Below are 127,518 nucleotides of genomic sequence, written 5' to 3' on the forward strand. Positions count from 1 at the left end.
CATGATCTCCTCCGGCTTCTAAAATCATTAATTGTTGTGGTAAAATTGCTGGAGGAGGAGGAGGAGAAGGAAATAAATCTCTTATAAGATTGGTCAGATCAATGCAATGTAAGAGATTCCATCCAGAAAAGTCTTCTCTGATCTCCATTACATGATAAACAAAAACAAATATCTTCTGCTGCATAATCAAGTTCAAACGCCCTCGAATCTCTCCAAAATATAGAAACTCACTTTTAGCAGGAAGTGATAGCTTTTGAGCCAAAAAACTTTCTAAGTTGAAAGAGAATATGTGAAGGTTGGGGTAATTCGACATGATCAATCTCGAAGGTACGGGCTCAAATTCCATTACCCAGTAAACTGTTCCATTCAGAAATACGCCTGTTTGGCCAAACATCGGTGTGATAAGTTGATAGTTTTTATAATCTTGAAATGAATATACCACCTTCCATGATCGAGTGTCGGAGACATACATCCTAATATCCACATCATAACTATTGATGTTATGAGTTGAAAACATTATGAGTTTATGATCCGGAGTGAGAATGATATCTAAAAGTGACCTCTGTGGACTACCATAAGGAATTCTTTTGTATTGTCTCGTCGCTGGATTGAATATGTAAATGAGCTCAGGGAAATACTTACAACGTATGGGTGGGCTTTTATCAATATATAGCAGGCAAATGAGTAAACCATAGAAAGAACCATAACAAGAAATACTTATCATGGTACGATCAAGTCTCAAGAAGATTGCAGCATCATCTTTGAGGGTAGAAAGGGACAGATCCGGGGCTGCGGATGAGGCCGAGGGATATCGTACTGCACCTCCAAACAAGTAACAATAACAACAGCGTTGACGAATCTCTTGATGATCATGATTAATTGAACAACCTGGCGTGGCATAAGGATTGCAGCGCTTGGTGTGGATTTTAATAAAATATGGATCTGATGAGATGATGGACTGCCATAGTTTGCAAACACTTTTGAATCTAATCAGAGATCTTGTTGGAAGTAGGGAAAGTATCTCCAACAGCAAATCATGGTTGTTGATGAGCCTGTTCATTGTCTCTGTGGCCGGGACCAGCTGCGTCGTCGGCGAATGATGCGGGTGGTCGTCGTTGCCGGAGTTGGGGTTCTCCGGTTGGTGGAGGGAGGAGAAGCAGCAACCCATCAATGGCAGGGATTTTGTTGGGAATTAAATGAGAATGACTGGTTCACTCCATCCTTATATAGACTTTTTTTTTTCTTTGTACTTTTTATTTTATTTATTTAACCAAAAATTTTGAGGTTTCAAGATAGGTTTTTAATATTATTTTTTTAAATTAATTACTAAAATAGGTATTTCTATAATTATTTCTAGGTATTTCTATAATTATTTTTGTTCATTGATAATATCAAGTGAGATTATTTTAGTGAAAGTAGAAGTGGAAATAAAACTAGTAATAAAAAATTTTATGAAATTATAAAGTTTTTAGTGTAAAATTATTTTTAATTTTAAAAAACTAGTAGGACCCAAAATTTAATATTAATAAAATGAAATTACCTACTTTGTTAAATAATTATAAAAATGCCTATTTTAGTAATTAATTAAAAAAAGTAATATTTAAAAAGAAAGCCACAAGATCATGGTGATCAAAAAATACAGATTCAATAAAAAAATACATATGATATATATATATGATATATTTTATAGTTACTTATACATATGATTAAAGCAGATGTATAATACCTTTTTAGAGGGTTTTAAGGAACATATTTAAATCTTTTTCAATTTTTAATTAAAATAATTGAGAAGATAAAGTTTTATTGCATTAAAGGCCTTACATTAAATGGGAAATAAGTATGAAAAAGATTTTAGTTTCTTTGATTTTAGTTTCTTTTGGTGTGCCAATATGATATGATATATAAGTGAATATTGTATTTTAAAATCTTGATCAAGAGACGTTTCGAAAAATTTACATACCAAATTGTAATTTAAGTGGTTCTTATAAATTATAGAACAAAAATGTTTTTAGTTTATTTTTATGTGCCAATATGATATGATGTATTATGATATATAGTATTTTTAATCTTATGAAGATATGCTATCTCAAAAAAAAAAAACCAATTTATAATTTAATTATTTTTATAATAGGAAAACTTTAATGCCATTAATTTTGTTAAGGGTAATAAAGTAATTTACCATTACATTGTTACCATGATATTCCAATCAAAACTCCTCTTCTAAAGAAAGCAGATGATCTTTGGAAACTTATTGTGATATCAAATTTAAGAATAACTAGAATATTTTAATTTAATTATTATTAATAGAAAAAATTAATGCCAATTTGTAATTTAATTATTGTCATAATAGAAAAGATTTAATGCTATACAGATATTGAATTGATTGATTTATTGCTAAAACTTTAATAAGAATTTATAATCAAAATTGATATTTTTTGAAATGTGGAAATATTTCTTTGAATTTTTTAAAAGTCTATGTTTAGAAAAGACTTAACAATATTAAATTGGTATGGCATAAAATGCGAAAAGGAGTCAGTGATTAAGCACTTTAATTGGTTTTTATGTTTGTTGTGATTAAGCCTTCTGATTTATGCTTTTTTTCTGTACACATTCTTACATATAAAATTGTTTATAATATTCATTCTCAATACAAATATAAATGATATAGATATATTTTTTTGTCCATATAAACAATTTTAATAGAATTATAAATATTTAAATGGAAGCTTAAATAACAAATAAATAAACCGTAATTAATAAGACATGAGAAAAACCCCAAATATAGAATATAGGTACACAGTGATCATTCAAAATTGGAGATTATACGTTGGCCTTTTATGGTACAGATATTTTGGTGATTTTTTAATAGTGCATGTATAGTATAAAATAAATATTTGGCATAAATATATTTAAAAATTGTAAATTAAGAATTTATTAAAAAAAAATTCAAACTGACATATTAAAAAACCACAAATTCAAAATTTTAAAGATTTAATGATGATTAATCAAATTTACTTAAACAAACTACATGATACAAGTGGTGTACGTGTACTATGGTTCATACCGAATCCCCACTTTATCTCTCCGACTAATCTCATCAATACATCAAAATGAAACATCAACACTCAAATTCGCCAACTCATTTGTCAGTCGTGAAACATTTCAACCAATCTATGCCTCTCCTTCAATTTGTACATGTGTTTGGCTTTTTTTTAATTAAAAAAAATAAAAACAAAAATTATATATATAATATTTTAAAAATTAATTAAAACGTCACCTCACAGTCATTAACGGTAATTTTAACTGTATTTCACCATATGAAATACTTTACTCTTTTTTTATAATTGGAGATAAAGTATGAAATTGTTTAAGAAAACACGAAAAATACATAATAAGAACTAAAATAACACAATTGCGAAAGAAAATATTTAGATCACCACCAAAAGATAACTTCTACTGGGTGGGTGACTGTATAATTTCATTGTGGGTGGCGGAGATCATGAGTATCAAAGATAATTATTAGTTGTCCCTTCACAATAATATGCATGCTATACATGCGTATTTCTTTAACTTAATGGGATGTCATATTTTAATTCTTCAAAAATTAATTATAGAATTAGTATAAGTAAGGGAACATATCAATTTATATATATATATATATATATATATATATATATATATATATATATGTATATATATATAACTTGAAACAATTTTAATTCCCTTCCAAATCCGATGTTAAATTTAAAAACAAATAACTCTTTTAATTGCTAATTAATTAAGTTCACAACAAGTTTTTTTGGAAAAAAAGAAGAAGATATATTTTAAATCCATTTACTGAGTAAATTGGCAACAAGTTAAAAATGGAAAAAAAATGTTTCTACATTGAATATTTCCTATACATTGGGTATTAAATATTATTTGGTTTATTTTAATTACAATTTACTAAATTTCTATGTATTATTCAACTTTTTGCTCACGTTTAGAATAAAAGTGTATATCAGACTATTACTTTCTACATGAGTTGTTTGATATGAATTTTGCTTCAAAGTAAATAGTTTATACGTAAATAGTTATAAACCCTTTTGAAGAAACAAACTCGGAATCCTTATTGTTCACTCTAGTCTCTTTCTTTTACCCCCAAGAGAACAAAACACTCTAGGATCTTAAACTTTAATATAATTAACAGCACCCACAATTCTCCCATTCTTATCTTCAAGTTTATTCTCCCATTCGTCACATACCATTTTGATCAATGAAGTTTGATTTGTTTCTAAATCTTCACTGAAGGTACTAATTATTTTAACAAAATATCATCTAAGAGATTATCGGCTTCATTTATTGATGTGGACACCGGGAAAAGTCCAATCAGCAAACTGGCGCCACGTACGTCAGTTGTGCCACATCACCTTCATCATCATTAAATAGAATCCCTTGTCTAAACATCCTTCACTTTGTTTTCATCACCCGAGTAGGACAATGAGGGAGCTGCGGCTGTCTGGAGGAAAAGCAAATCAGTGTAGAAGACGAAGAGGAGCTTGGATGCTTTAAGAATGTTGGTGAGTTGGGACATTCAACGCGACGGTAAAAAAGATCTAGAACATTGTAAGTGCCCTCAGTTTCGGTGAAACCCTAACCCTTGGATATGTTGCTAAGATGTAGATTTAGCTTTTAGATGATGGGGCTTCTTCCTCTCGGTTTGAATTTAACATTGGAGCTTGATGATTGTGATGATTGTGATGATATTGTGGGTTTTCTTTGGTGGTTTGTTTGGAATTGTTTGTTTGTTTGTTTATTTTATGTTATTTTTTCCCTTTGTTTTTTTGTATAGAGTAGAGCCAAAACTAGACAAAGATTCCATCTCTGCTTAGGGGGCGTTCATTTCAGGGAAAGTGATGGGAAGTGGGGGGAAGTGGTCGACTTCCACCACTACGTGTTCATTGTCTTTCGAGCCGGGGAAGTGCCACTTCCCCACTTCCGATCGAAGTGGATTTTGAACCAAGCCCACTTCATGATTTTTCTTGAAGTGGGGGAAGTGAGACAATCTATAAAAAACTAACTTCCTTTCACTTCCAAAATCTTTTTTGAACTCATAGACCTTCATCCAACACCTAAATCTTTCGATTTTATTCTCACTTTCTGACAAATGAACATCAGAAATCCTGGAAGTGTATCACTTCCCCCCACTTCAGGGAAGTGGCACTTCCCCCACTTCCTGACTTCCCCCCACTTTCCCTGAAATGAACGCCCCCTTAGTGGAGTGTGGAGGATGGAAAGTGGTTGTTCAATTTTTAAACTAGAGATTGGTGATTATGATGTAAACCAGAGCTGAAAGCTAACAAAAACAAAAAAAAACAAAAAAGGCCAACTAAAAAAGAAAATAGAATAAAAAAACTAGAGCTTGACATCATTGTTGATTGCAGCCTCAACAAATCAATTAGGAAGTTCAAGTCCTCAATGGAACAACAACATAGCTGGGTTTATAAGCTCAAATTTAGCAACATCGTACGCCATTTGATTGAGGTTTCTTGGAATAAATTCCACATGAACAGCATCACATAAACTGATCAAACATCGAACTCTCTTTAGCTGCTTACCGAATCTCCATGCAACAGTGAAGTCCTCTTTGTAAATCATATCAACTAGGCTTGCACAATCAGTATAAATTTGCTTGGGGGTACAAACTCCTTTCAATACACCTCTTCAAAGCCTCCTTTAGAGCCATAATCTTAGCATGAGTACTGGTCTCCGCCGTGGAATTACTAGCACCTGCAAGAACCAACATCTTATTGCCATCAATTAGAACAAAACCAATGCCACAACACCCATCATTCTCAATCCAAGTTGCGTCAGTAAATAAACTGAGAGAAGAATGAAAAGGAAAATGAGATAACTTCCTTGAATTAAACTTCCCTGAATTACGTTTTTGATCCCTACCAATGTCCCAAATTATGATTTTATTGGAGAACTTCTATCTATGCTTATGCTTACTTTGTATGCTTTGAAACCCTATGTTATGGATGAGGATCTGTTCTCACTCAACGGATTGGAGGATTGAGGAAGACGAAGGAGGTGACATGGCAACTTACATTGATGTGTGACATCACTCAATACATGTGATGTGGCACCAGTGCATTAATTGGACTTTTCCCGGTGTCCACGTGCTAATAAAACTGGTAATTCTTCGGATCACTGCAATTGAGATAATTAGTAATTTAAATAAACATTTAAAAATAAATCAAACTTCATTGATCAAAATGATATTTGACAAAACTTTAGTGATTTACTAGAAAGAACTTATATATATATATATATCAAAACTTTTTGTTTTTAAAAAGATATTATTATCATTCTTTGAAGGATCTCAGTTGTTTTAGATGGGCTCAAAGGTTGGTATAACTTTACACTATACTAGTAGGGCGGCCCGCGCTTACGCTGGGTATATGTAAATTTATAAATAGTTGGTTTTGTAAATATATAAATAAATTTTTAAAAAATTAAATAACTTGGAGAGGTCTATAGTAAAATTAAAGATCATCTTTTAATTTGGCTATTTTGACTTTTACATTTTTAAACCAAATGGTAATGAAGAAATATATATGCGAGTGAGAATTTCATCGTGTTAAAAAAAAATTGATTTTCATGTTTCCAATGTTAGCCTTATTAACTAATGGATGACACATTTTGTAGATTTATAAATAAGCGTGTTTGAGTATGTATGTAAATTAAAATAGTTAATAAAAATAGAAAATGTGCATTTTTAAGTGGCTATTACATTTTTCCCCAATTTTTAATTTTAAAAAATTATCGACCCATTAATTGCAAGTAATATAGTACCAAATGCTAGATATGTCGTTGATATATTATATTTTAAATGGAACATTGAGATTGAGTTTTATGGAGTTTTTTTTTTAAATGATATATATATATATATATATTGAATTATAAGATATAAATTTGATTAAATTATTATTGAATTTTCTTAGAATTGAAGATATTTTCTTTATGATGTTTGGATCAAAATTTTAGAAGTTGTTCATTTGTTGCTATTTGATGACGGGCGCATAGACGACGTGGCATGTGCGTACATGGAGAAGTACGACGCAAGGGCATTTCGGTAATTTGGCGGGCGACGAGATTTTATGATTGTACCGGGTCTATTTGATGGGAAACGGGTCAAGGAACAAAAGTCACCAGTTCTCGTGAGTCATACCAAAATTTGGCCAAATTCCATCGTTTAGGCCTCGAAAACTCTAATTTTGCTATTTTTAGCAATAATTGATTTCGTTATATCTTAGGATAGAAATCTCTGATTTGTGAGCCGTTTGTGGCAATAGTCTTTATTTTGATAGATCTTTTATTTCTTGCTGATATTTGAGAATTTACTATTTTTGGTAAATTTTTCGAATTATCTCATTTCTTAGTGTTATTTTCGCCTATTTAATGTAAGCCTATGGGCAAGAGTAAATCAGTTTTGTTATCACTATTTTCTTGAGTAATAAGATTTTACTCTTCCCAAATTCCTGGCTATCTTTGATCAACAGGGTTTGGACAACTTGTTACTGGGCATTCGAAGGTGAATCAACGGGTTTCAAGCTATACCGCTGCATCACTATTGTAGTTTGTTATCAATTTGTTAATTGATTCAATTGCATATATCAATTGATTATATATGAAAAAAACTGCTAACTAATAATTCATTTGAGAATTAATGCTATTTGTGTTTTCATATATATATATATATAGTGTGTGTGTGTGTGTGTGTGTGTGTGTGTGTGTGTGTGTGTGTGTTTTATCACTTTCACAAAGGTCTTGATCAGCAGACTATATTCATGTTTTAAAACAATAAATAAAATAAGAAATTGAGTTCATTAATAACAAAACTTACCTCACTTGTCTTGTTATTTTAAAAAAAAAAACGCAACTTTGATCCTACAATAGACATTGCAAGTGATCTAAAACATGTTTATTATAGTATTGAAGATGAAGGAAACACATTTGATTGTCAAAAATTCTGCAAAATGGTAGTAATATTTATTAAATCATCATCATAACCATCAACCAAATTATTATGATCATCACTATTCTCCAAGTTGTACTCAAAATAATATTCATTTTGTTATTCCAAAGGAGAAGGTGGCGGAGGAGGTGGTGGCTTGCCCAATGCTAAGCTTTCGCCATTCTTCTTCTTCCGAAGCTCCACTAACACCGCTGACACCCTCCCTTTGTGCCCTAACACCCAAGCATCCACCTTCACCTCATCCTAAACCACGCCAGCAAGTGATCATGATCACAAGAGAGATCGGGAAAAAGAGAGAAGAGATTGGGAAATTGGAAACACATACATACATCAATCTCGCCCAGAGATAGGTAGGTGATGTCAATGTCGGCGGAGACCTTGAGTTCCCCTTCTTCGGATAAGATGGCGGTGGCGTCGATGAGATTGATAACGATGGACATCGCCCCATGGATCCATTTCCCATCGAAATCCTGCAGATCATCAAGATCATGGATGAGACTCGAGAAAGAGATGAATCGAGAGAGATTGAGAGATTGAGAGGTTTGGAATATGGACGGATGGTGAGGTGTGGGGGAATGCCGGAAAGAATGAGAGAAGCGAGAGAGAGAGAGAGAGATAAGTTACGGGAAATTGATTTGCTGGAGAGAGAGGGGGGATGTTGTTTGTTTGTTTATGCATTTAAGTGGTTGTACTGTTTTGCTGCAAGTTTCCATGTAATTGGGTAGGTGAGCAACTTTTTGAACTAGTTGATATGATGATACTCTTTGTCGTATAGTCAGCAAGTGTGCTAAAGCCCTATGTATTTAGAATGCCTTTGCTAGAGAAATAAAAAGTGCTCTGCTCTTTATCCTTTATCTCTAACATTTGGTATCCAAGCATTGGTGAGATCCTGCGGAGCTGATGTTGAAGACTCCAATGGCGACTCTGACGAGCAGTAAGATGCCGGGGAGCGGATGGTTAGACTTAGGTGGCTCGCTCACATCCTCAAGAGGAGGAGGCAACCTTCCAGCATCCTTCCCTCTCTTGGTGAAAGGAGAGAATTACGTGACGTGGGCTGTCAAAATGCGCTCGTTCTTGGATGCGCAAGGAGTGTGGGAAGCAGTGGAGCCATAAGTCGGGATGGTGGTAGATCTGAAGAAAGACAAATTTGTGATCTCTGCTATCCATCAAGCAAAAAATCCGGATCCGATGATCCGATCCAGTATCCGATTTTTTTACTATATCCGAATCCGATCCGGTTTTTACTGTTTCGCATATTCTTATATATAAATATAAAATAATATTAACTTTTATATGGTCTAAAAAGTAAAAAAATCCAAATCTCTCATCTAAACTATTTAAGAGTTATATATTTATATATATTAATAAATTTAAATTTTACGAGGGCTAAAAGTAAAAAAAAAATATACAAATGTCTAATCTAATAACTTAAAGAGTTATATAGTTATATAATTATATATATATATATATATTAATAAATTTCAATTCTACAGAGGTAAAAAAGAAAAATATTCCAAATCTCAGACTCCCAGTCCCCAACAACCATCACCCCCTCTCCACTCTTTTCTCGAGCCTCCATCCAAATCTTTTCTCTCTCTAACAACAATAATCATTATTAATACTTCAAAAGTTATTTGAAAATTTTTTTTCTAATGATTAAGATTGATAAAACTTTTTATTATTTTTTGTTATGATATTTGTTGTGTGAAAAATAATATAAAAAATGTAATGCTTTTTATAAATTATAAGTTTTTCATATTTGTTTTTTTATGTAATTTTGTTATATAAAACAAATCCATGGAGTAGATAAAACTTAAATTTGGATCTGAATATCCGATATCCGATCCGGTTTAACCGGGTACCCCATTTTTAGTATCCGGTTTAAATCGGATCAAATACGGGTCAAGTTTTTGTTGATCCAAAAAACCGGGTACTCGATCCGGTTTTAAAAACCGGATCGGGTACCCGGTTTTACTCACCCCTAGTGATGACTTCCTGATGCTTGTTTCTAAAAAAAATTCGGCAAAAGAAACGTGGGAAGCCTTGAAATCACTGCACATAGAAGCTGTGAAATATCAAAGTGCGAGAATACAACAACTTCATGTGGGAATTTGAAATCCTAAAGATGTTCAACCTCAGGTATTTTCCCAAAGGTATCGACATATACTTCGACAATGTTGGTGGTAAAATGCTCGATGCAGCACTCCTTAACATGAGGTTGCATGGGCGTGTCGCACTGTGCGGAATGGTATCATTGCATTCCTACACCGATACGGATGGAATACATAACTTGTTTACATTGGTACAAAAGCGAATCCGTATGGAAGGATTTCTTCAGAGTGATTACTTGCACTTGTTTCTGAATTTTGTGGAATGTGTTGGGAATTACCATCGACAAGGCAAGATTGTCTACTTAGAGGACATAAAGGAAGGTCTAGAGAACGCGCCCGCAGCCTTTGCCGGATTGTTCACTGGAAAAAATGTCGGAAAACAAGTTGTATGCGTTGCAAAAGATTGATTGAGTTGTAGTTCTTGCAATCTTCTCATGTATTGATCATTGTTGAAAGTTTGTTTCAAGGATTGGCATTATGCTGGAATTGTAATTGTCTCACTATTAAGCCAAAAATAAAGAGCTCTTATAGCTATTTCTTTGGTATTATTAATTATTAATGGTTTTGTTGCTAATATATCTATATATATATATATATATTTGGTGTATGCCTCCATATATAATACAGATATCTTGGTAGATTGTATATATGTCATATGTATTTTTTTATTGAATATGTATTTTTTTATCATCATGATCTTGTGGCTTTTCTTTTTAAAATATTACTTTTTTTAATTAATTACTAAAATAGGCATTTTTATAATTATTTACTAAACTAGGGTATTTTCATTTTATTAATATTAAATTTTAAGTTTTTTTAATAGCTATGAGTTCCACTGATTTTTTTAATATTAAAATTTATATTTTTTTAAAAAAACAACATGATCCATTAGTTTTTTAATATTAAAATTTATTTTTTTAAAACTGAGATGAGTCATACTAGTTTTTTTTAAATTAAAAATAATTTTACACTAAAAACTTTATAACTTCATAAAAATTTTTATAACTAGTTTTATTTTCACTTCTACTTTCACTAAAATAATCTCACCAAAAATAATTATAGAAATACCTATTATAGAAATAATTATAGAAATACCTATTTTAGTAATTAATTTAAAAAAATAATATATATATATATATATATATATATATATATATATAAAAAAAAGCCTATCTTGAAACCTCAAAATTTTGGTTAAATAAATAAAATAAAAGTACAAAGAAAAAAACAAAAAAAGTCTATATATAAGGATGGAGTGAACCAGTCATTCTCATTTAATTCCCAACAAAATCCCTGCCATTGATGGGTTGCTGCTTCTCCTCCCTCCACCAACCGGAGAACCCCAACTCCGGCAACGACGACCACCCGCATCATTCGCCGACGACGCAGCTGGTCCCGGCCACAGAGACAATGAACAGGCTCATCAACAACCATGATTTGCTGTTGGAGATACTTTCCCTACTTCCAACAAGATCTCTGATTAGATTCAAAAGTGTTTGCAAACTATGGCAGTCCATCATCTCATCAGATCCATATTTTATTAAAATCCACACCAAGCGCTGCAATCCTTATGCCACGCCAGATTGTTCAATTAATCATGATCATCAAGAGATTCGTCAACGCTGTTGTTGTTGTTACTTTTTTGGAGGTGCAGTACGATATCCCTCGGCCTCATCCGCAGCCCCGGATCTGTCCCTTTCTACCCTCAAAGATGATGCTGCAATCTTCTTGAGACTTGATCGTACCATGATAAGTATTTCTTGTTATGGTTCTTTCTATGGTTTACTCATTTGCCTGCTATATATTGATAAAAGCCCACCCATACGTTGTAAGTATTTCCCTGAGCTCATTTACATATTCAATCCAGCGACGATACAATACAAAAGAATTCCTTATGGCAGTCCACAGAGGTCTCTTTTAGATATCATTCTCACTCCGGATCATAAACTCATAATGTTTTCATCAACTCATAACATCAATAGTTATGATGTGGATATTAGGATGTATGTCTCCGACACTCGATCATGGAAGGTGGTATATTCATTTCAAGATTATAAAAACTATCAACTTATCACACCGATGTTTGGCCATGCCAACACATACTTAATAAAAATATTATATTTACACAATTACACCTATAGTCCTAAAAAAAATTAAAATTTGTCTAGCATTTTGAAAAATACCATTTTTTTCATTATTTTTATATTATATTTAATACTCTCTTTATCATATTAACTTGTTCATCTTAACCAATTCACAATAATTAAAAAAATTGATTAAAATTAATTATTATCTTAAATTTATAAAAAATTATATCAAAATTTCAAAATTATCAATCAAGATTTCATTAATTTTTTTTTATAATTTAACTATACTTTTCATTCTCTAAAGATAATATTTTAGTTTTTCGAATGGTAGTGGAACATGATGGAGAATATTAAAGATAAAGAGTAAAGTTATAAAAAAAAAGTATTTAATGCTTTACAATTTTTTTAAATGGATATATAAAAAAATAAAAAAAACTTAAAGAATTGTAGACTGGAGTGAGTATCAAAGAAAAATAATTTTTAATATTTATAGTGTTTATATGTAAATATAAAAGGTATAAAATATGTATCTCTAAAGAAATACTCTTTCCGTTCTTTTTTATCTGTCATGGTTAACATAATCCCACATACTAAGAAACTCAGTTATTTCATAAAATTTTATACAAAATTAGTTATTTTTTTAAAATTAATCTTAATTTATATTTTTATATTTTTTTATATTTAATTTTAAAAAGAAAATTGAATGGAATGTTAAAGGGTAATTTTTTTAAAAAAATAATAAATAATTTTTTTGATGTTAGAAAATAATATAAATTTGTGAGAGATAAAAGTGACGGAGGAAGTACATCTACTATATCTGTATAAAAAAATTTTTACAAGCAATTAATGAACAAGGGCAAATATGTAAATTTGAATGCCCTGATTGAAATCTTCTGTCCAATGAGGCTGCTAAATACTCCACTATATTTTATAAGTAAATTGCAAGTCAATTGAGTATTTATTGACCAGTGGATTTCCATTTGCACCGAAAAGAGTGTCAATAAATAGAAACCTTGAGTTTTGATTGGCTATTACTAGGATATGTTAGCTTTGTCCCAGAAGTCTGGTTTTGGGGTTATTTTCTCGGGTCTGCATTGATACCTCGGTTCTTCGCAAATGGGGAAGTGGGAACGATTCTAAGAGCTCGAGAAGTCTTTGGCCATGTCCCCATTTGCTAGTCTTCGTTGATCTCTGCGTCAAAATTGGACCTTTTTTAGGGTTAGGGTTTCTTTGGGGAGTGGGTTAGATCATGCTCTTGAGCTGCTTGTGTTTTTGCTGGTGAGTTATCAGGTATCTTTTTGCCATTTTTATTTGAGAAATTGCTGAAATTTTGGATTTTTGGTTTGATGTTGTGGTGATGTTTGGTTCTTGTTTTATGGATCAAGTTGATATCTTGCTTGGTGGTGGCTTGCATTTCTTGGGTTTTGGTGAGGATTCTTTGATGATTGGAGATTAATTGGTTTTTTTTCCTGGCTGAGGGTTTTTGAGAGGATTAGAATTTTATGTTCTTCGATTTGAAGAAAAATTGTTTAATTTTGGTATTATTTTTTTTTTCATTTATGTGGATTGGAGGATGAGAATAATTCGTGCGCTGGGTGAAATTGGTGGTATATCAAATGTGAGAGAGCTTTGAGATTATTGGTGATTAGTTCTTAATCTTTTCGTATTCTTTTTTCTGAGATGATTTGATGCAGAGTTAGCTTTCAAATGGAGAGGACTTGGAGTTCATGGATTGATTTGGTGGATTATTCCTAAAATTTTGTTTATTGTGTGTGTGTGTGTGTGTGTGTGTTTTTTGTTGAGGTTTTGATTGTTGCTTTACTTTGAAAGTTACAAACTGCTTTTTCTCTTTGAATATTACATCGGACTATTGAGTTGATATCTTAAGAGTTATTTGCATCCATTTGTTTCTTGGTTGCACTTTTAGTCTCTATAATACCCCTTACTAATTTAGCTTCACTTATATTGTGTTGCGATTTGCGATGGAGATCAAGATAAAGAAAAATAAACATGAAGGAAGTTGTTGTTTTGTGTTTGATTGAATGAGGAAAATAGGACACATGAGTTACCTGAAGAACACTAAACATATGTGTGTGTTTTATGTTAAAGACTGTAAGATTTGAGATTGAATAGAAGTTGATGGAACTCATTGTTGTTGTGCTGCTCAAAGTTTCGTTGCTTCCTCCAACTTGAAAAGCATCTTTAGTAATCAAACTAAATTATCATTCTGAGAATTTTAGTTTTTGATTTCTTCCCGTCTTTGTTGAAATATAGGAGGTTGGAGCCAGTGAATTCTTTCTATTTTTTATGTTTTTGTTTGTTCATAGCAATTCAATTCAAGGGTTTACTTCTCATTTTGTTTTTATTTATTCAACAAAAATCTAACGCTATATTTTTAAACAGGACATAGAGAAGTGTAAATGAAAATTTCACTATTATTTGCTATATTATGGAATAATATTTAAATTGGAAGGATTTCTTTGATGATTTGACATTTAAATAATCTGCACACTATCTATTTCTGTTTTCTAACTGAGCCATTCTTTGTGTAGGTGAACTTGTATCGAGATTAAAATAATGAATCATAGATACACCTTGCAGTCAGTTTGCTAACAGAAAACTTTGTTTCGAGAAAAAATTGACAACAATTGCTTTTTCCATGTTGAGAGCGATGGAGAGCAAAGTTCTTGTTATGGTTTTCTCTGTCATTGTGTTGTTTCTGATTAGGACATGTCATGGGACGGAGACTGACCTTTTATGTTTGAAGCTTGTGCAAAGCTCAGTTAAGGATCCCGCTAACAACCTTGCCTGGGTCTTTGACAACAAAACCGAGGGATCTATATGCAAGTTGAATGGAGTAGAGTGTTGGCATCCTGATGAAAACCGGGTACTTAACCTGCGGCTTTCAAACATGGGTCTTGAAGGTAATTTTCCGAAAGGCCTTGAGAACTGCTCAAGCATGACTGGACTGGATCTTTCGAACAACAACTTCTCTGGACAGCTACCAATTGATATTGATCAAAAGATAAAGTTTGTGACTGGCCTCGATCTCTCATATAATAAGTTCTCGGGTGAAATTCCAGTGAACTTGGCCAACTGTAGCTATTTGAATTCATTGAATCTTCAACATAATAACCTGAGTGGGCCGATTCCTTGGCAATTCAGTCGTCTGAATCGGCTTTCAACACTCAATGTTGCTGATAATTCATTGTCTGGGGAGATTCCTCCATTCGTGAACAATATTTCAACTCTTGTCGTGGGAAACAATGCTGGGCTTTGTGGGAAACCTTTAGCTGCTTGTCAAGCATCACAAAAGAAAAGTAACAGTGGAATAATAATTGGAGCAGCTATTGGCGGATTGTTGTTTGCGATTCTTGTCATTGGAGTTATCTTCTTCTTCTTTTGCCGGAAGGTTGCTATCAAAAGAAAGCAAAAGGAAGTCGAAGAAAACAGATGGGCCAAGAATATTAAGGGTGGCAAAACAATCAAGGTAGTTGAATCTTTTTCTCTCTCATAGAGTGCACAATTTGCTAGTTTAATTTTGTATCTGAGTTTTATTAGGACTAACAAAATGTCGTAAAATCCAGGTTTCCATGTTTGAAAAGTCAGTTTCAAAGATGAAATTCAGTGACCTTATGAAAGCAACCAATGAGTTTAGCAAGGAGAACATCATCGGCACTGGGAGAACAGGCACTATTTACAGGGCAGTGCTTCCTGATGGTTCCGTTTACGCTGTCAAGCGGTTGCTGGAGACACAACATTCTGAGAAGCAGTTCATTTCTGAAATGGCGACACTCGGAAGTGTTAAGCATCAAAACTTGGTTCCACTTTTGGGTTTTTGCATTGCCAAGAATGAAAGGTTGTTGGTCTACAAAGACATGCCCAATGGAACTCTCCATGATCAGCTACACAAAGGAGACATTGAAAGGGCGGTTATGGAGTGGCCGATGAGGCTGAAAATCAGTATCGGAGCAGCCAAAGGCCTTGCGTGGCTTCACCACAGTTGCAATCCCCGCATTCTTCATCGGAACATAAGTTCCAAGTGCATTCTATTGGACGAGGACTTCGAACCCAAGATATCGAACTTTGGTCTCGCAAGGCTTATGAATCCGGTCGACACCCACCTCAGCACTTTCGTGAATGGTGAATTTGGTGACTTAGGCTACGTAGCTCCCGAGTACACCCGAACTCTTGTGGCCACTCCGAAAGGAGATGTCTACAGCTTCGGTGTGGTGTTACTTGAATTGGTCACTGGTGAAAAACCGACTCACGTCTCTAAAGCTCCAGAAGACTTCAGAGGCAGTTTGGTGGAATGGATACAATACTTATCGGAAAACTCACTTCTTCCTAGTGCCATCGATACCTCTTTAATCGGAAAGGAACATGATACCGAGCTTCTCCAATTTCTGAAAGTTGCTTGCTCATGTGTTCTATCTGCTCCAAAGGAGAGGCCGAGCATGTTCGAGGTGTACCAGTTTGTGAGAGCCATCGGTGAGCATTATCATTTTACTGCCGAAGATGATATCTACCTGCAGCCTGAGAGTACTGAAGCTGATTATCTCGATGAACTTATTGTCGCACAGTAACTAGTAAAATTAGTAAAATCACTGATCGATATAGCTAGAGCCGTAACCCGGCCACATATATATATATATATGCGCAATAGATATTATTCTCTGTATATCATATGAGGTGTATAAGTTATTACTCAATGATGTTTGTCTGTATACTTTGGTATATCGAAATTGGTATTTTATCTGATGTTTGGTTGTAAGTTATTGCTTGGTTTTACTTGATATACATCTAAGAGATCTATTGAAGATTAATGTTGCTAACACTATGATTATGTTTTTTTTTTCATGCTATTCATTCTCAGAATATTTGTTTGGTGTGAATGTTTGAAATGTTTGTAATGGATTTCTTTGAAATCTGATTAGATTTAATGCCTGAAAATAATTTATAATAATTTTGAATGGGTCATTACTTAGACCCAGGCCAAGTCTAATTTTTTCCTTAGCTGTTATTATAAAAAAAATGATGTATTATTTTTACATATATGCCCTTTGACACCTTTGAAGTATATCTCTCTACTACTCCCCTGGTTAACTATTGTTGAGGATGCAAATAAAATAATTGGATGGTTAAATATAGTTTTCAAATATAAATTTAATTTATAAGTAGTTATGACTTGAAATGCATAAAAGAAGTACAAAACTAAACATGTAAATGTACGTGTAACTAGTGTATTTGAAATATATAAATATTAAATGTTTAGAGATGTATTTGCATAAATGATATTTCATTTATTTATTTTATCCATTATTAAACAAAAACAATTAGTTAAATAGCTTAAATAGACAGGAATATAAACATATATGAAGAAAAAAAAAACTTCATATGATTTAAGTTTATGATCAAGGTGAGAATGGCACGATTAGAAAACGGGCCGAATCAATCTGAGCCCGCACCACACCAAGCCCGCTTCAAGCCCATGTTATGTAAGCGCGTTTGACACCATGATTTGCTTGTACAACAATTTAATTGTGATTTTTTTTTAGTTATTTATTATTTTGCTCAATCTAATAATCACTTTGAGATTATTAAAAATAAAATAAAAACCAAAGTTTAATTTTCAAAAAAGTTAGACTCCAATTAAATTAACAAGTTCAACAAGTGGATGGCACATCATCACTTATTCTACACAATTTAATTAATTAACTAATATTTTACTCTGTTAATAAAGAGTGAGAGTTCAAATTATGGGTGAATATATTTTCTAAGAGTATGAGTAGTGATTATATATACCCATATATACATGTATACCCTGCAGGTTTGTGCATATCTTTATTTTTCTTAACGGCCTAGTCGGAAAAAAAAAATTAATTAATTTAAAAAATTCAAAAAAATTCGTTTTCCTCAAAATAACAAACCTTTCTCTGCAATAAAACCAAAAACACAGGGACTTACATAGAAAAACATTTCTCAAAATAACAGGGATTTCTCCGCAATAAAACCAAAACGAGGAACGTAATGAATAAACCCATAAAACAAGGACTTAAAATGAACCAACCTTTCTCAAAGATAATAAGGGATGTTTCCATAATCAAATCATAAAACAGGGACTTAAATGAAGAATATTTCTCAAATGTTAACAACTGTTCTACAATAATAATATAAAACAGGGACTCAAATGAAAAAACATTTACCCGCTCCCGCGAAAACAGGGTCCAAGCTCGGTTCCATCCCTAAATTCCCGCGCTCCTCTCCTTCTCCTCCGTCCCAAACCAAACCCTAGATTCAATCCCTCGATCTCCTTCTCCTCCGTGGCCGGCGATTCCAATCGGGGCCATTGGAGCTCTCGATCCAACGAATGTGAGCGATTTCTTGGAATTCCCCGCGCCCTCGATCCCCATCACCAATCGCATCCATGGCGGCCGCTGTGCCGCCGACCTCCGATCTATCGCGGCAGTTCTCCACGGGATCTATCGAGAATAAAGATGGGATCCCGGCTCGCCGCAATCTCTCCTTCGATATCAAGCTCTTGTGCTCCTCTAGATTCACCTTTGGCCGGCAATCGTCGCTCGATCCTCAACGCCGGAGTAACCGCTGTCTGGATGAGCTCACTGTGCCTGAGAATCTCGATTGTACGATGCAACTTCTGTTCTTGGCTTGCCAAGGGGATGTGCGTGGTGTGGAGGAGCTCCTTCAGGAAGGGGTTGATGTGAATAGCATTGATCTTGATGGGCGGACTGCGCTGCATATTGCGGCTTGTGAGGGGCATTTGGAGGTCGTCAGGTTGTTGGTTCGGTGGAGAGCTAACATTGATGCCAGAGATCGGTGGGGAAGCACGGTGAGATCTATCTTTGGTTTGCTTTCCTTTCTGTCCATCAATTTAGATGATGAAAATTTGTGTTTAGTGTTTAAGAATAAGAGAAGATGCTCAATATCTTATCTTTTTGAATAATTTACAATCATTAATCTTGAACAATTGATTAAATTTGTCAAATTTGCTTCAACCTTCAAGTCATTTACTTTGCACTATACTTTAAGATAAGCTCGTAGATCAAATTTAAGGAGAAAAGGTGGAGGAGCATCATTTGGTGTTAGCTTAAAGGTGTTGCTGTTGATGGAGAGTTTTATTTTAGAAAATAGGTTAAGAATTTTCAAACAATATGATGAAGGAAGGTATATTAGTATATTGAATTTGCAAAATTCCTTTGTTCTATTTCTGACCTTCTGCATGAGTTTTCATATATGAATGTTGCCATGGCAGGCAGTGGGTGATGCAAAGCACTATAGCCATGCTGATGTTTATAGTTTCTTGAAAGCTAAAGGGGCCAAAGTTATGGTATGATGTTGGTTCTCTTATGGAGTTCAGAGAGAAGAATTAATGGCTGAATTTTGGTTATGAATTTGCCATGTTTTTTCATAGAGAACCAGGAAAACACCTATGATGGTATCAAATCCACAAGAAATCCCTGAATATGAAATGAATCCAGGAGATTTTCATTTTCGACGTGGTGAGGAGATATTAAAGGTATGTCCACTTCCATTCTACAATGTAGGGCTTTTGTGTAAAGTGAAGAACTGATATTTGCGCAGTTGATAGTAACTAATGAAATATGCATATTAGTCCTTTGTTGTGGTTTTTGATTGGTGTCTTGCAGTAACTCAAGTAAATTGATTTTTTTTTTAAAAAAAAAAAAGTAAATTCACTTCTATTGATTTGGCAGGGCACTTACCAAGTGGCTAAGTGGAATGGGACAAAGGTTTCAGTGAAAATACTTGACAAGGAAAGCTATTCAAATCCAGATATCATGTATGTGTTCATCTTGGCATTTTCCTGTGATTATACAACTCTTGTCATTCTTAGCTGTGTAAAGTTTAGTCAGCCAATCTTGTGGCTGCTATGGCCCAAATTAATAACATTAGTGCAAGAAGTCTTTTAACTTTAGTTGTATATCTCAAATAGACATAGTTTTCTCACCCAAGCATTGTAAATGAGCCTACTACAACTACATGCAGTGAATATGTGAATTTGGATGAGTTCTTCTATCGTTATGAACCCATATTATCGACTCTGCATCATATTTTCCTAAATCTTTTAAAACATGAATTCTCAATTTTTGAAGTCAAGCTACAATTAACCGCGGCTTTCATTGTGTCCCTTTTTGGCTGAATGAATATATCTGATAACAAATGCTCAGCAAGTTTTGATATGTCATTTTTCTTAACCAGCTTTATGGATTTCTGTTTCATACAGAGAAGCTTTCAAGCATGAGTTAACTCTGTTGGAAAAGGTCCGTCATCCTAATGTGGTTCAATTTGTTGGAGCTGTTACACAAAATGTGCCTATGATGATTGTTTCAGATTACCATCCAAATGTATGTAATTTATCAGCATATCCAGTTTAATTATTCTAGTGTCTTGTCCAATTTATATTTTATGCTTCCAACATCTAATAAATTAGTTCATCATTTACTGTTTATATTTAAAGTTACCATTTTCCTTTTTTTTTTAAATAAAGTGGATAAACCATAATTTATTGAAAAAACAGGCGTACAACCGTATAGGAAAGGCCATTGGGTATTATAGATGGCATATTCAGTTGTACCATTTTCTTCATTTTGTAATATACTTGATTACTCCAATAAATAAAATGTGGTAGTTTTCAAGAGGTACTATTTAGATAGTTGCCTGACCTGCAAACTTTTTTTTCTTTTCCTTTTCTGTTGAAATCAGGGTGATCTTTGGAGTTATCTTCAAAAGAAAGGTCGTCTAAAGCCTCATAAAGCTCTTAGATTCGCTCTGGATATTGCAAGGCATGTTCTTATTTTACTTGAATGTTTTGTGGCAATATTCCCAATGAAATGGCCAAGAAAATCTATGGTGTAGAAAGTTTGGTTTCACTCTATTAAACCACACTCTTATTCTACCTGGGAGGAGAATTAGTGTTTGTGCTGCTACGCTATATTGATGATGATGCTCAGAAATGATTTCACTTCTACGGGAATTGCTTTACTTATAGTTCAATAATTATTGATTGAAATCTATCAAAAAATAGTAACAAGTTAATAAGTTTTATGAGAGATTAGTTAGGGTTTGTTAGCATTAAATCGAATGTTTCCATTAGGTTCACTTCCAAACTTTGAATTTGAATAGGTAACATGTTAGATATCCTATTTACTGTGTTGAAGTTCCAATTGTCATCCAGTTCACAACACCTTTTTATTAAAGAGCAGTCTGTTTTATCTTCTGAATTGCCCGTATGAAAGCGATGGTTTATTATTCTTATTCAGGGGCATGAATTATCTCCATGAATGTAAACCAGACCCAATCATCCATTGTGATCTGAGGCCAAAGTAAGATCACCTAATCACATGAATTGATTTCCTTACAAAAATTAATGGATTTCAAGAGTCATACATTCATGCACTTCTTTAACTATTCCGAGTCTGGGTAAGGTGCCAGAAATATCTTGCTGGATAGCGGGTTCCAGTTGAAGGTGGCTGGCTTTGGTTCAACAAACGTTATGCATTTGTCCTCAGGCAAAGCAAAACTAGCTCATCCCATGGCTCAAATGGATAATCGAAGTAAGTTGCTTTGGTAGGCAGATAGGCCTTGTTTCTCCGATCTTCATTGAATATTTTTTATATTTTCATAGTTAACCCAACCATATATTCCAATGATTTTAGAAACTTATGATAGAAGGTTTATGTTTCTTAACATATAAATGATTTCAAGATTGTAGCTTCTAAGTCAATCAGTCTTCTCATATCTCCTTTTAGACATTTTATTAAGTGAATTGTATAATTATGTGGACATATATCTAACGTTCCATATCGTGAATGAGGTTTGTCTCATCCCATTGGTTTCAGTTTCAGGAGAGGCTTCCATGCTTGTATTGAACTTATTTTCTGCTCTGGGCATTCTAGAAATGATCTGTTATAAATAACCACTTACATCTGTACATGATTTCTTGTTTAGTCATTCATGACTATTATGTGTAATTTAGGCTTTTTGGTATATGTTCAACATTTTTATTACTGGTCTATTGTCCTAGTTCACCTTTGCTCAAATATTCATGAGTTATATCTTTCCTGTTTTACCAAGGCATTTTCTCGGTCTGGCATCATTTCAAAGTGTAGATAGGGAACAGCTATGCCTAACTCTTTCATTATTTATTTCACTGTATGTGAAAAAGTTCACCTTTGTCGTGTATTCAATGTTCTGTAGTTGGATGGAATTTTACATTATCACTTATTGCTTTGTTCTCGTGATTTTTCCATGCTAGGTTGTTACATGGCACCAGAGGTTTACAGAAATGAAATATTTGACAGAAGTGTTGATGCATTCTCATTCGGTCTCATTCTATACGAGGTTTGTCAAAAATGCGATGCATCCTCTTTTGTGTATGAAGTCCAGAAACTCTGTTTCTTACTATTTATTTATTTATTTATTTACTGCAATCTTAGATGATTGAAGGAGGGCCCGTATTCCATCCAAAACCTCCAGAAGAGGCAGCGAAAATGATATGCTTGGAAGGAATGAGACCAACATTGAAGAGCAAATCCAAAAATTATCCACTGGAACTGAAGGAGTAAGTACTTTCATAGCAACCAAATCTTGAAGCCGTGAATGATTTAATTGGTCAATTTTCACTGCAAGTCAAATTCATCTTTGGAGAACTTCTCAAAATATCACAAACAGTTATATAGACTAGCAATTTCTCAATTATATCTAACCTTTTTTTTTTTAATGCATACTGCCTTGAATTTAGACGTGCAGCTCATCTATCTTTTCACATTGTCAAACTATCTTTGCAACTTGCTCTTATAAAAAGCAATTGCCTCAATAATACATTTCATTTGGCTTTTTATCACTTATTCTCAAAGAGTTCAATATACGTTATTATCAAGTGCTATGCAGATTATATTGCTTGATTTCTTGCCTTTCAGATTAATTGAAGAATGTTGGGATCCTGAACCATTGGTAAGGCCAACATTTTCAGAAATCATCATCCGTCTGGACAAATTATTTGCAAGCTGTCCTCAAGCAGGACAACGGAAAGGCGCCTTTAAGCTTCTTTGGTATGCTCTTCTTAGCTTATACTTTTATACTAGCACACACTAACCTATTTCCTTGGACTCCTTTAATTTGTGCCTTCTACTTAGTGTATTTATAACAATTTCCTCACTCTAATAAAGCCCCTTTGTAGCTATTGTTATATTTTAAATAGCTATATCATAACCAAACTAATTAATTAAATTGTTAGTTGTTAGATGTTAGTAGTATATTAGACGCAAATCAAATGTATTATTCAGGTTTAATTCAACAATAAGCTTAGCTTGAGAGATGCATACTTGCATATTCAAATCTAAACTTGTATTAACCGATGGAGGCTATTACTACTATAATACATCACGGTATAGTTAAGTGAATCCAAGATTTACATGATAATTAATTGATAATTTTCTTGTTTCATGAGAATAGGCTTTCATTGCATTTAGAAAAGAGTTAAAAAAATCCACTATGGGTTCCCGGTCATTGCTGGTTTTGGTCTCCATAGCAAAAAAAAATATTTAGAAAATTATTCATTTATAGTGGTGAGTTATCCAAATGGTGGGTCAGTGATACGGGATTGAATACCCTATGTCACAGTATTGTACAAATATTGTAGTAATATTGTTCATTGGATTTCTTGTGGCAAAATCATATTTTTCACCCCTCTATGGTTACAAGATTAGTTAGTTTCACATGATAAATTCTTAGAAGATTGTTTTATATGCTGATCTACATAAAAGGCTGTGGGGTCTTTGAACTTTATTTTTTTGTTAAAAATAGTATATATGTGTAAGTTAAACACCTCTTTTTAATAATGTAGATCCCATAAATTTTTAAAACATTAAGTCTTTTAATAGACTATATACCTTATTGAGTAAAATTAAAAAAAAATGTATTTGTTAGTATTAGCAATAATATAATTATTATATATTATTTTTAAAAATTCATTGAAAATAGTTATAAAAAATTTTAGTTTGTTATTTTAGTATTATATAATTAAAAATTTATTCATATGTATTTATAGTGTAAATTTATATTATGTATATATATGGATCCAACTATAAAAAAAATCTCTGGATTGGCGAATGGGTTTTTTAGCCACAAACTAATATATTATTGTATCTGCGTATTCTTTTTAGTGTTAAAATGAACATTGAGGAGTCCAAAATTTTATTGGTTTCTGACAGTTTTAACCTTTTGTAAAACTGCTGACTTGGTGTCTAATTTTTTTTAGAAAACACTACGTATATTTTCACTAATGGATTATATTAATTAAACAATATTATTATCCATACTCATGCAGGAAATAAGAGCACTTAAATCCCCAGCATACTGACTGATGAGGATGCTACTGTGGCACACAGGTAACTTATAAAAGAAAAAGGCTCTCTTTCAATATTAGAATCCCTTAAATGAACCGTGATACTCTATTTGTGAATAGATACTCAATTATACTCCTCTCATTCACAAACAAAACCATGCCAATATCATCCACATCTAATCCACTATCCTCACAAAGAAATTAGCCCCCTATTGTGCAATATAAACCATCTCTTGTAATATATATGTGTATGGTAAAAAGTGAGTTCTTATATATAACATTTGAATATGTTACATATTTTACGCAGTCATAAAACACAAGAAAAAGCTATTTGGAACAGGTTAATTATTATAAGTGAAACCATGGCTAAATTTTATTAAGAGGTTAATTATTAGATAATTACCAATATAGTCTCCATTTAATAATGCTTAAGTGAAAAGCATGAATTTTTTAAAATAATTACCAATATATCTCTAAATTATATAATAAAAATAAAATAAAATTTATAAACCCATACTAAGATTGAGGCTTTGAGATACGTCTTAATTCTATGATAATTAATACAGAACTGAGTTTATCAGATAAAAATTTAATATAATATTAGAGTGGTGGTCTTTTTATATTTTAATTTATATATATTAATTATTAAAAATATCATATATATTCTAATAAAAAACCCAAAAACTCACAGAAGTCAAAAGACAACAAATTCCAAAGATCAAACACGCACACGACCATAATATTTCTCTACAAACCCTAAAATATTGTTATAAGAACTCCCACCCTCCATCATCGCCTCCACACTCAATCTCTTCCACTTGCTCGCATTCTCCCAAATTTCTCCACTCTTATCCCCTTCTTCCATCACCTCCATCACACACCTCCCGATCTCTTCACCTCTCACAACCCCATTCTCATCCTTCCTCGCCCTCACCCCAACTCCCCACACACCTTCCACATACTTCCCATTCATCGGCTGATCCGTCCACTGCGGCACCGCCACCATCGCCATCCCCGCCGCCAACGCCTCCACCGTCGAATTCCACCCACAATGCGTCACAAAACAACCCACCGATCCATGCCCTAATACCTCCAACTGTTCACTCCACTCGCACACCCTCCCTTTCCCTTCCCCATTGAAATTCTCTTCTAATTTTCCCCTCTCCGATGCCCTAACAACCCATAGGAATGGTTTTCCAGTGATTTCCAGACCTTTGGCGAGCTCCCTCATTGATTCATGATCTAGGTTTGCCATGCTACCGAATGAGACGTAGATGACAGAGCGTGGTGGTTGAGCGTCAAGCCACTCGTTGCATCGGTCGGCGCCGGCGAAGAGGTGGAAGCCGTAGTGAGTGTCGCCGGGGATTTGGTTATCCAGGTATTTGGATGGAATCGTTGGCCCTATTGTTTTTGCTCCCCACTCTTTCTTCATCCACTCTGCTTCCTGCCATTTAATTAATTAATTAATTTTAATGAAGTAAATTAAATGAATTTTTTTTTATATAAAAATATATATATATATACATATATGAGAATCGGTATTTTAAATCTAAAATCTAAAGACATTTATAGTAGTTGTCAGATTATCATTTGACGACTATCATTATCTTAAACAATGAAAAACGCGTTGTTCTACACTGACTTATAATAATTATAAATAAAAATATATAGTATTTATATAAATAAATAATTGTTAGATGATTATCCAATAAATATAAAAAAAATGTACTTAAAAATAATAATTTATGAAATTTTTAAATTACAATTTTTTTTATATATATATAAAATTTATAATTTAGCGGTATTGGCTCCACTATTATTAATATGATAGTGACAATGAATACCTGGCATAAATTATTGATGTTGTCCTTTTGACTAACAGCATTTTTGGGTTGATGTGCGTGTTTTTGACTAGTAGCACTGGTAGCATTTATAATATATATATATATATAATATGGTTTTTTAATTAATTATATTATTATTATTATTATTATTATTATTTTTAGTTTGGACTATGGAGTGAGATTATGTATTGAGCTTTCACTTATTTTTCATTAGATAACTTAAATAATATTATAAGTGGAAAGTTTGTGTTTATCAATTTTTAATAAGTTTTAAAAAATTGAGTATCATAAAAAAGTTTGTTGGTTAACTTAGCTAATAAATCAGTGACCTTTTTATCATTTAATTATTTTTTAAAAAATAGTAATACTAATTATTAATATAAATAATTTAATAATTGTATTTTTACAAATGTGAATAAATTATGTGTCATAAACAGTAAATGGGAGCAGTTGAAGTATTCTCTTTATCTGGTTCCTTGGCTAATGATTTTTCTTTTCTCTATCTTAATGTTTAAAAATAATAATTAGCCTCTTATAAAGAGAGTTACGAGATTATTTTTAATAAAACCTAAAACTAATTAAATAAATTAATAGATACATCTTAAAAAAAGAAGTATATATATATATATTACTCTATTGAACCAAAATTTTAATTTTTGGAAAACATCAATTAACATAAATTTTTTTTTATGAGATTTCAATTAAAAATATTAAAATCATAAGACTATCATCAATTCTCAGCAAAAAAATAAAAAAATAAAAAAATATCTTCACGTCCCACTTTTTGTTGTCTTTTCTTCTCCTATTCCTGGTCCTCTCGTCCTATATTTATATATATATATATATACATACAAACTCTTTTGGTATGTTCACAATCTCAGGTTTTTCTTAAACATACCCCACAACTTCTTATTTTTATAGTGAAATTATTATATATATATATATATTCTGTTGTCACACAAACACACCCACATATATATATATATATATATTATAAATTAAGAAAGAATATTTCTTTTAAAAAAAATAATAAATAGAAGGAGATTAAAAATAAAAGCATACCTGAGGTTCTAATTCATAGACAGAGTTGATGAAGACTTCATCAGCTTTTTCCAACCCCAAAAACTGGTTCAAGACGAGCTGCAAATAAGCTGGGTACGGGCCATCAACCGGGTCAGACAAAAACGACGGCAAATCATTAGGGCCGAGGCCCGGAAGCCCATCTAACAAAAGTTCTGGTTCAGTCCACGGAAGACTAACCCGGCCCTTATAAACATGACCAAGAACAGCATCAACAGCACACGATTGAGTAAAAAACGCCGCCGTAACAAGCCCGTATTTTTTACCAACCTCCAAAACCCACGGTAAAAACGCATCATAAATTACAGCTTTGTACTTACCCGACCGTACAACGGCGTCTAAAGTTTCGGGCCCGACTGACTCAAATCGGGCCAGGTAAGCTGGAATAGATTCGGCTTGAGCGTACCCGCCTTCATCGAAACCGTCTGAGATGGGTTCAATACCAACCAGGCCGGGCTCGGGCGGAGATGTCTTGAGAAGGAAACGGGTCACAGCCAAAGTGGGCTTGAGCCCGAAAAAAGCGAGCCGTTTGGCGAATTGAAGTATTGGATTGACGTGGCCTTGGCTTGGATATGGGACTAAAAGAACATGCTTCTCTTGAGCTTCACCTTCATTACTCTCCATAGCACACTCTTTTTTTTTTTGGGAGATAATATTTAGCTTGAAGTGTTAGAAGAGTTCTTGAGGTGTGTGGTTATTTATAAAGGGATTTTGAGTGATGCTAATGGTTTTGTTGACGTAAGCGATGTCGTCTTTTTTTATTGCTGTATTTTCGTTTTTTTTCTTACTTATTAAAATATGTCCTTTTTTTGGACCAAATGTAACACTAAAAAAAAATATTTTATTTTACTTTTAAATTTTTGACTTGTCAGTTTCTTAGGACGGAGTATTAAAAGCTTTAATTAAAAAAATAGAGTACATGTGAAACTTGTTGTTTAAGCGACTTGAATTTCTACCAATAAGTTCAATTTTTATTGATAAAAAAAATTATTTTTTTATTTCATTCATCTTAGAAAACAGGAAAATGAATTAAAAATCAATCTATAGTTTTATAAAAATTATAAATTTATTATTAATTGTTAAAACGTATTCGTGAAAAAAAAAATGTTTGGTAGATGTATATATATATATATATATATATATAAGCGTATCAAGCCTAATGCATGAATGCAAAAGAAAAATGATTAAAATTAATAAAATTAAATGAAGTGCCGTAAATAAAAACCTCTTTTTATTATTTGTTTATTTAGTCAATAGATTATGCACTCATGCTCTTCTGTAATTTGTTAACGTTTAGTACAAAGTGACAAAAGCATTGTTCATATGTATTAAACAGTTGTAAGTTGTAGCCGCTTGCATGTTGCGTCATCAATGATTCAATCAAGAAGATGATGATGAGGTGTAAAGTTTACATACAAAATGGAAAAGAAAGATTGAGATTATTATTAACATAAATTCTATATATTAATCATTAGTTTAATTATGATATAATCAATCTAATCTCTTTTGTGTTATTATGATAATAATCAAATGGTTAAAATACTTAACATAATAATGATTTTTTAAATACTATAAATTTTAATTAATTGGAGTTAGTTTAAAGTTTAAATAATAGAGGTTCGGGTTATTTACAGAAGTAGTTTTAAATTTGAATCTTATATATGTATTAAAGGAAAATCGATATCAATTAGTTGAAGTCTTGAAGATTTAAAAAAGGTCCCATATTTTTGTTTTTATTGTTTGTTTTTGAATCACATGTGATTATATTTTACCCATTTGCATGTGAAACAAATAGAGCTTTATTTTTTCAGTGAATAGACTTTGAAACTCATGGTTGTCTTATATTGTACATAGGTGGATGTGTTTGTCTCACATGCATAAATATCATAGATATTATGTAGTTGTTTCTGCATTGTCTTTCTATTCCAATCAAAACACATTATACAAATGTCAAATGATAATTTAGGGACATTTCTCTTATAATTATTGGATTATTATTCAACGATTATTTATTTATATAACTAATGAACATCTTTCATTATTTACAATTACTGTAGAACACTGTGAAACGTGTTTTTGTACTGTTTATGATACTGATAGTTGTTAGATTATCATCCAACAGATTGACGTCTTTAGATTTAAAATCTAGAAACGTCTCTAAAATACCAGGTCCCCTATATGTAAATATATATTACATTAATTAGTTAATTTAAATAAATAAATAAATAAATAAATATAATAATTATAAATAAAAAATATTCAATTCAATGAGAATATTATTATCTCTGTGCTCTAACCTTGAGCAATACCAAAGCTAAATCTAGCCTAGGTTTATAATTTAATAGTATTATTATTATTATTATTATTATAAAGTAACATTACCAAGATCTGAGCACTTTCCGAAAATGTATCAAATATTAGACAAGATATCATTAAATATAAATTAATTATATAGGTGGCAGTTTGATCAAATATTTGATTTATTTAAGTATCACTTTTCAATCAATCAATCAATTCATATGTCCGCTTTTGCATCAATGGCCATTTTATCATTAAAAAGAAAATTCTCATCCTATTTAAAGTTAACAAAAAACAATTATGACTTTGTCAAAATAATAATAACTAGGTTCATCTAATAATACAAATCATTTTTTTTTAAATCACTTAACAAAAAATACCAAAAAAAAAAACAGAAACACCAATATTATTAGATTAATTAAATAAAACAAATATAAATAATAATAATAATAATCATATATATATATATGAAAAAAATGAAAGAAAAACAATGAAAAACAAAAATTAAAAATAAAAAAACACAATATAATTAAAAAAAGAATATTAAAAATATACAAAAATCATGTTTATGTATATAGATACACGTATGAAAAATAATAAAAACAATTAAAATAAAATTAAAAAACAAAAAGATAAAGTATATAATATAATGTTATATATATATATATTTTGAGAGGGGATGATAGGTTGGTGTGGGACCCACTCAATTAAATGAGAGTGTAAGGGCTATTGAGTAATTTTATTTGGTTTGTTTAACCAATCTTATAAATCCAAATGTTAATTGGAGAGGCTAGGGAGTACTATTAGTTAAGATTAATATATAGTTATATAATAATAATAATAATAATAATAATAATAATAATAAACAACACCACCGACCTAATGGCCTAGTGGTATCAGGTCCCCAAGAATTTCATGGAGGTCGCGTGTTCGAGCCTTGCTCCATGCGATACTTTGCTGCTGGGTGAGGTCGTCGTGGAGCGATGCTCCCTGGCTACCGTCCTCAACTTCTCCCGAGTGGGGACCGTGACGCTTTATCGTCTTATGTCATAAAAATAATAATAATAATAATAATAATAATAATAATAATAATAAACAACTATGAAAAGAATATAGAAATAAATACAAATATAACTAACATAGAAAATCAAGATGGATGTGGACCTAACTAAAAATAAAATTGTTGCAGTAATCTAAAGTATTCTTATAATGTTCCGTCATATTCTTCCTTTGTATGAACAAACAATTGAGAATGGGGCATTACAATTGAGAATGGGGCATTAAAAAGGTGCAAATGATACAATAAAAGCAAAGATAATTTTTGGCAAATGAAGCTGTTTATTAAAGTGGATTTTAATTTAATTTAATTTAATTAATTAATTTTAAAACAATATGAACAAGCCACCTTACAAATTTTATTTACATCTCAACTATGCATTAGAAGCAAGTGAAACCCTCAACTTTCGCATAGGAGTCAAATGCTTTATTATTCCTGCATTGCCACTGTGGATAGATTTTGATTTTATTTGTTAATTTGCTTTCAATTTTATTAGATTTAAAAAAAAAATATTAAAGATTTTGGTAATTTAATAAATTATTAAAATTGCTCTTCTAATGGCGCTCTCGCAATTTAAGATTCCCCATGTAATAGTACATGATCTTCGGTCGTCCTATCCTTTTGTTCTGTTTTGTTATTGTTATTGTTTTTTATTTTGGTCCAAGGGCCTTCACCTGTAGTGATGCGCATTGCTATATTTCTTTTTTTTTGTTTTCAACGTCCCTTTGCACTCTGCACCTTTCTCTCCTCTATTTTCAATGTATTTGTAATTTATCTACTTTATAAAAAAATATATATATATATTGAAATTGATTTGAAAACCATTGTAGGACCTATTTAAGTAATCTATGATTAAGTACATTGAAAAGCAAAATGTACCCATTTTTTATTTCATTAGGATTAGTGAGTTATATTGAATTGCTTAATTGTTCAATTAAATACTACGAACCAATAAAGTCCATAGATTTGAGCACATGCTAATAGTAAATGATTAGAATAAAATTAATAACAAATATAGACTTAAAATCACTCAAAAAGTTATGCAAATTATATTTCTATGTTTTTTTTGCTTTGCTAATAAATTATCTATTATACAAAAACATTAATAAATTTGTGTTTTTCATGTATTTAGAGCGATATATAAGAATTAATCAAATAGTTTCACATTAAATAAAGAATGAAATCATATAATAATTATATGCATGATTTGTATCACAAAAGAATAAATTATGAGATTTCAAGCACAATATAGTAAATTTTTTTTAAAGTAATAATCTTTTTAATATCATTATGGATGGAGATTTGAAATATTGTTTTTTTTTTCTTTCAAAAGTTATTACTTTTATTTTACTTCTTTCTATTATAAGTTCACCATACGATCCTTTCAAAATAGTCAATTCTTTAATTAGATTCTTTCATTACCCACATCATTAACTTTTTTTTTTAAGTGTGAAATGACAATAAAACATAGGCCTTCAATCCCTTAAATTTGTGTTGATGGTTTTCATTTAAAATTCTATATTTTAAAAAACCATTTATTAAATTAGTAAAAGATTAAGCGGTTAGTATTTGAGGAAGAAGGATTTCAATATCATTTTACCCTTTTTATTATTATTTATTTACATATATACATTTTTTTCATAAATATGAACATAGCAATTGTCTAGAAAAAAAGATATACAAGAGTTTTTAAATATATCGAGCACTATTTTTTCATATAACAGAGATTCGACTCTATGTTTTTACTTGAGCATAAGACATCTCTGACATTTGTTTGTATATATATATACTTTCTCTAGTTTTATTTATATGTTTTTTTGTTATGTCTATAGTATCCAATGCATCTTACATTTTTCAATAAATAATAATTTTTTTTTGAGAAACATAAAATAGAGAGAACAAAAAATAATAATTAAGAGAAACTAATATTTATATATTTTTAATAAAATAATTTTGAAAAAATTAATATAATTTTTTATAAATTTAAGATCATATACTTATTTTATTTTAATTGATTTTTTTAATCCAAGTATCATGTAAATAAGAGGAGAGGGAGTATATATATATATATATAATTTTGGCATTTAAAACAGTGAAAAAATTAAAGATATAATTTGGGGGTATTTTGGGCATTTCAATAATTTTGAAGGAATTTTTAATAAATAGAGATAAATAATATATTTTTTTAATAAATTTCCTTATTTTATTTTAATTGATTTTCTTCGAGGGAGCATATTTTATTTAATTTTATTAATTTTGGCATTAAAAATAAGGCGAAAAGTATAGATATAATTCGGGGTTATTTTGGGTATTTCACTAACTTTAGAAAAAAAAAATTGAACATGCCACGTGTAACACTCTGGTTACTGCGGCGCAAAGTAGATTAATCTCAGCGCTTTTTCCCACATTTGCGCACGGTTTTCTAGCGCTCATTTCTTTGTCTCGTCAAACACTCCAAAAACCCTTTTTTTTTTTCGTGGTTTTAGTTTTAGCTTCTGATTCTTCGGCCTTTTTTCCCCACACTGTTCACCTTGGAATTCGATTCCCTCGATCTCGTACCATCAAGGATCTACAGGAAATCAAGTTCCTTGGTAGTCCAAATTGGGCTTTTTTTTAGGGTTTTGTTGCTCGAATTTGGTGGGTTTCGTCGATTTCGGGCTCTGGAGTTGTGGTTCGAGCTGGGAGTTTTGTTTGTGGGGAAGAGCTAGGGTTGGAGGGTATGGGAACGAGAGGGATTGATTAGGTTTTGAGAAAGTTGGGATCTTGGGGGTTATTAGTTGGGGATTGTGGAGTTAGGGTTCTTGAGTTGGTTTGAGCGGGGGCGGGGGTTTCTAGGGTTTCGGTGGTTTGGAAAGAAGATGTTTTATTCGCAGTTTATTTTGGCCAAGAAGGGGCCTCTTGGGACGATATGGATTGCAGCTCATTTGGAGAGGAAACTCAGGAAGAATCAGGTCGCCGATACTGATATTGGCGTCTCTGTAGGTTAGTATCACTTGGTTCTCAGCCTTTCTCTTTTCCTTTTTGGTTTTCTTTATTTCTTTGTAATCAGTTTCGGAGTTGCTAATTCTTATCAGTGCAGCATGGATTGTGAAAATATGCAAAGGACATTCAGGCATTCATTCCTTCTTATATTAGGAAACTGAATTACTTGATATCTTTCATGAAATATTTGCTTTTGATATGCAGTTAGCTTTTTAAATGTCTAATTGCTGACCTAGTGTGATCATTCTATTTAATTTTTACATTCATATTGAATACATTGCGTGTAATCATATATTAAAAACAGATTTAGCGAGTGTTAATTCAAGTTGTCATGGTGTCGGTCTAAGTTTTTAACCATATATTCCAATTGAAAGTTCGTTGCGTCATTTCTAGCTTTCAGTAAACTAAAGTTTTTCCTTGTAGGACTCTTTAAGATCTTTGCACTGACATTTATTTGCTATTTTCTAAATGCTGATAACCTTTCAATTCTTTGTGCTGGATAAACCATCTTTTTGTATGTTGGTTAACTTACTGCCATGTAGATTTCGCCCAACTTATTTGGTTTTGATTGTGCTATTTGAATCGTCGTTGCTTCTAATTAAGTCTTCAGTGCTTCAGTTGCTTTTTATGGAATCAACAGTTTAATACATAGTGAACTTTGAAAGGTACTTTTCAGTGTCATGAGGCATTTCATGAGCATGCCATCAAGGAATGAATCCTTTGATGGTGGGATTTTAAGTGGATAACACTTGACGCTATACTTCCATTATTCATATCTATTTGCTTGATATAGCTCAGTAATTGTGTTGGGGTGTGTGTGGGAAGTTTACCCCATGTATGAATCTGACAATATAAATGGTATTTGATTTTATGCACTCAATCTCAATAGTTATCTTTTGTCATGATTGCCCTTAGATGGATTTTGAACTATTAAACCAGCTGATATCCATTCTGTGTTATCACATCATCATGTTGAACTTGGGCCACTGGTAGTTGCTATATATAGTTAGTTCGCCATCAAAACAATTGGTTAGGATGTCAATAAAAGTGTGATACTATGTAATTGACAGAGACGATAGAAGTTTCATTATGAGCTTGGTTGTTGTGAGGTAGAGCATCTCCATCATTGCATTTATTTCTATTTTGTTTTATAACGCTGACGGGAATTACAAAAAAGTGAAAAAAACTTGCTTGACTGTGCTCAAAAGCTTTTTTTTTTTCTTTACTGACCTGTCATTTAATGTATATTTATCAAGTTCATTGTGTTGTTGCAATTCGAGAACATTCCTTAGCAAGGATATATTCACAATTATACTTTAATGAATTTTTATTACCGGCATAGACTCAACACCAATTTCATTGATTTCAGCTGCATAATGGTTTTTGCATGATAAATCTCAAGATCGCTTTCCAATGCCATTAGACATAGCATTTTGTGCTTCTTGCTTAATGCTTATTTGTGATGCAATTAGAACTTTCCAAGCCAGTGATGCCTCCTCTTTTGATTTTTACATTGGGGTTCTACCAATGGCTGCAGTGGAGGATTTTGAGCACATTTGGTGCAGAGAAGGCTTATGAACTGGTGCAACTATTATTACCATAACCCTTAATTACCTTCTTCAAGTTGTCCAAATGTGCTAATTTTTGGAGATATTAAATATTTTTCATATTTTGTTGACCTTTATGTTGTCTCTAATGTCTTCTGAATGAATGTTTAGGATTTCTGGGTAAGTTTTTTGGGGGATTTCTTACACAGTTTGTACTTAGTTAAGTATATTTTGGATTTACACAATGTTAAATATTTTTCATATTTTGTTGACCTTTATGTTGTCTCTATTGCATGTTCTATCATGCTTTTTATTCAATGTTTAACAATTTTTTATTACAGATTCAATTCTTTTCCCCGAAGCACCAATTGCACTTCGGTTGTCAAGTCATCTTCTGCTTGGTGTGGTGAGGATATATTCCCGGAAGGTGAACTATCTTTTCCATGACTGCAGTGAAGCTCTACTCAAGATAAAACAAGCCTTTAGGTCAACTGCTGTTGATCTTCCTCCAGAAGAATCAACTGCTCCCTATCACTCCATCACTTTGCCAGAGACTTTTCATCTTGATGATTTTGAGTTACCTGATAGCGCCTTCCTTCATGGGTGAGCTTCATATTTCTCTTCTCATTATGTGATTATATCATGTTATTTATGTATACCTGCAATCTTCTATGAAATTTTGTGATTATAATTTCACTTCCTGGAAGACTGGGATCTGCGCATTAATTAGCATTGGTCCTTAAGATAACATGGTTAACATTATGCAGCAATTCAGTTGATCACCATGTGAGTACAAGAGAGCAGATTACACTCCAGGATAATATAGATGGATTGGGATATTTGACGTCACAATTTGGATCAGATGGTTGGTGAATTATTAGTTTATCTTGCAGAGATTTGAATTATTCTTTAATGTTGAATAATGTCTTATTGTTTCTGCAGAGAGGTTTGGTGATGGAGATACTTCTCAGTTTGGCTTGGACCTTGATGAGGTAAGCTGTCCAGATTCTCTATATACATGTGTGTACATGACATGTGGTTGTGTTCCATCTGCTGAAAATTTCTCTTAGCTTTGCCTGTGAGTTTTTTCAGTCATGATACTTTGTTAGATGGTTCTAATGGCTGGATCTTGTTACAATGTAGAAATTTGTGTTTTCTTATGTGCCCTGGTGTCCCCTTTGGGGGTTTCTGCTGATTATCCTCCTTCGTTTCTAATGGGTCTCCTTTGTTTGTGGTCTAGACTGTGCTTCTTCCCCTGCTCACTTTCCCCATTTATAACTACAGTTTACACAAATCTACCATTTGGTCCACAAGGTCAGGATCCCCCTTCCATTTTAATTTCTGACATGAGCTACTAAGTTTTGTCAAACACAATCAAGTATAATAGAATATTTTAGAGAGGACAGGTGGTAAGAGAGCTGGTAAGGTTACTAGTTAGCTGCTATCTTCTTGGGTGTCTGGAGGTCAAGAAGAGGAAATAGCTTCTCTTTCTGGGTGAAGTTATTGTATTCTTATCAGTGCATGCCTGCACTAGTGGAAGTCTCATGTACTGGGATGGGCTACAGCCAGATGCTTCTAATCTTTATTAGCTAGCTGATCATTTAATATGATTTTTCTAGTAATTTGAAGTTCATGGCTTCAATTTTCCCAAGAAGCGAATATGATCAAGGGTTGCAATGACAATGCTGACTTCGAATCTCTGTATTTCATAATCTAGATTACTATTGAAATTAGTGGTTATAATTAACACAGCAGGATTTATTAGTCAGGATGATTCATCTTAGAACTAGTGGTACAACTTCTCTCTGCAAAACAAATTTGTGCATATAATTGGTGACATATTATTAACACATGCTAAAGATGCATCATAGATAGTTGCCCACAAATAAGCTGTGTTCAATTCCTGATAGGTCATCTTGCAATGAATAACATTGTGAAAGGTGGAATTAATGGAAAGGAGAAATAGAAGGGGGAGGAGAAACAAATACAGTCTCCAAGAATTTAGTCTTCAATGACTATTCAGACATACTAAAAACTTGTTGGTTGATGCTTGATGCTGGGGTCTAAATTAAATTTGTATTTTGAGTTTTGTCTCTCATCAATTTCTGTCATATACCTGAAAGTCCTTTGTTAGATTTTGATTTCTAATTAATTTTGTAGTTTAATTTTTTGTTTCTTCTTGTAGTTAATTTTTAATTTACTTCTTGAATCTACAGGATGTGTTCTTGGACAAAGTTACCTCTTCTCAGCATGCTTCAGTCTCATTTGATACAGAATAGTAAAGCTCTTGTCCTATTCTTTCAAATTATCTTGAGGGCAATTGGATGATTTTGTTTTGGATTTAAGTCCCTTTTTTATTTTGTTTTTGAGCTTTCAAATTGTTCATATTGACTTGTTTTCTCATTCCCATTTTCATCTAGTGATGGATTCCCTGATAAATTCTTAATTCCTGCTCTTAAATATATCTTTAGAGGCAATTAAAACAAATTATTTCTTTGTTGATCTTCTGGCACTTATATATTTTGAAATATCTTTGGTTCATAAGGTAGCTTTTATTTGCAATTGGTCTATGTATTTTATGCAGAAAGATTTAACAAAAAATATTGTTTCGCGTTCGCTTTCGCCAAAATATTTTAAGCCATGTTTTTTGTATTGCTTGACTTTGGAAGACATTTTGGTTATGTGTATTATAGTATTCCTATATCTTGAAATGGATGCCATGGATGTTTCCGGTTTTTTCATAATATTTGATACGTTACTCATATCTTTCCACACTATTTTTCAGTGCAGTCAGTCATGATCAACCTATTGCAACTTTCAATGACATGGATATTGGCCAAAGTCAATACATGGACGGGGATATGGATGCCAAAATGAGTTTAGATACTGGAGATATCGAAATAAATGAAAACCCTTCTGGTGATCATGGGTACAACATACAAACACCTGATCTAAATGAAGTGCTTTTTCGTAAGGATCAGATTGAAGGTCAATCTCCCACTAGTGGCCATATTTCTTCTGCTTTTCCTGTTGATGATATTCCTTCCCCTCAGTTAATTGAATGTGCTCAGACTCCTTCAACTCCTATTTTGTTGGAAGGGTCAATGTCTGCACATGCTCAAGAAATCCCTCCTTTGATTCCTCCTGAGAAAAATTCTGTGTCTTCCTTTGTGGATGCCACTGAGCGAGAGACTGAGGGCATTCTTCATCCAGAATGTGATTGTCCTGGTGCAACCAATAACAATTTAGATGCATTAGCAATATCTCCTGAATCCACAGATTTAGTGATGCCAATCCCTACTTCAACAGCAGTTGAGTCCATCTCTCTTGAGCCTCAGCGGGTTACTGCTGCAGGAAATGACCATAATTTTGGAGGGGAACAGAGTGTTGATGGCTTGCAGAACAAACTTATGCCTTCTAAAACTGATGGCCTGCCTATGCCTGATGAAATTGATGATAACATAGAAGTTGCACTCTGTGACAATTGTTCACCTGGAGCAAAAAATTTAATGAATCATCTTGATGCGTCCCTTCATAATCCAAATACTCTTAATGACGCTAATGACAGAGACCCTATATCTGCCGTTTTACAACCATGTAGTTCAAAGTTAGGCAAACCCAATATAGTTTCTGTAGAGGGTAGAACATTCTCAGAGGATATCTTATCACTTTCTTGCAAAGATATGCATTATACATCTGAGACACCACCAAGAGAGGGAGTAGTGCATCCTTCTGGATCTTCAGTTGATGTTCCAGGTTTTTTTTATTGACTTCAGATGCTTCTTGTTGGCTTACAATTATTATATATAATAGACTTAGATAGCTGTTCTTTTTTTCAGGTGAAGATTCCTGCTTAGCTGATGTTCTAGAACCAATGGTACGAGTGCATCAGACATCAGATTCTGTATTATCAGAGAATACAACGAGTGCCAAAAAGCAGAAGGAACTAACACCTATTGTTAGTGCAAAAGATAATCAGTTGGATCAATTGAACTGCACTTCGAGTTCTGAATTTCCTGAACCTGAAAAATTGCTGTCTGCACCAAATGGCAACACTGATCTTCCAAATGATTTGGGACAGCTTACTTCTGAAAAGGGTGTTACAGAGTCTGATGAAAGTGTCGACCGGAACAAGTCTCTTAGTGGAAAAAAACACCATCTAACAGATAGCATGTCAGCTCTGCAAAGTGGTAGCTCGGCCAAGTCAGCTGGCAGACCACGGTTACGAAGAAATAGAGAGCATATACCTGATGATGATGATCTACTGGCCTCCATCTTAGGTAACAAATCTTTTATGCCAATGTTTCAGTTAAGTTGATTCTAACATGCAAATCAAGATGCTTATGTTTCTTGAGTTCACATCTATAAGGCTACCTATAAACACTTCATCTGTAAAAGCTCAATCTCATTCCTTGTTGTTTCAGTCGGAAGAACTCCAAATTTTAAATCCCAGCCTACTCCATCGCATAAAATAAACTCTGTCAAAAGACCTCGGTTGAATCCCAAGGTCAGCTTGTTGAAGAGGAAGGTGCTGTTTGATGATACCATGGTTCTACATGCCGAGTATGCTTTCCTTTTGATACTTGGTCTAAAAAAAAATTTATTTGATATGAATAAAACAGTATGTACTTAGCATGCTTATTTACTAATAGATTCATGTTTGTTTGTGATCTAATTACTCAGTGCCATCCGCCAACAATTAATAAATTCTGAAGACATACGTCGTATAAGAAAGAAGGCACCTTGTACACGTTCTGAAATATGGATGGTTCTGAGTTCTTCAGAGGAACTAGAATTTTTTGAGGAACCTATATTTACAGGTAAGGTTGTCTTGTGATGCACCATTTCTGAATGATAAATATTTACCAATTTGCTTATTTTATGTATAACTAATTATTGGTTGTCGTTTAATTTTGGTTTTAAACTTGAAATGACTAAAGGAGCTCATTTTTAAAAGAGAATAACTCTCTTTAAGACTAGGGAGAATTGAGTTTCTTCCTTGTCTTTTCGATATAAAATTTAAAATTATGCTTATCGAGTGACATTTGATTCTGTGCATGATATTTTGAAGGAACAACTCATTTTGTAATGACTGAAGGAATGCCCTAGCTATTAACGGAAACTGTTAGTTCTATGGAGGGGCAATATGTATAATAGGCGACAATGAAAACCCATGGAGGCTTGCTTGCTTTGGAGTGGACTTTTTAATCATCATGTTTTCTCTCTTTGTCAATGCGAATGTTGTTTCTTAAGCTATCCTTTCCACTGATAGCCGTGAATCAATGCTAGTATGTTTACTGTCATCTAGTTAGAGATAAGACTTTCTCATTCAAGGTTGGATTCCCAATTTATAGTATTCAAAAAAACAAAATCCACTAACCTACCAACTACAAACAAGAAATTAAGATTCATCATCAATTTATATAGATTTCTACTGTATTTATGTTGAGTTTAACTTCTGATGTGGTTCTTTTGAGTTTTGACATTTGTTTTATGGGAAGATAAGTCTGATATGGTTGTTTTCCTTTCAGGTATATCGGCAGAATTGCACAGTTTACATGCTCGAACATATACCTCGAGTGGAAATCCAGCTTTTCCCAGCAGTTCAAAGTATGTTGGGAAAACTTGCAATGAAAATGTAGGTGAGCAAGTTGTGGTATTAGCGGACAATGTTGATGGTGAAATTCAGGTACCGTCTAACTTATCTGTATTAACTGAGCCAAGTAGTTGCAAAGATGCTGGTGACTGTGATGCTCAAGAGCGAGTGGTATCACAACCAGATCTACCTCAGCAAGAACCATTAGACAACAATACACATAACAGCACTCAAGAAATAGATGGCAGAATTACTGCAGATGCGCATGTTGTTTCTTCAAATTTTGTGGGTGGCGTTAAAGTATTAACTGACAGTTGTATTGAAGTGTCTTGTATTCATGAAAATCATAAATCTGATGCATCTTATGTTAAGAGTGATGATGCCTGCATGCCCACAAGGGAGCAGCCTGTACACGAGTCAAATGAGCTCAAAGAAATGAATGATGAAGCAACAGTATTGAGCAAAAACGGGCCTTCCAATAACTTCACTTCTATGGAAGATGCAGATAGTGGTAGGATTCATAATGACATTACTATTGCTACTGTTAATGATGATCCAGCATTCCTGGCTGAAAATTCATTTTTAGCTAATGGTGCAGACCGTCTTGACAATGGTGCAACACCACATCCCATAGATAGCTCTTCACATGATAAAGATGAGACATGTTTGCAAGTAGATCCATGTGTTCTTCCTGGTGATGAAAACCTTTCGGTTCCAGATGTCATGATGGAATTTGTTGAACCAAATTCGGCTACTATTAATGGGCAGCAAGATGTGGAGCAAGATAAAGAAGACTTCTTGGACGTTGGACCAGGTGACAATGCCTTTCAGGAGCAGCTCTTCTTTAATGAGGAACATCCTAGCGCTCTGGGGGTTCATGAAGAAATGACTGAAAAAGCTTCTTCAAGCCCATTTCACACTGTTGATGAAACTGAAAATTTTCCCTCCACAGTGGGAGAAAATTCTGGCTTCCGTGTGTTGAACATTGAGGGTGTTATGGATGATGAAAGCACACCGATGGATTTCTCTACTGTGATAGAGTCCAGTGTAAGATTTTTACCAGAACCACACAATCTATTTCTACATGATGAATATTCCTACAGCAATAATTTCTGTTACAGTGCAAATCTAGGCATGTGTATATTACTCTGCTTGGCTTTCTTGTCAATATTCTACCTGCTACATGTGCGTAAAAGTGGAACAAATTTTTCATTGGTTATATGCCTAGCCATTCTGATGCATGCATTTAAGTTCTTTTACAGTCAATTTGAAGTTCTTCCGCCTAATTTGAAGTTCTGAGTTTCTCTCTTCTTTTCTGCATGCAGGATTTCTGCAGTGCAATAAATGGCAATACAGGTAGCATCAATCTCTAGTTATGTATTTTCTTGTTTTTAATTCTAGAGACTTAATATTTTCACCTATAAGTTCTACCTGTTTCAAGTGCTACTTTGTGTTTGCACTTATGTGAAATTAATTACAACTCATGTAAGCAAATTTTAGCCTTAGGTTTATTAGGTTATGATTATATTAAATTTCATCAAAGTTGTCCTCATGTGCATTTGCCCTCATGATTATGTGACACATGACTTAACCAGCATTATTAGGGGAGAGCTGTGCTAGTGCCTTTGTTAATGGCTTGGTTTGACTACTACATGTGGAATTCTTTTGGTTAATGGCAACACTTTTTTGAAGGCATATTCCAAATTAGGTACACAATTTTGTTGCCTAGATGATTGGTATTCCAAACTAGTTCACCTTATAAGGCGCTATGGATATTTCAAATCTGTCTGTTGTAAAGGTAGTGACAAGCTTAGAAATTATTCAGCATGCTAAGGAGATAATTTGTGATGCAGATCCCTGAACAGCTTCTTGCTTTGATTAGATTTTGCACATAATTTACTATGATCTTGAAGTGGCCAGACGAGTATTCTTATCATATAAACTTCTAAAATTAAAATTGTTGAAGTGAAAGACAAACAGCTGGTACCATGGGGTCAGCCTTTATCTGTGTTTGAAGGATATATTTGGGGAACAAAAATCCATGGTAGAAAGCTTTATCAAAAATGGTTCTCGGTTGCGAAACCATGTACAGTGGACCCATTAAGGACTTGCTTGTTAAGGGCGCTCGTCCTTGAGTAATAGATATGATGTGAAACAGGGAAGCTGTTGTACTTGTCTGATGGCCAATGACGGCAGTCATAGGTGTTGCAAACAGGAAGAAAAACGAGATTTGGCAAGGACTCCCAATGCCACTAAAGTTTAAAATGGCTGGCATTGTCATTTTAGATGGATGAAGAGGTTTGCTGCTGAATATGTTATAACAAACTAGTTGAAGGTGTTTAAAAATAAAAGTGTGTGCCTATTTTGATAAATATCTGTACTCTCTATTGTATCCTGAGATATACCATCAGATAGGTGGATGCTTCCTTCACCCATTGGGAAGTAGGGCTTGTCTGATGAGTAAGATGACAGTAAAAGAACCCCATGTCCCATCAAAGAGCCAAGCAATGAAAAAGTGGGATTGACTCAAGCAGTTCCTGAAATGTTCTATCCTGCAACAATTACAATACTGTACTAGACAAGCATACAAGGTTAAATGTACTGAAGTCTTGACAAGCAAGCCATAACAAAAATAACAATACTCCAGATGTTAAGATAAAGTGCATGACCAAGAAGCCGGAGGAAACTATTGCTAGTGTAATGATTGGACCTACAAGCAAACATATGAGTCTATCATGTGTTTGAGGAGGCAATTCAATATGGCATGGATTAGCACCTTTTTAAGATCTTAAACCTACCTAGAATATTCCTTTCATTAATTTGTTGCCTTCATTTAGTGTAATTGATCTACTGTTTGTTGTATATTCAAATGAAAGTGTTAAAGATCCTATATTATCTCTTTAACTTTTATAAATCCAAACATGTGCTTGTCTGCATATACTGTTAGTTGATAATTGGTAATGGTTCCTTCTAACATTTCGTTTTCTGTCTAATAAGAATTTCTCAATGCCGATGATGAAGAAGACCACTGTGAAGCGGATAATGATCTTCAGAATCCTGAGGAGGCCCAATCACTTGAGAATAGTGGATGGTCATCACGGACTAGGTGGGCTTATATTTCTTACTTTTGTGTGTGCCATATATATATAAAAATATATATTTTTTTCATATTGCCAGAGTAAATCATTTTTTGACCATTGAAGGTTTCAAATTTCACAAGCAATTGAAAATTGTTGTTTGCAATAAATTGTGTTAATAAATTCTTTATGTCAAGGAAATTGCCGAATGAACTATTTCTATTACAAATATTAATATTTAAACATTTTACTATCTAATCCCTATTCTTTTCTGAGCTCGTTTTATGAATATGTGTTTCACTTCCATATGTTTTCTTGGAAAGCATCTCAAGTTGTTCAAATTTTTACAGAGGGGTAGCAAGGTATCTGAAATCCTTGTTCGATGATGAATATGGGCATGGAAGGAAAGTGGTTGCTATGGACCATCTTATAGCGGGTAAAACTCGGAAAGAAGCTTCGAGGATGTTTTTTGAGACTTTGGTATGTGAGAGCCCTCTCATGCAAGTGTTTACTAATTATTACTTATTTTAACATCTTTTAATCTATTGACCATTGTCCAATGCTATGGATTCTCAAAAGTTCTCAATAAGAAAATACATGTGTTTCTTAATGTCTTGGTATTAGTTAATATCAATTCTAGTCATGAAACTTTGTGGAGGAGCTTGGCACAAAAATCAGAGGCTATTTGTTAGGTGGAAAACCTTGTGTTTTCTCTGTAATCCCAGCCTCCCAAAGAGACTGCCTTTCTGAGAATTGTCCAGATTAGGAAAGAGTTGAGATAAAAAAGGGATGGGGAAAATAACATTAGTTTCAATATAATGAAGAGAGACGAGGCTTCAGACAGATGGATTCCTTTTTTGTGCATAGCATTTTAGCCTTTTTAAAACACTTTTTATGTGAATTTGTAGGGACAAATACCTAGAATGTAGGCTATCTTATTGTTGTTTCTTTATAAAAAGTTTAAATGCTAGGGCAGTGCCCATTGAAAGAAAGAGTATATCAAGGAATTTAGTTTGAGAGATGGAAAATTATCCATCTGCAAGCATTCCTTCCTTGGTCATGAATTATTTTCTGGAGTGTACAAGTCAAGACTCAAGAGAGACTTTTGGTGTTCTTTTTCACTGATTTTGTCTAAATCCATAATCTGATAAATTCAATGGACTCATGTTGGGTTTACTTACATTTATTGGTTTTGGGAATGTGGTTGGATGATGTCTGTTCTTTGTTAGTTTGGTTGACATTATGGTTCATAGCTGCTAGCTGGGCGAGTCTACACATACACAAACAAGAATTCGATGCTGTAGATTAATATACCTAGTTCTTTATAGGTGCTGCCGTCTTCGTGATCTTTGAAGTATGATTTAAAAGTTGCCTTGAACTACAAAAATCCAGATACTATGCGCCTTTGTGCTTGCTTTTTGCTTATTATTGCCCAGATTGTCATAACCTGATTGAACCAATTTTAAGAAGAATGTTTGTCTTGTTGACAATTTACCTACCATTGTTCTCATAATCATGCTTCTGCTATTCCGATGATTTGCATTTACTTTCTCGAGTTTGCATTCATCTGACAACAATTCCTTTTTCTGCAGGTCTTAAAAACAAAGGATTACATCCAAGTTGAGCAGGCGAACCCTTTTGATATCATCAACATCAAACCACAAACAAAGCTTTTAAAATCAGAGTTCTGATCTTCATCTCATCTCATCTCATCTGGCCTTCGCCGGAAATAACCAAACAACCATTTGTGATTCTACCAAAATCCATTGTTCTCTGACTTTGGTTTTGTTGATCCTTACCAACAATCCTTATCTTTTTCATATGGTTCATTCTCACTGGTCCCTTGGCAACAGGTTCAGTTGAGTTGATGCAAGTGATAGAAAACTGCCACTCATCCTCTGTGTATATAATATATATATATATCTATTTGGCAATTCATGTTGGCTAATGTTCTATTAGTAAGGTTGATTATTATATAGCTTTTGTTGTGTATTAGGAGCTCAGTGTAAAGTTCTTACCACTGTTCAAACATGCTGTATATCTAATGATTTGCTTCTAAGGCTAATAATAAAGGTTATTTCTTTTATTTATATATATATATATATTTTTTTTTTGAGATTGTTTGACTTTTTAATCATTGACATTCAGGAGCTGGCCTTAAATTTGGTAGTTCCCAACGTAACTCAGACCTCTGGAAATGACCAGAAGAGTTGGTAGTGTAAGTTTCAATAGTGTGAAGCTACGAAAGACCTAGTGGCCTATTGGTGTTCAGATCTTTATTAAAGTTTTTTGCGAGTTGTGAGAGTTTGAATTATAGGTGAGTAATAATTTTGTGTGAATAGTTCTAGTATTCTTGCGTATGTGGATTTCATTTTCATTTGTTCCGTCAAGACTTATGTACATTTTACTTTTCTTTAGCGGCTAGACTGTTCATCTCGAGAATGTTTGAAGCTATGCAAATTGGGGAGTTTTGGTTTGAGAATTTTGAGCAGTTGTGACTTTTTTTTATTTATTTTTTATTTTTTCTTAACAAAGTGATTTAATGTGTATATTGTTTTAATATTTTAGTTGTGAGTAGATCAAATATATATTTAATTATAAAATGTGGACAAGTAACAAGTTTGAACTTTTACAGAGAATCAATGATTTTTAAATTGGAATAAAAATGATATATCAACTCTTTTGTTATGAAATTGTCATGCAGTCAAGAGGAGAATGTCACGTTGATAAAAATAATAATAATAATAATAATAATAATGTAAAGATTAATTTTGAGATTAGGCATCATTCATGCATGCACTGCATGACGGAAAAGCATGACCAATGACCAATAATTAATGCGTAGTTGAGTTTGACTCTTGAAATTATATTTATACCCCTCTTAAAACCCCAAATTATATCTTCTGGATACCTTTAAATAATTTCATATTACTTGTTTTTATATAAATAATTAAAATATTGACAAGGTAGTGTATTATATATACAATCATAAATCAAAAAACCCCCAAAATAAATATTAATTCCTAATAACAAACCACTAAACGAGATTGTGAAGAGCCTACGTAAAATTAAATGTGCAACAAAATCAAATTAGTTGCAATTATTTCCACTATCAAATACAATTTTAATTTTTAGTGTACCTCAACCATTTTATTAAAAATTTTCCTCTGACTATAAACTCAACCAATGACTCTTTAATCAGATGAATAAAACAAATACAAAAAAAAAAGATTTTTTTTTTATTATTATCATTACTTCTTGAGAGTACTACTCATCTGTTTATATATATATATATATAAATTTTTGAGTAGAATAATTTTGAATGGAACAATTTTGATACTCACTTCTATTTTAAATTTTGAGTGGATTATTAATTGTTTAAATAATTGAAAAACATACATATATAATTCAGTTGCGCCAAAATAAATAAATAAAATTTATATAATTAATCCAAAAATTTCTCTTTTTAATTAATTAATTAATTAATTTTTTTTTTTTAAAAAAAAAGTAGATGATTAATTCCCATTTCCTTGGCTTAAAGTTGAAGCCGCCACCCTTTTCACCACCAACCATGAAACTAATATATCTCACATTCCTCTCTTCCCTTCAAACAACCTCCTCTTCAAACCCTAATTTGATCACCAAATCCCTCGCAAGATCCAACCTTTTTCACCAAATTCATCGCCATTGCTCATCCTCTACCCGATTCTTCTCTTCTCCTTCCTCTCCCGACAACGCCATGGATGGAGCTTCGCCCCCAATCCATGTCGTCTCCACCGTCGCCTCGCCGTTCGACGAGAACCCGGCGTCTGCCATTGATGCGGGATCCTCGCTCCGCAAGCCGCTCAGCTTGTGGCCCGGGATGTACCATTCGCCGGTGACCAATGCGCTCTGGGAGGCCCGATCCAGCATCTTCGAACGGTTGCTTGATGAATCGCGCAATGGGCCTCCGCAGTCCCAGTTGCTTACCAAGACTCCGTCGCAGAGCAGGACCAGCATCGTCTATGGTTTTTCTAGTGATTATATTCTCAGAGAACAGTACCGGGATCCGTGGAACGAGGTGAGGATTGGGAAGTTGCTTGAGGATCTGGATGCCCTTGCTGGAACCATTTCTGTGAAGGTAATCCTTGCTTGCATTTTAATTATTTGGTGCTGTTTGAATTGCTTTTCTTTTGTTTGTTAATGCCTTAATTCCAGATATGGTATTCTTGGCGTTTTGTTCTTATTTTATGTATAAATTTGTGTGTGTTTGTTTATGTGATTTTAGATATGATTGTTTGGTATGATGAGAATTAACTATGATTTGTGAACACTCACTCTGATTTTTTATATGCATGTTTGTTAGGATGAAAAAAATGTCTCCTGAAATGTCAAGTAACAATCCATAGTTGAGTATTATTCATAAGTAACAACAGTGGAAAGATTCAGATTTTGACTACAAACCATTTGATTCTTTAGAACTTAATTTTTTGCTTTATTTCAATTGAGCATGCTGTTTGGAGGAGTTAAAAAAATGTTTACTTATTTACTTTGCAAACAAATGCTGTTGATCATGTGTGAAAGTGCTATCTGTAGTTCACTCTTGAGAGTATTATTCTTAAGTAACAACTGCATGGAGATTGAATATTGACCACAAATCAATTGATTCTTTTGAATTTCTTGATTAATTTGTTTCATTTGATCATCCGGTCAGTTCTGGAGATTTTACTTCTTTACTTCACAAACTTGTGTGGTTGATATATGGATACATGTTTGTATGTTTATTCACCCGCTTGTGATGGTTTTGACTTCGGAGTTTTTGTTTATTTTTTTGTAGTAGGCACTTTGCCTTAGTAACTTCTTGTGTTCATAAATTGTGTCTGTTATTCAGCACTGCTCTGATGATGATAGCACAACAAGGCCTCTATTGCTAGTCACTGCTTCTGTAGATAAGATGGTTCTTAAGAGGCCGATTCAGGTGGACACAGACGTTAAGATATCTGGCGCTGTTACATGGGTGGGGCGTTCATCCATTGAGATACGGATGGAAGTGACTCAGCCACAAGGTGATTAGGATCGACACTTTCAAATTCCTTTCCTTTTCTCTTAATATTGATTGCTAACCTCAATTAAGAGTTAGTCAACTCTTATTTTTGTACGTAAAATTCTATTTCATTGGCTTACTGGCACTTGCGATCCTTCTCTGGCAGAGGATGGACTAGTAGATCCTGTTGTCTTGACCGCAAATTTCACATTTGTGGCCCGTGACTCAAAAACTGCAAAATCTGCTCCTGTTAACCGCCTTTTGCCAGAGACTGAGCAAGAAAAGTTGCTTTATCAGGAAGGGGAAGCACGAGACAAATTGAGGAAAGAAAGGAGGGAAGAACAGAAAAAAGCATTTGAAAGAGGATGGCATAGTCTTCATGGGGAGGTCGACAGGTTGAAAAGTTTGCTAGCTGAAGGCCGAGTGTTCTGTGATTTACCTGCTTTAGCAGATAGAGATAGCATTCTGATGAGAGATACAAGCCTAGAAAATTCTCTTATTTGCCAACCACAACAAAGGAACCTGCACGGAAGAATTTTTGGAGGTTTTCTTATGCACTTAGCATTTGAATTAGCCTTTTCAACTGCATATGCTTTTGTCGGACAGAAGCCTTGCTTTCTTGAAGTTGATCATGTCGATTTCTTAAAACCAGTGAGTACTCATCTTTCTCTCGTAGCTATCAAATTTTACACATTCTTACTGTTGTCATATACTGCTTGTTCACATTTTTGTTCTTCTAATTTTTTTTTGAACTTATATAATAGGATTTATTGACATATAAACCAGTGAGCATAATGTACACTGACTGCTGAGTGCGCTGATTGATATCTAGTTCAAAGAAGGCAATTTTTTCCCCAGACATGAAGATGCGTGCTTAACGTTGTTTGCTTTCTTATGTTCAGGTTGATGTTGGAGATTTCCTCCGCCTTAAATCATGTGTTTTGTACACACAATTAGAGGACCCTGCACAACCTCTGATCAATATTGAAGTGGTAGCTCATGTTACTCGACCTGAGCTCCGAACGAGTGAGGTGAGATTATGTCTAAAGCCTTGCAGTTGTACTTACATTCGATTATTTAGTTGTTTATTTGCATACATTTAATTTAGTCTTTCCAATTGCGAGCATCAAGTATATTTGATATATATTTTTTTCTTTTTGTGCTTGTGCTCTATGTTATTTGTGCAGGTGTCCAACACATTCTACTTCACATTTACTGTTAATTCCGATGCTCTAAAGAATGGACTTCGGATTCGCAATGTGGTTCCTGCCACGGAAGAGGAGGCACGTCGGGTACTGGAGCGCATGGAAGCGGAGAAAATTTTTGCGTAGATCATAAGCTTGTAGTTGTATACGATCAAAAGAAGCACATTACAAGTAAAGTGATTTTATCTAGAGGTGAATTGTCGCAAAAAGTTTAATACAATACAATGTTCCAACAAATAACTTGATTATCAGCTATTGTACAAGAATAAGAAACTGTTGCATCAAAAGCAGATTAAAAATAAAAAATAAAAAAGTATATTTAGCTTCATGTATTTGATAGGAGTTGCTTCAAAGCCTATTATTTATGCATGTTTGAAGTTGTTTTATTGCAAAGCAATTCTGGTTATTTTCTCAGCTTTAGGTGTTGTTTGAAGTTATGTTTTACAGGCCATAGTTTTCAATGTAATTCATTAAAACATTTTATTTGTTGCAGTTAGTTATTACATCTATATAACTATTAGATAGATAACCAGTAACATAAAAACATTTTTCTTTTAAGCATTTTAGGAGTTAAATTCAGACTTAAACTTGTTTGTGATGCATTGCAACTGTTTCTTGGATTAGGAAATTAATGCTTTTTATTTTCATAATTTTGTATTAAAAATGAAACTGTACTCACTCTTTTTCTTGCACAGTTTTATAAATTGGTTAAACAATAATAAAATTATAAACATAAGGGATAAAACAATAATCACAATTGTTATAAAATTAATTATTGAACAAGAATTTCAAAATAAATAAAATAGAGGCCTATTTTTCATGTTTTTTCTCACCTTCATTTAAACATTCTATAAACAAGTCGGCATAATGAAATTCTAAGAACCTTTTACAATAATTTCTGCAACAAATACGAAAAGTACTCCCGCATTTGCAAAACTGTAGGATCAAACCTCAAGACGACGACGATGAACTCTCATCGTCGGAACTTTCAGGCCTCAATGCATGAAGCCGGGGAAACAAAGGCGGAAGAGTCGGATTCACAGGCACCGGGAACTGTCGAACCGAGCTAACAAAATGCTGCTCATTGATCTTTCCGACTTCTTTGCATACCTGATCAAGAATAGTTAAAAAGTCTCTTACCACCGTGAATATCCGAAAAGGGTGTGCTTCTTCTTTTGCTGAATTCCCATGAAAATATTCAGTAATTTCCTTCACAAGAGATAATGCAACACTTTCTTGAGCTTGAATCTTTATAATATCATCCTCAGCTTTCTTCAAGAACTCACTCATTGCTTCATTGAACTGTTTACCTTTGTCTATCAGATCGAGAGACTCGTTCAATCGTAGTACCTCACTGATTTTTCCTATTCCTCCAGCAAGCTTAGAAACATAACTGCTAAGAACATCAGAATCCATTGCGGCTGCCTTCTTCACATTGCTGAGCTCTCCTCCGAGCAGAGAAACGACTTGGAGGCCGACCTTTTTGTGCTCGAGGTCATCACGCAGAGTGTTTGCTTGTGTCTTTTGTGTTGATGAACCAGAGGAAAGGCGGGAACCTTCTGCTCTGATGATTTCTTGAACAACAAAATGTAGGAGAGTGGTCTTGCCATCAGTTCCTTTGACATCGACTAGTTTGAGGAGAGTGTCGAGTTTGAAGGCATGCGCATCACCTCTGTTAGTTCCAACATTCATTCGGTTCCCGGTCTTGAGAACAGCCTCTAGGAGTTTGAAGAATAGCCTGCTGCTCCTAAGCTCCTCACAGGCTGCCTGTAAATTGTACAATGGGTCATGGTCTCAAAGGTGACACTATATATGTATGTCTCAATCTTGATTTTTCTTTCAATAGTATGAACCCAATGATGAAGAAAATAATTTTGTAAGATGATTACAAATACTGTCAAAACTCTTGAAGATTCACCATAGTTTTTGCCCAATTATAAGACTCATAATCAAAGAGTGAGAACACATTATCTAAACAAAGAAACTTGATCCATGACATCCATTATTTGGATTAGCTTACAACATAATCCGATGCATGAATCCACTTTTTCATTCAAAGAAAATAGAATTCTGAAAGGACAGAATGTTTTGTTCAACTAATGCTGAAGGGGCGGGTATGTCTAAGTGGAACAAGCAGCAACTGAAACTATAACATATCACAATAAAGGTGAAATAGTGGGATTTCAGTTTGTGAGCATTATCATGAAAATGAACTTACCTCAATTGTTTCAAAGGAGTTTCTGAGGAAATTGACCTCTGAATCAAAATTTGTAATATAAAGCATCGCATCCACCCTTTTAAATGCAAATGGGATGTCAATGACGGCCTTAAGAAATTTTTCTGCAGGGCCCAGCTTCAATGGAGAGTCATCTTTGTGCTCTTTCAATTTAAGCTCTTCCTCTTTACTAGGAGCCATCTTTAGAAGAGTCTCCAAAAGTTCAGCACCCAGGCAGTCTGTGTTACCTGTTCAAACCAAGAACAACAATCTTGAGATTAAAATCAAGAGAAAATTAGAACATGAGCATATGAAAAGTTCAAGAATAATGGCGGTAAAAAATTAGTTCTAGTCACAGCTAAAATAAATTTGAGATATTAGCTAGCAGCCTGGCTACATATGAAGACTAGTATACAAATAAAATGGAACCTGTTGGTCACCAACCACTGATGGACACTGCAAAAGGCCATCTCAACCAAGTCGTCAGCTTGTTTAATAAGTATTTTGTTTAAAATATGTATCACTCACTATGAAACTTAACTTGGTCAAGTGTCTCATATAGATAAATCCTGGAAATTCTCGTCTGTCCTCGACCCATTTAATTGTCAAGAATGTACATTGTTTCTGATCATGTTCTAATCAGCGAATGGCCTGTCAGATGTGTACTTCTTTTGAGCTTTTCTACGCCGGGAATTAATACTTTTGACCACCTCAGACACAACTTAGTGCTAACATGTTACTGGGCATACCTCTTTCGCTTTGAAAAGTAAAGCAAATTCAGAATAAAAAGTTAGCACATTCTACAGGAAAAGGTTTATTTTTTTTTAAAATCTAAATAAGCTACAGAATTTTTGCTCCTTTTCAACTTACTATTCACTTTGTTGAAAGAACATATAAACCACTTCATTATCAGATAATGCAATTTTTTTTTTTCTTTTTCCTCCTAAATCTTTTTAAATCACAATTTGCAGAATGGTTTCTTCCTATCTCATACTTGTCCAGCTACAAAACTCCGCCTCCAAAATTACAATTTGCAGGTATAAAGTCAATAGAGAAAACAAGACATGCATCCCAATACTGAGAGTGCAGCCCTAACATTCAGTGGCAACCATTACTTGAACATGGATACTGAGAATGCAGTGGCAACCATTACTTGAATAACAACTAGAATCAAAACTCTCACCTTCCAAAAGAGCTTCACAGACTTCCTCCTTCGTCACATTCAGTGCCCTCAGCGAAATGGCAATGTTCTGCGACTTCTTCGGGTCAAGGACCACCCTGTTCTCCTGTTTAGGCGAGGGAAGGACCTGCCTTTTGCTTGTTTCCTTCATTGCAGTTGTAGTTGTTTCTGCGGCATTGCAAACAAACAATGTCTCAATCATCTCCTCATTTAACCTGCAAATCAATTATAAAAAATTAAAAAAAAAAAAAATCATTGACATGAATGAAGTTCAGCAGAAAGCAAGCAAAACAGAATGAGCTCCAGAGTCATTACTGGAAGGAGCTGGACTTCAGCTGATCCCACACCATTGCTCGGTCAGAGCTTGCCCTGACTTTGTCCCAGTGCAAAGGCTTCAACTTTGGCTTCACATTCTCCTCACTCTTCTCCACATCCTCCTTCTCCTCCGGAGGCACTGCCACCTTTGCTGAATTCTTCAATCCATTTGCCTTCGGCGTTAAGAGAAACTCCGGATTGCTCCGAACCTTATTCTCCCAATACCCAGCAGGAGGCGGCGGCGGCGGCGGTGGTGGTGGTGGTGGTGGCGGTGGAGGTGTAGGTGCCCGCCGCTCTGGCGGGCCACCAACAGCAAATGAGTCGGGTGTGAAACCGCCACTCCTCGCCGGTGATCTCACAGCCTGCAGGGATGAATCTGAACTCCTTGAATTCCGATCTGAACTGATGTCCAGTGGGGACGATGGCGGTGAATGCGAGGGTAGCTTTCGCTTTGGTGGTGAAGGAGTCAGCGGCCGCATCGCCGGCGGTGGCGGAGGAGGAGGAGGAGGAGGAGGCTGCGGGGGCGGCGGAGCACATACCTCGGGATCCGCCGATCTGGCGGTGGATTTGGATGGCGCCGGCGAGGAGAGATTCGGAGACGAGGGTGCGTACGACGGCGAGCTCGAACTCAAGCTCGAGCTCCGAGACCCAAGCTTCGCCATCGCCAAAGCTTCAAACACCCTTCTCGAGCTCGACCCAAGCGCAGTGCTCTGCCTCTCCGCAGATGAGATCCTCGGAGAATAGAACTCCTCGTCGGACAAACACCCATCACCACCTGCAACATTGCGACGAGCCTGACGGGACAGCGGCGGAAGAGGCCGGAGCTCCGGCGAGCCACCACCGAGCTTCCGATACGGAGAGCTCCCGGCCGGCGACGCCGCATCCACATTCCGGCACCGCGAGCTCACCAGCGTTCCCAAGTATAAATAGTCTGAAGCCGTGGTAGAAGCGACGACAGTGGGAGGTTTCTGACCGTCGGATGAGGCCGTGAAAAAACGCTGGCCGTCAGATCGGAGGGCATTTTTGGAATAACGACGACGGTGGAATAAGAAAGCGAGAGTTAGAGAGAGAAGAGAAAGAAGGAAGAGAGGGATGAGAATAGCAGGGACAATTTTGGAAGAATGGGAATGAGGAGGGGCAGAATGGGAAGAAGGAAAGATGAGAGAGGAGATGTTAGCAGAGAATGTAGGGGTAGATTGGGAAGAAGGAGGAGAAGGAGGGGAGGGGTAGGATGGGAAGAAAGGTTGAGAATTAGTAGAGAAGGGGTATTTTGGGATGGAAGGAGTTGGAGGTTGGAGTGGTGGAGGAGAGGGGTAGGATGGGAAGAAGGGCTGGTGGAGAGTTCTACGGTTGTGAATAGGAGTAGAGATGGTATAGAAAGGAAGAAAGAGGAGAGAGAAGAGTATTGAGAATAGTAGGGGCATTGAGGGAATGAGAAAAGAATAGAGAGAGAAGAGTTTGGGAGGTGAGGCAAGCTAAGAAGAAAGCTAACAAGAAGATTATTAGTGTTTGAGGTTGGAGTGAGGTGATGAATGGTCTATTATTATTATTATTATTATTATTATTATTAAGATATAAATTTAATAAAAATAGAAAAAAGGGAATTAACAATAGATGCACATGTGGATGATGAGAAGGAGCAAGAGTTTTTTTATTATTATTTTTCTCATTTTTAAAATTATAATTTAAATTAATTGAATAATATATATAAGATTGTATATGACTTATTCTATATATATATATATATATATATGACAATACACCATCCAATTATTAGCAGTTGAATCACGATCCAACAACCAACATCGATAAACAATAATACTATTTTAAACAGTAAGTACTGTGCATATTACTGTGATAACTACTGTTCATCATGATCAATTCTCTGTCAACGTCCATAAAGTATGAATCTATGGACATTGATTTTGACTGTTGGATCTTAATCCAACGGTTTTTATATTATAAATAAACAGTAATTACTATGTTCAACTGCTGCCGAATTAAAAGTGGGATGAACAATGTTCAGATTACTATATTTATATAATGCACAATAAAAAGTGATTTGCACAGTACTAAACAAATCCCAATCGTTGAACCATATTCTTACCAAGGTTGTCAGACCCGGACCGGCCAGGCCGGTTCAACCCGAAAAACCGGGAACCGACCATGTGGCCGACCCGGGTATACCCCATTGAACCGGGTATTAAAAAATCCGGAGTTAACCCGGTGACCCGGGCGGTTCAACCGGGAACCGGTTGACCCGGCCGGATCAATCTGGTCACAATGTTTAATTTTTTTTTTTACAAAATTTAATAATTTATTATTATTTTCTTATTAGACAATAAATAGAATTACAATATATATATATATATATATCATAAACATACCAACAAAAATTAGCATTTAAAAATAAAATCTATTAATGTGTTATGTAAATACTTTCTAAAAATTTAATTTATTAAGAAAATAAAACAATAAATGAGTGTAATTTTATTATAAAAATATAAAATTAAAGTATTCTAATTAAATAAAAAATTTAAAAAAATTTAAAACAAAATAAAAACTCAATTGAGATATAAGAATTAGTGAATTAAATTTCTTATCTATTTTAACAAATCAATCAATAAACAAATAAATAAATAAATAACACCGAGAGAAGTTCAATAATTATATATTAATATATTAAATTTGTAAATATTTAAAAAATGTAAAAATAAATGACATAATTAGAAAACTCTCCTGTATATAAGGTCATTTATCAATTTAAATATCAAATTTGAGTATGTTTTTATATTATAATTATGTGTTTAATATTATATTTGCTAATTATTAATTATTATAATATTTTTTTATATTTAATTATTGACCTCGGTTCAACCCCGGTTCGACCCGATCGAACCCATTGACCCTTGACCCCTGGGCTTAGCCAGGTCATTGCCCGGGCCGGGTCTGACAACCTTGATTCTTACTAATACCTATAATAAATAAAAATAAAAACAACTCAACTGTTACTATTTGAATGTGCACAGTAAAAAATTGGGATGTACAGTAGTTTTATCCGAATTGTTTAGCCTATTTCTACAAACACTTGAATTAAAAAAATAAAAATCAAAACCCAATTGTTACTATGTGTGAACATCTACGGATGTCCACAGAAAACCATATATATATATATATATATATAATTGGTAATGTGATTTGGAGCATGAAGAATAAGAAATTTTTAATTTTAATTTAAAACAATTAAAAGGATATTTACTTATTTCATGTAAAGAAGAATTGAAATTAAATGTTTTCAGTAAAATAATTCAAATATCATTTTTAAAAATTCTTTGTTTTTCATTCCTTAAATTTGTTTTTTAATTATTTTCTTTAACAACTTGTAGATTAATATTTTTTTCACCCTGGTATTTTCTGTAATCATCGGCTCTAGACATACTAAGAGCCCATAAAAAAGTTGATGAAGTGGACTTCATCAAGTATATGTTTTGCATACCGATAAAAATTTATTTTCACATTTAAATTATGAAGATATGGTTAATATTTCATAAATAATTTTATTTTTGATGAAATATAAACGAATCATGTCAAAGATATACACAAATATAAAATTAATCTTTCAACACACTTGTGTCCTCATCCTGCTGAATTGAGGTTCAAACCCATCTCTTTGACAGGATTTGATACCAATAAATTAAAAGGTTATTGGTTGAATAAATTATTTTTTTAAAAAAATAAATATAATGAGATATTTTTAGAAAATTATAATTTTTTTAATTATATCATAACGATAGTCTTAACTTTTTTGAACACATGCATAAAACCAAATCATGTGGTTATGGGAAAGATCTACAAAAAGTTTCTATTAAAAAAACATAAAAGCAACTTGTTGAAATAAAGGAGGATTTGGAACGTTCAAGAGATGCACATAAACTATAAAAAATTAAGTAAATGCACCGACAACTAAACTATGATTAAGTAATCACTAATCCCAATTACATTTGTTTATTAGTTATATGCTTTGATTTATTAAATTTGAGTGCTTTCTTCCAACCATGCACACACATGCTTGTTTGGTTTGCCATAGTGTGTTGTCCTTTCTTTTTGGAGGTTCTCATGAACCATTATTTATTTATTTTCTATCATTGCATTAATGTAAAACAAGGGTGGTTGTGTAGGAGTATTTTATATTGCATGTTCATGCACTTAATTTTAGTTAGTCGGAATAATCCTTATTCAAATTTTATTATTGTCCTATAAAATTATGGGATGTTACAACAAAAATTCTGTTAAATGTACTGAAGCAAAGACATTTATGGGCCAAGAATTCAATTCATTTTTAAATACTGTTTACAAATTATTAAAAATATGAAATTATGAGTTCAAAATCCCTGCACTAAATGTGTTATTATATTCTATCTTATGGTTCATTTTAATTCACAAGTGTATCACTATATATATATATATATATAATGACCCTATATTTTTGGAACTTCAGCAAAAAAATATTGTTTGGGATGTTTTCCTTTTCTCTCACTAAATTTAATTTTATTTATCTTTTTTATTTTTCTCATAAGTTTGTACATGTAACTTAACACACTAAAATTTATTTATTTTTTTTTAAAAATATATGTTTTAAATTTAGTTTAATCTGATTTAAAAGTTCTTGTGGCACAAATCGATAATAAAATTATTATAAATTTCTTATTTGTAATTTTTACTTAAGCGATTTTTTTTTTCTCTGCTGGTGGTTTTTCTAAAATTTTAACTTTTCACATAAATCTTTATATTATTCTTTGATTTTTCTTGCTGTTTATATATATATATATATATTATTTTTACCTTTTTGTTTTCCTATAATAAATTCCAAAGTCCACATATACTATCTAAAGGCAAGCTCACTTCACCTTGTCTCTATTTTCATATATAGAAAAACAAGAACATGGTACACTTATAATTGGAAAATAAAATATCTTATAATAATAAACATGCATAGCAATTAGCAAGTCTATTTTGAGCATATACATATAAATATATATACACATGCAAGTAATAAGGGGTTGTAGGGTCCACCGGAGTTGGCAAGCCAGAGCTTATAAATTTGGATGTTAGTTAACCGACCGTTGTCTCATCTCATGCATGAGTCTTGACCCATATGGAGTGCAAGTGGCTCATTTTGCACCATCTCCAAAGGCCCACCATTAAACATGGCTCAATGGCTCAAGCCTCATGCCCACTGCTTTCATTTCCACCCATCATTCTCTTGCTTTCCTTGAGAGAAGAAGAAGCACAATTCATCATTGAGTATAAATATATGGTAAGACAAAGTAGTTCATCAAGGCTCCCTTTGAGTTTTGGTCCTTAAATAACTTAGATTACTCCCTTTTTATTTTTTTATAATAAAGATGACAAGTGTGGCTCCACAATAAGATTATCGAAAGACAAATAAGTACATTTGGTACACTAATTATATGGCTTATCAATTCTTTAAAAAATTATTAATTCGGTCAGACGTCACATTAAGTGATTAAAGTTTTATTATATGTGTGCTCAGAAAATTTTTAAAAATTAAACCGCACTAATAAATCCCTTTTGTTATACAATTCTGGAGAGGAGGGAAGCAGACATCTTCTCATGATAGACCATAAAGATTCAATAAATAGTACATAAACAGTACTACTATAATATTTTTACATTATTTATATAGTATTGTAAGCAATATTGTCGAGTCAGAGATTCAATTTTAAACCTGCTTATTCACCATATAAGTAACGATCCACTACATCAGGCAGTGATCGGTAAATTACCTAAAGTCTAATATCAATTGATATGCATTATTACATATACTTTTTTATGTTAGTAAAAAAGAAGGGGTAATAGCATGTAATTTCCGAAAGATGAGGGGTTGCAAAGCAATTTTACCATTCTATAGCTCTAGCTTCTATGTTTAAAAATAGTGTGTTGCAGGCCCATTCAGGATGGGCCGAGCCTGTAAATTTACAATCCAGTCCATTAAATTCATTTAGCCCATCCACGTCGGTCTTTGAGATTCGCGACTCTCTCTCTCTTGATTAGATATAAAGGTTTGATTCGCCCTTTGCGAGCTCGGAGGAATTCGCAGGAGGAGGAGAAGCAGAGAGGAAGGAGAACGATGGCCATGGCCGCCGCTGGAACCCCTCTTCTCTCTCTCTTCTTCTTCCTAATCTCTGCTTCTCTTCTCCTTCCTGGCCTTCAGGGTTCCGCGGATCGAGGTGTTTTGGGGCTGAGCCAGCGAGAGTTTGATTACCTTGCTTTGGCTCTTCAATGGCCCGGAACCTACTGCCAAAGCACTCACTACTGCTGCCCCTCCAATGGATGCTGCCGGTACTCTCTCTTCTCTCCCTTTGCTTTTCTTGATTGTGTTGATTGAGTTTGGTTTTGTTGCTGGATTTGATGTTTTTCGAAGTGATTTTGGGTTCTTTGGAGTGTTATTGGTTGGATCGTTTTTGATGTTGTTGATCTTTTGATTATCTTTGGATGAGATTGGTGAATTTCGCGCTTCTTTTGTGGATTGTTTTTTTAATGATGAATTTGATTTTTTTTTTCCATGAAATTTCTTGTTAAAGTTGTTTAGTGTTTGGTTTGATGTCGTTTGATTTGCTTTGTGTTTTTTTGTTTTTGGGTTCAATTTTGGTAGATTGGTGGTGGATTGATAAACCTTTCGAATTTGTTATGCAGTTTCTTTGAATATTTTATATAATTTTTTTACTTTTGAGTGCACACTGAGACTCTAGGGTTTGTTTGGTGAGGATCTAGACTTCTAGTTTTTTTTTATTGTTTTTGTCAACCTTTTCTCTCTTTATGTAGCTTAAAATTTATGATTTGAGAGTTCTTTAGTTGTGGTTTGCTTCAAGTTGATAATTTCTTGTGTTTCTTGATGTCCTCCTTAGGTTCCCTTCTCTCTCTCTCTCTCTCTCTTTTTTTTTTAACATTTTTTGATAGATAGATTATTTTTTAATTGTATCCTTAGTTGGGCATTTTAAGTATTATTGTTTTGGATGTATTGGATGATTATTAGGATTTATTGCATTGGTTTAGTAACTTTCATAGTAATCAATTCCATTCTTCATGATTTTTTTCAAGTTAATGTTTTGTAGAATTTCCTAATGTAGTTTTTCTCCCTTATTGCAGGCCATACGCACTAACTCAATTTACAATTCGTAAGTGCAAAATCGCAATGATATATAAGCACTTCTCTTATTCCAAAAAAAACATGGGATGTAAAAGACTATTAAGCAGGGAGATTTTTGACCAGATAAGGACAGAAGTATGTTTCAGTTAAATTGCCTAATTTATCAATGCATGTGTTGCATGACAGATGGATTATGGCCGGATTACGATGATGGAACTTGGCCAGCATGCTGCAGTAGTTCTGAATTTGATGTGAAGAAGGTTTTGATCATCTTGGATGTTTTCTGTGAAACCTTTTAGTTTCTTTTTCAAGTAGTGTAGTAATTTGAGGTTTGGATACTCGCGGACTTTATTTGTATCAGATCTCATCATTAATTCCAACTCTGGAGAAATATTGGCCATCCTTAAGTTGTAGTTCCGCATCACTTTGCCATGGAGGGAAGGGATTATTTTGGGGTCATGAGGTAAGAATAGTTTCAAGATCTTCTTGTCATCCAACCATTGAGTTTTCTTTTATTAATGACAAATATCTTATATTTTCATTGCTGTTGTGGTGCATGTGCTGGATATCGAACCTGTGCAGTATGGTAATGCCACTTTAACTCTCTCAAATAGATAAGTTTTTGAACTTTTTATATCTTGCAGCCTTTTTCTTTTATTATGAATGTAATTCTGCATAGGATGAGCAAAGTGTGAAAGTTTTGTATATTAAAGCTTTTATTATTAATTGTATGATAAAGCAGATATATTGGAGATGTACCATCATGATCAATCAAGTATGGGAGAAGCATATATTGATCTAGGATGAATTGCTTGTTGACATCTTTTACATATTTCTCTTAAAAGCATCTTTCTGCAAATTTAAATTTGAAGTGACGTAGATAATAAAATGTTAGAGCTTATGAAGATGTACTAGCGGAGTCTTTCTTCTGCTTGTTGGTCAATTCCATTGCTAGGAAAATGTTAATTTGAAATAGGTCAGAATAGATTAATGGGAATATCCTTTGATATATACTACCTTGATAGATTATAACTGGTTTTCTCCTTGACTATTTAATAGTCTGCAGTGATCAGTGACTGTTCTTTCTGTTCTTTGCATTGCCACCTTATTAGTCTGACTATTTTGGCTGCAGAAAAGCATGGGACATGCTCTTATCCAGTAATACAGGATGAGTACAGCTACTTCTCCAAAGCCCTTGATCTGTACTTCAAATATAATATTACGGTTAGTATAATCAGTGCTTCAGAGATTTCACATTTGATCTTATGCGCTGGATTGAAACTTCTAGATCATTGATTCTTATTTGCACTAATTTTTATGTTTATAACTCACGTATATATTTGTTTATTGGTGAAAGTATTGCACAATTTTCTTCGTATATGAAAATGTTTGTTTTGCTTATAGGATATTCTAAGCAGAGCAGGATTTCTGGCTACAAATTCTGAGACGTACTTTGTCAAAGATATCGTTGCAGCCCTTGAGAAGGCTATTGGGACATCACCTCAATTAGTTTGCAAGCGTGGTTCTTTGCAGGAACTACGCATTTGTTTCTATAAGGATTTTACGGTTAGTTTCATAGTATATTTTCTTTTCAAACATAATCCTGTTTCATTAAATGTGACAACCTACATATAAGCCACCCCTTTTATATGGTAAAATATGAATTTTCTAAAAATACTTAACATTTCTTTTCCGTGTGTGATTATTGGTACTACAACTCGAGGAATACTTTACATTCTTCTTCTTCTTCTTGTAATTTAATGCATCATGATTTTCTTGTCATTGGCCCAATGCATTTTCTGTAGCATGATAAGTTTAATATCCAAATTGGTTGCCTTTATTTATGTATTTATTTGTTAGTTCATTTTGAATTTTCAAGTATAGGAAGCATGGAGTAGGATTATTATTTTGTTACACTTTGAGAGTGGTGTAGTTGAAACTTTTCAGGACGAAATGCATTTTCAAGATTTTAGTTAACTTATATATAAGGGGTATGGCAGGAGGGGGGGAAATCTGTAGAGAACTTCAGTGGTTATGCTATTTCCTTCACCACAACTTAGCACATTCAACACTAGCAATAGCCAAATGGGGTGCACTTATCCTGACATATTTCCAAGGTTATCTTTTGTTTATATAGCTAGATGCCAACTAAAAATCATTTGCAGCATGAGCTATTATTATGAACAAGACTGCCTACTTAAATACATACTATGAAGGAAATCAGTCATTAGATCTTTGTGCATAAATGGGTCTGCCTTTCTGCACTGCTTAAGTTCAAATCCTAGAAATTTTCATCCAAGAATATATCATTAACAACATAGCTAATGATCTTTTTAGTTGTATACCAATTATGTTAGATAGTACAAATGAATTGACAAGTTTCTTTCTAAGATTATATGCACTTCTCTACCTTGTTTTATTATTATAAATTTTTTTCTCATGTATTTTACTATATAATTTTTCTTTCAGCCTCGTGACTGTGGAATACTATCCAGTGTACTACATAGCTCATCTCTTGCTAGGAGCTCATGCCCAAAAGCAGATTAGCCTGCCAACTTATTCACCTCTCAGTGAGTTCTCTTATTTTTAATACAATTTTTATGATCACCATTCTATATATATATTTGCTTGTATACACCAAGAAAATTGGGTAATTATTAAAATCATATTTCCTTTTATGTTCATCAAATCATTTTTTTTTTTTTTATTTTTTGTGTTTATATTCTTTTTTGTTGTTGGAGAATCGAGATTCGAGATATCAGGTTAAATATAGCTTTCCATACAATTTTTAAGTTGATATTTAATCATTATAGATAAGCAATATGATATTTACAAGAATATATTACCAATTTCTCAATATGCATCTTTACCATTATATCTTTATTTTTTTCCTCCAGTGCTTGAAAATAACAATGCAACCAGGACATGGTTAGTTGATGGAGGGCTCTTTTCTGAAGCTTTATAGCATACAAGACTATCCATATTATTCTTCTGTATGATTGGAGGCTTTTCTGCAAATCATATAGTCATTTGTGCAATATCGTCTACCAGCATATATATATATATATATATAGGATTTAAATCATCTGTGCACGTACGTAGATGACTGTTCGCTTGGGATATTTATTTACAACGGTTGAATGATAATATAATGGTTATTGTTCATATGCAGCTTTACTGTACATGATTATTGTGTATTATTGTATTATACTGTTTATCAATAGATCATAATCGTTGAATAAAAATCCAACAGATTTACTAGATGATGGGCTTATTATTGTGTCATTAAATAAAAATCATATTTAAACACATATAAGATGGACTTAAATTGATGCAGTGGTTTGGCCATCCTTTCAAAACCCTCTCTTTATATAAATATACATGCATATATTTTTTGTGCTTCTTTTTGAGAAATGTATATTTCTTTGATACTAGTAAATATATGAAAAAAAAAAACCTTGTTTTTTATATTGCATATTTACTTCGTAGTTCATATAACTTAGGTACAAAGGTTTCTTTGATACTAGTGAATAGTGATATATAAAATATATTTTGGTTTATTAAGCTTAGTTTAGCTTTAAATTTTATCTTATATTGAAAACTGTTAACTAGGGCTAATTATATTGGCATTGCATGAGATATAAATTAATATCAAAAGAAAGGAATAATCAACCTCCCATCTAAATCACCATGCTTTTTCTGTTTTTTCCGCGGCTCAATAAAAAGTTCCATGGATTAAAAGGGAAATGTAGAGAAGATAAATAGTGAAAGTTGTTATAGTGCCATTGTCTATTTTTTTCCATAAATATTTATTTTACAAAGAAACAATTAATAATATATTGCTTGTTATGAAAGCACTTTTACGAAAACATAAATTAAACTCTTATTTTCATAAGTGCATGGGAAGATATAAGATTTAAATAACATTACCATTTACTTGGATTTAGCTTCCTTTACTCTGTTTTCTCTTCCTAATAATAAGTTATGATTCCACTAAAATTTAAATACAATAAGATATTTGATTAAAAAAAATTTAAAAATTATACAATAAGTTTCTATATTTTGTTTTGTTTTAAAATATAAACTGAAACAAAATCATATCAAAACTAAGGGTATCTATCTGATCTCCAAAATAAACTATAGTAAACATTGAGAAATCCTTCCAAATCTATTTAAATATGTTAACTTAAATCTATTTAAATAAATAAAATACATGAAACTTAAATAAATAAAATAGATTTTAAATAAAATATTAAAAAAATTATAAAAATATAAAAATTTTGGAAAAAGGGTAATCTCACCACTACCTTTACATGTTTACATGATGATTGTAACCTATAACTTACATCAAACCAAAATACTTGAAAAGTAAATACAACATTTTCATTTAACAGATAACCAAACAAAGTTAAAATACAGTAAATTGACTTACATGTAATTTGACTTACACTGTAATTTGAAATACGAGCAACCAAACAACCCCTAAATTTTACCAATAGTCTTGCTTTTATGTGTGTGTGTGTGTGTGATTTCATTAGTATAAGCATGCAAGACATGCAAGACAAGATCAAGGTGCTGTATTTGAATGGTAGTCTCTGACATGAAAGGCTAATATGAAATAGCAAGGGGCACATATCATTTTAACCATGCAAAATAATGATTACTGTCTTAGAAGCTTCAATGCATTGATCTTCATTGATGTAAAAATAAATTGAAAGGCTTTTTGGGAAAAAAAATAAAAAAGGATATACTTATTGTTTTGTTAAAATTTTCATGGCCCTTTGAATCCTGCAGAAGCAAGCCAAAGATCTGGAAGCAGAATGGGACTCAATTGTAATTGAAGAAGAGGAGACTGTCAAAGATCTATAATGATTTCCTGCAGCAGTATAGAAGTCTAAAGGAAGATGTCCCTGACATTACCTGGGGTGTTATAACTAATTTCGAAAGGGTGATAAGCACAGCTGATGGTAAGGGATTATAAACGGGCCGATTTAGATTTTGGCTTTTATGATAAGTAAAAGGCTACATTCAGTTTTCCTATTGAATTGCTAATGGATCTGATTTCTATAATTTTTCACCCCAGATAAAAGCCCTGAAGATGCAGAACACAATGTTAATATTCTGACAAAATGTGTTCTGGATAAGTGTGCTGATGCAAAGAAATCAGCAAAGTTTACTTCATTTAAAGAGCCTGGGGAAGCTGTTGATCTGGTGATTCCCCTTATCATTGATCTTTACTAAAAGCTTCACTTTGTTTATAATTACCTGATAACTTGAGCAGATTGATTTGTGAGATTGCATGATTCAAAGTTTAATATTTAATCTGCCTAATTTTTAGGTCTTAGTGTTGTTATTTTACTGTTGTTTCTCTTCACTAGGAAAAACAACCATTGCTATGCACCGGACGCACCAAGCCAAGGAACGCATGCTAGCGGTCGGCAGAGCGTGGCTCACCGACAGCGCTTAGCGCCTGCATAGCATGTTCATGCTGCAGACCGCTTCTTGGCACAAGGGGTTGGCAATGCCACACACAATACATGTGCTGAGTTGTGGCATGCCTGGGTTGGCACAACCTAGAAAACAGCTCTAATTCCAGGGTATTAATAAAATTGTTGTTAAATAAATTTTTCACTAAAATAAAACTTTAAGTTGACTCCTATATCAATAAACTAAAAATATAAAGTCCTTGCGAAAATGAAATCATAAATAAAACATTTCATCAACAAGCTATTTTAATTAATAGGTATAAAAGAAATTTTACACACCAATGTTTATATTTAACCTAGATGCATATATTTATATTATTAGGTCTTGCATATATTTGAGTTCAAGGTAAAAATATTGGCCTAAACTCACATCATTTAAATAGTATTTAAAGGAGCTTAGGCAGCCAAAACTCAGACAGCTTGGCTTCTTGACAGCTCTGATTCACAAGCATGGAAATTTTTGGAGAATTTAATTTTGCTAAGAGAACTAAAATGGCATGTGATTTTCACATTAATAATAAAAATATGGGATCACAGTGTTACGTGAAAGAGAACTCAAAATTAGTAATCACTTACTTCTCTTTAACCTAATAAGAATGACATGCGGATCAAAAGGGGGGAGCAACGGCCAAAGGATCAACCCATGATGGTCTTTTGGCATTGTAGTAAAAGTGGGCGATCATTTGCACCAATTCTTCCGATGTTCTAAACTCTGCAAAACCAACAGCCATTGTACAGTTTAGAACAAAAAGGATAGAAGTCAGATCAAACCTTCATGTCATGTATTCAGAAACATCAAACAGATAAAGGAAAAGCTCCCACCTTTCTCTCTGTACAATATCCTGTTCCCTTTTAGGAATAGCAATTGAGGGCCTTCTCGGACTTTAAGTGCATGGGCTAAGTCCGTCTCAATGTTGATATCAATCTTGACAGTCTATCAAGTGATTTATAAAACAATCAATTGTTTCTCCAATGTAAAATTGATGGAAACAAAAGAAAATTCATTGAGATAAAAAACTGTATAAGAGCATGAACATCAAACGAGTAAAATCCCAACATTTGATATTTTGATTTTAGAGAGAATGAAGGGATTATTACCCTTGGAGGCAGCTTATCCTTGGCACTCCAATATACCTTGGCCGCCTTCTCCAGCTCCATCAAAAGCTTCCAGTTATCCTTTGCCCTGGTGCAGCACAACAGATACCTGATTAAACCTTAAAACAATTGTTGCCCTCATCATACTTTTGATGCATCACATTCATGCTCCTGTAAATATGGCACATGCAAAAGCTTGGTACAGTGAGTATATGGAACAGGTAAAAGCAAAGACCATAATCTACACATGATATTGAAGTTTTTGAACTTACCATCAACAAAAGCTCAAACTTAGAATCACAATGTAATGTCACCAGAAAACCTTGCAAAGAGAAATTCATCTACTACAGCACCCATTTCTAAAGGACTGGAAGATGGACATCTGGGACTTGAAACTCAATTACATCCTTCAATTGTGACCATGTAAGCAGGATTAAAACACTAACCTTCATCTCAGGTACGTATAATGTTCTATAGTCAGGAATGTGTTCACACAATATATGCATAACCTATTTGTGTCCTTTCGTCACCAAATATTACGAAGTCTAACATCTAAACCAGAGGAACATTATGCGATAACAGTGAAATTCTTTTGAGAAATTCACATATTCTAAATTGATGTTTTGCATTACCAAGCTTTTTTCCCTAGCTTCAACATGTTAAGATCTCACCAGGGATCATACAACAATCAACAGGAAACAGGCATACTACCCAAAACCACTACTTCCCTTTCTGCAAAACCAGCCTCCCTGCTCAATCAATCAAAAAGGTCCATTCTTGGGCACAAATATCCAAGATCTTTCCCCTTAAATGAGGCTTTCTGGAATTTTTTTTTTTTTTTTTTAAAAAAAAGCTCAGCATTGAGAAGACAAACTCAAACATCATACTTTCATCTTCTTCTCATGTTTCTTCCATCCTCCCACTATTATTTCTATCAACAATCATATATAGCAAGAGATACGAAATCAATGGATACTGAATAAGAAGCAAAATCAGCAACACAGTATCAAAACAGGGTTTAATGCATGAAATTAGAATTTCTCTCTTACCTACCTTCTATAGCGCTCGAAAACAAGCACAACTAGAGGACTTGGATGATATGCAAAACTCTCCCATTCCAAGCAATTGATCTCCTTCACCCAACACGTATCCAATTCACCCTCCCAATCAATCTCCATCCCATCATCCCCCACAACGTTCTTGATAGGGTGCTTGTCGAAGTACTCCGACGCCCTCACTCCCCATCCTACATCCGCATCCAAAGGCCAGTTAGGGTTCTCCTCCTCCACAACCATCGCATCATCATCACTATCCTCTTCCTCCGAATCCGACTCCGATCCTTCATCCTCTTCCAATCTCTCCTTAAGAACCTCCCCCTTTCCTTCTAGAACCTCCGCGTTCTGCTCCCGGATCTCGGCAAAAGTACGTTCAAGAGAAGCACGAACAAAATCCTCGACCTCCGCCACCTCACCCCGCCGGCCACGGCGGGGCTTTCTGGGGATCATCACGGGTATCCCATCGGCAGGCATCTCAGGCTTATCGGAGGAAGCGGTTTCCTTGGGCTTGGCTTGCTTCCGTGGTTTCGATTTTCGTTTAGGGTTTTCCGCTGCTGCGAGGATTGAGAGATGGTGGATTGGGCGGCGACAAGGTATCGAAAGAGAGAAGGAGAAGGGAGTAGAGCTGGAGCTGGAGAAGGAGAAAGGGAAGCAAAAGGGTTTCTTCGAGAGAAGGCCGCCATTGGAGACGATTGAAGACATGGTTTAGCGTGTATATATATATAGTGATGTTCCACAGTGAGTCGAAGAGACGAAGAAGAAGAAGAAGCCGGGGAGAGTGAGAGAAGGGGATATATATATATCTATGGGATATAGATAGAGATATATAGATACATATATATCTGGGAAAGAGGAGCCAGGAGACTAGTGCATGTGACGCCTCAGCTGGAATAAATGAGGGATGAGCCATACTCACGCTAGGCTTGAACCACCCATACACAATCACTATTCATAACTCCTGAAAATACGATCCTCACTGGGGATCGAACTCTCATTCGGGAGCTCTATTCATGTCTGATAGCTAAACATTATGATATATATATATATATATATATATATGTTATTAAAAAAATAATTAAAATGTATACTAGTATTATATACAAGAGAAAATAATAAATATTATAAACATGAGTTTTGTTTGATTTGGTTAAATGAAAACAAAAAAGTTTTTTTTTTCTTAAAAAAAATTGTTAGTAATGGTACAATATTAGATGTATTTTAAATGCTCCATCAGGCGCTTCTAAGTATGCTCCTTAAATATATATATATATATATATGGTAAAAAATAATCTAAATAAACCCCTAGATTATTGTTTTTTAAGTATGTTTGATTTAAAACTGTTGAATCATTATTCGATTGTTTGTTTATATTGTACAATACTATAAAACGCGTTTTTGGTATTATTTATAATGATCAAAGCCGTTAGATTACTATTCCATAGCTACTATAGACGTTCTTAGATTTGAAATTTCAAAGACATTACCGGTCCCTATATATATATATATATATATATATATATATATATATATATATATCAAAAGACATTTTTGGGTTTCAACAAATAAAAATATATAAGTTGATCTTTTAGATATTTCAGCAAGCTAACTCGTGATAAGGGTCACATATAGCCAAATATATGAAATTTGTAGAAGTGTACATACAATTATTTTACTCACAAAGTCATACACACAAATATAATTTTTTTTATGAAAACGATCGGCCATATATATATATATATATATGCGATCTTCTATGTAGATTTTTAGAAAGGCGACAGACCGAACCTGAGATGAACACGTGTAGCGAGCATGACCGATCCACGCCCTCACTGCGAGATGGGGATCGAACTCGTGAGCCACGCCCGACACTCGGGACGTAACACTCTACGCAGGTGCATCTGACGCCAATGGACTCAAAATGGTCGCTTAGCATTTTTCCATGTAGATACCCTAAAAACCCCAGAAGTCCACTCATTTTTTTTTTAGTAAAGTTTTTCGTTTAATAAATACCCTGAAATATCAAAATTCTTATATAACTATATACATAGACGTAGATGGTTGGCCCAATGCCATAAAAAAGCCTTATTCTACCACTCATACGAGTGTTCTGAAAAATTTACTCTCTCAAAATATATCGGCTAAATGTGTGTATATATATATATATATGCATTTTTATAAATATATAATTTATAAAGTTATAATAAAATGTTAAATGCTAGAGATTTATACATAAAAGGTCTATATGAAATGAGAACACAGAACCTCTATGAAAGTACACATAAAATTTCAAGGTTTTTAGCAAGAGTATACATTTGTATGTAAAAAAAAAAAATTTAAAAAAATCAAACTAAAATAAATTGCTTATATACCTTTATAATATTGGACAATTGCTAATGTACTTTTGGAAAAAAAAAATCATATTTGTAAACTCTCACATATTAAGGTATATACTTAAAAAAATAATAATAATAAAGCACAATCAATAATATGATATTTAGAAAAAAAATAAAAATTAGTTTTTTTTACTCAGGGTCAAAATTATATAAGCAAAAATGGCTTTATATATATTACCCATGATTCAAGAAATAAACAGAAATAACACCCTTAAATCTTCTGTTTTTGTTTTGTAATGGGATGAAAATCCAAACTAAATTTTTCTTGAAAACTATCTCCCTTACAAAAACAATATTTCTCTAAAATACATAATTTAAATTTTTTGTATCAATATGTTATATGTGTATATAAACTATACTTTTTTTAATAACGTTTATTATTAAAAAGGGCTACAAACTTTGCATCACATTGTTAGTCATTAGTCATTTGAAAAGCTCTGCCAAGCCAACCACACAATTGATCTATGGAAAAATAGAGTCAAAGGAAGTAACCAAGAACAGCACAACGTTGCACACAATGAAACATAAGAACAAAAATCTTTATTAAAAAAAAATTATGAAAAAAATCTCATTATTTGGATTTTAATCTACTATATATGAACAACAATTTAGCAAAGTAAACAACCTAAATTGGAAAGCAAGATCAATAAAAACAGTTGGTTTGACACATTAAAGATGAGTCAAATGTCACAACCAAAACATTCCACAACTCCAGACATTCAAGGTTCGAACAATGTCGGTATCATTACAGATTAAATTCAGATAGTTCATACTTCCAAGAAAAATCTTATTGCGAAAGCATATGAGTTGGAAGTATAAAAAAAAATATAAAATGTGTATAGAATGCAGAATGCTTACCTGAATTGAATTCCTACCATAGAAAGGCAGGCAAAACATAAGATGGAAGGGCATCAAGTTTCCGGCCGAGAGCATGGACTGCATCAACGTCGGCAACTTCTCCAAAGCTACCAAGTCCTAGTTCAGTGGCATGAACACCACCTGTAATGAATACCGAATCAATCCCTGCTGCGTTCGCTCCTCTTATATCATGGTGGAGAGAGTCTCCAACGGTAATGCAATCAGAAGCATCAACAGCAGCCATGGTCATTGCTGATTTATATATCACCTGACACCCAATTTGATGCGAAGTTAAGCAGTGAAATATTACAATAGTAGTTATATCTGTTTTCCAAAACGAAAAGGGGATTTAATTGTCATGAAAAAAATTTCAATGAGAAAGAACAACTTGAAGGGAGGATTTCATTATGAACAATCATGTTTAAGGATACAGCACATGAATAGCAACAAAAACAAAAAATTCTAGTCATTTGAGTTCTGTTTGAGTAACCATTTGTTTACCTTGTCAGGTTTTCCCATCCATTTTACTTCACCGCCAAGCTTTTCATACTTGTCTGCTAATGTTCCTAGTGGGGAGAAAAACATATACATATTAGAAGATTTTCAACAAAATAAATCAGCGACTACTATTTCTTCCCAACAAAAGAGGTGCATTCCACACACTGAGATTCAGAGATGATATCTGCAGTCTCACCAACCTTACCTGGCATGACGCGCAAAGCTCTAGCTTCCACAGTAACATAATCAGGATTTGCTACTATCATGGGCAATTTCCTTATGGCACAATGCTCTAATATGTGCTCAAGTTCATCAAGGTCCATAGGAAGGGGATCACCAGATGGAAGGCCAAGTGCTTCGGTGCCATGAGCTAGTAAAAAATCTGCATCTTCAACATTTCTCACTACTTGCAAATTTAAACCCTGCATAACGATAGGCAAATCAGTATGGTCATGAATGCATCATCCTCTGGCTATGTAAGTTTGGTCCAATATACTGCTAACAAAAGTGTAGATATGTAAGGCCGAGAACACTATTGGCTTTACTTTTTCTTGACTATAAAATTTTCAGGTGAAACACAATGGCTGAAAGGAAAAGACTCAGCAGAATAAAATTATTCAAGATCTAAAGCTAAGTACTGAAAAACTTGTTCTAGTGTGCTACTGAGCTTATTATTAATGCTAAGTGAAAATGTCTCAAACAAAAGCTTTATCCAAAAGCATTTAGAAAAAAGAATGTTTAAAGAACTGACATGTACCATCAAGAGAATACTCAATGCACTTGAGTATTTCTTCTTGATGGCAAGTTTCAAGATGGATTCATTTACACAGTAATTTAAGAAATAGTTCAGAAAAACTGATAATCTGAGCATACATCAAGAGATATTGCACCTCGACCACTCCATGTCATGTGAACACAAGATCTTCCTAGGGCAGCAAACCAGGGATCATTCCCTCCTGTTACAGATAATAGAAGCAGTAAAAGAACAATTATAAAGCAGTTGATAGGATTTTTAAGAGCAGCTGATAGTTGACAAATAACAGACAAACCAATAAACTAATGCCACTTTTCGACTAACTAACTCAAGAGAACTACTTTATCAAGAAAGATAGTCATTGGCTATGATCTTAAATAGTGAAATTAAAATGTCTAAATATATGAATAAGTCCCATAGAGAGAATGAGAGTTAACTATATTACTAGCATCAATCCAGAAGAACATCTGTATAATCACTCAACTCTTACTCTCCTTTCGTTGAAAAAGGCGCTTAAACATGATTGGAATTTCTAGTTTAGTTCATCAGCATGATGATCTGAAGCTTCAACTTATTGCATGAACTTTCAAGGTTAACAATTCAAAAGGCTTAATCAATCAAAACAACTAGACCAAAAGTAGAACAGAACTGCTCTAGCAAAAATTTACTTAAAAGCAAAGAAGGCTAAATTAGAAGAATTTAAATTTGACCAGAAACAAGGAAGCGTCCAACCTTTCTAGGAATTGATGTGTTAATTCTCCACTTGTGATGGTTCCATGGAAAAGATGAGGATCAAAACCCAAGTTTTTCAACTTGTCCATGGTAACAGATGCTCTTCGTGAAGAGTTACTGATGACAACCATTTTAGCTCCATGGCTAGCTAGCTTTTCTACTATTAGAGCAAAATGGTTTACAATGAGCCATTTTACAGTATGGTCAACGAAAAGGTGATATCATACCATATTAACACCAAAACTTACATGTTGAAATAGCACCCGGATATGGTTTTTTTCCATCATGAAGGACTCCAAACTGATCTAAAAACCATGCCTGTGTATGTAGTTATAGTCATGTATAAAGAGAACCGTGAAATGAAGTACTTCAATATTGTTGTACGACAATTACAAACTCAAATTTCGAGAAGTAGATCACAGAAGTCTAAAAGAATTTACATATAAATTAAAACTTCAGTATTAACAGCTATGCAATAAATGCCCCATGTACATATTCTACTGGAATTTAAGATTTCCCAAAGAGTGAGATATCACAAAAACAAATTCATTTCTCTTGAGGGTAAAAGACGAGATACTTAATACAAGGACTGTGAGAAAAGTTTAACATCGTACACTTCGCCACAATTATTTTCAGTGACAAGCTTAAAAATTTCACATACACACCATCCCTGATATTTGATGCATTTGACACTGCCAACCATAAAACTGATAATTATGATAGATATCATGTCAGAAACATACGAAAATAGAGAAACAGTTTTATTCTTTTGTCTAAGAAACCCCAAAGAAAACAAAAAGCATTAAAACAATGATAGGAAAGTTAACCAATTCTCTCATCCAGATTAAGCAACTCATCAATAAAAGTGTAAAATACTAGTTAGCAAAGCGAATAAAAAGGAAAACAATGAAAAACAATGAACAAAATCCAATCACTTCCCTAACAACTCCACTGCAACATCAATTTGTGAAGTGTAAACGCATCAAAAATTGCAATTTAGTCAATCAATCTTCTAAGAAGCCGTAAACCAGGCCAGAAAAAATGCTAAGAGTTTCTTATCAGCTAAAATTCAAAAACAATCAAAAATTTCTCAACACAAACAAGACGGAAAAAGCTCCAAAGCATATCACCACAGCAATCAAAAGACCATCTAGATTTCCGCAGTTTATTTTCGTGCATTCCACCAAATAAACAAAGTAGAGAAGCACAAAAGCATTCCATTCTGTGCATATAAAACCAAGCTAATAACATACGAAAAAAAGTCCATTTTCACTACTGGATTTCAATAAGGAACCTTGTAGCGACCGGACTCAGCAAGCGTTCGGATCCCATCAAGGCACCGGAAGACCCGCTGGAGCTCGCCGCCAGCGGCACCGGAGGTCGGAGAGATGGAGCACCTCGCCGCCATCGAGGTTCCCGGGAATCGAGCAAGAGATTCAATGAAAGAGATCAAAAAGAAGGATGTTTTTTTTTTCTTTCTGCTTATTACCCCCTTGAAAATATTGAAATTTCATATTAGTCCCTTTCAACTTCAAAAATAACTTTGCACCTATATAAATACATGTTAGTTAAACCTTCTTTCATTTATTAATGATTAATTTTTTTTTTTAAAAAAAAAAACTTTGTTATATAGGTAGCATATATTTTCAAAGTATTAATTAATTATTTTATAGATACTAATAACTTAAAATTCAAAAAACACTGTAACAATGCATTACACCCATAAATAAAATATAAAAAAATTTCAGGATAAATTACTCAAGTTCATAAGATTAGGGTTTGAGCTAACAAAAAAAAGGCTGAATTTCAGGTGCACTCAGACTTGAAATCATTCAATAAACAGTGAATTTTCAGAAAAGATGAACAAAACTTTACAGAGTCAGTGATCAATCCATAGTTAAACTATTTTGAAATTGCTTATAATTACTGAAACAAATTCGACCATTGTTCATCGCAAAAGGATGATATTCCACATAACATTACTATAGCATTGAAATATATACATATCGATCACTCGAAAAGTTAGTTAGCCACTTAATACTTGTACAAAAGTCTGCAGTTAAAAGAGAAGAGACTTTTTGGCAGCTCAGTAAAGTCGAATTGGAGATGCATCCGGCGATGCTATGAACAATCTCTGCATTCATCAGATATCGAGTTGACGAACAGAATCATCGACGTGATCCTCAGCCTTGAGCTTCTTCGGTTGGTAAGCGTGGAATGTAGAGACGCTAACAAAGACTTTAACTGCTGCAATTGGAGCAGTGGTGATTTCATTGGTTGTATTCTTTCTTTGTAATCTCTGACTGCAGTTAAGAGATTCAGAATTCAGCCTTATGACATGTATCAAATATAAACAGAAATTCTTCGGAGAAACGAAATAATGTGTAAATCGGCTAATTGATAGATAGATAGATAGATAGAAATTATAATTATTTGGTAATGTTCGCAGGATTGAACTGGGATATAAGGATACCTCGTCAGAGTTTTGGACGTTTTGACCAAGAAGGAGATAATTATTCCTGCATATATTGTTTAAACTACTGGCCTGGTCTTCTGCCATGGGGCAACCGAGGTATTTGATCCTCCTGCAAGATGATACATGTTGACAAATAACTCTACGAAAAGTACCGCGGCACAATATTGACTAGTATCAATGAGAAGAAAAAATAATTGAGAAAACTGAGGTTTATGCAAGAAACTGAAAATAGGTGAAAAAGAAAACAATGAACAGACACCTGAAGCATATCGTGGTAGAACCAATGCATTCGTGACTGATTTCCAAGAGGTTCTTGGTTGAACTGACCCTGTAACATGTGAGATGAAGTTAACTTTGAAAGGTCAAATCTTAATAAACAAGACGAAATTTATCAATAGTGAAGAATGGAAGATATAAGTAGTTCAATTTCATAGAGACCGCGAAAAAAAAAATTTATGCTGTGGATACATATAATTCAGTTAAAACATTTACATACAAAGAATATAGATGAAAGTGCATTTTGATCCCTAAACTATACCTTTGTATTCACTTTGTCCCTAAATGTAAAACAAATTTATTTTGGTTCTTGGACTACAGAAAGAGAATGAATAATCCCTAACCTATGAAAACAGCTAACAATTTTGGTAGTCATTCAAAAGAGAAGAACTTTAGGCCGTAATGAAATTTTAGGTATAGTCCAGGAACCAAAAGTTCACTTCTACCAAGAAACATAATATTGTTTGGCAGCTGAAGTACTAACCTGTAATATATTATTGTGTTGCACCCTTGATTGGGCATCAATATGATGTTGATGGTTGATAGGTACTCCAAAGTGGCTACCAAATGACAAGTCATTGCGAGAGATTTCTTCCTAAATTAATAGACCAAGAATTAAAAATTAGTCATTGTAAAGCAGGAGGAGCAACAATAAAGATGCAAAAATTCGAACAACTAGAACAGTCAGAAACCATTAGGTTGATGCCGCCTTGAATCCCAATATGACTGCCAATATGTGTTGGAGCACATCTAACCATGTCACTTGGTTCTCCAACCAAGGATGTTCTTAGAGAATGCTGGTACATCAGTTCAAAAATACAAAGATAAGTGATAAGAAAAGGTGGAAGTTTGATCGTATAAGTGCAGTTTAGTCCTAAACCAGATAATGTCCATTTTGGTCCAAGGATAAAAGAATAATAGGGATACGATCTAGGACCAAAATGAACATGATTTGGTTCCAGGAACTAAAATGAATATAGAGTTATTCTTCAGAGAGCAAAAGTGCACTTGCACCATAGTTAAACAAACGAGTATCTCAAAGAAGGAAAATACCATTTCCTGATTTGCAACTACTGTAGTTTCCATTTCTGACTCTTTCCTTTTCTTTGGAGGCCGACCTCTCCGTTTTCCTGGTGTGCCATTAGGATTCTTGGAACAATCCAATGGATGTGCCTCTGAAGGATTCCCACTGCTTTCACTCAACGTGGTTGCACAACTTGCAAACTTTAATCGCCTATCACCTGTGTTCTCGTCCAGAAGACACTCCTCTGCCTCTTTGATCAACTTCAATGCAAGATGGTATTTATCATCAGACATGACCCCTAAATCAATCAGCTGATGACAACGTTGGGATAAATAACCATAACGATCCATTGAGTCATTCAGTTCAACATCAACAGAGGAACGAGCTAAAGCACACAACTGTTTGCAGTCCTTTTTCCAACGATTAAGAATGTAATGTGATGGAATCTCATATATCTGTTGTGACTTCAGCACAGAAAGCGCATGCCGGCATAAGAATCCTTTAAATTGGAAACAACCACAAATGCATTGGACTTGGAGGTCATCTGCATTGTACAAAACTTGATGATCTTTATAAACTGTTTTTTTCCCATCTTCCATATAAACTGATTCTTTCACTTCAAAGGTAGAGATTGATCCTTCCTCTTTAACCAGCAAAGCATCACAATACATTGTGGCCTTCAGTTCATCCTGAAATTTTTTGAACAAATTGAGAGTGTATTGTTTAGAAATCTGCTCTTCCATATAAAATTTTGAGATCAAGTGTCGACTTTTGTTTAGTGATTCAGAATCTGCTTGAGCTTCCTTCTCATACTTAGCTAGTAAAGCAGCTTCGTATTTACAGATAAACTGCTTGAAGGGACTCTCCTTATGCACCAGCCCTTCGAAAAATGCCCCCATACTTTCAGTACGATTAGTTACAGACATACCTGCCCAAAAAGAATCTTTAAGAAAAGCAGGGACCCAAGAGTGCCTAATGTCATAAATCAGGCGAAACCAGTCACTGCCTTCAAGACCATAATACTCAATATTTTTCTTCCACTCACATTCAAACTCTTCTACAGTCAAAGAGTCACATACTACTTTCTTCAATGCATCCTTAACAGCTTGATGCTCTGGAAAATTTCTCAATTTTTCTGGTATCTTTCTCAAGATTTGCCACAGGCATATACGATGGCGAACATCAGGGAAAACATGGGAAACTGCATCTTGGATTGCCTTACAGTGATCAGTAATTATGGCATTTGGGGGCTTCCCCGACATACACGCTACCCAAGCCTTAAACAACCAAACATAAGACCCAATGGTTTCATCGGAAAGCATACCACAACCTAGCAATACAGGCTGACCATGATGATTAACTCCAATAAATAAAACAAGAGGTGTAGAGCATTTATTACTCAAATGTGTCGTATCAAATGAAACCACATCACTGAAATACTCATATGCAATCCTAGACCTTGAGTCGGCCCAGAATACACTTCTTAAACGACTTTCCTCATCTAAATCAACCAAGTGAAAGAAGTTTGAATTTTTCTTCTGCATGCGTGTAAAAAACTGCTGCATAGCTTCATTATCTCCTGGCCCAATCTTCAAGTGGCCTCTTTCAACTGAATTTTTTAACTCATCTTCATCAATTGGTAAATTTTCACTTCCGCTGTCACGTAAGAGTGTATGGGCAAACCTGTTAGGTCGTATCACCCTATCACTAGAAAGTATTTTGAAGCATTTCAAGTATCGTTTCATCGATGGGTTTAGAGGGTGATTATGCTCAGTATTCGCTTTCTCCAAATGCAACAAACCGTCAGCATGTCTCTTCAACCTAATTGATGCTGGGCAGTTTGTTTTTGCTGTCACTCTCGACTGGTAGCGTTCACTTCCTCGGCCCTTCCCCCACTTGTGACAAACAAGTATTAACTGGTAGCATTCCCCATTTGTAGTAAAAGTGGACCTTCTCACAGCTGTACCGAATCCCAACTTCTGAGCATATTGCTTATAAAAATTGCACGCCTCTACATAGGATGTAAATGTCATCCCTACATGAGGTATACTTTCTCCTCCATTTGCATTATCCACATTCACCTGATCTTCTTTGGTACCTGCACCTATTTGATCGTCATTTTTAGGAGATTTGTATCCTTCATCCTCGTCCAAAAGGGTATCCTTGACAGACCCATCTGAAGTATCCTAACAAAAGGAAAGAAACTGATATAGGTAGCTAGAAAATATTAAAGCACAAGAAGTACTACTACATGTTACGCCTACAACATGCACGTCTTCTGAGAACAAGCTAAAGGAAAATGAAAATTCTTACTTTCTGTGTTTTCACAATCTACTCTAGTGCCTGTGTGATCCCCATTCAGGAAAGCTTCCTCGCCTTCGCAATGGGCTTCTTGCATGGAAGAAAATACCCCCTTGTGCACATTTAAGGATCCATTGACTAAAGGCTCATCTGCCATCACCTGATCAAATAAATAGTTAAACAAGAACCAGCAATTGAAAATGAAAATAAAAAGATAGCACATACATTACTCTTTAGCATGAGATTAAACACAAGGATCCTCGGCATAAACTTTTATCAGCAATATATACCCAATGCAAGAATGTAAGCTTGAGATAAGCAACCAAACTGAAAATTTTCTTAACACTACTCTTCATTCACAGTGCTATTCCCACCACATATCCCAACTTTTCATATATACATAATTAAAAAGTAAAATCTTAACCAAGCAAGTAACTCCCAAAAAACAACAACAACAACAATGATATGAATTTTACAAAACAAAATAACAACAAAAAAAAAACTTTTTTTAATTTTTGGTAGTTTGCAAACCTATTGTGCACACACTGTAATTTGCAATTTCTCAATAAAAAACTCAAAAGGAGAAAGAAAACGATCACATTTCAAGCAACAAACTTGATTATTAAACAGCTCAAGAATTCCATTTATCATCAATAAACAAGAAATAATACAAACAAACAAAAAAATTAAATTTTTTTAACGAATAAATCATGCAGCTCTCCGATCCTAATCCAAACAATAAAAATTAGGTCAAAAAAAGCAAAGACCTCACCTTGAGGCGTGATATCAATACCAGAGACGTATCCAATTCTAGGGCAATAGCTAGGGTTAGAGAACGAACTAGGGTTTCAGGACCGCGCCGAGAGAGCGAGGAAGACGAGAGGAATGGGAATGGAGGCTGAGGTAAGAGTGCACGGTGAGAAATTTGGTGCGCTTGGATTTAATGAATTCATAAACAGACCGAAAATTTAGACTCTGAGAAAAGTGACCTCACAAAAAGGACTAATCAGAATGGCAATTTATGGTTGGGTGAGCTTATAAGGTGAGTTAATTGATTTTCTAACAGAAATTATTAAATGGTTTTGCACGCCAAATTAAGAGTCCAAAATAACCGAGATATGTTTTTCACATATATCCCTCAACAATCATAATTTTGCATGAACCTCCATAGAATTGCATACTTAACAGACACAAAAAAAACACAAACACACAGAGATATATATATATATATACACTAATAAAAAGTTACAAATACAACTAATAAGTATAAATATTATTTATAAAATTTTCAGAGAATTAAGCTCTATTAGCGAACTTAGCTTAGTCTTTTTATGTTGAGTGTTTATTTTGGAAAATACTCAAAATTAAATTTTAAAGACCAAAAAAAGTGAGAGTACACGTCCAATTTTAATAACTGTCACCATTGATAGAGGATGGAAATAAGTATTTAGCCAGCTCACAATAGATGACCCCTTTGGGTCATATTTATAGAACCAATAAATATACAAGTATAAGTGTACGTATGTATATACACATATACATACACAATGTACATACATCAATATATATCTAACACGCCCCCTCAAACTCACGGTGGGTCATAAACCGAGAGTTTGGCAATCAAAAACTGAAACCGTGAGATTGTATGTGCTTTAGTGAAAATATCAGCAAGCTGCTGTATAGAGGCAATATAAGGAAGAATAATACTGCCAGCAATATAATGATGACTAACAAAGTGAAGAGCGATCTCAAGATGCTTTGTACGTTCATGAAAGACAGGATTAGCAGCGATTTTAATGGCACTCTGGTTGTCACAGTGTATAGGAGTAGGGGCAGTGACAAAGACACCAAAGTCCATCAAAAACTGTCTCAACCAAAGAACCTCCTTAGCAGTAGAAGACATAGCACCATACTCTGCTTCAGCAGTAGAAAGAGCAACAGTAGATTGTTTCTTACTTTTCCAAGAGATAAGAGAATCTCCAAAAAAAAATACAGAAACCAGTAGTAGAACGTCGATCAGAGGCATCACCTGCCCAATCAGCATCACAATAGGCGCGCAACTCAAGAGAAGATGTGGCAGAAAAAAGTAAAGAGCGAGATATAGTGCCATGAAGATAACGAAGAACGCGTAAGAGGGCAGCGTAATGAGTAGAGCGAGGAGTACTCACAAATTGACTAAGAACTCGAACAACATATACAATATCAAGCCGAGTAATAGTCAGATAAACAAGAGCACCAACAAGCGCACGATAGCGAGTAGGATCAGGCAGAGGCTCACCATCAGAAGAGGAGAGCCGGTGATGTAGCTCAATAGGAGTTGAGGCAGGTCGAAAATCGCTGATATCGACCATCGAAAAAAATGTCGATATGTACTTCGCTTGGGGACACCAAGTAACCCTCGACGAGAATAAGCAAACCTCAAGACCAAGAAAAATAACGAAGAGGACCAAGATCTTTCATCCGAAACTCGTGTGTAAACCGTTGTTTCAAACAAAGAACAATATCAACATCATCACCAGCTGATAACCATATCATCAACATAAAGAAGTAAAAATAGTGATGCCCTCGAGAGGTTTGCTGAGTAAAGAGGGCATAATCGAAGAGCTCTCGGTGAAACCAAGAGTAAGAACCACATTAGTGAAAATCAGCTCAAACCCGAGCACGAGGAGCCCGTTTGAGTCCATAGATAGCTTTCGCGAAGATGATGACATGTTGAGAAGGATGAGAGAAACCAGGAGGAGGAGTCATATAAACATACTCAGAAAGATTGCCATGTAGGAAGGCATTGGTCACGTCTAACTGATGAAGTGGCCAGTGACGAGTAGTAGAAATAGCAAAAAGAAGGCAAACAGTAGTCAATTTGGCTACAGGAGCAAATGTCTCCTCATAATCAATGCCATACTCCTGAGTAAAACCACGAGCAACAAGACGCGCTTTGTGGCGCTCAATACTACCATCAGCTCGGGTCTTGACTCGATAAACCCATCGACAACTGATAGGAGTAACACCAGATGGAAGAGGAACAAGATCCCATGTATGCATGCGCTGTAGAGCATTAAGTTCTTCAGACATAGCTTGTTGCCACTAGGGATGTTTCACTGCCTCACGATAAGACTGTGGCTCGGAATGCGAGTGAATAGTGGCAAGAAAGGCTTGGAAATCAGGAGAATAAGAAGATGAGAGAGAAAGGGCGTACTGAGCAGGAGGCCGACGAGGGCGGTCTGGGTAACGACGGGGAACAACAGGAACATCTTCAGGAGAGGATGGGTCGGCGGAGAGAGGAGTTGAATCGCCAGAATCACCAAAATTATCAATGCACCCAGAGGAAGGGGAAGGAGGAACAGAGGAAGTGTCGATGGAGACATTTGGAAAGGGCACTGAATTAGCAGTTGTGGTAGAACTCGGAAGAACTATGGAGCGGAGAGGAGAAGATGCAGTGGTAGTAGAAGACTGAAGAAAGGAAAGATTTGGGGAGGATGAAGAAAAGTATGGAGTATCTTCAAGAAAAGTGACATTACGGGAAATACGAAGACGGTGAGAATGAGGATCATAACAGCGATAGCTCTTATGTTCAGAACTATATCCAAGAAAAATACACATGGTAGAACGAGGAGAAAGTTTGGTTAGCTCGACAGTGGGCAGAAGAACAAAACATGTGCAGCCAAACGTGCGAAGATGACCATATGAGGGAGGAAGGGAGTATAGACGCTCATAAGGTGTGATACCAGATAGAATGGAGGTAGGAGTGCGATTGATGAGATAGACGGATGTAAGAATGGATTCAGCCCAGAATGATTGAGGGACAGAAGAGGCAAAAAGAAGTGCACGTGCAGTGTCTAATATATGGCGATGTTTACGCTCAGCAACACCATTCTGAGCAGGTGTATAAGGACAGGACTGCTGTGGAAGAGTACCGTGAGGGGAAAGTAATGTGCGAAAGGATGTAGAGAGATACTCGCGTGCCCCGTCGGAGCGAAAAATCTTAATACGTTTACCAAACTGAGTATATACCATTTGCGTAAATTGAGAGTAAATGGCAAAAACCTCAGATCGGGAACGCATTAAATAAAGACAGGTATATCGCGAGAAATCATCAACAAAAGAGATGTAATAGAAGAAACCACCAAGAGAAGAGAAGGGTGCAGGACCCCAAACATCAGAATGAACTAGATCAAAAGTAGATTCCGAAATAGATTCTCGTGAAGAAAAAGGAAGAGCAGTGGGTTTAGCAAGCTTACAACCCATACATGGATGTGGAGGAAGAGAAGAAACAGAGCCAAGATTACCTGAACTTGTTAAGAGTTTCAGGCGAGAACTAGATAAGTGTCCGAGGCGACAGTGCCAACGATCAACAGAACATACAGAAGCGACAATATCAGAAGATGGAGGAGCTGGAAGATGAAGAGAATCTAAGTGATAGAGGCCGCCAACTCTACGCCCGATCCCAATCCTCTGTCCTGTAAGATTGTCCTGCACGGTACAAATAGAGGAAGAAAAGGTAACTGTGAGACCATGATCAGTTAGCTGACTAACAGAAAGAAAATTGAGGGCTAGGCCAGGGACATGATGAATGTGAGGAATGTCAAATGAAGTGGACCGAAGACGACCACACTGCATGGCAGGATGAAGACTCCCATCAGAAGTACGAACACTAGAAAAGGTATGAGGCGCAGTAATAGAGACTAGGTTAGAGGTATTGGCAGTCATATGATGAGTGGCACCAGAATCTAAAAATCCGTATGAGGAAGACATACCGGAGGCAATGACGTAGCAGGAGGAAACACTGGAGGGCGAGAGCACGGCGCATAGCATGAATCGCCTCAGAGGTCGAGCAACTTGAGAAAGAAGATCGCGGAAGGAGAATCGAAGCGTAAAATGTAGGCGCATGGGGAAGAAACAGGAGATCGAGGCGAGGGCTAGATCGGTGATGATCGCCGCAATGTCGCTGTCAAGCTTCGACATTGATTTTTTTCATATGACCAAGACGCTTGCAGTAATGACAGATAACAGAAGACTGAGTGGAGGTTGATGAAACAAGAGCTGGTGGCACAGAAAGTACTTTAGGGGATCGTGGAGATGTGACAGCAAGAACTGTGTCTGTAGGAATAAGCCGTGGAGATAATGTGTTGAGACGTGTTTCTTCGGCAATAACACTACGAATAACATCATCAAATGTTGGAAGAGGGTCTCGATTGAGCGCTGATCGCGAATCGACCTCAAAAATCCGGGACGAAGACGCATCAGAAAGTCAAAGGTGCGCTGTGTTTGGCGAGACTGAGTGCGGATTTTGCAACATGTGCATTTTAGGCATGTGGACGCTTCCAATGAATCAACCTAACGCCATAAGGACCGTAGGTCACTGACATATTCTCTAACAAAACGCTCACGCTGCTGAATGTGAGTAAGATCTTGTAAAATGGCATACTGACGAGCAGAGCTGGAATGTTGAAACATATGAGCTAAGTGGTCCCACATTGCATGAAAGCGAGGGGAAGATGTCCAATTTCCATACGGACATCAATCTCACAAGACTGACAAATGATAATCATGGTACGATGATCAGCAAGGGTCCATGATGCATCCGGAGTGGAGGGTTGGGGAGAGGTACCGTCGACATGGCCAAGTAGATCCATACCAAGTAAAACAATGCGAACAATAGTAAACCATTCTCTGTAATTGGCGCCGCTTTAGTTTGATGTCGATTTGGAGCTAGGAAATGTGGAGTAGAGGAGGTTGATGCCATTTGTTGTTGATGGTTTTGGAATAGGAAATAATATGAGATGCTAGTAAGGATATGAAATAATAGTAAACATAATCCGTTTTTATAATATATATATATATAAATATATAAATAGACATGTACCGTAGAAAGATAAGAAAGAAATCCAAAAAGAAAGTTTTTTTTTTAATAGGTATTATATATTATATATATTATATTGTACTGAGAATCAAAACAAACAGAAAAAGGTTAAAATTTTTGGGACTTGAGTGGCGAAATTCCCGGGCTTGGAGTCCGTGTCGGTCTTCTGATCGGGGAAGCAGTGGAGATCATCTTTTGAGAAAATCAAGCGGACGTCGGAGGAGAAAAGCGGCTGGTTCGGTTGAGAAGACAGAGAGACGAGCAAGAAGCTGTGCTGGTGATGATTCCGGAGAGACAAACGAGTGGTGGTGATGATCACGGCGGCAGAAGTAGCAACTGATGGTCCGCTACTCTTGATCAGTTACGGTTCATCGGTGAAAACATGCAGGCCTCGTCGTTAGGCGATCATCGGCATCAGGCAGAGCTCGTACAGGTTGGGAGTTGCCGATAACTCAACAACGGTGGTTTGGGTCGGCGGTTCGGCGAAGGATCAATGAGAGAATACGTCGGCATGAAGAAGAAGGCTGGCAACAAATACTTGACAAAGCTCAATAGAGAGCTAACAAAGCTAACAAAGCTTGACAGAAAGCAAACAAAGACTAGACGGAAAAGAATTCTGGTAAGACAAAACTCATCGGAGAGTTAACAAAGACGCGGCGGAGATCGGCCGGCATCTGATACCATGATAGAGGATGGAAATAAGTATTTAGCCAGCTCACAATAGATGACACCCTTTGGGTCATATTTATAGAACCAATAAATATACAAGTATAAGTATGCGTATGTATATACGCATATACGTACACAATGTACATACATTAATATATATCTAACAACCATCACAGTATAGAGGTGTGTGAGACATTTGATTATAATAGTATAAATAAATATGGTTAAAACGTAAAACAAAATATCTACATTGTCAATAATAATAATAATAATAATAATAATAATAAATAATTAACTAACATAAATTCCATATCTTGCAATTAGTAAAAAAGTTTACCGGTGTCAACTATTGTATGACACAAAATAAACACTAAGGGGTCGTTTGGTTCGTGGTAATAACATATTACCACGTAATGAGATTACCATGGTAATATGAGTGAGAATGTTATATGGTTGGGAATATTGTGGTAATTTAATATAACTATGTTTGGTTGGAAACTCTTATTACCGGGAATAGTTCATTACCGTGTTTGGTTGTAATGGTAATCAATTTGTTAAAATATAAAAAGTTATAAGATTACCATGGTAATCCAAGATAGACACCAAATTTAGTGGTAATAGGATTACCATTTTCTTGGTAATATTTATAAGTTGGTAATGTGATATTACCATTCACATTATCACCGGTGCAATGCCAAATATGGTAATATTTTCAGATTACCACGTAACACGTGGTAATCTTTCCACATTACCGCGAATCAAACGGCCCCTAAAAAAAAGGGCAAGAATTCGAATCTTTTCCTCAGTACTACAGTTTTTGTACTATTCATGCACTATACACACGGTCCTATACTATTTATAACCCTGGGTGTAGGTCTCTTGGGGGACATAAATAATTATTTCACCCCTCCGATGAAAGAGAAATTTAGAGCTTTGAGAACAGTATGGTTTGTTATTAGAGGAATTTTCTTCTAATTTTTTTCTTGTATTTAATCAGATTACTGAAATATGTAACTATTTATGGAAAGATAATAAAAATCTGTTGTTGCTGCTGGCACATGAAATGGATTTTCAAATTCATTTCACAAAATAGATTTTGAAATTGGTACTAAAACAATTAAAAATCAACCAGTAACAAATTGGTACTCCCTGCATCATTGGGGTAATATTTTCTATTTCCCTAGTATTTAATTCAGTACCCTTAATATGGTAATAATAAAATTAACTTTAAAATGAGTAAATGTACAAATTGGCAGTGACACATGAACCATGAAATTAGGGAAAATTAAGAGAGACGGGCTAACAAAAACCAAGCATGGTCCATGAACCATCAATATCATCTTGAAACCATAAGACTGAGAAAAAGATTCATGAACCACCACCATTCATCAAAGAATCTTCCAATATACCAATTAACTGAATTAAAATGCAGACAGCTAAACCCTGAATCAAAGCACAAGTAGACAATAAAACACAGATTATAGAAAAAGCTTTTTGGTACCAATTTGTCATACATAACATTCAACAGAAGTTCCAAATGAAAATTTCACAAATTTGAGCAAAGAACAAAATCTAAGACTTGAAAGTCAAAATTTGAAATGTGTTTTGAATAAAGACTGGATGAAGATCTAAGCACAATAAAAGTTCTAAATCCGAGATAGTAGGAAGAAATGCAAGACAGTAGGTCAAAATCCAGGTTCTGAGCTCACTCATCATCTTCCTCATCATCAGGTTCAGCTGCATTAAGAGCATTCAATCGCTCAACAAGTTTGGCCTTCCTCTCCTCGTATGTCAGTTTCTTCAGATTATACCTACATCACATAACGGAGTTAAGAAACCGAAGTTTAACTAACACTGACAATTTAATTGGCTCGAAATGTGTTCATTGATGTTAAAGTCGGTCACTAGAGCTTTACCTCTTATGCTCCTTGGGTGGTTCCTTGGTAGATTTCACTGGCATTGGGTCAGCTCGAATGGCTGCATGCACCTTCTTGTACATCTCCTCTATGTCATCAGCTTCAAGTCCTTTCTTTAGGTAGGCGCTAAAGTGTGACTGGTATTTCTCAGGTTCATCATCCATCAAAGCTCTGAAATGAAAGGCAGATATATAAAAAGTCAATAACATTGTATCTGCAAATGGTAAGTAGAACTTTGTACAGTGTAACTCAGGGAGTTTTCATAGTGGAGGGAGTTATTGTTGTGAATAGAGTGAAAGATTCAGTCTCATATGTCAACAAGAATGAACAGTCAACCACAAATATAACTAGAATGAAGATAAAGGCAGAAGATTAAAAATCAAGTGCAGATGACAGACCCTCATGTAACAGGCAACATGATCACCAAAGATATACTTCCTATGAGCCTCCGCATCAAGTTGCTTGTCATCCTTCTTGAAACCAGCAAAGCGCTTCTCACTGTGAGGAATATCAAGACCACCATCTAATGCTCCCTGGTTTACCAGCAGAATAACCATTAGGAAAACACCACAAATTCCAAATGAACAATAATGGCAATACTTCAATTGAGCAGACCTGACTATGACAGATAATTTGTAGAATCTATATCATTACAAACAAAAGGAAGACAGACAAAAATCAACTAGAGTGTAGTGAAGAAAACTTATCCTGGCAGGCTCGGGAAGGTCTTTTCTCCCTTTTAAATTAAGAAAACAACTATTACATACTTTCACCCAAAAAAAAAAGTTACAGGTCAGACTCACAATTCCTAAAGTTGACAATATTTTAATCTTCTAAATGTCATTTTCACCATTGTTGCCATCAAGATCAGGACTTTAAGGTCATTAAACTTCAAATGTAAGTAGGAATGGCAAATACTTGTCAGTAAATAACAAGAAGTATAATGCACTGACAACTTACGCAACAACAAGACCTAAAAATGCTACAATTGATGGCAGAAAGAGTAAGAACATAAAAACCACAAACAAAGTGAAAGGTAGAGTTTCCCACTAGAACTATCAAAGTCACTACTACATGCTGAGCTTGACCTGATTACTCACAAACAATACTTTAAAGAACATGATAAAACATAGAATAAGGAATTGCAGCCAACCTTGAGAGCACCAAAAACACGATTTCCAGTGGTGGTTCTAAGAAGACCAACATCCAAGAGAGCCCGGAATGGCCTCCTGCTCTCAGCTGGCTCCACTGAAAAGTCCTCCCCGGTGGCCTGGACAAAATGAATATATGAATCAATCAAGGATACAAAAATAGAAGCAAAGTAAACCATATCTACCTCAACATTTCCCTGATATTCCTCATCCATTTCAAGCATCTTCAACACGCGGCGGGCCAAAAGAAGGCCAGTGCAGTATGCTCCATTCAGGAAAATAAATCAAATCACAATCAAGAATAGCATTTCACATAAAATCATAAAACAAAATTAATTAAACATGAAAATTTCAGATAAACACCTGCAGCATAGTTAGTGAGACCAACTTCTAATCCATAACGGGGTAGCTCATGGGCATATGCTGCTGCCATGACCATATCACCGGCAATGCTTGCAGATACTATTTGTGCGATGATATTCTTGTTAGTCTGATCAGGACTAGTTAAGACAGCAGGCATAAATATAGTCCATAATACCATATGAATCAATTAACTACCAAAAAGAAAAGGAAAAAACAGCAAAAAAAATTTCTTGGATACAAATCGAACAACAAATCGATATTTGGGAGTGTTATATTTATTTTTATCCTGATTTATGAGGCGAATCCTAGCCCGATAATCAGTCTTCCCAGCTGCAAAACAAATACATTTCCATTATAAACCCAGCAAACATAGTTAGCAGTGTAGCAGGATAACTGGATATGAGTGTTACCCCTCCTTCTCTTAAACTTCACTTGAAAACGCTTGAAGTAAGCCTTGGTCTTCTGGGCTTTCACAAAAACCTACAGTGAAATGACAAAAATTTAACTGACAATGCCATACATTCACAAACCTAAAAAATTCAATGTGATTGTAAATCTTATTTACTCTAAAAAAGATAATTTACAGACAATTATAAAGTTTTGGAATTATTTTCTATATATACACTTGATGTAATTAATTTTTCTTTCTCACTGATGTATTTACTGATCATCAAAGATCAACCTGCAGCTAAAAGAGAGTAAATCCTTGGTCAAAATCTCATCTTTTCCATAATATTCTAATTTTTTCACAGCATTCTTGCAAAATAAAAACCATTCTCCACATCTACACTCCTTGACCTACTCCAACCACTAATTAACAACAAAAACTGCATCAAAATCAATCCTTTCAAGAGATTACTTGCTTGAAACCTCCTAGATTCAGCGTTCAAACATTACACAAACCATAAACCCACAAATCAATCATCAAGAACAAAATGCAATCAAGTTTGATGAATCTCAACAGTTAAACAAGAACCAGAATATCAATAAACACAGGAAATCATAGACATCAAGAATCACCCATGAAAGCAACTAGTCCTAATCGATCTAACAAGAAAAACTCAGGGAAATGCTAGGGTTTCGAGCTCTTACCATCCCGCTTCTCTGATGGGGGCTCTCGCCTTCGCGGCGTTCGGAAAGGGGCAAAAAGGAGGCTTCGAAGGAGTGGGAGAAATCTGGTTTTATAAAACCCTAGCGGCCAAGATCTACGGCTGTCGTTCTTTGTTAGTAATTCAACGGCTAAGATTTCGTTTTGGGACTTGGCTCAATGTGGTCTAATGTGAGTATAGAAATATAAAACTATGTTTATAAAAAAAAAATCAATTAATGTGATAATAATTATATAAAATTTTGACTCAAAATTCAATTAATGTTAATATGTTGGTTAATAAAATAAAATATCAAAAATAAATCACAATTTAATTATATGAGAAAAAAATTTATATGTATATTAATACGGTTAATTAGCTTAATTGTAAACAATAATTTTTATGAGAAAAAATTAAATTGAATGTAAAATCCACACTCTACAACTTCATTATATGTATGCTTCTGTTTTCTATTAACTTAAAAATTAAGAGTTTTTTTTTTACTTAGAAGTTAAATTAACCGTAATTTGTGTAGACAAAGTATGATAGTTACTTCTCAACACTTTTAAGGGGTATGTAAAATTTTTTATAGTCCTTCAACTAAACCCAAGTAAGAAAACTCTCTTATGAGAATAGTCCCATGTCAAAATATGAAAAATCCACACTTACAATGTCCTTTACTCTGTGCTTTAGAATAAAAATCTTTTTATTTTATATATTTCTTCATTTTATTTTTTGTTTTTATACTGTTAGTTATTTTCGAAAGGCTTATTTTATAGTTATTAAATATATTCATCATAACAAATATATATATATATATACACACGAAATATCATATGTGGTATATGCAAATGATGAAAAAAGTAAAAGAGAAAAACTTGAGAAGGACAGATGGAGTTAGGATTTAGAGAGAAAGCGCAAGATGTGGAGGGAGAGAGTTGTTAGATGTTAATCCAACAACCCCGTGAACGTCAATAGAAGATATATCGATTCATATACATATATTCAATGCTCAAAGGCACCACAAGGTTCCTTTCATCTTTTATTTTGTTCTTGTATTATATTATGCATATACTTGCACAACTTTTTACTAAGATATACTAGACAAAAAATTTCATACTTTTGGTTAGTTGGTAGACTCTAGCAATCGGGAAAACATCATAAATCTTTACACAAATTAAAAAAAAAAATGCATTATAGTAATGTTTAACATGCCTAATCTAATACTTGAAAGTCTTCATTTAATTTTTCTATTAAATTATCTCGAATAGCAACATAGAACCGACATTTATACTCCAACAAAATTTACCTATGTTTTCTATAATTAAACCTCTCTTATATATTTTTTTTAACAATATGTGGAGAATCTACATCAAAGATATAGAGTTAATTCATTTACAAATCTGCACCATCCTAAGTGATTTGAACTTTGAACCCGTATTCTCAATATTCTATATAAGGGATATGGTGTCAAGAGACTAAGAAATCAATATAAGATCAATTATTTTTCTTCAAACATGTTCTCTCCGGTTCTTTTACTTGCTCATTTTAACTAATTCACATAGATTAAGAAAGTCAATTAAGGGGGTGTTTGGTTAGATGTAATTCTAAATGCAGTGGATTTTCAATTACAATGTAACTATAAAATACTTGGATTTGAAAATCCAGTAATGTAGAATCTGGTGTTTGGTTGGATGTAATTGAAAACATTGTATTATAGAATTTGGTGTTTGTTTGGATGTAATTGAAAATATGGTATTACAAAATTATATTTTGTTTTTAAACATTATTATTAATAAACTATTTAATAAAAATTGTTATGATATTAATTACAATGTATTAGTATATTTTATTAAATAATTAGGTCAAATTATTATGATATTAAAATAACCAAATTATTAAGATAATAATTAACCAATTCTTAAGAATTTCCCGATTGCAACTCCTTCAAATGCCCTCCGTTCGTCCCTCTTTTGCCTCCGCCTCCACCTCTACCGTCATCTCCATCTCCGCCACCACCATCTCCATCACTCCCACCACCATCACCTCCGCCACCACCCTTACCACCTCCGTCATCTCTATCTCCACCACCACTGCCAACGCCGTCCCTGTCGCAACCATCGTCATCTCAATCCCCCCACCAATGCCGTCCCTTTTGTAGCCTCCCCGGTAATAAACTCGTAGTTCAAAAAGTCCTTCGTTTGGTACACCAGCAAGATCCCTGAATGCCCCTTGTCCTCCTTCGTTCTGATCACGAACCGCCACGCCTCGGCCTCCTCGTCGTACCACGCCGTGGTCGGATCCCGGAAATCCTTCAGCCCCACGTCGAGCGGTGGGATGAGGACGAGCTTCGCTTCTAACTTGTATGGACGAGTTGGTAGATCGGCGGAGCATGATATGGTGCAGAGATGGTTGGAATTAATGGAAGGTGAGGGATTCTCAAATAAAGGATTTGCTTTTACGGCCAATTTGGCCGTAAAACCAAATCCTTTATCCGTACAATTAGAAGGTATTTAAAGTTGCATCAGGAAAAGAGAATTCATACAAACAAACAATGGATTTTGGCACTTAATGTATTTAGAGTTACATGTAACTCTAAATACATCAAAACAAACACCCCCTAAAGGTAGTTGGTAATCTAAAATTTATAACAAAATATATTAACTTTTCAATATTATTTTTATTTAAAATATGATTTAATAAAATGTGTAATTGAATATGATTTATTATACGTTATAAAAGTAAATTTAAAAAACCAATATTTAATACTTCATAAATTTTTTTAAATAGACAAAGTAAAAAAAATAAGAGAAAATCATTTAATAGTCCTTGCAACTTTTTCAAATATCTCCTATAGTCCCTTTGACATTTCAATTTTCTTTGCAGTCTCTTCTTTTTCAGTTTATTTATTTTTTAGTCCATACGTCAATTTTATTTTATTTAAAAATACAATTTAGCTAGTATACGAAATACACTTCTTGTTTATTAGATATTTTTTTATTTAATATTGAATATTTACGTATAACTATATAAGTTTTCATTTAAAATATAACGTTTTTATTTAATATTTGTTTTTTAATGTTTAATATCTTATAGTTTTCAGATATCTATTTTTGTTTCCGCTTTAAAAATTATTAAAAAGCATTTCGATAAAAAAATCTCTGAAAAAGTATTATTACATAAAGTGTCAAAAAAAGGAGGGACTTTTTGAGGATATAAAATAGTTCAGAAATTTTTTAACCAAGTGAGAAAGTTAGAAAGATGATATAAACAATTTCTTAAAAAAAAAAAGCCCGGGGCAAGTGAAAAGGACCCCAGGGGAGTCCTCGCCAATTCAATATTTCATAAAATAAAAAATAAAAATAAAAATAAAAATAAAAAATAAAAATTGAGATGGGCCCCACAAGCACATCCATATATCTAAAACAAAAAACAAGGATTGGTTGATGGTGGGCACAAGCACACCAAGTGATGTTGAGGCACAAGTTCTTTGAGGAACCACAAGCTCTCACTTCCCTTCTCTCATCCCCAACTCCATCACACCTCCATCTCCCGTGTCCTTCTCATCCGATTGCCTTCGGATAACAAGAGCAATCGATAGCTCTGATTGCGGTTTATTCCCCTTCTCTGTCTTCTCCTTGAAGCAGAGAAGCGAATGATTTCATTGCTTTCCACCAGGATGCTTCCTGTTTGCTCCGCCGCTCCCAGTTGCTCTTCTTATTATCAGGTGATTGCTTTTTGCATTTGAGTTTGATTGGTGCTTGTGAATTGTCTCAAATAGCTGCATTTGAGTTGAATTTCAATATATATAGTTTGATTAAGAAATTGTTGTTTCAGTTAGTGTCTTTTTGTAGCTTGTCATTGTCTCATAGATCTCACATTTTGAAGAAAGGATTTTGGTTGTGAAATAGTTGAGTCTGAAGCTTCTGTTGTGAGTTAATGATAAAAAAAAAATTGGATTTTGGAGTTTCTACTCGGTTATAGTGAAGATTTTGACTTTTTTTTACTTGTTATGGGGAGTTTAAGTCACTGATGCTTATGAGAAGTAGAGAAAATAATTGGTTGTCGTGTTTGCAATTTTGTAAATTGGACTGGATAATGTCTTGATTCTGATGTTCATTGATGGAATTATTTTGTTGGATCACTTGGATGTGTTGTTCTCCTTTATAGATCTGGGATGACTATGTTTGCTCACCTTTGTTGCATTTCAACAAAGTATGTTGATGAAATGGTTGGTGTTTCTAATAGTAAGTGCACTCACTCTTCTTGCCTGAACATAGTTGCTGTCCTATGACAGATCTCAAAGGATCTAAGCCATTTTATGGGGTGTAGTGAGAAAATTAAAATATCATTTAGTTTATTCTGGAATGATCTCTCAGCCGGAGAGTTGTCTCCCTGGCAGGCCCCAGTAACCATATTGCTTGAGAAAGGCCAATACAATGTCAAGGACTTCGCATGAATACAGAGCAAAAATATATACTCTCTCTATATATTCTTCTTTACTGTATCTGTTGATTAATACCTCATCTTCAATGCATCACTTTTTTTTATTTCAAAGAGTATTGTTATAAAAGATCTGTGTATTCTTTGTAAGTTTTTTTCCTTTCTGCTTGTCAAAGAGGCTCCTCCTGTTCCAAGAGAGAAGTTGATAAATGTCATGCATTCCATGACAGTACTATATGGAATATTTAAGCTCGATATTCTTTTACTAGTAAAAGAAATCTCATTAATACTGTCTTAACCCATGGGTTGGCAGCTATCTTGTCATGTAGGCACAAGAGCATTTTATCCATTTCAGAAGGCTATACAAGAGAGAAACTTTATTGAGGAAAGGCTCTTCCTTTGCATCCATGATGGAGTTCATGGCCGGGAATCATCTTCGAGACTACATGCTGCAAAATGCATGAATTCTCTTGTTGTGGAAACCCCCGATGATCATGGTTCCTATGATTCATCCATATTGTCTCCATACAACAATGATTTTGATGACATAGTGCGCTCATTTCCAAAAGAATATTTTGATAATGACACTCAAAATCCAACCAACTCATCGTCAGAAGTGATTGGACTCTGGCCTACAAGTGAGGATTTACCAGGATCCAAATTTCCAAGCAGTAAATTCAGTGGTACTATTGAGCATAAGATAAGTAACAATCTTATGGATGCACCACCAAGATCATCTTATGCAGAGCTACCGTCTACAGCTTCCCCTGGTGGATATGAACTTCTGAACCTTCCTGACTCTCTTAGTCAAGGTTCAACTGGACTGTCTGCGTCTTCCTCTTCTGGCTTTACATTTGCAGCTGATAGTATTCCCAGTATTTCCCCTGAGGATTCACTGCCAGTTTCTGGGTCACTTGAGCAAACAAATGGGGATTTCCCTAGTCTACGACAAAGCGTTGAGGATTTTTTTTCTGGAGCTAGTGAATCAGTGGAAACATCTGTGGCTAGATTAGAAGATACTGTGAGAAAAGCATATGATTCATTCACGTTCACAATTTCAGATGCGGTTGAGAGTGTTAAGAATTCGTTTGACAATGCAATCAATGGTTTATTTTCTACAGCTTATAACACCAAAGAGCAAGCTGGTAGTAACTTGACAGGTCTTTCAAGTGAATTGGGAGAGAATGTATACAAGGCAAGTGCTTTCACTATTGATGTATTGAGGAGAACAATTTTCACCGTGGAGGATTCTTTGACAAATGTGTCTAGGTATATTGTTTATTTCTATGGATCAGCAAAGTCTTCTTTGCCACCTGATGTTAGGAATACGCTGAATTTATCTGAAGACAAAATCACAGAAATCTTTCAACCTTTTGGTTCTGCTGCTCAACAGGTATCTTGTTTGCGGGTATCATAATTCATTGTCGTTTTTTATTAGTGTGTTATCTGATCCTCTTGTACTGTAGGCGTCCAAAATAATTGAAGAATTTGAAAAAAATGTTGGCCTGGATCCCAGTGACCCAGTTGTCTCATTTGTACTTCTCCTTGGAGTTTCAGCCACTCTTGGGTATTTGAATACCATTTCTTAAATTTTCTCCAATCCAATTGTTGAGCAATTTAACTAACCCCTTTTTGTCATTTATCTTGAACTTGCAGGGTTTCTTATTGGCTATTGGTATATGGCGGATACTCTGGAGACATATCTCCTGAATTGACCTTGGAGCTTCTAAAAAATGAAGATGGCACCGTGCTCATTGATGTCCGGCCTGAGGCAAGAGACTGTAAATTTCAGCAGCCTTTTCTTTTTTTGTGTTGTTTATTTAAGAATATTTGAGACTTTTCTACCTACATTATATTTTGCAATGTTTCTTATATATCTTTTCTTTCCATTTACTTATTTCTTCTGCTGAAAATGATATTCCTTTCGTATTTGATAAATACCACTTATTAAGATTTCTCTGACAAAAATTTGTTAAAATTTCTCTCTCACCAAATTTTGTTATTATTTCCTTTCCTACATACATATTCTCTGATTTAATGATTCAATGTCTCAGTATCTTTCATATCAAGGTCTGTCAGGTCATTTCTGCAACAATTTCAACTCTGATAAATGATAATCATGCTCCTGTCTTTTACTATTGGTGATGCATAAAGACTCCTATATTTGTGACATCATGTTTTGCTGGTGATGGCCATTAATCTTGTTGAAGGCTTTAAGGGAGAAAGATGGTGTTCCTGACCTCCGCCGAGCAGCTCGATCTCGATATGCAAGCGTAGTTCTCCCTGAGGTTGGTTGATCTACCTTTCACAAGGATGTTTTCTGCTTGTAAAACCAATTCACATAGATAAGTGCCCTATGATTTAAGTCATGTTATTGAACATGCTTGATGTCCTTTTGTTTATTGTCAGGTGCTGATATCATAAAATTAATAATAATTATTGATTTAGTTGCATCCAGTTGCCACTTCTAATATTTCTCTTAGATTAATGGCAAAAATTTACGAGCTTAAAACAAATGGCTGAACCCATAATACCCTCTCTCTGAGAACTACAAGTGTTGCCAACTTATCTTTTGTTCTATGTTTATTGGTAGCAGTTTCATCATGTTGTCACTTTGTTTAAAAAAGAACACTGTGTCTCCATATGAATCAATTCTTTCTACATTTTCTCAATGCCAGAACTTTTCCCAGCTGATGTCAATGTGCTTTTTGTCATATCAGATTGATAATTCCCTCAGGAAGCTGTTGAAGGGTGGAAAAGAAATAGATGATACTCTGATGGCAACTGTCATCAAAAACTTGAAAATTGTTCGAGTATGCCTATGCGACTTTCATATAATTTGCAAATTTTTTTTTGTTTTTTCTGGATTCTGCGAATAATAGTTTTAGGTCTATTGTACTGGTATAGGATGGGTCAAAGATCATTGTTATGGATACCAATGGTAACCGTGCTAAATCAATTGCCAGATCCTTGAAAAAACTTGGTGTCAAGGCAAGTGTTATAAATGCTACATTCAGAAAATAATATAGTGTCAATCTATATATTTTTTTATGTTGCTTTTTCAATTGTTAAACTTTGTCTTTGGATGACAGAAACCGTACTTGCTACAAGGGGGCTTCCAATCATGGGTGAAGAAGGGTCTCCGCATCAAGGAGCTAAAACCTGAAAGTACACTGACTGTACTGAATGAGGTACAATGAGATCATTTTTTATTTCATCACAACCCGAAAAGAAAAGGCCATTCATAGTTGTGATGGTAAATCATCAGGCCATAACCACATAACACATACCCATCTGGATATTTTAGAACAATATGATAAGGATAAATTTCAACTGTTGTCAAAATAGTTCACTGTCTTCAATATATTCTTTTCAATTTATATGCATTATGTCTTTAATTATGAAGATAGGAAGTATCCATTACATTCCCTAGAAAATCTGATATCGATATCTGCACATATACTTCGAGTAGTTTGTAGTGCTACTGCATTCTTCTTGTTCCTACCAGATCTATGATTTGGGGCATTCATAAATTCTGTTTGGTTCCTTAACAGGAAGCTGAAGCTATCCTTGCAGATGTCAAACCTACACCAGCACTTGTTGTTGGATCGGCACTGGTGAGATGATAATAGTCCTGGCTCAAAGTTTGGCAATTTTTCTAATGATGTCTTGCTCTCCTCTTATTTTAAATTTTAGTTAGGATTTTTGTTTGATTGTTGACTAAATTTGAAGCTATTTTAGTCAAGTTGGTGATACGAAACTCCAAGTCTCAGAGATATATTTGTATGTTTATATTTCATGTCAATTTTTGGACTTCTTGCTTGATTTTGTTTTGCCCAGATATCTCTTGAGCTATTTACAAAAAATATTGATATTGGCTGCTTATGTACAGGGCCTTTCTGCAGCCTTCTATGCGTTATTAGGTAAGCAATGCTTCTGTCAGACACCAAAAATTAACATCATTTTTCAAGGTGCATGTTCGTATTCTGATTTTATATGGGAACTAAATGTATTATATTTTGTGGTAGTGGTCTTTCTAACTTGAAATTTCATATTCTGATTTTATTGAACCTGAATGAACTCCAATGGTGCATGTTCTCCTTTGAGCCATTACTTTTTCAGGACATCTGAACACCAATTTTAACTTGTTGAATAGGTCTATAGTTTGGGAAGCAAGATTGAGAAAAGGCTTTTACTAACAATGGTCATTTAACTTCATCTAAGACAATAATTTATGACTGCAAAAATTTCAGAATTGACCCAGAAAATTATTAGTCTCGATTTTTAATTTACCTGCAAATAACCAGAATTAATTTTTTTATTTTTTTATTTTTTTGCAGAATGGGAGAAGACATTACAGGTCATAGCTATTATTGGACTTGGGCTGGTAATCTTTTTACAACTCATTGCTTTTTAACCTTCTTCAAATTCATCCATTGTCTTTAGCATTGCCATGGATTTATAAATTGCCTTAGGAACCTTGCATACAAATACAATTGCTATACTGCATTCATTGTCCATTGTCACCATCCCATGAATTGGTGATAACTATTCAAACTATCTGATATATTCATACAACTGCATCCTGATGCTATGTCCATTCATATGCTTTTTATAGGTGATGAATGATTTGGATTATTTTACTGACGAACCATAGCCTATACGTACTATATGCGTGAGAAAAATAACAAAGTATCTGTTAGCAGGTCTAAGGAAAATCCTGGTTTTACTCCTACTTGCAGAACAAAATGAAATGACAGAATGAACTAAAATACAAACTTTACTAAGGTTCACCAAGATCAAGTCCTAGCAAAATTTCTAGCAAAATTTTCATGCATTTCTAACATGATACCATGAAATAGAATTCAATCCAATTTTTATTATGTACCCAGTTGGAATGGTCATAATAATTCATAAATAAGGAGTACAAAACCAGCTCCCTAAATATATGATCTTGTGCTACATCATGTTATAATCTAACATCCAGTATTTTCAATTTTTCCAGACTGTCTACCGACGATTTGCTTCATATGAGAAGTCAGAGGATTTAAAGGAGGATATGAAGTAAATGATCTGTGTTTCATCAACACACTGTTACTCCATTATTTAACACTGTTTTACCATCTTTATCAATTATACTGCTCTCAGTTCATTTTCTTTTACAGGTTGCTATTCTCTCCTTTCCAAAAAGGGAGCTCAAGCCATTTCCTGGGCAGCTCAAAAATTGGAGCCAAACAAGATTGGGTTACAAACATCTCCCTCATCGACGGCTGTCCAAGATCGTGTCCTCCAGGCAGCAGCGAAGCATGAATCACAACCATCTGATTCCGAGACTGAAAACCTCCCGGAATCTGCAAGTCAGGCTTCAGAAGCTTAGAACTTGGCCTATCCTGGTATTCCTCAATCTAAACATTCTCTAGAGGGTTTCAGATGTGCTGTAATAAATAATGCACAGATGATTCCATTGTCAAGATTTAACATGCTTGTTATGTGTCCTTTCTTTGGTGATGTATGAACAACTCATGCTATTGATTTTTCTGAAATTAGAATCTTGTTTGCAATCTGAAGTTGCAAGGAATAATGAGCACATGAATTCTTTTGCATGACATGATAAGTCTCATTGTATCAAATATTTTGGCTTTAATTGTCTAGAGTGACTTTTCATGGTTCTGATGTGATGATTGTGTGCTGAAGTTTGGAAAGGATTTGATCAGGCATAGCTTTGCTATTTCTGTATTTTCAATTGGTTCTAAATTGATAGCATTTATATCTTAATTAATGTTATGCAATCAAATAAAATTTCAGATGTAAGAAAGGTATTCTTTTGTGGGGAAGGGGGATTTTGAGGATGTTAATCTGCCTTAAAAAGAAAAAGAAAAAAATGGGAGGTTCTGAGTTTCAGTTTGGAGTTGATTTTTTTGGATAATTGAATTGGTTCTTAAAAAAATTAGAAACAAAACAGTTCTCTTAGAAGCAGACAGCTTCTAGATAAGCATTTTTAGGGTATGTTTGGGTTGGTTATTTATTTATTTATGTTAATATGGAATATTTATTTTATATAAGTAATATTTTTGGGACTATTTAAATGTGTTTAAGTTGGCTTATATGAAAAACAAAGGCATTAAAAACATAGTTTTAATATTTGAGAATCCATAATCTCAATAATTTTTTTTGTTGATGTCAGTGAAAACTAGATCATTCAAGCAACCAAAATCTATTACCATTTCACCAATTACTAATCCAATACATAATCTTTAAAAGGCTAACACCATTATTAGCCTGTAAAATTAAATATTGTTACAACATGATAACTTACAGAGACATGCAACATTACCCTACAAGTCATCTAAAGCAGAGATCACTTTAGATTTACATGTTAACCTGAAGCTTGTTTCTATAATATACATTTCACTTCTTTCTCTCAACTGCAGTAAAAAAAAAAAAAGGGATAAACAATATATACAGGTCTTGTGACAGATAACAACTGTCCCAAAGAAATAAACCATCATTTCCAATTTGAGCTGAAGCATTGAAAGTTTTTCAAAGCTGTCTCGGCCAGACTGGTTGTGAAATCTTTACTGACTTTGAATTCTGGTGAACATAACAGTTGAGGAATTGTTGAAGTCTAGATCAACTCATGCTATTGGGAATCCAGTAATAAAGGTTTATTCCTTCTCGGCAATTACCACAAACACATCTTTGGATGACCACTTGCGTCGTACATCTTTGGCCGGTGGATTAATGACGGCTCGTTCTGCATTTTCTAAACGGTAACCAATAACAATCTCTTTTCTTTGTCTGGCACGTAGAATTATCTCATAGAAATTCATCTCTTCGTCTTCACAAAGATAAAGATCAGCCGGTCGTATTTGAATCTCATTACCCTGTTCCAAAGGCAAGTCAATTGAAGATTTTAGACCTTACAGTCAGTTAACCATAAAAAATTTACAACTTCAGATAGAAATAACTTCATCATCAGATTGTTAGTCGCCATGCTATGTTATGTTATAAATTAAGCTACATGTGTATACAGTCAACAGAAATGAAGCCTCTTCCATTGTAAACCCTAAGAATAGATAGCACAGGGCCACGAAGCCCTCCGGATGAAGGCTAGAAGCCTAGAAGACCAGAAAAGGATCCACAGAAGGATTAAAAATGGCTTAAGTTCAAGGCTGACTGTTAACCAGATCCATTGCAAAAAGACCAGTTAATGAATCATGTAATGTTAACCAACAATAAAAAGTTCAACCGAAAATTTAAACTTAAGGATCCAACTCAATCATGAGCAAGCCAGATTTTGTGATGTTCAAACTCAAAAGGTGATTTACTTCTTTGTAGGCCGAACACTTGAAGTTTTGAACAAGCTGCAATATATTATGGTGGTAACTTTAGAGAAATGCCTAACCTCCAGACAATAGGTCAAGTGGTCAACAATATTTGCAACCATGGGAGATGGGAAAAAACTGTTCATGAATTATACTTTAAGAGTCAGTTCACATGGATTAAAAATCGAGTCCAATCTAATTGCTCTTGACCAACCAAAGGTATAAACTCCTTGTCAAGATCAACCAAAGGTATAAACTCAAGGAAAACTTATACCACAAAACAAGATCAATTTTATTTTATTGCTACTAGGAAATATGAAACTGCAAGCCTTATGTAGGTCAAAATGGTAAAGATTGCAAATCAACTCCTACACCTTCCTTAATTAATTGGTCCTCCTAACCGCGTGGCTGTGATGCAATGGTGATGGGCTAAGCATTGGACTTCTTTCTTACAATTTTTCTCAAGATTACACAATTCTGCCTGTTTTATTACAAAATATTTTCAAGTGCATGTCATATACAATCTTTTACCTCATTTTGAAAAATCATTTGCATTGAAGAGTAATCAATCCTTTCTTCCCCAATTATTCTGAACCATTAACTTCCCAACATTGCATCCAATACTAATAAGGGTAGTGAATATAAATTAATATGCAAGTGAACTCCTTACACTTATATATGGACATGTGGATATAGTTTACATAAGTAAACTTGCCTTTGTTAACTAGCCATACATTTAAAAGGCTTAATTTTCTAGATGTATATGTGGATATAGTTCACATTGCCTTTTAGCCAATGTGAATGCTTATAAAAGAATGGGTTGATTCATTATTAATTAAAAGGATTAACTCTTTTTGGTTAATATGGCAGAGAAACTTCATAATCTACTGTCGGCCTCTACCAAATGAATGCCAATGGTGGGGTTAAGTTTTTTTTCCTCACATCCTTCTTCATGACCTAGCTTTTCTTCTTGGTCTTCCAAGTCTTATGCTATAAGAAAAAGCAATTTTACATTTATGTCCTGGTGTAAACTTCTCTTTATATTTGAAGCAAAATCCTCCTGTTCACATGGTCTTGGGCAGTGCCAATGTGCCTCAACTTCTTCGAGGACACTTGTGCAACCCATGACAAGTTGTACGGAAGGAATTCCTTCAACTTCACCCACGAATTAAATATAGTCCGGCCAACACGAGTATCGCCATCTTGGCTAATCCTCCATCAAAGTTTACCAATTTCAATCAAGTACATGGCCACTAATAGAACTTGCTCAACTTACGGGACCTTTGTTGCTTTGCAATACTTATTCATATCCCAAAGAAAATTCTCCAAATTTTTGGCACTCTGAGTGCTATCAAAAGATGACAAACCTAGAACAATTACTCAGGTAATGCTTTGGATTACTTCTAAGTTGAGAAATCCCACATCCTTAAAAGGTTCACATCCACCAAGAGTGCTTGTACCTCCGAATACAACGAATACAAAATTTCCAACAACCGAACCAAACTAACACCTTTTTAATAAGATCCTCATACCTTTGACAAAGGCGAAGAAATAGTGCATCACCTCTAATGATGGAACTAGGATTTTTTTCTAAAAGGTACCCATACAGAAAGGAATTTTTTCTAGGGAGGTCCAACAATAGATTTTACAAATATTTTTCTAAAAATATAATTTTTTACACTATTTTTATATTATATACTGATTTGTCAAAATTCTAGGTGGCCAAACTATAGATTTTTATAAATATTTTTCTAAAAATATAATTTTTTATAAATTAATTTGTAAAAAACTAAGGGCCAAACTATTGATTTTTTAAAATATTTTCTAAAAGAATAATTTTTGTACTCTATTTTTTAAAAAAATACAATTTTTATGCTGCGTGATTGACAATATATGGTTGCTTGCATGGTGGTTTGAATGGAATCATTACTCCACCGTCAAAGTCACTTCAAGCGTCTCCTTCAACCCAAGGAATAAACTCAAGAAAAGCTTATACTATAAGACAGGACTGATATAATTGTATTACTGCTAAGGAATATGAAACTATAATAATTATGATTAGTTATGAAATTGATAAAAAGAGTGAATGACCAGGGGGCCTTCTACTTTTATACCCACAGCCTTACTTGTGATCACTCTTAAGTAAACTGAAATGTTGCATACAACCTAATGCAATTCTCCTTTATTTCTTCCCCCAATTAGAACACCGACTAACATATGATTTATTTATTTTTCTTCCTCTAATTAGGAAATCAACCAACATATGATTATTCCTTTCCTCTATTTAGGAAACATTGCATTATTATTTGTTGTCATACTTAGTTTTTTCATGGTCTCCTATTGTTGAGTTTGGTAACAAGTCCTCTTATAGACCTTTAAACTATGTTCAACAGATAATAGAATATAAAGACAAACTAAATCAAGGAAAGAACCCTATCTGAGTTATTGGGCCAAAGGCATTGTCCAATTGTACAAGACAGGATTGAACCTATTTATCTTCTTGTAAAGAGTTATCATTTGTATATTGCTTGAATTATGTACTAACAAACAAATAGAGATAACCAAAATAAATATACTCTTGCAAGAAACAAAAAGATCTGGGAAGGAAAAATTGTACCTCTTCAGCAAAGAGCTCTTCCAAAACATCATTTATTTGCCTGTCCTCTGCAACCATTGCAAGTGCCATGCTGACAAGTTCGTTCGATAGGACATAATCACTTATTTTTGACATGGATAACAAGTTCTTGGTCCTAGGGTCCAGGATTTCACTAATTATCACAGATTTGTCTGATGCCTGCTGCATCTCTCCGATCCAGGAACCCTGAGAAAAGCTTCCTCGAGGAACATGTGAAACCATCGCCTCTCTATACGGAAGTCTCTTGGCCTGCAATGCATTGATGGTTAGTTTACTATAAACTACCTTGAAGATCAAAAGACAAATAAGTTGGGAACACCAGTTGTTTACAATTCACTATAAGGATGTTCACATAAGTAGACACTAACTGTTGAACAAGCAGTCTAAGCTAGAAAGGCATTCAGCAGCTCTGAATAGGTAGTTCCATCTGAGCATCATATCAATATCAAAACATGCATGCATACACAAACAACACATTGGTAGATGCAATTTCCTGGAAGATAAGAGTTAATTGTGGTGCTTCCCTTTATCTCTTCTTCTAATCTAGAAGTTTCCAAGACTAGCAAGAATTTGGCATGAGTGCTCTTTGGTCAGTTAAAATTATCAAAGACATTGGCGTATATTCATTATGTCCCACTGAAAACCATATGAGAAATGTAAGAGAACATACCTGAATATCTCTAATAAGAAGTAAGGTTGCAAGAGACCTAGAATCAGCTTGAATTGCAGAATCTTCCAAAGATTCATCAGCCAAAATCAAAATCTGAACAAGAGAATATGCACAATTGTAGGTAGGAAAATTGCATACCATCAAAAATCATATTCATAAAAGTACATGAGAATTACTTACAGAATCAAATAATTGCAAGGGAAGGCTTTCCAAGTGCCGCCGAATGACGGCATTTCCTTCACGATTGACCAGAGATATATTCTCCAATCGACCGAGATCCAAACCCCCATCAATAAGTTTCTTATCCCTTTCATTCTCTGGCACCTCATTGAACATCCACAGTTCAGATCCAGGTGCTAGAAAAGCATCCAGCACCTGAAAGAAACATTGTTCACAAGAATGAAAACCGGAAATCATGTGCTTAATCAATGAGGAATAGCAGAATGAAAGAAGAGAATTTATGGTGTATTATTATATTAAGTTCTATGTCCAAATTCCATTGCCAACAACTGGCTTGCTAGCCAAAAATGCATTGAAACAACTTGACAAATGAGCATCATTAACCCACTCCCAATCTATCACAAGCAAGACAAAAGAGTGAAAGACATAAAACCTTACACAGAAAATTAATAACAACCAAATAATAACAGCTTGAGGTTAAAATTCTGATACACAAGAATGATTCAAACACTGATGCATGCCATGTAAAAATGGTGATGGATCTTTCCCATCCAACCATCCAAGACACCACAAACTGTAGCAAAACATGAATACCAGCAGAGGTCTTCTTATCAGTCTTGTCCAGCACCATTGTACACATGGGGACTGAATCAAGGCTCCTCTAATCTAAGATCTAAGGTAAGAAAGGTTAGCTGTTAGCGTCAAGTACAGTCATTAACATGTGCATATGAATTCATCATTGTAATCTGATGGTTGATGGAACACAAATGTCAGACAACAGAAAAAAGATCATAAGAAACAAACTGGATCCATTAGAAACTGGACCAAAAACCTGAGGTCCTGTATACACCAAAAAAAATAAAAAAAAGAGTGACCGAAGGCAGCAAATTACAATTTTCAAGTAACAATAGCTCAAATTTACTCGATTATTGATAGGAAAAGAAGATGCATCGTTATAAAAATTGAAGCACATAATGAATTTTCTCTAAAATTTGAGATATAAACTATGAATCTGGTCATATTCGCAAATGTTGGTATTTCCCTAGAGAAAAGATAATGTTCTAAAATTAAAATTAAGGTCTGAATAGTCATTTTAACACATGTTGAGAACAGCAATAAAATGCCTTATGACTGCAACAAAGACAAATCATCCATTCATAGAGGACAGGATGAAGGCTAGGTCAGAAAAATGGAACAGCATCCAGAGTTGGGACAAGTAGGCAATAAACAGAGAAATAGTTCAAGTTTTATAATAGCTTAATGCAAGCGGATCTAGTGCATGATTTGATGAGGAAAAGGATACATATACACGCAAGTTAGTAAGTTGCATCCATTCCATAACAGCTTTGTTTCATCTAACGGACTGTAAGGAAAGATTCCAGCACTGTACAGCCTGCTCATGTATTTCACTTCCACACAAAAAAAAAAGACTATCTGCCTTAATACATAAATTTTCCTCCCTACTTCAAAGATGATAAACCCTGTATAATTTATTACTGAATCATCTATGATCAAAACACTCAGAAAAGCATTACGATCAGAACACTCAGAAAAGTATTACGTGCAATCTCATTGTGGATCCTTGTGGAGTTTACCATAATCATATCTTCCATATCACGCCTCCAACCACAAAAAAGTATCCTTTCAGGAGATTTGGGATCAATAAAATCCTTTGGTAGGTACCCTCCTTGAACCTGCAGAATTAATACAAAAGAGAAGGTATTAGGGGCTTCAAAAGGAATAACTCACCACAATCATATCATCAATATCCCGCCTCCATCCACAAAGTAGAATCTTCTGTGGCTTTCTTGCAGGCCGGACAATGTCTATGTATACTGCTTCATGGACCTGAATGATAAAATTAATTGTACTTGTGTAAGTTGGCTATTGTACTATACTGCATATTAGCAATTTTCGGGGGGGATCAAGCCTAAATAATGCAAACTAGAAAAGGGTTTCGCTGGACAGACCAAGTAACAATCTCTATCTCAATCCTTTTATCTTAGTAGAGCATTGATCCATGAACCTTTTTTGTCTTTTTTTTTTGTTGCCAATCTGTAACCTTGTTGTATAAACTAGAAACCCCTTGTTCCTATTAATTTGCACCACACAGATGAGACTCAATCCGTACCGTACTCTAAAATTAAATAACATCTGCGCAAACCAAAACTCTGCACTCAGACAAAAAAGTCATCAAATTCAAGACAAAGCTCCCCTGTTTTGGCTTCTGATACTCATTACACACAACATGCCCTAAGACACTAGTTATACACAAGATAACAGGAGGTCAAGACATTCACTGATTAACATCCTTCACTGAACAATACTAATATCAAGCACCAGCTTTTAAACACTTGCATTGCAGCAATTACATGCTTGAGAGCAACATATAGAAAAATAAATGTCAAGAAAAAGGTTGGAATATTAATGTTGTGTTAGAGGCAGAAGCTATTTCTTTTCTCCCTATGGTTAACTAGGCAGACATATAAAATAAGAGCGAATACCTCAGAGCATAAAAACTAGAAAGTTGACATGTTAATTAAGAGTCACAAAAAACATTTAAAAAAAAATGAAAAATGAAGGCCGAAATTCAGCTATGGAACGAGACTTTGCTAAATATATATATTATGAAAATTCAACCATACATGACAAAAAAGATCCAATTCAATTAATTGTTGCATGAATTAAGTAATGGTCAATGTGCACTGGTGTTAGGATTTCTATATAATTCATTTAAAAAAAAAGACAGATATTATGGAGAGATCAGGAGAAGAAATTCTAAATATATCATCAGTTCAGAAATGTATAACCATATGAGCATAATCAGGCCATCCAAAGAAGAAGAAATCACCACAGGCAATATGGACGGAGAATAGGTATCATCATCTTCTGCAATCACAAGTAATTCATCCCCCTCTTGAAGAACATAGGAATCATCAGGATTCAAAATGATCTTTCCTCCAGAAGATGCTACCTTCACTCCACATGGAACGGCATCAGGAAAGCTAATTAGCACATCTTCAAATGGCATCCCATCTAATTGAGGCCACCTTTTAATGTAAAACTCACAGTTTTCAAACCCCAGAATATCTTCCCAAATCTGCCAAAACCCAACAAATAATTGTGGTTAAGAAACAGAGATGAACAGATAAATGGAGCATTTGTTCATGCATTATTCTTCAAATTGTTGACAACACTACCTACAACAAAATAATCATTTTTACATACTGAAATTTATCAGGAACGAAGGGCAGAAGAGAAGTGAACCAAACTGACAGTAGAGTTCAGTCAGATAGGAAACGATCTGTAGCATATATATGGAGACCAAAGATAAAATGAAGTATCAACCAAACGTATGCACACCACGATATATCTAAGCATAACCATATAACTGATGAAGAAACCAAAAGCCAAGTAGCTATTTTCATAGAGAATTCAATTTTGGTTTTATCTGTCCATTGATAGTCAACGAAACTTGGCTGCTGCAATTTAGTGAATTGAACTGTAGATATCATGTTCTGTTAACACGAAGACGATCTTGTATAAGCAAACACCCAAAATTCATTTCAAGCAAACAATAATAATAGGCATTCTTTCCTATATTCTCACCTATCAGGAATGGAATAAGATGATCTCCCTCACACATGCAGAATATATTTAACACAAGAGTTTTATCTATAAAAATGAGCCTGTAGATCTTATTGGCCGGAAGCACATAAAATTACAGACGACATTCATGTGTAAATAAACACCCATGATTCATTTGAAGCAAACAACAATAACAGGTAGCCTTTCCAATATTTGCACCTATCAGGAGTGGAATAGGATGATATGCGTGGCAGATGCATATTTTGTGGTACGCACAATGTCTATAAAAATGAGCCTGTAGATATTACTGGCCAGAAGCACATAACAGTACAGATCAAACGGTATCAAAGAACAAGAAGGTTGAACTTGACCTGAGCAAGACCTGGTTGACGAGCACACTGAATCATCAAGCGTCCAATCACATCATGGGCAACAACAGTCTCAACAAGATCCCCTCCTACAAGTTTTACTAGAACCTCATTATCAAGATCACCCAGTTCCACCACTATGTGTCCTCTTAACCCTTCTTTAACTCCAGTTAAACTCAAAACAGTTCTCAATGCTCGTGCATCACTCTGAGATATATCCAATTAAACAAGTGATAAGTAAACATTACAAACTATAAGAACCATCCAAAGTTTCTGCTAGAATATGACCTGATCAGCATTACCATCTTCAGCCAGAACAACCACTGCACGAGCTTTAGAAACAGATACCTGCCAAATGCCAGATGGTTTAGGACAAAAAAAAAAGGTTAGCTATCTAAAAGATGACTACAAACTGCAATCATTGAATAGGCTATATATTAAAGAGATGACCAAACACCACTATCCATTATCTGGCAATAACCAAGTGGGAAATACAAGCAGAAATCACACCATTTCTGGAAAATAATTCGAATTTAACATGGCAATGCACAGGGAAAAAAAAAAGATGACCTTCTTAAGATCAGCAAGAATTAGAGGGCTTCCACTTCTGCATATGACCGACGTTCCCTTAAAGTCAAACTCCATTTTAGCTATGTCAAGTTCCATTTCCTCCTTGTCTCGCTCTGCCATCACAACTACAGTTCCACCACCTAAACTCTCATTAGCAATTGCCAACTGATTCAGTAAAGATCCCTGTTCCCACCCAAACATTAGATGGTAAGAAAGGGAAAAACCAGCAAGCAGATTTGCATATGTAAAAATGATACTGTTCATTCATGATTTCAATCCATGACTAGGAACAATCTAAGTAACCAATGGAATGCTCCTAGAAATTGCCAGCCTCCTGTATAAATCCTGAAAGGAATTTATGATATGAAATATAAGCACAGTTGAAAACAATGTTTTTATCTTTTGGCAAAAATCTGACAAAATTTCTCTTCATTGAATAACTAAGACTAGTTAGCCCACAACAGCCCTTCCGCAATGAGTTGAACTATTGATATCAGAAAGGCATAGAAGGAAAAAAAAAATGCTACTGAGAAACCAATAGCTTGCTAACATGGTACCTCAAGGTTTTACTTTAACAACCCTTTTATATTAAATGAATGAATTGTTGACATGGTACCTCCAGTAACAAGAAGTTGCAACATATATTTTGACACACATTTTTGACAAAGCACACCTTAGATTAAAAGAAATATTGCATCATCTATCTAGTAATTGCTAACTAGAAACCAATAGCTCACAGTCTCTGCACGGCAAACATCTATATCATTTGCTCAAGACAAAACCACTGAGTCTCCAAGTGTATTATATCATTTACTTTTGAAATGCTAGATAAGAAATGAAAAGCAATGTACAAAAGCATTGGATCTAGTACCAGCTTGTCACTCCAACCAAGTATCAGTGTGTGATTTTTTTCAATCACTTCACTCCTTCCCTTCCTCAGTGAATCAAACTTCTCAGAGATTGCATCAGACACAAGCCCAAGCATCATGGCAAATATGAGCATTCCACCAAAACTGATAGACACAGAAACTAATTTGGGACCAATACCAACAGAATTGGCATGGTTCCCAGAATCAGCTACAAAGGTCCATGATAACCACAAACAATCTGCTAAAACATCATCTGTGACACCATAAAGAGCCAAACCGCCAAGGCATATCAGCATCAAGGTAGCAAGTAGTAAAGCCGATGGTTTAGCATATGGATGAACTGATAGGAATAAATCAACTTGATAGGCTAACTGCTTGTTAAGAGAAACTCCTTCAGTATCCGATGACCTCAACCGTGAAATCCGATCAATATACTTGAGAATAATAAGAGGGATGGACAACATAGTGACTGAAAAGAACAGAGCAGAATTTTTTAAATGTTTATTTGACGTATGTTCATCAACTTGTGGTGTAACGCTGGCAACATCCAAGTGATCATAGAAAGCACAAGCTTGTAATCTTCTATTCAGCATCAACATCTGGTCCTGTAAGAAAATAAGAGAGCCAAACTGATAAGTATATCAAAAAGGGAGACACCAACCTAGAATTTGGCATGTCCCTCAGATCCCGTTATTATATAAAATAGAGATTACCACTCATGAAAAGTTACAGCCTTAAAAGGACGGCAAAGTTAGAATGTAAAGAGTCAATTTATAAAGAAGTGCAAATAGATGGTAACCTATAAGACTTCACCTGTAGATTCCCAACTTGCCCCTGCAGTGAGAAATTTTTGTGAAGCAGAGAACTGAAGCATGCGATGATAAACTGCAAGAAACACCAGACAAATATAGACCAAAATAAGACCACCTTCATATGACAAAATTATTAATTTCAAACATTAACAAATGAATTTTCAAACTAGAAACAATGTGATACTGGTAACAGCACGAACAATCACATAGTCCAAGTGATAAAAAAAAAAACACAATAATGAACAAACACAATGCCAGAAAGCATATGATATCATAGAATCAACAAATGCCTATCAGCATGAAGTAAGATTTCACTAACTACCAAATCAAAAGACATCAAATTGAGATTCAACAACAAATAAATCAGAAGATACATGAGAAAAATAAAAGATCAGTATCTTACTAAAAAGAGAAATACAGAACATGAGACTATGATCCTTGTGTATAAGCTTCACAAAAGTCACAGAAACAATATAGAAGATTAGAAAGAGTATAAATCTCACTCACCTAAAAACATTGACTCAAGACCTCCCAGATAAGAACCATAGGAAACAGAGAAGAAAACCAATCAAACGCAAACCATAAACCCAATCAGAAGATTCAGAACTCAATAAACAAACATAAATTCAAGAAAACGTAGATGTGACATAAAAAAGGAACAAAATAATCCAAGAAAATCGCACAAACCGCAGACAAAGCAGCCGCAGGCCGTCCGATCCTAGCCCTACTACCACCACCCAAAACCCCACCACCTCTAGCCCCAGTTGCCCTATCTTCCCGGCAGCTCTCCACTCCATCAGGCTTCCCCTTGTCCGCCAACGTCGATGGCGTATCGAAACAAACCTTCCTTTTCACAGCCGCATACCTCGGATCCCTCCGCCGGATGGGCGGCGCTGCAGAGGTGGGCGGGGAGGAAGTGGCGGATGAGGAGCTGAAACTCGAGCGCTGGGGCCTGGCATCGCGGAAGAAGGACTTTGGAGGCTGAGGCAGCTCGGCCAGAGGTGGAAGGGAAGGCGGAGGAGGGTTTTCTAGGGTTGATGAGGGGTCTAGATCGCGCCGGTGTGGTGGCGGGGAGGAAGGGGGCGGCGGAGGGGAAGAACCAGTCCCGGTGAACGGGCGGCGGTGAAGCCTCGGAGGAGTCCAAGGAGGACATTTTGGTGATTAGATTGATCTTGGAGGGGTGTTTTTGGAAGTAGGGGTTTTTAATTAGGTCGTAGCTAGGTTTTTATTAATAGCACTAATGGTTTAATTAGGGTTTTAATGCAATGATTAACGAGTAAACGGCAATTTTTTTAATGAATCTTAATGTTAATTAAGGTTATTTTTAAATAAAGGATTTTTTTGAAATTATTGAAGAGTAAACGGCTGTTTTTAAAATTAATTTTTTTCCGTTAATTATGTGTTTATTTTGTATGTTTTATTTAATGTGAGCTATTTTTTTATATAGAGAGTGCTTTTGTTGAGTAAAATATTCATTTTTTTTATGAAGCATATTTTATAAGAGAATATATATTTTTTAATTTTTTTACCTTAAATCTTGATATATTGTGAATTTTGTCATTATTTTCTTCCATTGCTGTCATGGTCTGAAATATAATTTTAATTAATAAAACTATACAAAAATTATAACTTTTTTTTTTTACAAATAGACAATAAAATATCCGTATTTAAAATAAATCAAGACTTTCTAAATTTTAATTTCAAATCTCTTCAGAAACAAATATTTTATACAGAAAATCCAATACCAAACAGTTTTTATTATTGTATCATTGTTCATTACTGTTATTTAATAATAATTGAACCAAATGCGCATACTAAATCAAATATAGAAACATTAAGTTCATTTAAATTTCGAGATAAGCCGCAATTTGAACCATATAAATTTTGAAGTTTAGAGTTGCATGCATATATATATATTGCTTGTTTAATAATGCACTACAAAACTTGCACCATTTGCCTGAATAGTGAATACATAAGAGCAAAAAAAAAAACAATAGAGCTCCATACAAGACTAGTTAAAAGGAATTGCATACAAGATAATATAGTTCAAACAGAACAATTCTATTCCAAGAGCAGGCTGAGTCAGAGAGTCGAAATTGCCCGGAACGTAAAACAAAGTGGAACCACATTTCTCCTTAGTTCAATTTACTAATGAATTCGTTGATGTCACTCCCCCGGTTACCCGTATCACCACCATCCTTGTATGACTTTTTCCTCAACGGCATATTTTCGGGTTTCTTAAGCTTGAGAGGCCATAAGAAATTGGTCACATCCTTGAAAGCGTGGTCCCAACGGTAGCAATCTCATGAACAATATCTTCGAGACAAATTATATTGTGTTGCCCTAGAGACTGTATCCCACCAAAAGAAAATTTTGTCACACATTACTCGAAAGTAAGACACTTCTTTGAATAAATGAGAAGCATGTGCTTGATAAATATAATGAATTTGAATGGATAAATCAAGCTATTCAATATGCAAACCAGATCATAGATAAGCAACAATGATAATGTAGCTCACTAGGTTGTTTATATTCAAGCGGAGAACATAGCTTGAGAATTTCAGGATGATCTGAGAAAAAAAAAGGGTAAAACAACAATGATACAGATGTAGATCCTGATTCCAGATAAATGAGGATACCACATTCTATTCGGAAACTATGCTTTGGCTTGGAAATAAAAGCCTCAGTTATTTATTGCAATAGGTCCTCACCTTATTATCCTTGCCCTAATTCAACATGTCTTCAGTTTGGACATTTAAAAGCATCAAAGTTACAGATATAGATCCTGATTGCTAATAGGTGGTGACAAATTCAATTTGGAAAGGCTTCATATGTTGCTTTCATAAGGTGTCTACCTAGGTGCCTATGCTTTGACTTGGAGCAAAAGTTCTGGTTGTTAATTGCAGTGGATCCTCACCTTACTACCCTTGCCCTAAATCAATATATCTTTCAGGATCTCAGTTTTGGCTTGGCCATTTAAAAACATCATAAATGTAGATGTAGATCCTGATAACTGATAAAAGGTGACGACCCATTCTATTTGGAAAGGCTTCATATGTTGCTCTCACAAGGCATGTAATTGGGTGCCTATGCTTTCGCTTTGACATAAAAGCCATGGTTGTTTATTGCAATAGATCCTAACCTTACTGTCCCTGCCCTAATACAACACCTCTTTCAGGATCTAACCTTTGCCTGCAACACTTAAAAGGCACATAAATCTAATGAACAGGTTCCTCACTGTAATACATCCCTCCCACCCCATTTTACGTGTTTTACTTCCTATCTATTTAAGCCAAGAGCTCGAGAAACCAGATAATTGAGATTTGATCGAAAAAGACAACAAAGCAAACTACAACATATGCAAATAACACGAAAGAATCGAAGTAATCAATGAGAAAACCCATTGTAGGACCAGTCGTAGCCATGATATGGATAAATGAGATTTAAGTATGTGACATACATAATAAAGAAACTTGTTTTTAAGTGTTTGCATTGCTTCAATATGACAAAACAAATAAAATTAATTGCTCTTTGCATTGCTGAAGATTCTTCAATCTACAAACCCTAATCTTACTGAAGAAACTGTACCTGTTCAATTAAATTGTTATCAGTGAGAGGAAACCTCTGCCTTCCAATTCTTCCACACCCCTTCTTATAAACTAGATCCTTCACACTCATTAAATTAGGATAGCTGCAAATAATCAAATCTCAATAAATGAATGAAAAAGAGGACAATTAGCTACCAAAATCTCAAATTTAATACACAAATACAACTTCCATTACCCGTAAGTGATGAAAGGCTCTGCAGCCATCAACAACTTCGAAGTTACTTGATTAACTTTAACGAACACACCTTCAAAAATATGCCTCAATCTCAGCCTATTTAGTACTCTCCTAGTCTCAGGATGCATGCCTTGTGATCTAAATCAGACAAAAACATCACTAATTTCTTCAAATCTAATCCAAGATCAAAGAAATAAATAATGCAAGTGGATAACAAAGTCAATTGCTTACCCATGAATTCGAATAACAAAAAGAAGCTTGGAATCAAATTTCTCTGGCTTTGCTTTTCTCTTCTTCAGCCTGTGCTTCATCCTAACAATGTCCAATTCCTGCTCAAGAGTGAGAATTAAGTTACAGATAAACAATCTAAAAACTAAAAATCCACAATTTTCAGAAGCAAAAGTGAATTTCTGCTCAATTCTAACATCTATTAACAAATACATACAAGGAAAAAAAGAAACAAAAATCACAAGATCGAGGGTGATTACTTTGTCTCGATACTCTTTGACGAATTGTTCCGGGCGTTTGATGGCAAGCTTCAAACTTTCTTGATTCCTCTGCTTCTTGGCCGCAAGCTGCCCCCTTCTCTTTATAGCCCAATCTTCATTATTCTTCCTCTTCTTCAGCACCGTCTCGTGGACAAAGTTCAGAGCTTTAGCGTCTTCTTCCGCCATTGGAGCACCGAGGAGAAGAGCGAGAGGAGGCGGCGGAGGGGAAAGACCAGGGTTTCTATGAATAGATTAGTTTAAAGGCTAGAGCTGTTAAATCGGGCCTGACCGGGCTCCGCCAAAAGCCCACCATATGGCGGGCCGGTCCGGGCCGGGCCAGTCCAGCCCGTCATTTTGGCGAGCCGATAAAATGTTTAACCCCACGAAACCCATTTTGGGTTGTGTTGGGCATACCGGCCACCAAAAATATAAAAAAACTAAAAAAAATATTATATTTCATGGTTCTTACTTCTTACATATTTATATATTTCACATAACCTAGCTATAATACAAAAAAAAAAATTAACAAAATCTAAAAAATAACAAAAAAAAATAAAAACATTCATTACTATTACCATGTTTATCAAAATTATAGATCCCATTAAATTTGAAAAAGTTTTAAAAAAAAAATCAATACGTTAAAAAAATCAATATCTTTTTTAAACCCTTCTATATATATGTATTTAATTTTTTTAAACATGTCAGCTTTATAAAAAAAATTTATATAAATGATAGGGTATGGGCTAACACGCACCTGACCCATCCCAACTCACAACCAATGCAAATTGATTGTTTCAACCCCCTCCAAACGGGTCTATAAAAAACCAACACAACCCATTTTATTTTAGTTGACAATGTGAGCTGCCCACCTAACTAGGCCCAAATTGATAGCTCTATTAAATGGTGAGACCTTAACGGGTTGGATTTTGAAATATGGATCCGAACCGAGTTAGATCATATACTACTACAAATAAAAAAAATTCTTGGGGGTGTTATTGTAAAAAAAAAATCACCATAAGTAAGGGTGAAGCCTTAACGAATTGGATTTGGCATTTTTAGATTTGATCTAACAATTTATTACAAATTAGAAAATTTTTGGGTGGTGTTGCAAAAGAGCCGATGAATAGAATTGAACCAACTGTCACGTGACATGCACGCCAAATTTCCATTGCAAAGATTAGGGTTGTTAATTTGCCTTGGACCCGATGGGGAATCCGATTCTCTACTTTAATAGGGCCAAAGCTGGCTTAAAATTCATGAAACAAGATTGGGGCCGGAATGAAGATGTAAAACCCCATCGGGGACGGAGCGGGGGAACGCCTTGTCCCGTCCCCGAATATATAATTTTGATATAATATTTTAATACGATATTAAAAAATTATTTATATTAAATAATATTATATATTATTAAAAACAAGGAAAATTACCTGTCACCCTCGTAATTTTCAAAACTTCCCAAAAACCCCTCCTACTTTTACACACCACTGGACGAAATCTTCCGTTAGTGCTTTAACTTCCTTTACCCCCACCGCTCACTTCAAATGGGTCCATGTCAGAAATCCCATTTTATTCCGAAAATGATGGGAAAGGAAAGCCAAATCACATCATGTTCAACTCAAGGGCCGCTTTTGGGCTTTCGATGACAATGCCAAGGAGAGTTACATTACATCTTGTTGTTCTCCCTCATTATCATACACGAAATATATAAATCTGCTTTCTAACGTAAAAATGAAATTGATTTCCATCCTGACTGGTCAAGTGCACTTCATCTTCAAAATGAGTCAGTAGTCGATTTTATCTGTCGTAGGCGTAGCATGCGCCATTGTCGCCTTCTCATTTATGGTTGTAAAGTTAGATTACTGACTAGAAGAAGCAAGAATTACGTACTCAGTTCATTTCGTTGTAGAAAAGTCTCTTTCCTCGCTTATGGTTATCTATTCAGATATTTTAAATAATGTTTAACTATTTGCTATTATCCGCTTAAATATTTTACTAATATGTTTAATAATTGTCATATCCGCTTTAACATTATCTTTACATGTATAACTATTCATAAACGTAAATTCTCAAAGTCTCGCAGTAAAACCGGGTGATCTTTTTCGCTTGATCCGAATCGCTGGCACGCTGCACGTGGCAGTGGCAAGGTTATGAGTATCCCGCAGTGAAGAATTAACGACGGCATTAATTCTTACGCACTGTAACATAAATTTCCCCGAACACCCGCTCGCTCTCATCACCAACGTCGGCCACTGCGCTTAACTTTTTTTCTCGTGACACTGAAGAGTCACCGCTGTGGACTTCACACCATAAATAACTCAGGAAGAACCCTCCCCTACGGACAACCACTCGCTCGCCGTCCTCATCATCCTCCTCCTCCTCCTCCTCCTCCTCTTCCTCCTCTTCCCACGGACAACCACTCTATCTCGAAAGGATGTTTCGTGAGCCTTTTTCCCTTATCTCGAGAATCACTCAGCCGTAATCACTCGAACTCAGTTAAACTATCTTTTTCGCCTGTCAAGTCCCTCTCACAATCGCTCGAACGCGAGGGATTCTCCAGCCGGACGACTTTCGGGAAAGCAATTAAGAGAGCATTTCGACTTGGGCTATGAAAAGAAAGTTTTCACGTATTGCGTGATCATGGAGGATTCTCTAGAGGAGGAGATCACGAAACATCCTTTAAGACTGGGGTCGACATTTACCACTCGAGACTTCTCGTTAACGCTTAAGAAAACGACGACGGTACAAATCGTTACGCTCGTGTTTAACTATCGGATCGCCGCTTAAGTCCTACCACGACACATCGATTAATAGTCGCTTTTCATGAACGTGTGTTGTTTAACCTTTTTAATCGTCAGTACGCTTTGCAGAGTTCAAGTCGATGCGCTTTGTTATGCAACCGCCGTGAGCATTCGAACGCATGCACACTTGTTTCGCTATACGAGGGTCGAGTCGTGAGCGTCCAAAGTCCGAGCGGACGTTGTAAATGTCAGTAAATGTTGTAAATCTTTTGAAATGTTGTAAATGTTGTAAATCTTTTATAAATAAAACGAAACAATCGTGATTTGATCGCGAACTTCAAATTTAAACAGAGACCTAGTAAAAACAATGTGGGAAACAAAAAACGTCATTGTAAACAATAGAAAAAGTTAAACAATACTCAAGTTACTCTTTAAACAACGACAACCAGTGTTTAAGAAAATACGTAAATACTGTTTAAACAAATGACCAGAGGTACCCATCTAGCAACGCCGATGTCGACGAAAGTATTCAATTTAAACAATAACATATTATTTACATGATATAGTACTTTAGTTAAACAGCTAACCGCTCTTTTTAAACACTATATGTATCCGTTTTAAACATAAAAAGCTCGACGCTTACTAGCAGACTCATGTCGAGTCGAGAACTTTCATTCGAACGATGATCAAACATGTCTTCCTCGCGACAATGACATATATTTTCCCTTTGCCCTTGGGATGGAGGGAAAAATACCGCCCAATCACATCACGCCTAGTCTAACCTCTATCGATACAATCCGGCACTTTTTGTTCTGCAGCTCGACCGCTGCTTGTTCTTTACATCTTCTACTTCTTCTTCGTGCGCTTCGCTTTTGTTCTTCATTTCATTTGGCTTGTACGATTTGGTTTTCTAATCGATATATTATGGAGAGTTTTTGTGGTATTGCTAGATTCAACGGGAAGGAAGAGTGCTAATGTTCACGACTCGCACTTCTGGGAATTGGTGTTACTGAGATATGTGAGCGATGGGGTCCTCAAGTTTCTCTTGTCGTGGTTAAGTTCATCACACCGCATGGATATAAAACGGTCTTTGCCCAATAGAAAACGATGTTGACTTCCATCTGGGATGTGTCACGCCCACTCCATCTTCAAATGTGTCGTAGTCGATCTTGTCGTCGAGACGTAAAAATGCGCCATCGTCGAATCCTAATCGAAAACGAGGTTTACCTATCAGAAGTTCCTTTCTTTTAATTATTTCAGCTTGTCCGGGGTCATTATTGTTTAAATACGTCCGCCATCGGGTTAACATATCGTACTAGTCCTTTACGTTATTAGTTAATTGTTTAAGTATTTAATTTAACGTTTAACTATTGTCATTATCGCTAAACATTATATTCTCCGCTTAACATATTGATCTTTTCATTCGATCGACGTGTTAGGGCGGAATTCGATGACTCGCGAGTGCTCCCATTCATCCCTATGGTGACTCGACGGCGTGGATGTCTTCCTTCCTCGTCGATCATTCTCGAAGTGTTGTCGCTGGATATTGGTCAACGCTTTTGACTGTGTCGAACATTTCAGTGGATGTACTTTCAAATCATGCAATCAAAAGGAATTTTTCGACTTCAAATTCATAAAGAACGAAAAACATCGAGCGATCGCGGAATGCGACTACGATGGTTGTCGCTAGGCCTTCATGCATCAAAAAGAGTATAACAAAAATACTTTCGTAATCAAGACAATCAACCCGTCACATCACACTTGCGGTGGTGGCATAGGTTCGGCCACATCCGAAAAGCGCCCAAAAATGGGTTAGCGCGACGAGTGATTCGTAAGCTCGAGACCGTCCCTCAGACAAGGCCATCAACATTCGAAGGACATGTTATGGGAACATGGTGTCCACATACCATAGCCAAGCGAGGCTTGGTTGGGAAAAAGAGCATGCCCGGGTGGTCCTCGACGGCAGCCGACATCTCCAGTCATGATCGCTTGCTTTGGTATGTGGATAAAAGTGGTCGAGACAATCCTGCAGTCGTTGCGATCGTGGAGAGAGACGCTGATCGCTTTTAAACGTGCATTCTTTCTCTTCAGTAGCGTGTATTGTGGGATTCAAGAGGGCTTGCAGGGCCCAGTCATGCTTTCTCGATGGTACCCACCTCCTCGAAAAATATCGGGTACACTCTTTTGCGTCACAGGGAAAGATGGTAACAATGGTTTTTCCACGCCGCCTTCAGGTATAGTCGATGATGAGACCGATGCCAATTGGACTTGGTTCATATCTAAGTTGGGCGATGCCTTATACGAGAGTGGAGATTATCATGAGATACTACCTTCGTGCGGACAGTCCAAGGGCCTCGTGAGCATCATGCGAGAGTCTTCCTGCTTCGCCACATGCGTGCATCGCCTCGACATCTGGAGGCCAATTTTATGAAAGCCAATGTCGGACTTGGGAAGGCATTGAGGGAGGAGGCTCGGTCTATATGCTTCCGTCATTATGTGGCATCCACGGCTAAAGATTTCGACGATACCGTGAATGAACCGCTAGGCCATATCACCAAGCTCATCATCGTTGATTAATAAAATCGGATATGGCACATTGGTCGAATTATCTCGCTCGGAGGTGATCGCTGGGGTGAGATGTATTCCAACGTCGTGAGTCGCTCAATGCTTGATCAAGGGAAGCTCGTCATTTCCGATGGACGAAAATGGTGCGACTCCATAAGGTCTCGCGAATGTTGATTTACACCTTTAACATTTAGTATTACCCTTTAAACATTCTCAATCTTTGTTTAATTACACTTTTCTCGACTTTTTAAAATATTAATCATTTCGTTTATTTAATTACAATAATGTTTAAACATGTTGACGAATTATTTAACCATCAACGTCTTTGTTTAACCTTATTTGCCGTGTTCAAGTCGATGCGCATGTTATGTGCACCCGTGAGCAAGCGACGAATGGGAGACCCTACTTATGCCGGACATACATCTCGGGTTAGAGATCATCTGTTGTGGACGTACCGAAATCTTCGTGTTGGTCGTCTGTGTCGATGATCATTACGAGCGATCGACCAAATGCAAAGAACTCGCGGGATCTCGCCATCGAACTTGTTCGTATCGGCGGTGGCAAGTTTATGGTATCCTCGCAAACATGCTGGCGTGGCAGAATAATGCAGATGCATACCAACGTACATCGAGTTTATGAGCGGGTACTTCACCGTCGAAACAATTACAAACCGGCATACAAGGAAGCTATATTCCCCATACCCGACGTATGCATATGCCTTCGATGAAATCGTGAGCTTCGCTTTCATGACACTTTCGGACTATGAGGCGCTGGCACGCCTAGACGAAAGAGGATCGAGTCGTAGCGCTTTGATGTCCGGCATGAAGTTACATTGCGCAGCCACGCCAGGGTGATCCCGCGACAATCGACGATCTTGTAATGAAACCGTCACGACTCAGGCATTGTTAATAAACCGACTGATGACGCATGGGAAACATTGTGTATTTATAACGAATTGAATGTATTTACACGGAGACATTGTTATTTTAAACGGATACAATCGTAATTTGAAATATTTCAAATCGATGTTTAAAGCGATATATGGTATATATAAACAATGAAACGGAAATGCATACACAACTACAACGTAAAATTAAACGAAACGAATGAAATCGAATGAAATTTAACCTCGCTTCTGCAAATTGAAAACAAACAAAATTTACATTGAGATATACAAAGTCATGTTCTTCAAAACAAAAACAATGAATCGAATTGTGTATTGATGGGCAACTTTTCCAGTATTTAGTTAAACAATAAGTGCATTCATTTAAACAGAGAAAGTGTTATTTTAAACGGGTACAATCGTAATTTGAAATATTTAAAAACCTCGATGTTTAAACGATATATACTATATTTAAACAAACGAAAGTGAAATGTACTACAATCACAACGTAAATTAAACAATGAAATGAAACTGAATGGAATTTAACCTGCTTTACAATTCAAAACAAACAAAATTTACATTAAGATATATAAGTCATGCTCTTCGAATACGAAAACAATGAATTGAATTTGTCCAGATTACATTTGAAAACAAAATCGATACCGATATACTAGACATATTATTCAAAAGAATGACTTTAACCCGCTGGCGACACACTTTGTCATGGACGTCGACCGCCCTCCCTCCTAAGTACGTAATATACCGCATCCGAGGTAAGGAACGCCTGCGTCTCACGAGTGCAGTGAACTCTCACCCCTACGTATCGCTTCGATAAACCGCGATGACGTAGACGCTGAATCGACGCTTCCTTGTTTTTGCGCTGGGGCTTCGTAGGTTTCGCACGAGCGGGACATTGCCGCCGACTCGCTTAACTCCATATCGACACAAAGGTCGAATAGGATTCCGGCCAGCCGAGAGATACGCAAGTCCAGATTAGAACATACGATTTAAATACCGTGATGTAGATTAATCTGGACATAATTAAAGGAAACTACCATGTCCAGCGCCCTGTCGCTCGTAATTCTCGGACACGAAGAATAACGCCCGTATTCTTGTTTATCATCGCGGAGACCGACCCACGTGGAAGTGGTCGTCCGTGATGACTCGCGAGGACGCACAATTTCGAACTTCCATCTGCGAGGTCACAAGCCATGCAAGCATCCCCGATCGTAGCCATAGTGTCAGCGCATACGGGCGTCATTCCCAGCTCGACATAAAGCAGCGCCAAGCGTTGTCCGACGATTAGAAAGCGCCGCTTCTTCTCAAGGTGATACGGCTCGTCGCTCGGCAGACTATGTTATCACGTCAGCGCATCACATCATCGCATCATCGTCGTCGCAAGCAGGTAGCATAGCACCCGTGCTGGTCGTGAGGCCGAGTGGCCATTCTTCCTGCAGACAAGATGCGAGATTAAACGCGATGATGGTATTTAGAGACCATGTTGCAGGACATGTTTAGAAACGATATTATCAATCAAGTTATACATGATATTATATATACTTAATTAAAGCGGTGAAGGCGAAACTTAATGATAACATAATGGTATTAAACACTATTAGGTAATAGTTAAACACTATAAGAAACCCTTTAAAACAATATCATAAAGCGTTACATACCGAATCCATGCGGCGGTTGAGGAAGATCCTCGTGACTCCACCTTTCTACATGTTATTGTTAAAACGACTAGAATGACCGTTTCTTCTTCTTGAATAAAAAGCTTTCGTAAAATGCAGTCCCAATTTTGATTGGCATGATCATCTCTCTGAATTTACTTTCGGTCGGGGTCTTCATCAGCGTCTTCCTTGATGCGAGGGCGATAAGCGGCAGCATCGGCTGACCAGCGTCAACACATTGTTCTTGTTGTGGGATTGTATGCGGCTTCGATCTTGAGGGGCAGCGGCGGCGGCACTCAGCCAGCAGACACTTCCTTACGTGGTTCTTGTTGGTGGTGGGATTGTGTCTGCTTGGGCTGCGTCTTGTCGACTGACGGCGGCAGCGGATTCGGCGATCTTCTGGGCGTGGCCCGTAACCAGCGACATGGGTCAGGAGAGCCTTTTCCTTAACGTTGTTCTTGACCTTGAGAGTTGTGTCACTCTGATCGCAATCTCGGCCGGCCGGTTCAAGGTAAGCAATTTCATCGAGAAGGAGTCAACATTGCTTCTCAGCTTGTGGCGGCAACCACATCATCTCTGATGTCCTCCTGGTGGTAGCCGTCTATAAATCGGCAATGACAGGACTCGATGCTTGACATCGTGTAGATGGTATTGCTATTGTTTAATACGATCGACCAGCGGTGGAGCGGAAGCCGATGTGTTCTCCTCTTTTACATGAGTCTCTTGAATGTGGCAGCATGGAATGACCTTCTAGATGATATAGATTTGTCGTCAAATTCCGGCGCCTAGATTCGTCGAGGTCTTTGATTCTTTTCGAGGATGGCGCTGACCCGATTTGTGAAAAACGTCCTTCCGGCGCCTCCGCTGACTGACGACGAGGCTTCGGTCCGTCAATGTCGCGTACTGCGTAAGAGTTGGTGACATCTTACTTTAATGTCACCGGTGGGTACGCCTGCCGATTAGGACTACCGTGGTGGGGGCTATCGTTGTCGTGTAGCGGGGGTTGTTCGTCTACTTGGGGTAGGGGAGGGCTTCTCCGTCGAGAATCGTCTTGGCGTGGTGCAGAGTGCGGAAGTAGGAGAGCGGCGTCCGGTAGCGCGCGCGATGAGAGGCACCCTCTCATCTGTAGCCGAGCAAGTGGTTCGGGAGCGATGGCGTCGTCCGTGCGGTTGGCGCCCGACAAATAGTTCTTCTTGACGTTGACCGGAACCATTTCGAGGAAACTAACATATGTAAACCAAACAGTTTCAGCGAGAGATCGTTCATTTTAAACTATAAAAACTATATATTTAGCGTTATAGAATATATAATTAAGCGGAGAAACGAAATATTTAACGGTTATGAATAATAGGGTTAAGCGGTAAATACTAAAGTTAAGCGCTAAATAAATGTTTAAACATTAAAGACTTATTGAACATTGTCCGTGATTTATTACCTCTTTTTCCATCGATGATGACAAGCTCGTTTCTCAAAGTCTTTGCTTCCGGTGGGAAGTACTTTCGCGTATTACGACGTCAGCAGGTCTTCTTAGAAAGCGGACTTTCTTCGTTGGAATTCATTTCGTGAAACCAGTGACGTTAAAAGCGGCCAGAGCAACCATAATGTACTACCACATGTTGGTCTTCTTCCAGGCGCATCTATCTTGCGCTTTCGGGCGGGCGGCAATGGAATATCCTCCATAAGCGGCAATAAATCGCGCTGCGCCCGTGCGTGTCGCCCGTGATTTGATAGATCATCGGCCGACCCGGCGATCAGGTTCGGAACCGAAGCATGATGTATTTGGAAGAGAGTACATCCCCATGAATGCGCCCATCGGGGTTGAAGCAAATTCTTCTTCTCCCCTCTGTCAGAACTAAGTTGCACGAGTGCTCTTGATGGAGTCTCTGTGTCTCTAATCAGGTCTTTGATAGATCTACAGAAGCCTTGAGCCATTTTGGTTTTCTTCTTACGAAGACCATCGTCGCCGTGTGTGAGACCAAGAACGAGGGCCACGTCTTGAGATTAGGCTTCGAGCTTTCCCGATCACGAATTTGTTAGTGCGTTCGCCATTGCCTTTCGCGAAAATCAAAGAAGGGCCCTCTCTTGGTATATGACTTGACTCGGTATTGACGCAAGCGGTGTCCTTGAATAATCTCGATTAATGGGGTCGTGTGCTCAATTATTTAAGACCCTGGCCGATTGTGAAATATGGCGCCCGTTAACTAGGTTGACGCCGTAATCCACAAACTGCGGTATTGACAAGAACTTAGCGGAAATATAAGGTTTAAGCGGTAAGCTCTCGGTTATTAAACAGAGATATAAAATGAAACAGAGACCCATTTTGTTGTTAAGCAAGAGACGAGAATATGAAACAGGGGAGACAACAAATGTTAAACTGTAACATCTCATTTCTTAAACGTCAACTCATTTCAGCAAAACTACAGCCATATCCAAACGAAACGGGGAAAAGTACATTATAAATAATGCACAAATCATAACAATCGACTATTTCGATAGTGTATACATACGAAAATGCAAAACAAAACAAAACCCCAGCCGAGAAATCTCCCTGCAGACTAACAAAACCCCAGCCGAGAAATCCCCCTGCAGACTTCAATATCTTCCAACAAAAACAGGAGCACAAAACAAAACCGAAAAATCTTTCTTTATAACAGAACAGTTAACATAAAACCATACTCAATACTTTAGAGTGCAAACCCCAGTGATGCCAACTAGTTGCACGCGGGGACTTCTCCTTCGA

General features: G+C 35.1%; 15 protein-coding genes across 20 annotated transcripts; 7 read left to right on the forward strand and 8 right to left on the reverse strand.

The window, feature by feature from the left end:
• The first annotated feature begins 8,973 nt into the window (after nucleotides 1-8,973).
• On the forward strand, nucleotides 8,974-10,538 carry LOC120258772 (2-alkenal reductase (NADP(+)-dependent)-like). The gene is made up of 2 exons (XM_039266207.1): nucleotides 8,974-9,221; nucleotides 10,160-10,538. The coding sequence occupies exons 1-2, from the start codon at nucleotides 8,974-8,976 to the stop codon at nucleotides 10,536-10,538; spliced, it is 627 nt and encodes a 208-aa protein (XP_039122141.1).
• Nucleotides 10,539-13,258: 2,720 nt separating this feature from the next.
• Nucleotides 13,259-16,980, forward strand: LOC120258421 (probably inactive leucine-rich repeat receptor-like protein kinase At5g48380). Of its 3 annotated transcripts, none has more exons than XM_039265829.1 (3): nucleotides 13,259-13,508; nucleotides 14,771-15,708; nucleotides 15,806-16,980. In XM_039265829.1, the coding sequence occupies exons 2-3, from the start codon at nucleotides 14,878-14,880 to the stop codon at nucleotides 16,802-16,804; spliced, it is 1,830 nt and encodes a 609-aa protein (XP_039121763.1). In that variant the 5' UTR covers nucleotides 13,259-13,508; nucleotides 14,771-14,877; the 3' UTR covers nucleotides 16,805-16,980. The 3 variants fall into 3 exon arrangements, with proteins under 3 accessions (XP_039121763.1, XP_039121764.1, XP_039121765.1); XM_039265830.1 differs by having other exon boundaries at nucleotides 13,259-13,496; XM_039265831.1 differs by lacking the exon at nucleotides 13,259-13,508 and adding an exon at nucleotides 13,605-13,645.
• Nucleotides 16,981-18,485: 1,505 nt separating this feature from the next.
• Nucleotides 18,486-24,955, forward strand: LOC120259175 (integrin-linked protein kinase 1-like). The gene is made up of 12 exons (XM_039266729.1): nucleotides 18,486-19,068; nucleotides 19,492-19,566; nucleotides 19,651-19,755; nucleotides 19,952-20,037; nucleotides 20,482-20,602; nucleotides 20,961-21,040; nucleotides 21,518-21,580; nucleotides 21,690-21,811; nucleotides 22,513-22,598; nucleotides 22,694-22,818; nucleotides 23,177-23,308; nucleotides 24,586-24,955. The coding sequence occupies exons 1-12, from the start codon at nucleotides 18,646-18,648 to the stop codon at nucleotides 24,590-24,592; spliced, it is 1,425 nt and encodes a 474-aa protein (XP_039122663.1). The 5' UTR covers nucleotides 18,486-18,645; the 3' UTR covers nucleotides 24,593-24,955.
• A 340-nt stretch (nucleotides 24,956-25,295) lies between these two features.
• On the reverse strand, nucleotides 25,296-28,172 carry LOC120259535 (UDP-glucosyltransferase UGT13248-like). 2 transcript variants are annotated; one of them, XM_039267158.1, is made up of 3 exons: nucleotides 27,848-28,172; nucleotides 27,510-27,598; nucleotides 25,296-26,047 (listed from the first exon to the last, which is right to left on the reverse strand). In XM_039267158.1, the coding sequence occupies exons 1-3, from the start codon at nucleotides 28,149-28,151 to the stop codon at nucleotides 25,322-25,324; spliced, it is 1,119 nt and encodes a 372-aa protein (XP_039123092.1). In that variant the 5' UTR covers nucleotides 28,152-28,172; the 3' UTR covers nucleotides 25,296-25,321. The 2 variants fall into 2 exon arrangements, with proteins under 2 accessions (XP_039123092.1, XP_039123091.1); XM_039267157.1 differs by having other exon boundaries at nucleotides 27,510-28,172.
• Nucleotides 28,173-33,303: 5,131 nt separating this feature from the next.
• Nucleotides 33,304-46,174, forward strand: LOC120257873 (sister chromatid cohesion 1 protein 4-like). Of its 3 annotated transcripts, none has more exons than XM_039265161.1 (15): nucleotides 33,304-33,864; nucleotides 35,753-36,014; nucleotides 36,179-36,276; nucleotides 36,354-36,403; nucleotides 37,628-37,689; nucleotides 38,197-39,167; nucleotides 39,251-39,691; nucleotides 39,836-39,974; nucleotides 40,095-40,231; nucleotides 40,943-41,518; nucleotides 41,594-42,054; nucleotides 42,333-42,363; nucleotides 44,005-44,113; nucleotides 44,435-44,564; nucleotides 45,677-46,174. In XM_039265161.1, the coding sequence occupies exons 1-15, from the start codon at nucleotides 33,741-33,743 to the stop codon at nucleotides 45,773-45,775; spliced, it is 3,690 nt and encodes a 1,229-aa protein (XP_039121095.1). In that variant the 5' UTR covers nucleotides 33,304-33,740; the 3' UTR covers nucleotides 45,776-46,174. The 3 variants fall into 3 exon arrangements, with proteins under 3 accessions (XP_039121095.1, XP_039121096.1, XP_039121094.1); XM_039265162.1 differs by having other exon boundaries at nucleotides 41,606-42,054; XM_039265160.1 differs by having other exon boundaries at nucleotides 40,943-42,054.
• Nucleotides 46,175-47,637: 1,463 nt separating this feature from the next.
• LOC120259526 (acyl-coenzyme A thioesterase 9, mitochondrial-like) lies at nucleotides 47,638-50,644 on the forward strand. The gene is made up of 5 exons (XM_039267143.1): nucleotides 47,638-48,204; nucleotides 48,955-49,129; nucleotides 49,274-49,758; nucleotides 50,010-50,138; nucleotides 50,295-50,644. The coding sequence occupies exons 1-5, from the start codon at nucleotides 47,656-47,658 to the stop codon at nucleotides 50,436-50,438; spliced, it is 1,482 nt and encodes a 493-aa protein (XP_039123077.1). The 5' UTR covers nucleotides 47,638-47,655; the 3' UTR covers nucleotides 50,439-50,644.
• Nucleotides 50,645-51,112: 468 nt separating this feature from the next.
• Nucleotides 51,113-55,526, reverse strand: LOC120259300 (formin-like protein 1). Its single transcript, XM_039266880.1, has 4 exons — nucleotides 54,023-55,526; nucleotides 53,711-53,922; nucleotides 52,531-52,775; nucleotides 51,113-52,079 (listed from the first exon to the last, which is right to left on the reverse strand). Exons 1-4 carry the CDS (start codon nucleotides 55,444-55,446, stop codon nucleotides 51,264-51,266), a joined length of 2,697 nt encoding a protein of 898 aa, XP_039122814.1. The 5' UTR covers nucleotides 55,447-55,526; the 3' UTR covers nucleotides 51,113-51,263.
• Nucleotides 55,527-60,134: 4,608 nt separating this feature from the next.
• On the forward strand, nucleotides 60,135-64,364 carry LOC120259538 (ribonuclease 2). The gene is made up of 9 exons (XM_039267160.1): nucleotides 60,135-60,385; nucleotides 61,193-61,221; nucleotides 61,380-61,453; nucleotides 61,555-61,656; nucleotides 61,776-61,779; nucleotides 62,326-62,417; nucleotides 62,598-62,759; nucleotides 63,663-63,763; nucleotides 64,091-64,364. Exons 1-8 carry the CDS (start codon nucleotides 60,174-60,176, stop codon nucleotides 63,738-63,740), a joined length of 753 nt encoding a protein of 250 aa, XP_039123094.1. The 5' UTR covers nucleotides 60,135-60,173; the 3' UTR covers nucleotides 63,741-63,763; nucleotides 64,091-64,364.
• Nucleotides 64,365-67,172: 2,808 nt separating this feature from the next.
• On the reverse strand, nucleotides 67,173-69,602 carry LOC120258092 (thioredoxin-like fold domain-containing protein MRL7 homolog, chloroplastic). The gene is made up of 4 exons (XM_039265438.1): nucleotides 68,828-69,602; nucleotides 67,778-67,862; nucleotides 67,502-67,613; nucleotides 67,173-67,391 (listed from the first exon to the last, which is right to left on the reverse strand). The coding sequence occupies exons 1-4, from the start codon at nucleotides 69,529-69,531 to the stop codon at nucleotides 67,288-67,290; spliced, it is 1,005 nt and encodes a 334-aa protein (XP_039121372.1). The 5' UTR covers nucleotides 69,532-69,602; the 3' UTR covers nucleotides 67,173-67,287.
• Nucleotides 69,603-71,865: 2,263 nt separating this feature from the next.
• Nucleotides 71,866-75,504, reverse strand: LOC120258774. The gene is made up of 8 exons (XM_039266208.1): nucleotides 75,359-75,504; nucleotides 74,313-74,382; nucleotides 74,043-74,224; nucleotides 73,965-73,980; nucleotides 73,452-73,534; nucleotides 72,784-73,000; nucleotides 72,582-72,646; nucleotides 71,866-72,348 (listed from the first exon to the last, which is right to left on the reverse strand). Exons 1-8 carry the CDS (start codon nucleotides 75,470-75,472, stop codon nucleotides 72,094-72,096), a joined length of 1,002 nt encoding a protein of 333 aa, XP_039122142.1. The 5' UTR covers nucleotides 75,473-75,504; the 3' UTR covers nucleotides 71,866-72,093.
• Nucleotides 75,505-75,958: 454 nt separating this feature from the next.
• On the reverse strand, nucleotides 75,959-81,079 carry LOC120258915 (protein FAR1-RELATED SEQUENCE 6-like). The gene is made up of 8 exons (XM_039266386.1): nucleotides 80,914-81,079; nucleotides 80,154-80,301; nucleotides 77,870-80,026; nucleotides 77,509-77,613; nucleotides 77,301-77,411; nucleotides 76,800-76,868; nucleotides 76,538-76,649; nucleotides 75,959-76,367 (listed from the first exon to the last, which is right to left on the reverse strand). The coding sequence occupies exons 3-7, from the start codon at nucleotides 79,871-79,873 to the stop codon at nucleotides 76,602-76,604; spliced, it is 2,337 nt and encodes a 778-aa protein (XP_039122320.1). The 5' UTR covers nucleotides 79,874-80,026; nucleotides 80,154-80,301; nucleotides 80,914-81,079; the 3' UTR covers nucleotides 75,959-76,367; nucleotides 76,538-76,601.
• A 7,067-nt stretch (nucleotides 81,080-88,146) lies between these two features.
• Nucleotides 88,147-91,308, reverse strand: LOC120259522 (60S ribosomal protein L5-like). Its single transcript, XM_039267139.1, has 9 exons — nucleotides 91,193-91,308; nucleotides 90,511-90,580; nucleotides 90,339-90,430; nucleotides 90,101-90,227; nucleotides 89,923-90,002; nucleotides 89,740-89,856; nucleotides 88,981-89,119; nucleotides 88,587-88,755; nucleotides 88,147-88,481 (listed from the first exon to the last, which is right to left on the reverse strand). The coding sequence occupies exons 1-9, from the start codon at nucleotides 91,193-91,195 to the stop codon at nucleotides 88,376-88,378; spliced, it is 903 nt and encodes a 300-aa protein (XP_039123073.1). The 5' UTR covers nucleotides 91,196-91,308; the 3' UTR covers nucleotides 88,147-88,375.
• A 3,338-nt stretch (nucleotides 91,309-94,646) lies between these two features.
• Nucleotides 94,647-101,272, forward strand: LOC120258881. The gene is given in 14 exon segments (XM_039266342.1): nucleotides 94,647-94,915; nucleotides 95,945-97,024; nucleotides 97,098-97,198; nucleotides 97,288-97,402; nucleotides 97,842-97,919; nucleotides 98,352-98,444; nucleotides 98,539-98,622; nucleotides 98,724-98,822; nucleotides 99,186-99,248; nucleotides 99,524-99,554; nucleotides 99,972-100,018; nucleotides 100,637-100,695; nucleotides 100,797-100,815; nucleotides 100,817-101,272. Coding segments are annotated over 14 exon segments (2,133 nt in total). The 5' UTR covers nucleotides 94,647-94,843; the 3' UTR covers nucleotides 101,009-101,272.
• Nucleotides 101,273-101,851: 579 nt separating this feature from the next.
• On the reverse strand, nucleotides 101,852-113,861 carry LOC120258478 (probable ion channel CASTOR). The gene is given in 13 exon segments (XM_039265901.1): nucleotides 101,852-102,515; nucleotides 105,574-105,840; nucleotides 106,262-106,354; nucleotides 106,442-106,636; nucleotides 108,191-108,289; nucleotides 109,293-109,541; nucleotides 110,401-110,604; nucleotides 110,686-110,745; nucleotides 110,968-111,150; nucleotides 111,839-112,441; nucleotides 112,650-112,721; nucleotides 113,336-113,705; nucleotides 113,707-113,861. Coding segments are annotated over 13 exon segments (2,709 nt in total). The 5' UTR covers nucleotides 113,802-113,861; the 3' UTR covers nucleotides 101,852-102,296.
• Nucleotides 113,862-114,562: 701 nt separating this feature from the next.
• Nucleotides 114,563-117,146, reverse strand: LOC120257907 (60S ribosomal protein L7-2-like). The gene is given in 6 exon segments (XM_039265206.1): nucleotides 114,563-114,935; nucleotides 114,938-114,998; nucleotides 116,237-116,339; nucleotides 116,432-116,569; nucleotides 116,663-116,760; nucleotides 116,920-117,146. Coding segments are annotated over 6 exon segments (738 nt in total). The 5' UTR covers nucleotides 117,106-117,146; the 3' UTR covers nucleotides 114,563-114,783.
• Nucleotides 117,147-127,518: the final 10,372 nt, after the last annotated feature.

This window comes from Dioscorea cayenensis, chromosome 4 (assembly GCF_009730915.1).
Source record: "Dioscorea cayenensis subsp. rotundata cultivar TDr96_F1 chromosome 4, TDr96_F1_v2_PseudoChromosome.rev07_lg8_w22 25.fasta, whole genome shotgun sequence".
Taxonomy (NCBI): domain Eukaryota; kingdom Viridiplantae; phylum Streptophyta; class Magnoliopsida; order Dioscoreales; family Dioscoreaceae; genus Dioscorea; species Dioscorea cayenensis.

Excerpts from the sequence above, each read along its gene's own strand:
- LOC120258772 (XM_039266207.1), top strand. The coding sequence starts at position 8,974 with ATGGTTAGACTTAGGTGGCTCGCTCACATCCTCAAGAGGAGGAGGCAA. Across the intron at positions 9,222-10,159 it reads GGATCCGATGATCCGATCCA|GTATTTTCCCAAAGGTATCG; the intron begins GTATCCGATTTT and ends GTTCAACCTCAG.
- LOC120258915 (XM_039266386.1), bottom strand. The coding sequence starts at position 79,873 with ATGACATTTACATCCTATGTAGAGGCGTGCAATTTTTATAAGCAATAT. Across the intron at positions 77,412-77,508 it reads AAGGCGGCATCAACCTAATG|GAAGAAATCTCTCGCAATGA; the intron begins GTTTCTGACTGT and ends CTATTAATTTAG. Across the intron at positions 76,869-77,300 it reads AACACAATAATATATTACAG|GGTCAGTTCAACCAAGAACC; the intron begins GTTAGTACTTCA and ends CACATGTTACAG.
- LOC120259300 (XM_039266880.1), bottom strand. The coding sequence starts at position 55,446 with ATGCCCCTACTATTCTCAATACTCTTCTCTCTCCTCTTTCTTCCTTTC. Across the intron at positions 53,923-54,022 it reads CTGAAGTCCAGCTCCTTCCA|GTTAAATGAGGAGATGATTG; the intron begins GTAATGACTCTG and ends ATTGATTTGCAG. Across the intron at positions 52,080-52,530 it reads ACTCCTTTGAAACAATTGAG|GCAGCCTGTGAGGAGCTTAG; the intron begins GTAAGTTCATTT and ends TACAATTTACAG.
- LOC120259175 (XM_039266729.1), top strand. The coding sequence starts at position 18,646 with ATGGCGGCCGCTGTGCCGCCGACCTCCGATCTATCGCGGCAGTTCTCC. Across the intron at positions 19,567-19,650 it reads CTAAAGGGGCCAAAGTTATG|AGAACCAGGAAAACACCTAT; the intron begins GTATGATGTTGG and ends GTTTTTTCATAG. Across the intron at positions 20,038-20,481 it reads TATTCAAATCCAGATATCAT|AGAAGCTTTCAAGCATGAGT; the intron begins GTATGTGTTCAT and ends TGTTTCATACAG.
- LOC120258774 (XM_039266208.1), bottom strand. The coding sequence starts at position 75,472 with ATGGCGGCGAGGTGCTCCATCTCTCCGACCTCCGGTGCCGCTGGCGGC. Across the intron at positions 74,225-74,312 it reads TCCGGGTGCTATTTCAACAT|TAGAAAAGCTAGCTAGCCAT; the intron begins GTAAGTTTTGGT and ends TTGCTCTAATAG. Across the intron at positions 72,349-72,581 it reads GGATGGGAAAACCTGACAAG|GTGATATATAAATCAGCAAT; the intron begins GTAAACAAATGG and ends ATTGGGTGTCAG.
- LOC120259538 (XM_039267160.1), top strand. The coding sequence starts at position 60,174 with ATGGCCATGGCCGCCGCTGGAACCCCTCTTCTCTCTCTCTTCTTCTTC. Across the intron at positions 62,418-62,597 it reads ACTTCAAATATAATATTACG|GATATTCTAAGCAGAGCAGG; the intron begins GTTAGTATAATC and ends TTTTGCTTATAG. Across the intron at positions 62,760-63,662 it reads GTTTCTATAAGGATTTTACG|CCTCGTGACTGTGGAATACT; the intron begins GTTAGTTTCATA and ends TTTTTCTTTCAG.
- LOC120257873 (XM_039265160.1), top strand. The coding sequence starts at position 33,741 with ATGTTTTATTCGCAGTTTATTTTGGCCAAGAAGGGGCCTCTTGGGACG. Across the intron at positions 42,364-44,004 it reads TGCAATAAATGGCAATACAG|AATTTCTCAATGCCGATGAT; the intron begins GTAGCATCAATC and ends CTGTCTAATAAG. Across the intron at positions 44,114-44,434 it reads GGATGGTCATCACGGACTAG|AGGGGTAGCAAGGTATCTGA; the intron begins GTGGGCTTATAT and ends AAATTTTTACAG.
- LOC120258092 (XM_039265438.1), bottom strand. The coding sequence starts at position 69,531 with ATGTCTTCAATCGTCTCCAATGGCGGCCTTCTCTCGAAGAAACCCTTT. Across the intron at positions 67,614-67,777 it reads AGGATAAGCTGCCTCCAAGG|ACTGTCAAGATTGATATCAA; the intron begins GTAATAATCCCT and ends ATCACTTGATAG. Across the intron at positions 67,392-67,501 it reads GATATTGTACAGAGAGAAAG|AGTTTAGAACATCGGAAGAA; the intron begins GTGGGAGCTTTT and ends TTGGTTTTGCAG.
- LOC120259522 (XM_039267139.1), bottom strand. Across the intron at positions 90,003-90,100 it reads TCTCACTAACTATGCTGCAG|CATACTGCACTGGCCTTCTT; the intron begins GTGTTTATCTGA and ends TCCTGAATGGAG. Across the intron at positions 88,482-88,586 it reads CCACCCAAGGAGCATAAGAG|GTATAATCTGAAGAAACTGA; the intron begins GTAAAGCTCTAG and ends TATGTGATGTAG.
- LOC120259535 (XM_039267157.1), bottom strand. The coding sequence starts at position 28,151 with ATGGAGAGTAATGAAGGTGAAGCTCAAGAGAAGCATGTTCTTTTAGTC. Across the intron at positions 26,048-27,509 it reads TCTATGAATTAGAACCTCAG|GAAGCAGAGTGGATGAAGAA; the intron begins GTATGCTTTTAT and ends ATTAAATGGCAG.
- LOC120259526 (XM_039267143.1), top strand. The coding sequence starts at position 47,656 with ATGAAACTAATATATCTCACATTCCTCTCTTCCCTTCAAACAACCTCC. Across the intron at positions 48,205-48,954 it reads CTGGAACCATTTCTGTGAAG|CACTGCTCTGATGATGATAG; the intron begins GTAATCCTTGCT and ends TCTGTTATTCAG. Across the intron at positions 50,139-50,294 it reads CTGAGCTCCGAACGAGTGAG|GTGTCCAACACATTCTACTT; the intron begins GTGAGATTATGT and ends TTATTTGTGCAG.
- LOC120258421 (XM_039265829.1), top strand. The coding sequence starts at position 14,878 with ATGTTGAGAGCGATGGAGAGCAAAGTTCTTGTTATGGTTTTCTCTGTC. Across the intron at positions 15,709-15,805 it reads AGGGTGGCAAAACAATCAAG|GTTTCCATGTTTGAAAAGTC; the intron begins GTAGTTGAATCT and ends CGTAAAATCCAG.